The sequence below is a fragment of the Balaenoptera ricei genome, chromosome 6 (assembly GCF_028023285.1).
Source record: "Balaenoptera ricei isolate mBalRic1 chromosome 6, mBalRic1.hap2, whole genome shotgun sequence".
In the NCBI taxonomy this organism is placed as follows: domain Eukaryota; kingdom Metazoa; phylum Chordata; class Mammalia; order Artiodactyla; family Balaenopteridae; genus Balaenoptera; species Balaenoptera ricei.
Window position 1 is genome coordinate 119,452,139 of NC_082644.1, and position 135,953 is coordinate 119,588,091.

At 56.2% G+C, this 135,953-nt stretch overlaps 7 protein-coding genes across 26 annotated transcripts; 2 read left to right on the forward strand and 5 right to left on the reverse strand.

Annotated features, from left to right (window-relative positions):
• Positions 1-3,343: 3,343 nt before the first annotated feature.
• CEL (carboxyl ester lipase) lies at positions 3,344-12,418 on the forward strand. Of its 2 annotated transcripts, none has more exons than XM_059926617.1 (11): positions 3,344-3,441; positions 6,960-7,110; positions 7,188-7,310; positions 7,492-7,689; positions 8,274-8,404; positions 8,574-8,681; positions 8,781-8,898; positions 9,681-9,867; positions 10,054-10,257; positions 11,448-11,645; positions 11,959-12,418. In XM_059926617.1, the coding sequence occupies exons 1-11, from the start codon at positions 3,397-3,399 to the stop codon at positions 12,329-12,331; spliced, it is 1,836 nt and encodes a 611-aa protein (XP_059782600.1). In that variant the 5' UTR covers positions 3,344-3,396; the 3' UTR covers positions 12,332-12,418. The 2 variants fall into 2 exon arrangements, with proteins under 2 accessions (XP_059782600.1, XP_059782599.1); XM_059926616.1 differs by lacking the exon at positions 3,344-3,441 and adding an exon at positions 4,575-4,738.
• Positions 12,419-19,581: 7,163 nt separating this feature from the next.
• RALGDS (ral guanine nucleotide dissociation stimulator) lies at positions 19,582-66,372 on the reverse strand. Of its 5 annotated transcripts, none has more exons than XM_059925936.1 (18): positions 66,274-66,372; positions 33,775-33,885; positions 32,649-32,842; positions 31,984-32,082; positions 30,970-31,163; positions 30,433-30,749; positions 29,465-29,680; positions 29,179-29,282; positions 28,675-28,759; positions 27,228-27,296; positions 26,725-26,820; positions 26,202-26,234; positions 25,783-25,904; positions 25,489-25,584; positions 24,977-25,178; positions 24,603-24,845; positions 23,235-23,349; positions 19,582-20,603 (listed from the first exon to the last, which is right to left on the reverse strand). In XM_059925936.1, the coding sequence occupies exons 1-18, from the start codon at positions 66,289-66,291 to the stop codon at positions 20,428-20,430; spliced, it is 2,490 nt and encodes an 829-aa protein (XP_059781919.1). In that variant the 5' UTR covers positions 66,292-66,372; the 3' UTR covers positions 19,582-20,427. The 5 variants fall into 5 exon arrangements, with proteins under 5 accessions (XP_059781919.1, XP_059781918.1, XP_059781917.1 ...); XM_059925935.1 differs by lacking the exon at positions 66,274-66,372 and adding an exon at positions 43,494-43,678 and having other exon boundaries at positions 31,984-32,043; XM_059925934.1 differs by lacking the exon at positions 66,274-66,372 and adding an exon at positions 43,494-43,678 and having other exon boundaries at positions 31,984-32,079.
• Positions 66,373-69,989: 3,617 nt separating this feature from the next.
• GBGT1 (globoside alpha-1,3-N-acetylgalactosaminyltransferase 1 (FORS blood group)) lies at positions 69,990-80,490 on the reverse strand. 5 transcript variants are annotated; one of them, XM_059925941.1, is made up of 8 exons: positions 79,995-80,490; positions 79,687-79,872; positions 78,984-79,165; positions 78,326-78,391; positions 73,414-73,464; positions 73,296-73,331; positions 72,437-72,571; positions 69,990-71,320 (listed from the first exon to the last, which is right to left on the reverse strand). In XM_059925941.1, the coding sequence occupies exons 3-8, from the start codon at positions 79,052-79,054 to the stop codon at positions 70,636-70,638; spliced, it is 1,044 nt and encodes a 347-aa protein (XP_059781924.1). In that variant the 5' UTR covers positions 79,055-79,165; positions 79,687-79,872; positions 79,995-80,490; the 3' UTR covers positions 69,990-70,635. The 5 variants fall into 5 exon arrangements, with proteins under 5 accessions (XP_059781924.1, XP_059781923.1, XP_059781921.1 ...); XM_059925940.1 differs by lacking the exon at positions 79,687-79,872; XM_059925938.1 differs by lacking the exon at positions 79,995-80,490 and having other exon boundaries at positions 79,687-79,985.
• Positions 80,491-97,634: 17,144 nt separating this feature from the next.
• LOC132367479 (ral guanine nucleotide dissociation stimulator-like) lies at positions 97,635-102,563 on the reverse strand. 3 transcript variants are annotated; one of them, XM_059925947.1, is made up of 5 exons: positions 101,935-102,563; positions 100,310-100,509; positions 99,645-99,704; positions 98,631-98,824; positions 97,635-98,391 (listed from the first exon to the last, which is right to left on the reverse strand). In XM_059925947.1, exons 1-5 carry the CDS (start codon positions 101,956-101,958, stop codon positions 98,351-98,353), a joined length of 519 nt encoding a protein of 172 aa, XP_059781930.1. In that variant the 5' UTR covers positions 101,959-102,563; the 3' UTR covers positions 97,635-98,350. The 3 variants fall into 3 exon arrangements, with proteins under 3 accessions (XP_059781930.1, XP_059781928.1, XP_059781929.1); XM_059925945.1 differs by having other exon boundaries at positions 99,645-99,740; XM_059925946.1 differs by having other exon boundaries at positions 97,635-98,447; positions 99,645-99,740.
• A 73-nt stretch (positions 102,564-102,636) lies between these two features.
• MRPS2 (mitochondrial ribosomal protein S2) lies at positions 102,637-106,241 on the reverse strand. Its single transcript, XM_059925944.1, has 4 exons — positions 106,159-106,241; positions 105,909-106,034; positions 105,315-105,444; positions 102,637-103,746 (listed from the first exon to the last, which is right to left on the reverse strand). The coding sequence occupies exons 1-4, from the start codon at positions 106,196-106,198 to the stop codon at positions 103,137-103,139; spliced, it is 906 nt and encodes a 301-aa protein (XP_059781927.1). The 5' UTR covers positions 106,199-106,241; the 3' UTR covers positions 102,637-103,136.
• Positions 106,242-107,153: 912 nt separating this feature from the next.
• PIERCE1 (piercer of microtubule wall 1) lies at positions 107,154-111,692 on the forward strand. Of its 2 annotated transcripts, none has more exons than XM_059926618.1 (3): positions 107,154-107,383; positions 108,438-108,516; positions 110,842-111,692. In XM_059926618.1, exons 1-3 carry the CDS (start codon positions 107,241-107,243, stop codon positions 111,028-111,030), a joined length of 411 nt encoding a protein of 136 aa, XP_059782601.1. In that variant the 5' UTR covers positions 107,154-107,240; the 3' UTR covers positions 111,031-111,692. The 2 variants fall into 2 exon arrangements, with proteins under 2 accessions (XP_059782601.1, XP_059782602.1); XM_059926619.1 differs by having other exon boundaries at positions 110,877-111,692.
• A 3,631-nt stretch (positions 111,693-115,323) lies between these two features.
• On the reverse strand, positions 115,324-123,790 carry PPP1R26 (protein phosphatase 1 regulatory subunit 26). 8 transcript variants are annotated; one of them, XM_059925949.1, is made up of 4 exons: positions 123,685-123,790; positions 122,673-122,894; positions 121,639-121,759; positions 115,324-120,815 (listed from the first exon to the last, which is right to left on the reverse strand). In XM_059925949.1, the coding sequence occupies exon 4, from the start codon at positions 120,350-120,352 to the stop codon at positions 116,783-116,785; it is 3,570 nt and encodes a 1,189-aa protein (XP_059781932.1). In that variant the 5' UTR covers positions 120,353-120,815; positions 121,639-121,759; positions 122,673-122,894; positions 123,685-123,790; the 3' UTR covers positions 115,324-116,782. The 8 variants fall into 8 exon arrangements, with proteins under 8 accessions (XP_059781932.1, XP_059781936.1, XP_059781934.1 ...); XM_059925953.1 differs by lacking the exon at positions 123,685-123,790 and adding an exon at positions 123,460-123,481; XM_059925951.1 differs by lacking the exon at positions 123,685-123,790 and adding an exon at positions 123,307-123,412.
• Positions 123,791-135,953: the final 12,163 nt, after the last annotated feature.

Genomic DNA, 135,953 nt, shown 5'->3' on the forward strand with positions numbered 1-135,953 from the left:
CCCAGTGGCTCGCAGTTGGCCTGAAGTGGTCAGTTCTGGGAACCGGCCCTGCAGAGCTGAGCGCCGCCATGTGCCTCTCGCCCCCGCTGGGGATGAGGTGCAGCTGCCTGGGCCTTCCCCCTTCCCTCCCCTCTGTACCCCTTTCCCTCAGGCCGAGGTCTCTGCTGGTGGATCTTAGCTGCGGCTGGGCCCACCTCTGAGCCACGCCGCTAACCTCGAAGCTCAGAGGGAGAAGGTCTGGGTTCTGGCCCCCCTCTCCCAGAAGCCGCCTTGGTCCCTGTGCAGAGCTGAGAGAGGCATGCCGGCGGTGAGGGGGGTGGGGGCAGGGACGCACCCTCTGCAGCTAAGCCCCACCTCACCCAGAACCTGCCTTCTGTGTGCCGAATTGGACGGGCTTCCCGGGTTCTTGAGAAGTATTCAGGGATTCCCTACTTAGAAACCTAAATACCTACACCCCCCACCCCTTTTAAAAAGCATTTTGTTATGGAAAACAGCAAATATGTGGACAGAAGTACTGAGTGTTGTATAATAAGCCCGTATTTATCCATCATATGGCTTTACCAGTTACCTTCTACAAAACTTGTTGCATCTATTCCCCACGTTTTTGTTCTGTTGCGTATTTGTGTTTTGCTGGAATTGTTTTAAGGAAATCCCATACTTCAGTGTGTGTCTAACACATCAGGACTTTTTGTTTTCAAAACACAGTGACGCTGTCATCACACTTAACAACCTAACAGCAATTCAGCTTCGAATGTGCCCATCCAGTTGGGAGGCACCGATGTCTGCTGGGTCCCTTTAAGTGACATGAGCATTGATTGACCGGCAGATTCGGCTGCTGTCACCCGCATCACTGGCCTCATTTATGGCTCCACAGCAATGACCAGTGATGACCAGGGGGATGCTTTTAGCTTTGTAATGATCTGTTTCAATCAGTCGCAGTCATGCTTTCTGCTGCCCTACTTGTCTCATCTCTGGCCTGAGAGCAGCCCCAGGTTGGGTCCTGTGTCCTTTGACGCACCCTCTGGTCTTCCGTGCCTTCTTGCTTCCGGCCACCGTGATGGCCCAGGCTCCTCCACTGCATTTCCTATCTTAGATCCAGCCTAGCCGTTGCTCCAGGGTGCCACCTTCCTTGGTGTGGAAATGGTGTTTAGACACCCCAATCTGGGCACCAGGGGGTGCTTGTTGCTCCTGGGTTTTCTTTCCCTCTAGGGTTTGGATTACACAGAACTAGGAAATGGACATTTTTTTACAAAAAAAAAAAAAATAAGTTATGAGTTCATACAGATATCTCCCAATGAAAATGTAAGATTATAAGGTTTTACTTCTCTGTGCAGCATGTGGGATCTTAGTTCCCCGACCAGGGATTGAACCCACACCCCCTGCATTGGACGTGCAGAGTCTTAACCACTGGACCGCCAGGAAAGTCCCTCTCTGATCTTACTCTTATTTCTTTTTCCACCTATGCTGAAAATCTTATACCACTAGCATAATTACTTTTTCTCCTATAACATACATATATTTTCAAAATAGAAAATATTATAATAGATCATATAAATTATCAAGTATACAAATTTAAATAACAAGTGATAAATTATATAAAGTAATAGTCGATAAAATAATATGACCATCAAAGATCATTTAAGAGTGTGTTGCACTTGCTTTCTCCTTAGGACAAATGCTGCTGTGAACATGCAGTCATGCCTCCAAGTCACTTGAAGTAACTGTTTTCTCTGTGGCTAGAACATCTACTGATATAGTTAGGTCCCCTACAACTTAAAATGGACGTTTCTCTGCCTGAAAACAAATTTTAAATGTTCCTTTTGAGCACCTTGTAAACAGTAAGAACTGTAGACCCTGATAAGTATTGTGCTATGAACCTCTCAGACGTCATTCCCTGAGCAAAGGTATCAGTAGGGAAGTTAAGAGAGGTAAAGACACATGTCCAGATCCCACAGCTATCGAGTGGCAGTGTCAGGGTTGGACCTGTGTCTGTCTGATTTACAATGTCTGCAAATGTTAACACAGGTGCATTTGCCCTTACAGAACGTGCTCCAGCCCAGAAAAACATTTTTAGAAAGTATTTGTGCCATTAAATCAATTTCATTAGTTTTCTACTTTGTCAGTTACACCAATTCAGAACTTTTGATGCTTCCAACCTAGACTCTTTGGAAGGTCATAGATGCTCCAAGCATACAGTGATAACCATGGAGTCTTTCTGAAGGAAAATATGCTTACCCACAAATACGTGCATCAAGTTTCAGGGGCATCTAGGCTCCCATGGCCTGTCCTTAAACTTCCTAACAGGTCCATGGACCAGGATTCAAAACTCCCAGTTCAGACATTTGGATTAAATTTTCTCCACCAAATTACCATAATGCAGCTGATATGTAACAACCACACTGCTCCAAGTTTTGTCTGATTTTCCCAGTTTTCTTTTGTGAGAACCAAGGAGTCAGAAGATTGCCTGAGAGAGGAGAAAGCTACAGCCGAGGTCGTGCACAGCAAATCCCACACAATCCACAGCAGGGGGACCGAGGTGGCCCAGGCACGCAGGCCAGCCCCTCTTCCAGCTTAGAGTCCCAGGGCTCCTGGGAGACCTGTCAAAGAAAAACCAGACTACACTCCAATAAAAATTATTAAACACACACACAAACGGAGCTGGACAGTTGTTAAAGCAGTAAAAACAGACTTTTTTTTTTTTTTTTTTTTTTTGGGCCATGCCGCACGGCTTGTGGGATCTTAGTTCCCCAACCAGGGATGGAACCCAGGCCCCCCGCAGTGGAAGCGCGGAGTCTTAACTACTGGACCGCCAGGTAATTCCCCAAAACAGATTTTATTCAGGATTATTGCAGTAGGGGAAGAGAGACTTCCACATAGAGCTGAGCTCAAGTCCAAATACAGCCTGGGCAAGTGGGGTTTCCTAGCCAAACAAGGGTGAGAGTCTGTGGATGGAAACTTACTAAGAGGAAACACCAGGGGAGAGGGGGCTTCCGGAGAGACTGACCTAACAGGATTCTTGCTGAAGACAGACCAGGGCGGTCAGCGATCATCGGTGCGGGGGATGGCAGAGGATGGGGACCCCAATCAGAGATCAAGGCGGGGCGGATATGGAGGGTGGGGCATTCCGGTTAAAGCAATTTAGCGAGATTCTTGCTAAAACTGGACAATGCAGGGTTGAAGAAGAGGTCAGGGAGCCTGAGTAGAGTTTGGTCAAGGAGAGGATCTTTGTCAGACCTCAGACAGTGGCCAAAGCTTTCTTGGCTGAGATGAATGCCCCTAAAGTCGGTCTCTAACACAGGGTCAACCAATGAACACATCGGACAGACCCAGCCAGGAAGCCAGGGTGGATTTTTTTACTGGACAGACAGTGTTAGACCCTCCCAGGCACTTCTGGGCATGCTCGTCCTGTGTCTGTCGATCGCCTACTCTGTGCAGGACCAGGTGAGGCCCTCACTATTAAATGAAGAGGCAGCCGCCCCCTATTAGTGAACTGCAGGCCTCCTTCCCTCTGCCGTGAACCTGCCCCCTTCCTTTCCTCGGCTACTGTAAATAACACTGCCCTGAATGTCCTTGGACGTTCCCCTCCCCCCTATTCAGAATTACCTCCTTTAGAACAGATTCTTAGAACTGGAGGAGCTGGGCAAAGGTGTGAGTCAACAAGTGCATTTCCTTGTCACTGGCAGCACCCCTCAAAACCTTTGCACCCGGCCCCACACTCGCCAGCCCAGCCTGCACGGCCCCTTCTTCCCAGTGTCCTAACTCCTTCCTCCCACCTACAGCCGCCCACCCCTCCCCACCTTTCTCCAGCCTCTCTCCATTCACTCTGCGTCACAAAAAATCTGGGCGCAGGAAATGGTAGGCGGACAGGCAGACAGACAGATGGACAGCTGTGTGTCCGTAGGTTCCCTGTGGCCAGCAAGCCCGGCCCTTCCTTTTCCCCGGGAAGCCCCCAAGGCTGGCCTGGACCTCTCGTCCTGCCCTCCCAGGACTGTGCTGCCGACAGCGAGGGGCCCCCACACTCCGAGGGCGGGGCCGCCTCATGATGCTCAGGTCCCCACCCCCCTCGAACCGCACAGCCAGGGCGCCCTGGGTAACAAGGGCCGCCACACCAGCCGCTGCCCAGTAGCCCGTGGCCCTCTCTGTCCCACGAGTCACGCGCCCAGTCGCCTCTCAGCGCCCGCTGCTGAGCTGCAGGCAGGGCATGGGGACGAAGCATGCCCATTTCCCCAGGGGCGAAAGCAAGCCCCTGTCAAGGCGCCAGAAGGCAGCACACTTTGCACCCAGCCAAGCCCCAGCCCTCCCCACGCCCCCTGCACCCGTGCCATCTGCCTCTGTTCCCAGGTAGGCAGTAACCTGCACAGGTGCCCTGTGGGGACCAGGTCACACGGCAGCAGCCGACCCTGGGAAAGATGGACTGTCCCCCCACGTGTGTGTGTGTGTGTGTGTGTGTGTGTGTGTGTGTGTGTGTGTGTGTTTGCACGTGACCTTGGCCCAGCCCGAGCCCGGCTGGAAACATCAGCTGTCTCCTGACCCCAGGTGCACCACCTGGAGTTCGGCCAGCCAGGAGGAAAGGGTAACGGTAGGAGGCGGGGGAGAGGGTCCCTCCTCAGGCAGCTCTGGGCTGGCTCCAGCCCCATAAATACCCTCAGGCCCAGAGGGAGGGCCACACACCATGGGGCGCTGGGAGCCGGTGGTCTTGGGCCTCGCCTGCTGGCTGGCTGTAGCAAGTGCGGCGAAGGTAAGTGAGAGCCCAGCAGAGGGGTCGGGCCAGGGGAGGGGTCCCTCTCTCCTCCGCTGAGCCAGACCTGGAAACTGGGGGCAGGGCCCAGCGGAGGGAAGACAGGCAGACAGAGTCGCTGGCAGAAAGAGCCAGACTGAGAAAGAGATCCCAACAACAGACGTACCAGCCTTTCCCGGGCACTTACTCTGCATTTTGTGTTCTGCCCTTCGCAGGATGACTCAGGCTGCCAGATAAAATACTGGGTGCCCAATTCAACTTGAATTTCACATAAACCACGAGTAATTTTTGGTATATGTTCCACCCAATATGTAGGACATACACTAAAAAAAAAAAAAATCATTATTTATCTGAAATTCAAGTGTAACTGGGCAACCTGAATTTTTATTTGCTGAGTCGGCCACCTAACCCACAACACCCCTCTGGCTCCTTCCTCTCTCTAGAGATGTCAACGTTGTCCCTCTTTTCCAGAAGGGGAGACAGGGGCCCAGAGCAGACAAGGGGTGTGCCCAGCATCACACAGCCCCAGTGGCTGAGCAGGGATCTGGAACCTGGGCTAGTCCAGCCCTGGAGTGGAGTCTGGCTCGAAGTGTAACCTCCATCTCCTGGCCCTCCCGCCGCCTGCTTGCTACAGCTTGCTACAGCTCCCCTCCCCAGTGAGAGTCAGGAGGCCCAGCTGACCCTCCCGGGGCAGCCATAACGTCTGACCTCCCTCACTGCCCTCCTGCAGTGTGCGGGACAGGGCAGGGAAACACTTCCAGGGTGGAGGAAACAGCCGCACGCAGACGGGACCGCGCTGGTCCCTCCACCCCTCAGCCTGCCCTCTCAGGCCGGGCTCTTCCCACCCCTGCTGTCCGGAGATTCGAACCCCTGCTGCCTGGTTCCGGGCGCCTTCTGCCCCCGAGAGAAGGTCACTCTCCTTCAGGGGAGCTCTCTTCTGGGTGCTGAGGGGGCCCTGGTTCCCTCCGTGTTGCTCCAGAGCCAGCAACGCCCCTCCCCGCCGGCCTCGATGGCCAGGGTCGCCATGCCTTGCCCCACCCCAGGGCCCTCAGTCTGATCTCAGTCACACAGAGACACTTCTGGGCTGCTACCTGCCAGGCGCTGACCTGGCCCGTGCCCTCTCCCAGCAGCCAGGGAGGCTGATCAGGAAAAATGCCTGGAGGCCGGGGGCGTGGAGACTCGTCGGGGACCGGGGAGAGAGAGAAAGGCAGGGGCCAGCCTGGGCCCAACCCCCAGGCACCTGGCAGGTGTTGCTTCCAGCCCCTTCCTCTCCAGTTCCAGCCGGCCTCATCCCCACCCCAGGAGGGCAGGGGGCCCCTCTCAGCACAGACTTCAGAGGGCAGCTGGGATCCTGCCGGGCCTGGGATGTGGGGCTGCCCTGCCCTCGCCCACCTGGAACCTAGCGCAGGTGAGATCCAGGAAGCATGGACCTGTGCTCACCCTGGACCACGGGGTGGAGCACTGGGAGGGGAGAAGGGCCTGGCTCTGAGTTCAGACAGCAGTTTCCCAGCAGCGACTTCAAACAGGAAAGCCTCAGTGTTCCCTCCAGGAACAATGGGCAGATGAGCACCAGCCCCCAGGCTGCTGGTGAGGATGGGACGCGTTGGTCCACGGGGGGCCAGCTCTGCGCAAGGGCTGGATCTGCAGCGGCGGTTCTGGCGGCCTTGGGGGGCAGGGTTCTTTCCCAGCTTGGAGCACAGGGGCTGTGAGGACTTGAGGGGACACCGTCGGGGGAGATGAGCGGACGAGAAAGACGGGCCCACCGCTCAGGGAACGCACGGCTGGGCGTGAAACATTCAGTGTCCATGGTGCACCTACCACTGCTGGCAGCTGGACAAGCAAACGGGCCACGAGGGAGATACAGTCGTCACCCATCTTACAGGAGGGGAAACTGAGACTCAAGGGCATAGGCGGCCACAGTGAGAACCCAAACCTCCACCCCACCTGTCCCGGCCTTCTTGGAAGGCTTTCCTGAGGACACACTGATTGAACCAGCCTCCTTTGAGATTCAGGGAGCAGGACACCCAGGGGGCGAGTGGGGAGTGAGCCCCCTCCTCAAGCAATGGGGGCAGGTGGCAGGGGTCTCGGTCTCAGGTACAGATGGGCCCCTCCTTGAAGCTGTCTCTGGGGAGCCTCTGGGCACCCGGGGCCTGCGGGTGGGCTCCCTGCCCCCAGGGGCTGACCAGCCCAAGCCCCCCTGACCTCCTGCCTCCCATCCCAGCTGGGCGCCGTGTACACGGAGGGCGGCTTCGTGGAAGGCGTCAACAAGAAGCTGGGCCTCCTCGGCGACTATGTCGACATCTTCAAGGGCATCCCCTATGCCGCCGCCCCCAAGCCCCTGGAGAACCCCCAGCGACACCCCGGCTGGCAAGGTGGGAGTGGGTGAGGGTGGGGCAGGCCCTGTGGCTGGGGGGCCCATCCTCACCCCAACCCCTCCGGCCGTCCCCAGGAACCCTGAAGGCCAAGAACTTCAAGAAGCGATGCCTGCAGGCCACCATCACCCAGGACAGCACCTACGGGAAAGAGGACTGCCTCTACCTCAATATCTGGGTCCCCCAGGGCAGCAAGGAAGGTCTGCTCTCCCCACACACCCTCCAGCTCCCCTTGCCCCGCAGGAAGCCCCCAAGTAGCCAGAGGCCCCGTCCCTGCCCCTGGGTTGTGTCTGGGGGCTTCAGAGCTGAACTTCCCTGACATCAGCACAGAGCGGGGAGGGGGCTCATCTGGGGTCCCCGTGCCTGCTCCCCCCACCTCAGTCTCCCGGAACCTGCCCGTCATGATCTGGATCTACGGAGGTGCCTTCCTCATGGGGTCCAGCCACGGGGCCAACTTTCTCAGCAACTACCTGTACGACGGGGAGGAGATCGCCACTCGGGGCAACGTCATCGTGGTCAGTTTCAACTACCGCGTCGGCCCCCTGGGCTTCCTCAGCACCGGGGACTCCAACCTGCCAGGTCTGCTGGGCACCTGGGGCACTGGGGGTGGGAGTGAGCATGCCCGGCCCCTAAGCTCTGAGCCCAGCGGGGACGCCCCTCAGCAACCCTTGTCCTGAAACAACTCCCGACATCCCCCCAGAAAGGCCCAGAATCCTATCTGCAGAGTGAGGGAGCTGGAGCTGGACCGTGAGACACAGCTGTAGCGAAAGAGAAGAGGTTGCCAGCCAGACCCAGAGAGACCCGGGGGGCAGGGGCAGGGAGCTGAGTGAAAGAGACAGGAGCTGGGACACCGAGGCAGTGACTCGGGGACACAGAAGCCCCAGGATAGACAAGAGGGACTATGGCCCAGCAGGAGAGAGCTGAGCAGCCCTGGCCCTCCTGCTCCCCTTCCCGAGCCTGAGACCCGCTCCCCCAGCTCCCACCCAACCCGCCTCCCGGGGACGCACCAGGACGTAACATCCTGGGGCTCCAGAGGGTCTCCGCACGTCGGGGACATTCTCATCCCGCCCACACGGACCGCGCAGCTTGTGTGGGCCAGGCCCCTAGCACCCCGGTCTGGGCTGAGGGTTCCCGATGAAGGCCCTTCCCTACCCTGTCCCCAGGTAACTATGGCCTTCGGGATCAGCACATGGCCATCGCTTGGGTGAAGAGGAACATTGCAGCCTTTGGGGGAGACCCTGACAACATCACCGTCTTTGGGGAATCAGCCGGAGGTGCCAGCGCCTCTCTGCAGGTCTGGGGACCCCTAATGGGGGGCCTGCCCCCAAGGGTGTGGGAGGGAGGTGATGCGGATGGGGAGGAGCGGGGCTGGAGCTGACGTGTGGGGTGTCCTTGGCCGAGCCCTGTAGACGGGGGGCGGGGGTGTGGGGCGAGGCTGGTGACAGGACCTCTGTGTATTGCAGACCCTCTCTCCCTACAACAAGGGCCTCATCAAGCGAGCCATCAGCCAGAGTGGTGTGGCACTGTGCCCCTGGGCCATCCAGAAGAACCCCCTCTTCTGGGCCAAAAGGGTAAGGAGGAGTTGTGGGGGGAGGAGGCTTCCTCCTTTCCACTCTCTGTCCTGGACCCCGTGTTCTCTGCCCTGAGCACTGCCTCTCCCCAACCCCCAGATCGCAGAGAAGGTGGGCTGCCCCTTGAACGATACTGGCAGGATGGCCAGGTGTCTGAAGATCACCGACCCCCATGCCCTGACATTGGCCTATAAGATGCCCCTGGCAGGCATGAAGTGTGAGTAAGGGCTGCTGGGCGGGGGACACGGGGGCTCCACATTGCGCGCCAGGTCTGATCTTGGCTCTGTCGCCAGCTCGCTGGCGTCCCCAGGCAGCTTGCTGCCACCACTGCCCTTGCAGGCCTTAGTGGCCTCGGCCGTAAGGGGAGGAGGGGCCGTTCTTTCCTCTTGTCTTCGGTGGGTCACGACCCCTTTGAGAAGCTGATGAATGTTTGGTCCCCATCCCCCAGCAATGCACACATATGCAGTCATCTGTACACAATTTTTGGCAGACTCATGGACCCCAGACCAAGAGCCTCTGTACTAGACGAACATTCATTCTCTCTTCCACTCATTCATTCAACAACATTTCCTGAACACCCGCTGTAGCATCTGGCCCTTCCAGCTCTGCTACTCTGTACCCCGGGAAGGTCAGGGGGACCCCAGCAGCAGAATCCTGTGAGTGTCAGTCTCATCAGCCCAGTAGGTGAGGATTCTCTCTTGCTCCTTCTTCTAAGGCAAAGCATAATGGGACCCCATCATTTGTATTTTACCTAATGTGAATTAAACCATAAGTGCTAGGCAAAACGAAACCAAAGCAAACAACATGGCCCCAAATGCAAACCAGCTTCATATCTGAGGGTTCCGCATCTGGGGAGTCAACCAACTACAGATGGAAAACATTAAAAAAAAAAAAATTCCGGAAAGTTCCCAAAAGCAAAACTTGAGTTTTCCGGAGGTTGAGGGGCGGGGCAGGTGGGTACCGGAAGGTGTGAAAACCTGCTGCTCTCCCCCACCCCAGACCCCTTGCTGCACTATCTGGGCTTCCTCCCTGTCATCGATGGAGACTTCATCCCCAGTGACCCTGTCAACCTGTACGCCAACGCTGCCGACATCGACTACATAGCAGGCACCAACGACATGGACGGCCACATCTTTGCCAGCGTCGAGATGCCAGCCATCAGAAAGGACAAACAGGCCATCACAGAGTAAGTGGGGGGCTGGCACAGGGACGGTGCCCCAGGGCAGCTGGGGGAGGCATCGACAGAATGAGGAAGTCAGCACCATGGCAGTGACGGGGGGTGGGGTCGCCCGTGGCCTCCTGCAGCATAGGGGTGCAGATACCCTCCTGTGGGCATGGGGTGGAGGATCCAGTGCCAGCTTGGACTCTGCAGGGAGGACTTCTACAAGCTGGTCAGCGGGCTCACCATCACCAAGGGGCCCAGAGGTGCCAACGCCACCTTTGACGTCTACACCAAGCCCTGGGCCCAAGACTCGTCCCAGGAGACCAAGAAGAAGACCGTGGTGCACTTTGAGACCGACGTCCTCTTCCTGATGCCCACGGAGATCGCCGTGGCCCAGCACAAGACCAAGGCCAAGTGAGGAGGGGGGGCGCGGGGCTGGCCCACCTGGGATCACCCACCTTCCCAGTGAGGCCTGGCAGGTGGGCGGCTCCCAGGTGTCCGAGAGGCCTGGAAAAGGCATGCTCAGTGCCCGCCTGTGCCTGCACCATCTGCCAGGCCTGACGGAGCTTGAGAGGGCCCCTCTTCCCCTCCCAGCCTTGAGGGCTTTACCTAACCCTCCTGTGACCCTCTGCCCAGCGCAGCCCTGCACGCTCTCCCACACCCCATAGCTCTTCCCATCGGAAAGTCCTTGAGTCCGTCTTCCATCCCTCATGCTGTGTAGAAGGAGGGAAACACTGGGTGATGTTCTCTGCTGTGGGTTTCGAATTTGCCAACTTTCAAAATAAGCCTGTGGCCACATTAAAAACCTCCATATAATGATAGCCAGTGAAAATAAAAATAAGTTAGGAATGTTTAAAAAGTAGAAAGATAAAATTACACCTAGAAGTCTGGGATGAAAGCTTTGCAATAAATTTAGCTCTGAGGTTCCTGTCAGTCAAAGCAAAAAGGGAAACATCTGAGGGGATATACTACCTTGTCCAATCAAATCAAGAATACAAATTCACTTGCAGAGAAAAACAATCTGTTTTTTTTTTTTTGGCTGTGCCATGCAGCATGTGGGATCTTAGTTTCCCGACCAGGGATTGAACCCATGCCCCCTGCAGTGGAAGCGTGGAGTCTTCACCCCTGGACCGCCAGGGAAGTCACAAAAACAATCTTTCTTGATCCTGAATTATGAAAGGAAGATGACTCCCTACGTTTGGTGGAGGCGAAGTATAAATACAATTGAAATTGTAGAACCCATGAAGTCATAAACTTGGCCACAGCTTTCCCTCCCCTACGTGTAATGATCCAGATCCTTCCTGAGTCCTTTTTAAAAAAATACTTTCTATTTATCTATGTATCTATTTATTTATTTATTTTGGCCTCCCTGCGTGGCTTGCGGGATCTTAGTTCCCCGACCAGGGATTGAACCCGAGCCCTCGGCAGTGAAAGCACCGGGTCCTAACCATTGGACCACCAGGGAAGTCCCCTTCTGAGTCTTGTGGGAGTTCCCCAGACCCTTCCCTGCTCTCCCCATGGCCTTCCCCTGGGGCCCCATGTCCGGGGCGGGCGGCCCCAGGTGAGGACCTGGCCAACCTGGGTGGCCTCCATGCCCTCCTCAGGAGCGCCAAGACCTACACCTACCTATTCTCCCACCCGTCTCGGATGCCCTTCTACCCCAGCTGGGTGGGGGCTGACCATGCAGACGACCTCCAGTACGTCTTCGGGAAGCCCTTCGCCACCCCGCTGGGCTACCGGTCCCAAGACAGGACTGTCTCCAAGGCCATGATCGCCTACTGGACCAACTTTGCCAGAACTGGGTAAGGCAGCGGTGAGGGTGGCCTCCTGCCACCTTGTCCTGCAGGCCTGGGGTCCAGTCCCTGTTCCCTCACTTACACTTATCCTCTCTGAGCCTCGGTACCCCCGTCTGTGTAAGGCTCAGAGCTCCTGGCTGGGCCTCAGGATGCACACGTGCCCAGCCAGTGCCCAGGAGACACGGAAGTGCTTACGGGGCAAAGGGTGGAGGACTGCCCAGGAGAGCTGGGGCAGAGCTGGGCCAGGGACCTGGGTCTCCAGCCTGCCGTGAGCCCCTCGGCCCCAGCCAGCTACCCAGCCTTTTTTCTCACTCTGCAGGGACCCTAACATGGGCCACTCGGCTGTGCCCACGCACTGGTATCCCTACACCCTGGAAAGCGGCAACTACCTGGAAATCAATAAGAAGATGGATGGCAGCTCCATGAAGCAGCATCTAAGGAACAATTACCTGCAGTACTGGGCCGTGACCTACCAGGCACTGCCCACGGAGACCGGCGAGGGGGCCACCCCCGCGCCCCCCGCGGGCGACTCTGAGGCCACCCCCGCGACCCCCGCGGGCGACTCTGAGGCCACCCCCGCGACCCCCACGGGCGACTCTGAGGCCACCTCCGTGCCCCCCGTGGGCGACTCTGAGCCCACCCCCGCGGGCGACTCTGAGGTGGCTCAGATGCCCATAGTCATCGGCTTCTAATGTCCTTGGCCTCCAGAGGCCACAGGGTGGGACCCCAGGGCCCACCTTCCCTCCCAAGCTCTTCCTGAATAAAGCCTCATCCCTCTCTGTCTGGCATCTCTTTTTGCTCCCAAGACCCTGCTGGAGGAAGGGGGGCCCTCAGCTCTAGTGACAGCACCCAGCCCAAGGGTTTCACCCTGATCTGTCAGCCCTCAAGCTCCAGGAAGCCGACAGGACCATCCTCATTTTGGAGAGGAGGAAACAGGTTCAAAGAAGTGAAGCGTCAGGGCCAGGACTGGGGTTCCGGCGTGGATCCCTCCACACAAGGCTGCTGGCTCCGAGGGGCTGGGCTCTGCAGGCGGTGGCCGCCTCTGGACCAGTAGAGCCCAGCCACAGCCAGGTCCTCTGGGGTGCGGGGAGGGACCTCTGTGTTCTAACTACGGTCTGGTGAGAGAAACGAATTCTGCCTTCAGCTGGATGCGAGTCAGTGAGAGGGTGAAGCATTGTACTGGAAGGGTCAGAAGCCAAGGGTGCAGGAGAACTGGGCGTTGGGCAGTGCCCGATGTCTCTGGCAGAGTCGGCGGGGGGCAGGCAGAGGTCAGAGTCAGGGTCATGTCCACCTCTGGGAGTCTAGCCCAGGCACATGCCCAAGGTCATCAGAGCAAGATTCAAACCCAGAGACGCCACAGCCAGTGCTTGCAACCATGTTGGGGCTTCTTCTCCCCGCTCCCCTCCATTCTTTAGTCACTGTGGGGTGGGCGTGAGGGATCAGAGATTCCGGAGTCCTGAGCAGCTCAGCCTGGGGGCTGGGGGGTGGGAGGGGGGGTGCAGCAGCACCGGGGGTCAGCCGGCCACCCTCCCTCTCTAGCCACAGATGGAAGACTGAGCCCGGGCAGCGAGTCCTGCAGCCCCACGCAGCAGAGCTGAACAGGGGGCAAACCTGGCCCCCCGAGGAGCAGGGGTCACCCCAGGCTGGCCTGTGACCACCTTGGCAGCTCTGGGCTTCCTGGCCTGGTCGGGTGTAAAAGACTGAGGGAGATAGCCCCTCTCTGCAGTGTGGGCTCTCCCGGTGACTAGCCCTGCTCTCGGCCGATGGAGCCCAAGGATACAATGTATCCCTGCTCTGCACGCACATGACTTCTCTAAGTGTTTCTACCTGCTGGGTCTGCTCTCAGGAGCCTCCTCTGGGCCTGGACACTGCTGTGACATGGTACTTCTCTCCCTTGCTGGGGGAGAGAACAGTTGTGCCTATCATTTAGGAAATCATGTCCCTGGATGGCTGGGCCACATCACAATGGCCGGCATCCAGCTGTGTGCTCAGTCCCTAGGCTGCACGGAGAAGGCCTCCCTGGCAGGGGCGAGCCCTGCTGTGTGTCTGGGTGACACCTGCAGCCATCGGGACAACTTGGGGACGCCTCGTAATTCCTCTGACTCTTGCCTTTCCAGGCTTTATCCAGGGGATGAAGCTGAAAATACCAAGGTGCAGGCCAGAGGCCTGTCCAGAATCCTGGAGGCTCCCTGATGGGCCAAGTGGTAACCCTTTAACTCCTATCATGATGAAGCCCCGGGGGAACACACAGGTGAGCTCAGGTCAGAGTCTGTTTTATCACCCTGACGAGACGTGGTGCTTCCGTATGTCGTTGGCAAGGCTGTGCCCAAGCGTGTCTGTGGGTTGGCAGTCCTGGGGGCATCCCCCCTTCCCCGCTCCCACGCCTCATCTTTCAACTTTCCCCACGGGAAAGGTTCAAACAACCCCCCTCCCCATGACATAACCAAAACACAGACTTGGACAAAGAACGCAGCCATTCTAGGGGACTGCAAGCTCTAAGGGCTCCGGCCCAGCTAACCTTCAGGACAAAGTCAGTACCAACACAACTGCACTTGTAAACTGGTGAGTGCGTAAGACGGTGGACCTCAGAACCACACGGCCTCTGACTTTATCTTGGCTAGAGAGGGACAATGCAGGGGTCCTTCACTGGCAGGAATCAGCCTCCTTATCCTGGCAAACCAGCACTCACCCGGGATTCATCAGATGCCAGCTGGGATGAGTGGCCACCACGTGCCGGACAGAGAGAGGCAGGACGCCTTCTAGCAAGTTTCTGGGTGAAATCAATTGTATGAAGAGTTGCAGAAAATCCTAGAGTTGCTGGAAATCCTAGTTCACACGAGCAGAAATGCTTAAGGAACGAGGCCCAGCTGTAGCCTTAAAAGCTGCATCACAAATACTTCCCCCAGATGTGAAACCAGCAGGAAAAGGAATTCTGATGTCAGAGACAAGGATTCCAGGAGGTCAAGGGTCGATCACAGGGCCCTGGAGGATGCAGAGCCCCCGCTGTCCATAGTCCACTGGCTAATAATGACCCCCTGGCCTGTTCCTTCCCACATTGCACTTTTTGATCTGTTGACAATTTCTCCCCACTTAGTGCTGATGAAATTCCAGAGTTTGACCTTGAAATCTACAAGTGGTAGACTGGTGGTCAAGACACTCTAACAGGACAAGGAGAAAATGTTCCCTCTTCCTCGAAAGCTGTAGAAATCAGCTTGCATATGTCAGTCCCAGTCTACTATATATAATATAGATAACTAATGAGAACCTACTGTATAGCATTCTGAACTCTACTCAGTACTCTGTAATAACCTATACGGGAAAAGAATCTAAAAAAAGAGTGGCTATATGTATATGTATAATTGATTCACTTTGCTGTGCAGCAGAAACTAACACAACATTGTAAATCAACTATACTCCAATAAAAATTAATTAAAAAAAAAAATTTTGCCAATAAGAAAAAAAAGAAAAGCAGCTTGGGAGGAAGTTATTTTTTAAAAATCTGGGATAAAAATATATATAACATAAAAATGTTAATTTTATAAACAAATGAACATTTATTTAAATATTAAATTATTAAATAGATTATTTATTTAAAGATTTATTTATTTATTTATTTGGCTGCGTCGGGTCTTCGTTGCGGCTCTCGGGCTTCTCTCTAGTTGTTGTGCGCGGGCTCCAGAGCGCGCGGGCTCAGTAGTTGCGGCACGCAGGCTCTCTAGTTGTGGCCCACAGGTTTAGTTGCCCTGCGGCATGTGGGATCTTAGTTCCCCGACCAGGGATCGAACCCACGTCCCCTGCACTGGAAGGCAGATTCTTAACCACTGGACCACCAGGGAAAGTCCCAAATATTTTATTTTTAAAAGTATGATTCAGCACTATTTCCAAAACTTTTCATCACCCCAAACAGAAACTTTGTACCCATTAAGCAATAACTCCCCATTCCCCCCCACCTCCACCCCAGTAATCTCTTCTACTTTCTGCTCCAATCAATTTGCCTGTTCCAGATATTTCTTACAAGTGGAATCAGTGTTTTCAAGGTCCATCCACGTTGTAGCATGAATCAGAGCTCCATTCCTTTTTACGTCTGAATAATATTCCTATGCATATTGTTGACGTACAATTGTGCATAGTATTCTCTCATAATCCTTATTTCTGTAAAGTCGGTAGTGATGTTCCCACTTTCATTTCAGGTTTTAGTAATTTGAATGTCTTTTTCCTCTTTTTTTCCCTTAGTCAATCTAGCTGAAGGTTTGTCAATTTCGCTGATTTTTTTTCCAAAGAACCAACTTTTGGTTTTGTTGATTTTCTCTATTTTTCTACTCCTCTGTTTTGTTTCTCTCCACTATAATCTTCATTATTTCCCTCCTTCAGCTAGCTTTGGGTTTAGTTTGCTCCTTTTCTAGTTCTTTAAGATGTATAGTTAGGTTACTGATTTGAAATCTTATTTTTTAATGTAGGCATTGACAGGAGTAAAATTTCCTCTTTGTACTACTTTTGCTGCATCGCATCCTGTAAGTTTTTGGTACATTGTTTTTGATTCCTTTCATCTCAAGGCATTTTCTAATATCCCTGTGACTTCTTCTTTGACCCACTGGTTGTTAAAGAGTGTGTTGTTTAATTTTCACATATTTATGAGTATTCCAGCTTTCTTCTCCTGTTGATTTCTGGCTTTATTCCACTGTGATTGGAAAAGATACTTTGTATGATTTCAGTCTTTTAAAATTGACTGAGACTTGTTTTGTGGTGTAATATGTGGTCTATGCTTGAGAATGCTCCACGTGCTCTTGAGAAGGTGTGTTCTCTGTTATATTCTGTACACGTCAGCTAGGTCTGATCTGATGTATGGTGCTGTTCAAGCCCTGTTTCCTTACTGGTCTTCTGTCTGGTTGTTCTGGTCATTATTGGAAGTGAGGTCTGAAGTCTCCAACCGTCTATTTCTCTCTTCAATTACATCCATTTTTGCTTCATGTGTTTTGGAGATGTGTACATGTTTACAATTGTTCTATATTCTTGATGGATTGAATCTTTAAGCGATATATACTTTCTCTCTTGTTACCTTTTTGACTTAGTCTATTTTGTCTGATAATAATATAGCCGTTCAGTGACCTTTTGTTTACTATTTTCATAGAATATCCTTTTTCATCCTTTATTTCAAGTTTTTCATATCTTTGTAGATAGGTGGATCAGGTGTTTTAAAAATCCATTTTATTACTCTGACTTTTAATTGGAGAGTTTAACCCATTTATATTTACAGTAATTACTGATAAGAATTTTCTTCTTCCATTTAGCTATTTGTTTGTATAACTGTATGTCTTCTATGCTTTTTGTTCCTCAATTCCACCACTATTGCTTTTTAAGGATTTTATTTTTTTTTAATTAAAAAAATTTTTTTTTGTTTTTGGCCACACCTCGCAGCGTGTGGGATCTTAGTTCCCTGACCAGGGACTGAACCTGGGCCCTCGGCAGTGAAAGTGCAGAGTCCTAACCACTGGACCGCTGGGGAATTCCCTTGGTTGATTTTTTTTTTAATAGTGCACCATTCTGATTCCTTTCTTTCCTGTGTATTTCTAAAAAAATATTTTCTTATTGCCTTTGGGGTTACAAGGAACATCTTAAACTCATAACAGTCTAGTTTGAATAATACCAAATTAGTTTCAGTAGTATACAAACATGCAGCTCCTATGATCTCCATCCCTCCCCCTTTGTTGTTGTTGTCACAGATTATGTCTTTATACATTCTGTTCCCATTAACACAGACTTATACTTATTGTTTTATGAATCTGCGTTTTAAGTCATATAGAAAAAAAGAAAAGGTACAAACAAAAGTGCAACAATACAGGCTTTTAGAATTACCTATTAGTTACCTCTCCTAGTGTTCTTTACTTTTCCATATGGCTTTGAGTTACAGTCTAGTGCTCTTTCATTCAACCCAAAAGGCTCCCTTTAGCATTCCTTGTAGGCAGGACTATTAGTAACAAACTGCCTTAACTTTGTTTATCTGGCAACATCTTAATTTCCCTTCATCCTTAAAGGATAGTTTACTAGATATAGAATTCTTTTCCTTTCAACACTTTATTTTTTATTTTATTGTTTTTGGCCACGCCGCTCAGCATGCGGGATCTTAGTTCCCTGACCTGGGATTGAACCTGTGCCCCCTGCAGTGGAAGCACACAGTCCTAACCACTGGCTTACCAGGGAATTCTCATCTTTCAACACTTTAACTATGTCACCCTATGGCCTTCTGGTTGCCATGGTTTCTGATGAAAAAAAACAGCTGTTAATCTTGTTGTGGAGGGATCCCACCCCACCCCTTGCACATGATTGTTTCTTTCTTGTTGCTTTCAAGATTTCCTTTTTGTCTTTCAACAATTTTGTTGTAATGTGTCTTGTGTGGCTCTCTTTGAGTTTATCATGCTTGGAGTTCATTGAGCTTCTTAACGTGTAGATTTATGTCTTTCATCAAATTTGAGATGTTTTCACCCATTATTTCTTCAAATAATCTCTCTCCTTCTGGGACTCTCTTTATGCATATGCAGTTACATTCGATGATGTCCCCATAGTCCCTCTGGGTCTGTTCAATCTTCTTCATTCTTTTTCCTTTCTGCTCCTCAGGCAGAATAATTTCAACTGCCTTAGTTCACGGATTCTTTCTTCTGACTGCTCAAATCTGCCACTGAACCCCTCTAGTGAGTTCTTCATTTCAGTTATTATACTTTTCAGATCCAGAATTTCCACTTGGTTTATTTTTATAATTCCTATCTCTTTACTAAATTCCCTATATGTTCTTACATTGTTCTCTTGATTTCCTTTAGTTTTTTGTCCATGGTTCCTTTTAGCTCACCGAGCATATTCAAGACAGTTGACTTAATGTCTTTGACTAGTAATTTTAATGTCTGAGCCTCCTCAGGGATAGTTTCTGTCCAATTCTTTTTTTTTGTTTTCCTGTGAACAAGCCCTGTTTTTCTGTTTCTTGATATGCTTTGTGATTTGTTGAGACCTGGATATTGAGTATTATAATATCGTAACTCTGGAAATCAGATCCTCCCCCTCCTCAGGGATCGCTTCTGTTGCTGGAGGGCTGCTGTCTTCCGTTTCTGTAGTGACTTTTCCAAACTGTTTTTGAAAGGCCTATATTCTTTGTTGTGTAGTCACTGCAGCTTCTGCCCCATTGTCTCAGGGGTCAGTGTGTGACCTGGCAGAGATTTCCTTGACAGTTGAAGTTCAGCAGCATCACCCTTCATCAGGCACTCTCCTGGTTGTTGTGTCTGATGAGGTTCCAGAGTCCCAAAATCGTTGATTCTGATAGTTGTTTTTTTTTCCCCAGCTTAACTGTTGTTTCCATGGAGAGACTGATCTTTACTCTACCATTTTCTGTTAAAAACGTTATTTTTATTTATTTTATTAAAAAAAAGATTTATTTATTTATTTATTTGGTTGCACTGGGCCTTAGTTGTGGCACGTGGGCTCCTTAGTTGTGGCATGCAAACTCTTAGTTGCGGCATGCGTGTGGGATCTAGTTTCTTGCCCAGGGATCGAACCCGGGCCCCCTGCATTGGGAGTGCAGAGTCTTAAACACTGCGCCACCAGGGAAGTCCCAAAAACGCTGTTTTAAAAAACACTGGAATTTCATAGGTTGCTGCTATGCCGTGTGAAAGCACTTCCAAATGCAAATACCAGGGGTTCTGAGGGGCTGTCTCAGCTCATGGCCCAGTTTAATGATACTGAAGTGAACATGTGCTCTGTGAAAGGTGGACTTCTCTGTTTCCTTAAGTGAGCCAGAGAAGTGTGGCTGGCCCTTCTTGCTTTTCCTGCCCTTCTTTATTTCCTGCGTAAAATAAACCAATAACCCTGCAAGATTTCCTGTTTGAACATGGAATGTGAGAGTCTGTATCTCACTTCAATGAGCACAGGCAATGAAAGAACAATACCACAACTCCCAGGCTATAGTAGAAACAGGATTTTAATATAATATTCAAGTCTAGCATTTGCTATTTACAACAAATAAATATTGCCCCTCCCCAACTGGTAAACATTTTTTTTCACCTTTTATACAAATATTCAATCCCCCTCCCCTCCCCCCGAAACCCTCCTTTCCCACCAATCCCCGTCTCGTGTGGTCTCGTACAGCCCAGGATGCAGTGGTGAATGGCACTTGCAGTGTCATGAAATCTGACATCAGTGGGACTGGGCCGAGACCGTCCTCACTCACCGGTTAAGAGTGTGGTCCGTGAAGGGGGTGTCTCTCTCCTCTGCCAGGGGAGGGCTGGAGTGGGCAGTGGGCGAGACTCCCTCACTTTCAGTTGGCCCTGATGATGGAATCTTTGGTGCAGCCTGAGGAAGGCCACAATGGTGGGAGGAGAGAACTGCAGTGGTCAGACCCGGTGGATGAGTGATGCCCTGGGGTGCCCATGGGCACAGGTGGCAGTGGCCCACACCTGGCAAGGTGTGAGGGAAGTATACGGAGGGCAGTGCCCAGCGGCACGCAGGGCTCCGTGCCCATTGGCAGTGCTCCTTGGCAAAAGTCAGCTAGTCCTCTGGTTCCCGAAAGCAGAAGGCACCTAAGGCAGCGAGTGGTCCACGGGAGGCCAGGTCAGCCCATCGACTGGCAGGCATCAATCCCGGCAGCAGGAGAGGTTCAGGGGGAAACTGGAGTCTGGGGGTGGCCTGGGCTGGCAGGTTGGGCACAGGTGCCCACCTGGCCTGAGCCACTGCAGTCTGTAAGTGCTTAGTTGCCCAGCCAGCTAGACCCTGGAAAGGGCAGCTCTGTGGCTGGCCAGCTAGGGACAAGTTAGAAGATGCCCTTGGCAATCTTGAGTCCCTTCTGCTTCATGCGGGGGAGGGTAGAGCTGGCTCCATGCCTGACCTTTGCCCCCTTGGTGAAGGTCCGTTTCTTTAGGACAAAGTCATAGTTGGCAGTAGAGTTCATGGCGTAGAACACATTGGCGTTGTCAGGGATCTTCAGCTCTGGTCGGGGAGGGGCAGAGGGTCAGCTGTGCTTATGGGGGCCCCACTGGACACCCCACCACTTGACAGCCCCCAGGAGGGCAGGCCTGATCCAGAGACCTGAGACCCCTCAATGCAACTCCAGGACCACCAAGGACCCCTCTTAATGACACCTGCCTGGGACAGACTCTGCTGAGGCACTGAGGGACTTCCCTGGTGGCACAGTGGTTAAGAATACGCCTGCCAATGCAGGAGACACGGGTTTGATCCTTGGTCTGGGAAGATCCCACATGCCGCGGAGCAACTAAGCCCATGTGCCACAACTACTGAGCCTGCACTCTAGAGCCCGCGAGCCACAACTACTGAGCCCATGTGCCACAGCTACTGAAGTCTGCACGCTTAGAGCCCATGCTCTGCAAAGAGAGAAGGCACCACAATGAGAAGCCCGCGCACCGCAACGAAGAGTAGCCCCCACTCGCCGCAACTAGAGAAAGCTCGCGCACAGCAACGAAGACCCAACGCAGCCAAAAATAAATAAATAATTAATTAATTTTAAAAAAAAAAGAAAAAAGGAATTCAAAAAAAAAAGGACTCTGGGGACTTCCCTGGTGGTGCAGTGGTTAAGAATCCGCCTGCCAACGCAGGGGACACGGGTTCCATCCCCGGTCCGGGAAGATCCCACATGCCATGGAACAACTAAGCCCATGTGCCACAACTACTGAAGCACTCATACCCTAGAGCCTGCGCGCCAGAACTACTAAGCCCATGCACTACAACTACTGAGCCCGCGTGCCACAACTACTGAAGCCCGCACACCTAGAGCCCGCGCTCTGCAACGAGAAGCCACCGCAATGAGAAGCCCGCACACTGCAACGAAGAGTAGCCCCTGCTCGCCACAACTACAGAAAGCCTGTGCGCAGCAACGAAGACCTGACACAGCCAAAAATAAAAATAAAATAAAAATAAAAATAAAAAGGACTCCGACTCCAGGAAGCCCCACCTCAGTCTGCAGCTGGTAAAGGGTCATCCCATCCTGCCCCCTACTGCCTTCACTGATCAGGAGCTCCAGCTGCAATAAGCTTTCTAGAACCTAGACCACCTCCCCGGAATCCTGCACAACTCAGGACAAGGGCTCTGGGGCCAAGTGAAGGGCGGGCTTTGCCCCAGGCCTCCTGCATAGGGTTTCAAAGGGTGCCAGGCTCCCAGCAGGTACTTGCTCTTGGCTCTGTTTCCCATCCTCTCCTCTGGCCTTGAGCCTGCTATTCTCCACTGCTGGGCTGGAACATGTGTACTCTGGGCTCCATCGTGTGTCTCTTATTCTGGTCCTTAACCTGTCTAGGTCTCAGTCTTCCTTTTCTGTAAGATGGGGGTCCCACCTGCCTTGCTTACCTCACCAAAATGGTGCAACAAGGTAAGAGAGGATTTAGAAAACAACTTCTAGGGATCCTTAACCTGTCTAGGTCTCAGTCTTCCTTTTCTGTAAGATGGGCGTCCCACCTGCCTTGCTTACCTCACCAAAATGGTGCAACAAGGTAAGAGAGGATATAGGAAACAACTTCTAGGGATCGTGGCGGGTCATTGCTAACTGTCTGGGTAATGGCTGTGAATGCGGGATCAGCTCATGGGAAAGGAAAGAGTGACGATAATCTTTGCAGTTATGGCACATCTATGGCACACGTACACACATGAGCATATAAGCCACGTATATATGGATCAACTCACTACCTATTTTATCTCCATTGTGGGGATGGGAAAACAGGCACAGAGGACTTAAGGAATTTGCCCGAGGTCTACAAGCCGTAGCTGTCTGGTTCCAAGTCTGTGCTTGTTCTTGATCCTTTCCCTTTCCCGGTTTTTAGAATACCCAGCTGCTCCCTAGTAGCCTCTGTGTTTAGTATCTACCATGGGCTGAAAGTTTGTGTCCTCTCTAAATTCGTTGAAATCCTAACCCCCAATGTGATGGGATTAGGAGGTGAGGGTGGAGCCCCACGAATGGGATTCGTGCCCTTATGAAAGGGACCCCAGAGAGCTCCCCACGCCCTTCCACCATTTGGGTTCACAGTGAGAAGTCAGCCGCCGGCAACCCAGAAGAGGGCCTTCACCAGAACCTGACCATGCTGGCACCCTGATCTTGGACTTCTAGCTCCAGAACCATGAGAAATAAATTTCTGTCATTTGGAAGCCACCAGTGGTGGTATTTTGTTATAGCAGCCAAAACAGACTAAGACAGTGTCATACGTTCATGGATTTTCACAAATTCGATGCTTTACTCCACGGCAGTCATGATCCTTTCTGGAGCACACATTTCCCATCTTAGCCAGAAAACGCCCTTTTGTACGGCCTGTGGGCTCGGCCATCTGGCTGCCTGGCCCCAGGAGAAAAGCCTTTTCTCTCCCCTCCTCGACGACGCTGCCACTGAACGAGGTCTCCCACTGCCTGTTCACGGCCAGGGAAGGGCATGGGACAAGGGCCCAGCAGCCACCAGGGGCCAGGGAGGAGACACTGGGGGCATCCAGAGCTGCCCCTAGGCAGGTCTGTGTGTGGACAAAGTCCAGGCCCACCCTGGTGGCACGTCTTCTGGGGTGGTGGGCCTGGGGCACCGTGCTCCCCTGCCCCCCGGCCCCACCGCCCACCTGGCCGGCCCTGACTTACTTCGATCATCCGAGATAACCTGCACCAGCTCGTAGTCTTCCGGCTCATCCGCGTCTAGGTTGTGTTTGTCCATGGCTTTGCGGATTACAGCTGGAGCCTTGTCTTGGCTGGTCACCTGGACGACGTGGGGGACAGGCCATCAGGGCAAGGGTCTGGCGTAGCTTGAGGGTCCAGGGCGCAGCAGCCCAGGGCCCTCAGAGCTGCCTCGGCACTGTGCGCACAGGGGCGCACAGCCTCTGACCGGATGCCGGGTCCAGGGGGGTTGCGCCTCCTTCTCCTGCCCCTCTGGGGAGGCCTCCATGTACCCCAATCACTTACCCCCCCATCTCCTGCAAGCCTGCCGCCTCCTCCCAACACCACCGAGGGCAACTGCCTGCCCCCGGGGCTGCTCCCCTTAACCGTTCCCCTTGACCCTGCCCATCCAGGACAACGGTATCATTGCACCTGGGCACAGAAGGCATCTAGTCCCAGCCCTGGAGGTGAGAGAGGAGGAGCTGGAGGCTGCAGTGGGGGAGAGTGCAGGCCGACCCCTGCTGCCTCGACCCCAAGGGCCAGAGCACAGGCGGGCCTCAGACTCGGGGTGACACAGGTGACGGCGTTAACGGGGCATCTGACCCAGTGTGGGAGGATGGGGGAGGATTCTGGGGGTGCAAATGGCTCACTGGCAGCCTGAGTTCTGGAGGATGAGAGGAGTCCCCCCAGCCCCCAACCCCCCCTCAACATACACAGTGTTTGCGGGCAACTCCTGCTGGCGAGATCGCAACACCTCCAACTATCCCCGGTGTCTGACACCGCCGGCCACCTCCACGGCCACCAGCCTGGCGCAGCCACTGCTATCCCACCTGGATTGCAGCAGCCGCCTCCTAACTGGCCACCCTGCATCTGCCGGCACCAGCCCAGCGCCCACGGAGAGGCCGCAAGTCACCGCTGCCCCTCCTCTGCTCCAACTAACAGCGCTCCTGTCTCCCACGAGATCCAGGCCCCCGACGCTGTCCTGCTCTCCTGACCCCTACTCTTCACACGACCCCCGCTCCTTCACTGCGGACCTCCAGCCGCTCCTCCAAGCCCCAGGCACACTCCCGCCTTGGGAGGCTGCACGCTGCTCCCTCCCACCCCCCCCACCCCGCTACACTCGGCCCATCATCGGTGAGGTCCTGCCCCACTGCTGGTGTAAACCCCTAGTCCACCGCCCTGGGACTGATCACCATCGACACACTAGCTGTTTTGATTCCTTTTTCTGCTTGACCCTCTGTCCTTCCCAACCCACTAGGAGACCAATTCTGGGAGGGCAGGGACGGTCCATGGTGTTCAATATGGTTTTACCGCCCGGCAGAGCGAGGGACCCGTGGGGACGGCCGCCCGGCTCACCAGGATGCTCTTGTACATGTTGCCATTGTCCACGTCCAGGCTCACCCGGATGATGCAGCAGTCGCCCACCTGCTGGTTGTAGAGGGGCAGCGCGGAGCTGCAGCTGCAGACCCCCGACACGGAGCGCTTGTGGGTGCGCGTGGTGGCCACGGGCGTGGTGGAGGCTGAGGAGGAGGAGGTGCTGCTGGAGGCCGAGCTGATGCCGGAGGTCTCCGGGGACGACTGGGAGGTGGACTCCCAGAACTGCGGGGGACGGCACGGTCAGCAGAAGCCCCGGGCCACTGTCCAGCTCTGGGGGCTTCTAGCGTGGAGCGGGGAACTCGGGCCCTAGGAAGGGCTGAGAAGGGCTGCCAGGGAGGGGGTGGGGCACTCACCTTCTTCTCCTGGCCGTCAGGGGACTCTGGGACAAAGCTCATGTTGATCTCCTCCACATCGGAGCTCGAGGAGCCGGCCGAGTGGACACTGAGTGCGTCGGCAATGTCCCCGCTGCTGAGGTAGGGGCCGCACCTGAGCTGGTCACAGGACTTGGAGTGGCAGCTGCTGCTGGTACTGAGCTCCGTGCTGGGGGCCTGGCGGCTGCATGGAAGGGCTGGCTGACTTGGGGGAGGCCTCTCCTGGGACACAGCCCACCCCTGTCCCCTGCACTCTGGGCCGAGTGCTCAGGCAATCACCCCATTGGCTCCAGCGTCCGACAGATCATTTAGCATCACCCCATTTCACAGGGGGAAAAACTGAGGCCCGGAGGAGTGGAGCAAGTGGCCCAGTCACAGGGCTGTCGGCGGGGGAGCTGGGATCCCAGTGCCAGCTGCCTGACTCCTGAGCCCACTCTCAGCCCGAAGCTTCCCCGAGCCCCGAGGGAGCGCCCCTGCCCACCCGGCCACTCAACTCGCTCCAGCGCTTGACGATGGCCGTGTTCTTCTTGACCTTGAGGGTGTTGCTGGCCGACTCGGAAGGGGGCTCCAGCTCACACGACAAGGTGTAGCTACAGGACAAAGCGGCGGCTGTGAGGAGCCGCACTCGGGTCTCCCTCCCGGTGCCTGCCCGGCAGCTAGAGGCCAGGGGCCCGGCCGTCACCAGCGACAGCATCCAAGGCTGCCCAGGATCCCAAGCCACAGGCTCTCCGGAGCTGCCCAGAGACAGCCCACGTGTGCCCCCCGCCCCAGCTCCTGCCCGGACTCACCTGTCAGCTTCGCTGAGCCGCTCCATAGCCCGGAACCAGGCCCCAAAGTGCTCTTCGGGTGCGATGCTGTAATTGTTGCAGGCCGACTGGAGCAGCTTGATCTGGGCGATCACTTCGAATTCCTGGGGCCAGAGGGAAGGACAGGACGCTGACGGTCTGGGTGGGCCGGGCCTGTGCCTGCCTCTGGGTCCCCACTTCCCACCCTGTCCTCACTGCCAGGTTCAAACAGCCCCTCCAGGAAGGTGTCCTTGATTCGACCTCCTGCCCCATCCTCCCGTGGGAGAGGCTCCCCCTCTCTCTGTATCCAACTCTCCCCAAAAATGTAACAGGGAAGGGTCGGAGCCATGTGTTCTAGCCAGGTGGCTCTCTGATCCCGCCTCCCACACGGGCCCCCTTCCCATAAGGCTGCGGCTGCTCACCTTCCTCCTCTTCTCGAAGTTGATCAGTCTCCCCTGGAAAGCACACGGCCAGCGTCCATCAGAAAGTGTCCCCTAGCCCATGACCACCCCTCACGGGTCCCAGGCTGCACTACCCAGAGCACACACCAGGGGGCAGCACAGCACACACCTGGACCTGGGTGGGACTGGGGTGCCAGGGCGGGGTGGGAGGGGGGCGCCGAGGCTCAGGGGTCTGAGAACAGCTAGAGAGACCGAGGCCTTGGGCAGGAAGGCCAGGTTGGCCACATGTGCCCGACCTTGGAGGGCCCAGCCTCTCCACCCATGGCCGCCACCTGAGGGAGGGGCTGCGTCCTGCTGGGTCAAACCCCCTGCAGTTCTGAGCCCCACCAGCCGGGCACCAAGCTCTGTTCGCTCACTGCTGAGATGGGCAGGTGCCCCCGGGACACAGGGACGGCCAGGGGGCTCTCGTAAGATGAGGTGCACCCTCTGGTGAGAGCTCGGGGCTCAGGACCCCCGCCCCGCCCCCGGCCCTGGGCTCACTCACATACAGATAGTCCTTCATTGCGGTGTCCAGCATCACCAGGTCTGTGAGGAACGTGCCCAGGTAGGGAACGGTGCCCTGGATGACACCCTGTGACAACTGGGCGGGGGGGGGGGGGGACTGATGAGCAAGGCCCCTCCCCTGAAAACCCCTCGGCCCCACCCAGGCCTCCCACTTGGAGCAGCCTGGGGACCTTTAGCCATTGCCCCCAAGTCCCCCTCCCAGCGTGCATGGACCCAAACTCCCTCTAGCCACCTTCCAGGCCTGGCATTTGGCAAATCCCCAAGATACATGGTCCCTGGCCCCTGCCCCCTCCCAAATCCCCACTGGGCCCAGCGCTTCCAGGCCCCTGCTCTGGTGGCTACGAGTCCCCCCGACACCAGCTGGTCAGGGCGCAGCGCTCCCAGGCCCCGGAGGAGGTCGGTCTAAGGGTCATGTCAGGCAGCGCAGCTACAGGAGCGGGGGCTCGGGGCGGCCCCTCCTCTCCCAGCCTCGGGCGCACTCACCACCTCCTTCGGCCGCCTCTGGGCTCTCTTGGGGTTCATCTCCAGGGTGGCAAACTTGGAGGTCCCCTCCTGCAGGGCCGAGGACAGGGTCGGTGAGGCCTTCTGCCCCTCCCCCCATTACCCACCAGCAGACCCGACCTTGGCCCTGGTCACTGGTGCAAACGCTCCAGCCACCCCAGCGTACTCTATTCCTAGAACTGCACCCCTGCTCGGGTGCTCACGGGGTGTGGGAACGTGGGCCAGCAGCCCGGCCTCCTTGGAAAGTACAGATGAGGACTACACCTGCCCCTCGGGGTCTCCAAGGACTCAGCGCCACGCCTCCATCACTGTGGCTGTGCTGTTCCCCCCGACCCCCCGTCTCTGCAGGAGGGTAGGAGGTTCTGCACAAAACTCACGCAGATTTCCCTTCCCCCTTGAACCTCACTGCCTTCCCGTGAGGTTGGCACCCCGGGGTCAGCATTCCCCCACTCTCCAGATGAGGAAATTGAGGCCCAGAGACAGGCAGCGCCTTGCCTCTGAATGGGCCTCAGAAGGACTGAGGAGAGCAGGAGGCCCTGCTGCCCACGCCCCCGCCCTCCACGGACCAGGTCCCGGGCTCACAGCCTCTGGTGTGTGCCGGCCCCCAGCCGGGCGAGCCATCGAGAGTGGGACAGGGACTCTCGGGGGGGGGGCCTGGCTGAGCAGGGTGTCTGCCGGGCCAAAGCCTTCACATCCCCACGGAGCCCCTCGGGATGTCCCCTGCACAGAGCTCTGCCTTCATCCACTCAGGAGGGGTCTCCTTGGTGCCACCTCTGAGACGGTGAGCTGGGGCTGCTGGGAGCACCGGGTGGTAACACTTTGCTTCCTCTTTATATGGAAGTTTCTGCGGAAGGACCCCCGTGAATGCATTAGCACCCCCCCCTGCACTTGCCACAAGCCATCTGGGGCATTTGTCACGGCCACCAAAGGCCCCGTGGTGAGACTCTGAGAAGAGTCCCTGGATTCCTTTGCAGTGTCTGCCCTGAGGCAGAGGGAAGAGCCCCCAGCCCCCAGATCTACCTCCTGGGTCTGCTCATTTGGGGGACGGCTGGGCGGCCGCTGCAGTACCATCCCTGGGCAGGCGGGGTGCCTGGCCCTCGGAGGTGAGTGCAGACAGAGCAGTAGCAGGGCCGGGCTTTGTGGGACAGGCTGGGCTGCTCTGGGGAAGGAAGAGACCCTCCCCCCTGACCTCATCCACCCCGAGCGCCCGGGTGCGGGACCAGTGAGGACCCAGGAGACTCTAATCCTGCTCCTCCCCCGCCCAAAGCTCTGGAACAGCCCAGCTGCCCTGCTCCAGCCCTGTACTAGGGCCTCCTGTCTCCCAAACTGCCCCCCACCTGCCCACAGACCCAAGTGATCTCATGAGAAGTTTTCGAAGCAACTTTCAGTGGGAACGTAAGCCCGTCCACCCCAAGCCCCCAGGCTCCACCTTGATGAGCAGCTCTCTGCTTAGGGAGTAGTTGTTCTCATCTGAGAAAATCTCCGACAGCTTCTGAAAGATGCGGACGCTGTCCCTGGGGGAAGGAAGGAGAAAGGAGCGCACGGTGGGGTGGGGGGTGGCGGCGAAAACATCTGAGGACCCAGAGACCCCAACCGCCTGGATGGGTGGTTTCCAAACAGAGTTCCGCTGGACCCTAAGGGCTCGGTAGGCCTGGAGGGGTGGGTCTCAGAGCCGACTGAGCTGCTCTGTTTTGGCTAGTTCTGATTTTAAGTGCACAGAATCGCGTGGTTGAAGCAGACGCATGAAAATCCCCAACGTGGCTCAATCCAGTACCTGCCAGACAAGGAGACCAGGTCCTGAGGCAGAACTGCTGGCCCTGAGAGACCCCGCCCCCCCAGGATGCACTGTCTCTGGGCAGGTTCCAGGCAGCACCCAGCCCCTTGGGAGGCCCCGGGTCCACCCTGGAGCTCCTCCAGGGAGAAGCCTGCCCACCTGGAAACTTCTTCCCACGTCTTCTTCAGCCGGTGGATGGAGTTGCTCTGCAGAGCAGAGAGGATGGCGTAGAGGGACGAAAAGTTCTTGAGGACCCGGCACTCCTGGGAGGGAGGGGCCAGGCTGTGAGAGGGGGCCGGGCTCCCGCCTGCTCCAGCTGCAGTCCCTCTTAGGGGGGAACCCCCCCCTCCCGGATGGGACAGATGCCCCGGGAGGCGCTCCTGGGGTCGGATGAGATCAACCCAGGGCCAGAAAGGGCTCCCCCGGGCCCTCGGCGGCCGCGTACCCTGGCCACCTCGATCCAGTGCTCTACCACCCTGGCCCTGGCGCGGGCTGTCACGCTCCGGTCCCCGAGGCAGGTGGTGATGACGCAGTTGGCCACGCTGTTGAACTGGGCGACAGTGGCACGGACGGTGGGAGCCAGGTGCTCCTTGCCCCTCTTGTCCCGCTGGGACCAGATGGAGCCCAGGCAGTGGTAGGGCACCACCTTCTTGAACAGCTCCTGGGGGCAAGGGGAAGGTCACCCGGCTCTGCCGCACCCCAGCTCAACGCCCAGAGTACCTCCCCCCCAGGCCCAGGCAGGGTCACTGGTCAGAGCTGGAGCTCTGGAAGCCGGGGAGGCGGCTCGAGCCCGGCCGGGGGAGGTGCGGGGAGGTGGCGTCTCTTCGTTTTGTTCCCTGCCCACTGTGGGCACCCAGCACGAGGTGACCCAGGGTGACCCTGGCAGGAAAGAGAGGTGGCCATCTTCCCCAGGCCACCCTAACTCCCAGCACCAGCTGTGGCTCACACCTGCCCATACCAGGCGGTGCTTTGAGCCCTTGATCACGCCTCAGGCCTGTCCCCTGTCCAGATGCCCATTCACGTGGGCACTACAATCAGAGGCTGTGTCTGCCGTCTGCCACGGCTTGTAGCACGCACCAGGTGCCTGCTAAGTGCTGAAGCTGGTGAGGCCTCCTCAGCAGACGTGGGGGGCAGGGGGGGGCGGCCCATGGAGTGAGCTCCCGTCCGCTACCAGGTGGGCCAGATCCGGCCCAGCTTTCTACCGTTCCACCTCATTCCACCCAGACACCGTGTGCAAGGGATGGGGCCCGGGTCCACAGCCTGGAGGGGAGTCGAGGCCTTCGGGTGAGGAAACCTGCCCAGGCGACACGGTTTGTAATGGGATTTGGGGCAGGACATCAGCTCTGGACAGGGCAGGGCAGACGCCTGAAGGAAGGTGCACCCCTGCCCGCCCTGCTGAGGCGAGCTGCCTACCGCGTCCATCAGCGTGAACTGCTCTGCCACCAGGTCGGGCGGGAATGCCAGGAGGTGAGGCTTCTCCTCACCCAGCCCGTTCTCTGCAGCCACAGGCGAAGGCCAGGAAGGCTCTGGGGCTGGAGCTGGCCCGAGCTCTAGAGTCTGCGAGAGAGCCGGCTCCAGCTCTGGAGCTGGTGCTGGTGCTGGTGCCAGAGCTGGCTCGAGGTCCGGACCTGGCACCGGCTCGAGGTCTGGACCTGGCACCGGCCTGGGTGCTAGAGCTGGTGCTGGCACTGGCTCTAGGGCTGGAGTTGGTTTCAGAGCTGGAGACAGAGCTGCAAGAGGAGCAAAGTTCAGCAACACGCCTGCCTTTTTTTCCAAGACAGAAAACACACCACTGCCTTCTAAGAGAAGCCTCAGCTCAAGAACCAGCCCAGGACGTCCTCCCCGACAGCGGTCCCCACGTGGGCGGCCTGAGGCAGCCTCGGGGGCGCCTCCGTGTCCAGCACCGGCCCCTCCCCTCACGCTCACACGCACCCACCCCGATCTCCTCACCCTCCGGCTCTGCCTTGGTGAGCTCCGTGTGCTCCAGCTGGGCCAGGAGGAGGCGGGCCCGGCGCTCCAGGTCGGAGCCGGGCATGTTGAGCTGCACGTAGGCCACCAGCTGCTTGAGGCAGGGGAAGTCCGGGGGCTGACAGAAGTCCTCGGAGTACTGGTCCAGCCAGGTGCCCAGGATGGAGGAGACGGCACTGGGGGCAGGCGGGCGGGCAGCGGAGTCGGGGCCTGGCCTCTCCTTCCACGCGGCCCTCCCCCGGCTCCCCCATGGGGGCCGGGCTTCTGGGCCCGCCCCGCCCCACCCGCACCGGGCTGCCAGGCAGGGGCGGGCCTGGTAGGAAGGGGCCCTCCATCCCTGGTGACCACCTCTCCCTTCCTCGGGGGAGCCTGGCTCTCTCCTGTCTGCCCCCAGCCCCCAGCCCCCCGCGCCCTCCCCCCTGGAAAGGAAACTGCAGGAGGGCAGGGAGGGCCGCGCCCGCTCTGTTCATTGCGCTGGGCTGGCCGCACACAGTAGGCGCTGCATAAACAGGGGAGGGAGGAGGGGACAAGCAGAGCGTGCCCCCTGCCCGGCCTTCACGGGCCTCGCGCACCTGAACCGGAGGCTCGCGCACCGGCGGCTGCCTTAGTCTCCGCGCCGGAGGGCGGGGCTCGTCCTCCCAGGGACGCTCTACTTGGTGGTGGGGACGTAGCCGGCCCCCCGGCCCTGACTGAGCTCCCGTGAGCCCCAGCTGAGCACTCACATTGGGCTGCGAGGCTGAAGTGTCAGCAGCTTTTGCCCCCCACACCTCCTGTCCTGGGCCCCGGATCTGAGCGGGGATGGATGCTCTCAGGGGCCGGCTCTCAGCCCCCAGCCTCCCCTCTGCTCCCTGGGGACATGGGACCCCAGCCACAGCTCTCTGACTCCTTTCCTCCTGCAGGAGGAGCCCCCAGACCTCAGCCCTCTAGCGGGAATCGCAAGATATGTGGCAGCCAGGTTCTGCCCAGCCCCTCCCATCGGATGCAAAGTCTACTCACTTTTTCAGTTGGTCCTGAGGTCCGCCGTCCACGCTGGAATAAGGGAGGATGCACCCGTATCTAGAGGAGGCCGTGAGGGCGTCACATCTACCGTACCTGCTATGACGTCTAGTGTTACTGGCTGACCCCCCGACTAGGATGGAAGCCCGGGAGGGCAGGGATTTTTGTCTGCACCGTTCACTGAATTAAGCCAAATGCTTAGAAAAGTGCCTGTACACGGTAGGTGCTTCGTAGGTATTGCTGAATGAATGAGCCCAACCAGCACCTTACAGATGCCTGAGTGGGCCTGGGCCCTCAGCCAGCCCCCAGCCAGCCCTGCTCTGGCTACTCCCAGGAAGGACCCCTGAGACAGAATCTGGAACCTCCTTTACAAATGGGAAAACTGTTCTGCCCAGGGGCTGGAAGCAGAGAGCTTCTCCACGGGGCAGAGGAAAACCTTAATTAAAACCACCCCATCCCTCAGCAGCCCTTTCCACAGAGCCGGCGCGGGGCCGCACTGTCCACGCTTATCCGACAGTCCTGACAGCCCTGGGAGGTCGGGCCTCTGGGCAGCCCGACCTTCACGTGAGCAAACTGAGGCTCAGAGAGGTGAAGCGACATTCCCAAGACACACAGCCAGTGGGTGGGCGGGGAGCCGCTGTGCCGGGGAGGGGCGGGGCGCTCACCTTTGGAACAGCAGGTCCAGGACCCGCTGGGTGGTGGTGAAGGCTCGGTAGGTGCACAGGAAGATGGTGACATAGGAGAGGTCGCTGCCCTGGAAGGCGGGCACCAGGTGCTCCACCAGCTTCTCCAGCGTGCCTGCCTTCACGGTCCGCACCTTGCAGGTCTCATACAGGTTCAGGGCCGACTCATTTTCATACTGGGGTGGGACAAAGAGGGACAGACGGTCAGCGGCAGCACCGTGGCCCACTAGGAGGGCAGGGGTTGGAACTCAGAGGAAGTCCCAAGCGCTCGGTGACTTCTGGACGGAGATGGGACGTGAGTGCCCCGAACAGAAAAAGGGTCTCAGCTTTTGAACTGGAGGTGGGGGATGATGAAACTAGCAATACCAGCACCTTCAGGTGGTTTTGTCAGCTGAGTAATGATAGCGCCTCGCCACATTAAGGGCAGAATCCCCGTGATCCCTGGCAAAGCATCCCCGTTCTAGAGATGAGAAAACAGAGGCTCAGCCTGGGGTGGAAGGGCACGGTATGTTAGGACCCAGAGGCTATTCAGGGCGGCACTGTGGAAACGGCTGCAGAAAGGAATCCCGTCAGGGTCCACGGCAGTGAAAGGCTGAGTTATGGTTGGTAACCAGCCTCCCTTCTGAAATGTTACGCATCTGTCAGGCCCCCGCTCTGACCTGGAGGGGTCATGGAGTTGCGTTCCGTGACGGCAAGTTGCAGAGAACCATATATAGTAGCCTGAGCCCTTTTTGGGTTAAAAAAAAAAAAAAAGCCCTACTAAGTGAGGTGATGAAAGCCTTGGAGAAGGTGTGGAAGGACAGTCGTTCAAACAAGAAATACTGGGGCAAAATGCATAAATAATCCCCGCCTAACATGAAGGGGAAATAGTATAAAAGTGTCTTTTTTGATGTTCATACAAATAAGTGAACAATGAACTATGCACTTGGCCCAGCCCAGGGCTGGACAGTAGGGGAGGGGTGAGGGCCCAGATTCCTTTGGGAGCAGGACTGGGGGACCCTCAGGCAGGAAAGCCCTGGGAGGGAGCCCAGTGGAGTGGCCAGGGTGGCCCCTGGATCCCGGGCCTTCTCGGGGTTCTGGGCACGGAGACCCCCCCATCCACACTCACCCCGAGCCAGCGCTGGCCCTTGTTGGCGCCGTGGTGCACCTGAACCTTGCGCAGGGAGATGGAGTAGATGACCCCGTTGACCAGCTCTTCGCCAATCTCCTGCGTGGAGCTCTGCAAAGACAGCGCCCGGACGCCGGGCGGGGGTGTCGGGGCCTGCCTGGTTGTGTGGCAGGGGGACGCCCCGTGCCACTTCCTGCTCCCTAGATGAGGCGAAGGTCGGTGGCCACAGAGACCTCCAGCCCAGAATGAAACAGGACGACAGCTGGAGGGCCGGGGGTTACCATCGGGGCGGCAGGCACTGCCCCCAGCACCCGCCTCCTCACCCCACCAGCCATGGCTGGGTGTGAACAAGACGCACCCACTGGGGTTCCAACGACAGCCTGCCCCTGCCCAGGGGGGTCTCCCCGCTCCCGCCCACACCCCAAGGCGAGTCCTGTTATCCGGTCATTTCACAGGTGACTACACAGAAGCCGAGGCAAGAGCAACCCATCCAAAGCCATGCCGCTGCGGGTGAACAGCGGAGCCGGGACCCCGAGGCCCTAACTCAGCCCACTGCGCCTAGGGGGCTCTGGCTCCCCGAGAAGATGCCTCCCCCAGGGCGTGAGGCCCCTGGCCCCCTCACCCTCACGTGCCCAGCCGGCCCCCGCCAACAGCTGCCCCAGCCCTGGAGTCAGTCTCCCGGGTCTGGGGCAGGTGTGGGCATCCTCGACGGCCACAGCCAAGGCCACTTCCTTCCCTTTCTGCTCATTCAGGCTCTTGTGCCTTCTTGGGCAACAGAGGAGTTCCCAGTTCCCTGTTCGTCATCACGTGCATGGGGACAGCACGAGAATGACGACAGTGCCGGCGTCCGGGCTGATGCCTGGGGTTCCACGGAACCTCAAAGCCACAGGACTTTGCCAGGCCAGGAAGTGGGGGGGGGGGCGGGGTGTCATCTGGCTGCTCCCTGGACCCCGGGCAGAAAGACCCTTGTTTTAAAAGGCAGTGATCCCTCCTGCTGGGCAGGCTGGCCCGGGGGCTGCGTCAAGGCCTGGCCAAGGCCACTCGGTCGTTGCTGCCCTGGGCTTCTCCACCCCCTCTCCCACTGCCCGTGTCCGGGGACGGGGTGAGCTTGCAGTGGGGAGGGGGGCCTAGGAGTAAAGAGACAGACCTCTGAGAGTTTAGGGAGGAGGGGGGAGGTGCTAGCTGGCAAAGGGCCATCAGTCACATGGTCAGTGCCAGCAGCTAGGATCACGGGTCGCTGCCCCAGCTCAGGGTGGGCGTGGAGCTCACAGAAGGCCCAGTAGAAGTGCTGACTCAGCCTGGGCCCCACCGACAGCCCTTCCCTAAGTCCCTCGGCCTAAGCTGGGCCCCTGGGTAGGAACCAGGTGCCCAGTGTCCTGTGGGCTGTACCCCCGGACATCAGCACCCCTGGGGTCAGGGGCTAGGGAGCTGGGGTGGGCCTGGGCCTCTTACCTCCTGCCTCAAGGGCTCTGGGAGGCCTGGGAGCCATCCTCCGGAAATCTACTTCCTCTGACCCAAGGCCGCCCTCCCACTCTGGGCATCGTACCAACGGGAAAGCCAGTGCAATCACACCGGGGCTCCTGACCCTTCGCCTTCTCCGGAGACACAGCCAGGCGTTTCTTGGAAGTCAGCAGGGAACCCGCAGGTAGAGGGCCCTCACCTCAAGAGCCCACGCCTGGGGAGGTCCAGCCCTTCCATCGAGGAGGGGAAACTCCTCCCCCTGAGGCAGGAGAACTGAAACAGATGCGCACTTTCCTCCCCTGGGTCATACATCCTTCCCCGGCCTACAAGAGGCCGCGGTGATGGGTGATGCCAGGGGCCTGCCATCCACCGGCGAGACCAGGGCCCTGTCCACCCCCCCCACCTCTCCCCAGGGGTCCTCGACTGCCCCTCGCAGAGGCTGCTGCCCGCCCTGGAAAGGCCCGTCCCTCCCCGGGGGATTCCAGCCACTTCTGGTCCAGCCTGGAGCCAGTGTCCTGAGCACCCAAGTCACCGGCAGCAGTTTAGAGCTCCCGTGCTGGACCTGCCTGCCTGTGGGCCCGGGACTCGAGCCCCGTGGCAGCGCACACGGCACCTGGCTCCCAGCGGGGCCCCCATCGAGGCCTGCTGGACAGAAGCGCTTCCTGGCCAGGCCAAGCAACGGGAGGCCTCGCCATCCCTGAGCGGGTCCAAACAGCGGCTCTGCAGTGAGCCATGGGACTCGCTGGCAGCCGAGCAGCTGGCTGCCCTGCCCGGGCGTCATGTGATCCTGAGCCCTTCCCCCACCCCAGGGGCCCCCTTCTGCCAGCCCGGTGGGGGGCAGGGCAGGACGCCGAGAGCCGCACATGCTGGGCCAGGGGGAGTCACCGCCCTGTGGCACAGATGGGGAGCTGCTCCAGCCCCGCGGAGCTAACCCTGTCCTCTCCGGGCCCTTCACCGCAGCCCAGCAGCAGGAACAAAACCAGATCGTCCAAGCAGCACAGAGAGCAGGTGCCATTTAAACCGTCGACCAAGAGACAACGGCGGAGCGGGACCCAAAGAGAGCTGCCCGCGTCCTGGGCACAAAGCGGCAGAGTGGGGCGTCTGTTCCTCGCTCCCACTGCGCTTCCAGGGACAGAGAAGGACAGCGGCCGACAGCCCTGGCGCCTGCCCCGGGACCCTCTGGGGCAGGAAGGGCTGGGCCCTGGCCCCCACAGGTGACCCATCCTGTTAGCAGACAGCACACAGGCCCGGGAACAGGCAGCCCGTGTGGGCAGCGCCAAGTCCCTGGTGATGCTCTGGCAGGGGCTGGGGAGCTCCCGGGGGAGGGCATGGCCGAGCAAACAGCAGATGCCCTGGGGGGAGGTGTCCACAGGGCAGCAGTGAACTCTAAGGGGAAAAGAACGCCAGGTGGGTGGCTGTGTCCTCAGGGGACAGATCCTCCTGTCCCGCCCCAAGCAGGCACCCACAGATGTCCCCAGGGCCCGGGGACACAGCTGGCAGCTGGGCCTTGCACACAGCGCCCGGCCTTCCACCACTTGGGTCTGGAGTGAGCGTGGTGAGATGCCTCCAGCCCCTTGTGAGCAGAGGCTGGTAGAATGGGCACCAGGGTGCCCCACACCCCGCTGTCCCTCGGAGCACAGCCCGGAGCCCCAGGGACAAGGAAACAGCCTGGGTGACATGTTAGTGTGTCACCTGATCAGCCTTCTTGGGGTGATGGGCCAGCAGGATGCCGTGTCCCCAACTGACTGCAGGCCGAGCCCCGATTCCCGCGAGACAGAATAACAAGGTTGCCGGGGGCCCATCCCACCCTTATTTCTGGAGAGAACAGAGGGGACCTACTGGGCCTTTTCCAGCCCTGCCATCTCCCCCAGAAGGCGGCTCGTGCCTGCACACACGGGGGTGGCGCCTTCTCCCATCCTGGTGACCTCTCTCCTCCCGCTCAGCTGTACATTTCCTGTGGAAGCTACAACTAGAGACCACGCGGGGCCTCCAGACCCACAGACGCCTCTGGCTGCAGACGGGCTCCTCCTCACTGGCCAAGGGCTCACGGAGGAGGAGGACCTGAAGCCACACCGTGGTCTCCTCCCTGGGGCCGCACGTGGAGAAACCTGGTCTCACTCAGGCGAGGGTGGGGGAGTGGGCTGGTGGTGGCCTCCATGCGCACGAGATCACCGCCTGGGCGCCTCATGGCACCCCGCTGAGCTGCTGCTCAGGTCCACTGAGTCACAGAGGTCACCCCAGGCCCTGACCCAGCCACCCGCCAGCACCCTGCAGCCCTGGGCACACGAGGCCCCTCCTCCAGGGCCCCCCGGACCCAAAGGTACTGTCTTTCCTGCAGGGCTCTGGCTCCCAGCTCAGCTGAGCCCTGCAGCCCTTGGCCTCAGTGAGCCTGTCTGGGAGATGGGCGAAGGGCAGCAGCTCTCCAAGGGGACGAAGGCGGCAGGGGTCACGAGAGGGGACACGAGTGGCAGGACCAGCTCGGCGCCAGGCATACAAAGCACCCAGGAACAGGACCTGAGGACGCTGTGGCTGGGGAGCTGACGATGGACACCGGGCAGGGGAAAACCTCCCGGGAGACCTGCCAGATGCCCGGGGACCTGGAGGAGGGCCAGCTGAAAGGGAGGGCGGGGTCATCCTAAAACTGTGGGGAGGAGGGAACCAGGCCTGCGGCTTTCCGACCTTTGAGCCTTCTGTCTGAATGCAGGAGCCAAAACACAGGAGAGGGATCAGGGATCAGAGAGGACTGCTCAGTCTCTCCGAATCCCAGGATGCCGGGACAGTTTGAATACAAAGTTAAGCACCCATTTTACAGAGGTGGAGACCAAGGCCCAGGAGAGATGGTCAAGTAGAAAGTGTCCAAGTCCTGGTTCATCTCTCAGACTGTGTGCCCAGGGAGGGAGAAAGAAAACGCCAAATGTGCGTGGCCCTCCCGCTGGGCGACGGGGCGCCACCCTCGGGCCTGCCCCCACCTCAGGTGGGTGTCCTGCACCCTGAGCCCGAGGACATGAACAGACCCCCGATGAGGACTCAAGGTCAGCCCCGGATGGGGGTGGCCTCGCTCCTGGTCCCCAGGCACCGCAGCCCAGAGGTGGCCTTGGTAGGGGACCACACGAGGTGTCTGGGTGGCAGGGCAACTGGGCAGCTCAGTGACCCCGGAAACTGCAGTGTGGGGACCAGCCTGTGCTGAGCCTCCACAGAGGCTGACCATCTCCCCAGGAACCTTCCCGGCCAGCCCGAGCCCGGCTACTCGTCGGCATCTAGGAGAGAAACGTGCCGCCAGTGGAGAGCGGAGACCAGGCCTCAGGCTGGCCTTGCCCACCTCGTCCTCCTGCCCCCCCAGGACCGGCTCCCGACCGTCAGGCCTCTAGGGGCCACGCCTGCAAGGGGGCGTGGCCGGTGACAGCTGAGGAGGAGGGTGGCCTCTCACGAGGGGGTGGAGGGAGGGCCAGCTGCCATCAACACCACTGGCCACAGCATCCAGCACTTGAGGGCATTTCCCAGGTGTCAGGCCCTTCGCACACTCATCACATTTAATCCTCCCGACACCTCACCTGATGGGTGAGGAAAGCCAGGCGGGGAGCTCATCCCCGTCAGGAGCCAGGAAGAGGCAGCCGGGGCAGGGATTTGAACCCTGGCCCGTGACAGTCACGTGCCGTGGAGACACACCTAGGCCTCGCTCCACCGGTGGCTGCCACGGTCACAGCCTCAAAGTGCAGTCCAGCCCCTGGTCACACACATGCTAGAGGGAGGGAGACCAGAGACAGAACAGGCTTCCTCAGGTCACACAGCCAGCCGGGGGCGGGGGGGGGGGGCGGGGAGTGGCAGTTCCCTCGCACCCGCACCTCCCCACTGAGAGGGGATTGGTCGGGGCTCCTGCCACAGGATGGCCAGGGCACCCATAGGCCTGGGGTTAGCTACGAGCACCAGGCCTGGGAAGCACCATGCTGACCAGGCCGGCCAGCGTCCTCCGGGAGCCCTGGGCACGGGCACTGCCCTGGCACCTTGTCAGAAGACACAATCGTGGCAGCCACGGCCTGTCCGGCTCTGACGCAATACCAGGCGCCATGGGGACCGCTTGTCAGGCTGCCTGCCTCTTTCGGTCCTCACCAGAAGCCTAAGTGGGCAACTGGCATCAAGTGCAGATAAGGAAACCAAGGCTCAGGGAACGAGAGCACGTCTAGGGCTGCGAGAGGCTGAGCTGGCCTTCCGGTCCAGCTCTCCTCCCTCCAGAGCCCAAGCTCCGGACCAGCATGCGCGACGCTGCCCCTTGGGTCAAAAGGACAACATCGTGCCTCCCTCGAGCCCGCAGAGCTGGCTGTGCCAGCATCCGGGGGCTCCCTGGGGAGGAGAGGAAAACGCCGGGCAACACGCGCTCCCTGAGCTCCCAGAATGCAGGCCCCCGTGCTGGGTGCCCTCACGCTGCTCACCACCCAGCACCCTTCTGGCGATCGTCGGCTCACCCCCTCCCCCGCCCCCCCGCTACAGGCTGGTCAGGGGATGGAAACCGGGGGCCGCTCAAAGTTCTGCTTCTCCTGCACTGGGCTGCACGTTTCAACTCCCACCTCCTCAGACCTGGGTTGGGGACAGTGGCTTCACTGGAGCCACGTGTCCAGGAATGCGGCCCTTCCGGGCCTGAGAGGCCGGACGCCGAGCCTGAGGCAGGGCGGACACAGCGTGGTGCCACGCCGTGAGGGCCTAACAGGCAGCCAGTCCTCCACTGCCCGGGGTGCCACCTCCCCAAGCCGCCCCCACTGGCCTGCTCGGAGGCTGCAGGTGGCCAGTGCTAAGTCTCCTCCAAACCCTCCTCACCAGCAGTGAAGAAGGGCCTGGAAACGGCTAACCTCCAGGCTGAGGATGGGGCCCCAGTCCTGCCTGCCAGCGGTCTAACACCTCTCAGCACTGACCCCCCCGCCCCCGCCCCCGCTCCTGCTCCAGGGCCATCCCGGAGCCTCTGGGAAAACAGCTCAGTGTGCCCAGTCCGGAGAAGTCCTCCCCGCCAGAGAAGGAACAAGGACCCAGTACCAGCTAGCCTGGCCCCTGAGGAGTAAAGCAAGAGGGGAACCCGAGAGTCCATGGGGGCCCAGCAGGTGGCAGCCGGTCAGGCCCCTCTTGAACTTGACAGGCTGTGCAGCTGCTGGAGGCTGCCCCCTTGGAGTCTGCCAGGAAGCCCCGGCTGGAAGATGACAGTACACAGACTTACACACACACACTCACACACACACACACACACACACACTCACACTCACACACACACACACTCACTCACACACACACTCTCTCACACACACACACACACACACTCACACACACACACACACTCACACACACACACACACACACACACCCCTACCTCTCAGGTCATGCCTCTTGGCCTAAGGCTAATGAGCCCTGGGGGTTAGACTGGAGCCCTGCACACCGTGAGATCAAGAGACCAGACAACGGGGAAGGAGGCTGGAGGGAGACGCATCTCCCCTGCACGTCTCTGCCCGAAGATCCGAGAAGGCTTCCTCATTTCATTCCACCCACATGCACTGCGCTCAGGGCTTGCAGGCCCCTGCCTGGGTGGGAATCCCGCCCCTGCCACTTACTGGCTCGGTGAGTTTGTGCAATCTAGCACCTCGGTTGTTCCATCTGTTAAATGGACGACGGATGATCCTGACCCCGAAAAGACATAATGCATGCAAACTACTCAGCACACGGCCTCCCACCAAGTGCTGGCTCATATTAGCTATTATTTAAAACCTTTAGGGTCCAGCTGTGGGCTTGTTTCTTCCTTGAAGCTCTCCCCAGTGTCTTGTGGCCCAAAGCACTTTCACCTTCCTCTGGCCTATAAGCACCCCTACCCTTCACCAAGCATGGGGACTTCTGGGCTGCCTGGGCCTGGTTCCGTTCCCCTAACAGCTCCACCATCCTCCCGGGGCATGTGTAATTGTCTCCCTGCGAGGTATCCTTCTCTGATCCCTGTGGGCTCTCGCACACAATAGGCGCCCAGCACAGAACACCGCCCAGCTTCAAATCCTGGCTGCATCCTCGCTGGCTGTGTGTACATTTAGTTCAGGGACTTCACTTCTCTGAGCTCCAGTCTCCTATAAAGTGGGGTTGGCACCTACTCGGGAGGGTTGGTCAAAGCCAGCTGGAACGAGGGGGTGGTGTCTGCAGACAGTAGGTGCTATGGACTCCGGAGCTCCTCCTGCCTGGCTGAGGCAGTGGCCTGCACGGAGGCAGGGGCGTGGGCCCGGTGACCTCCAGAAAGCACAGAACTGTGCAGGCCGAGCTGGGTCAGCAGTGGCTTGGCTTAGAAGTACGATGATGAGCAGATGCCCAGATGTGTGAGGACATCTGGCAGCCCAGAGAGGGAAGGACGGGGTGGAGACTTGGTAAGGAAAGGGGGACTGGGGAAGGAAACAGAAACTGCCTAGTGGTTTCCAGACAGGACAGGGACCACAGGCACCCGCTTCAGCTCTGGCAGGCCCCAGCGACCAGGAAATCGGCCCCAGGATGGGGGGGGGGGCGGGGGTGCTGGCAGGAGGGACAGGGACTTCCCCACCCCCTCCCCCAGCTCATGGTAAATGGTCATTGTGTTTGGTTTCCGGCAGTGGCCTCCTCTCCTGCCAGGACCCTGGTTTTCCTGCCCCAGCCAGAAGCTTCCCCTTTGATTTCTAAATAGCAGCCATGGCCTGGATCTCAGTGCTGGGGCCAGTGAGGAAGAGGAGGAGGGAGAGGGGGAGAGGGGGAAAAAGAGAGAGAGAGGGAGAAAAGGCAGACCCTTGGGCAGGGGTAGGGCTCAGATCTGCCTCTCCCTCGGTTCCTCAGGGATACAGACGGACGGACAGACAGAGACAGGGAGGGAGGGAGGGAGAAAAGCAGCTGAGCGGCCCACCCCTGCGAGCACGCAGGCCGGACCCTCCAGCACACAAAGCCGGAGGAGCTGCCAGACATAATGAAAGTCAGATGAGTGCTGGGCTGGTGTCATGCCGCCCACCCCCACCCTCCCAGGGGTCTCGCTCCAGCCGCCAATGAAGACCAGAGCTGTGGGTGGATGAGGGTCGGGGAGTGTGCCTGGCCGGGCCACCAGCCAAGCTCAGCAATAAAGGGTCTCCCAGGCCCGAGGTTCTCCCACCAAGAGCTCCCTCCACCCCCTGCCTTCCCCCCACTCTGGGCAGGGAGATGCTCTTTATCCTCGGGTAAATATGCATCGCAGCCCCGTCTAGGCACTGGGGACACACAGAGGCACAAGACCCAGGCTGGCAATTACAGCTTACCCGGGCCTAAGGTGACGAAGCGGGGATACCAAGGGGCCCTCGCCAGCACGGGGGCTCAGGCACCCCGCTGAGCCCTCTGACCCAGGAATGGCCTCTGTCCAGGCCCCAACCCTGGATTCTGCCACCCTGGCCGCAGGGAGTTGGAGTCTGGTGCACAGTCAGGTAGGAGGAGGAGGGGGGCACTCCTCCCCCGCCCCCCGCTGCCCAGAGCACACTAGAAACAGGAGTCCAGCCCTCACCTAGTTCCCCCAACCACATGCACGATAGGCACACCCCCGTTCTGAATCCTCGCAAATCCTTACAGATTCAGGGTGTCGGCGCATTTTCTAATCAAGCAGAAGTGAGTCACCCCTCCACCTGAGAGGCCCTTGTCCCAACCTCCCGCCTGGACACCGGGCCCCACAGGTTGGAGGCCCGTCTCCCCACTCCCCCGCTTTGAGCAGCCCGGAACATCGGAGTCCACTTCTGCCCCCAAGGGGGGCTGTCCACAAGGCCACTGTGCTCCCAGCCGCCTCTGAGGATTCTAGAAGATTGCTGCCCTAATCACTAGTTCACCACCTGCATTTCCAAGCCAAACTGCCTAAGCCGGCCCCAGCCTGGCCACGGGGACGAAGTACGGCCCAGCCCTGCTGTAGGGAAAGGCACAGACGCAAACAGGCAGCGACTGCCCGCGGGAGAAGTCTACCTGGGCGGCAGGGGTGCGGGAGTGGCACACCTGGGCTCGGTGAGGTCAGGCACTGGGACGGATAGAGGGGGGCACGAAGACCCGGTTCCGGCCCCGAAACTGTTGGACCGGCTGGCGGCAGGCCCTACGCCCACCTGGCTGCCTTGGGGTTGGCGCAAGGAGGGGGATTTCTGCGGAAGGACCCTCCCCCCCGCAACCTCCGGACTGGGGGGTGGTGACCACCACCACCGGAGGTGGGTGACCCGCTAAGGACGCTGGGCCCCCACCCACTCCTCGCTCGGCCGAGCGCCGGGCCGGCCTGGCTCACCCACCTCCAGGCGCGGCAGGTCGGGGTCCAGCTGCGTGAAACTGTGCAGCACCACCGGGCAGCTGTCGGGGCCGCCCACCTCCAGGCGCACGGCGTCCCACACGCTGCGGCTCCGCCGGGAGCCCGGAAACAGCGGCTCGGCGCCGCCCGCAGGCCCGGCCGCCTCGGCCCACATGCGCTGCACCATGGGCGGCTCGCAGCGGCGCGGGCGGCCGGCCGGGCCGCGGGACCCGGGGCGGCGCGGGCGCGGGGCCGGCCCGGCGCGCGGCGGCGGCGGCGGCGGCGGCCCGCGCGGCTCGGCTCTGCCTGCGCTCTGCGCCCGCGGCTCGGCCCCGCTGAGGTCAAGCCGGGGGCGGGGCCGGCTCGCCAGGGGCGGGGGCTCGGGAGGCGGGGCCTGCGGCGTGGGGGGCGGGGCCAGGAGAGGGCGGGCCAGAGACGCCGGAGGAGAGTGTGTACGCCTGCGCGCGCGCAACCCGGCTGGAGTAATGGCGGTTGCGTGTTAGGGAGTGCTCGTGGGGCGTGTGTCGTGGGGCTGCGGGTACCACGGTTAGGCCCTTTGTGTGGGTGCGTGCGCGGACCCAGCGCACGGGTTGTGTAGCTGTGTGACTTGTGTAAGTGTCGACGTGTGGCCAAGCAATGGGTCTCCACCTCCCATAAATTCCAGTTAAGCCCCTGCCTAGCTCTGTGGCCTCGGACAAGTTGCTTAACCTGTCTGAGCCTCAGTTTCGTCACCCGAGAGGATCACAGTGGGTAACTGACATATATAGCACTCACTCTGCCGATGCCTGTGCCTCGCTGTGTGCTCCCGCGTCCTGGAACCGGGTCCTCAGTGCACGCGTGCATTTGGAAGTCCTGAGGGTTGGGGTGTGTATTTGGTGGGGGGGGCGAGGGGCCTCTGCCTGCACTGGCTCAGCCCTAAGGCCACCCTGAGGAGGTACAGGCAGAAGGGAGGCAGCAGAGGTGGGGCAGTTGGGGGTAAGGGGGAGAACCCAGACCAGGCCTCACCAGGTGGGGCCTGCACTCAAGAGTGAGGAGGGATCAGGAGGGACACATGCCAGCTGGGCACCTGCCACTGGTCTGGTCACCTGGGGCCACTCACTGGTGGCTTGAGTGCTCAAGGTCTCAGGGCAGCCTTCAGGGTGGATGTGAGGTTGCTGAGGGCTGGGGAGGAACCAGGGCTAGGAAGCCTCAGCTGCTCTTTCTAGAAGCCAGTGAGGAGGCAAGTAGACAGATGAATGAATGGGACCCTCACTCACACCAACACACTGCCCAGGCCTGCCCCGGCCTCAGCCCTCAGCCCTCACAGAGGCCTGCAATTGCTGTCAGCAGCCCCGGCAATGCCACCAACCTCCCCAGAACTGGTTCCATACCGCTGGGCCTCAGTTTCCCATCTGCAAAATGAGAGGGCAGGTCCAGACTACTCATTCCGTAAGCATATCTTGTGCACCCACTGTGTGCCAGGCCTCAGATACCCATGGACAGTGGGGGCCCAGCAGCTCCCACCCACTTGTGTGCCCATGTGGGCAGCTTGAGCACCTGCCGGACGGTTCTCCATCAGGCACAAGGCGAGGCCTTGACAAAGACGCACGGAAAACAACTTGGTGATTTCTATTAAAGGCATTAAAAACACTCATGCCATGAAAAAGAATGTGTATATGCATAACTGAATCACTTTGCCGTACATCAGAAATTAACACAACATAAATCAACTGTGCTTCAGTAAAATAAATTTGGAAAAAAAAAAACCACTCATGGCTCTGATTCGATAATCCCACTCTTGGGAATTAACCCTAAGGAAGCATTCAGAGATGTGGGCATGGACTTCTATACAACGATGTTTATGGAAACCTCAGTTACAACTCTACCAAAGGAATCAACTCAAACACCCTATGCAGACTTACTGTAGGGACCCCGTGTGCCATTACCTACCATAGGAGGACCATGATACAGGGAGATGCTCGGCTATAACTGTAAAGTCAGAAAACCATGATGCAGAGCATGCTTTTAGAAGCTGACATTCCACGCATGCATATGACTAGAGGGACCTACTTTGCAAAAGGAATGGTGGTTATTTCTGGGCAGTGCTATACATTGTTTTCTTTTTACTTCTCAGAATTTGCTAATTTTTCTAAAATACTTTAGTAATCACACACACATTATAATAAACGCTGGGTTTTGTTTGTTGTTTTCATTTTTAAAGCAAGATGGGTAGATTTGGCTGGGGGTGGAGACCCCTAGGAGGCTGTTGAGGAAGCCCCAGGGGAGGGTGAGGTGGGTGGGACATATTTAGAGGAATGAAGTCTTCAAAGAGCAAGAGAGGGGTGACCTGGACCCTGGACACTGCTTTGGGCTAGAAGCTTCTCTTCCCACTCCTTCTCCTGGGGCCAAGCTCTCAGTGCCTGGAGAACCCAGCACCTGCCTGAACTCACTTTATCTCTTTTCTCTGCTCCCTTTATCTCTTTCTCCCAGGGAGGGGCCTGGGAAGCAAGCTCGTGCCCATTTTACAGCTGGGGAAAGGGGCCCATGGAGGCCAAGTGACTCCTGAGTGCACCAAGGTCACTACCTCTCTGACCTTGAAGGTCAAGGGGGCCGGGGTTAGGGGGGCCCAAGCAGGCTGGGGAGGTGAGGACTGGGGAGTTCCATCAGGACACAACACACCAACACAGTCGGCCCGGCTGCCTCCCACCCGACTACCTGGACATCGTTTGCATGGAGGGGGCGGTGGGGGGGGGGAGGTCCCTCTGGTTGGTGCCTGTCTTGTTGGTGCCTGTCCCCCTCCCCGCCTTGTTCCCCCCGCTTTGGGGCTCCCCTCCTGGGTCCTGGCAAGCTTGTTCGCTGCTCCAGCTGCGGGAACGTGCGCGCACACACACACACACACACACACGCACACACCCTTAGTTCCCAGCAGGGCAGGGTAGCACAGAAGCCAGGTGCTGGCACTGAAATACCTAGGTTTAAAGCCCAGCTCCACCCCTTTCTTACTGTGTGACCCTCCCTCCCTGCCAATGCCACCCACCCCCTCAGCCCTCGGCCCCCCCGAGAGTCACCTGATCTCCAAGGCGGAGTTTTCTCCTGTTTAGCAAAGGGAAGACAGCACAGGTAAAGCACCTCAACAGGGACTGCAATTCACTGAGGCCCTCTTCCCGGCCCTCAAGCACGTCCCCTCATGATCCTCCCCCAAAGCTGTGGGGTAGATCTCTTCCCAAGGGCAAAAGAGAGGGGGTCAGGACAGTAGGTGCCACCTGATGGATGAACACAGAGCCACCCACGAAGCGCCCTTGCCAAAAACCTGACCTGAATCCAACCAGGCCTCTGCATGGAACAGCCTTTTGGGGGAATGACAGGGCACAGAAGAACATGTTAAACACATATAAGGATGCACCCCACAAATTCCATACTCTGGGAATCTTCACAGGACAAACCACCCAGTTTCAACAAATACACTTCAGGGGAAAACACAAAGGGGAAACTGTAGATTAAAATAAAGGTGGGACAGGGACTTCCCTGGTGGTCCAGTGGGTAAGACTCCGAGCTCCCAATGCAGGGGGCCCGGTTCGATCCCTGGTTGAGGAACTGGATCCTGCATGCATGCCACAACTAAGAAGCCCGCGTGCCACGACTAAGACCCGGCGCAGCCAAAATAAATAAATAAATAAATATTAAAAAAATAAAATAAAATAAAGGTGGGACATACGACCAAATGCAACGTGCGGATTCTGGATTGTGATTTGAACAGGGCAACTGTTTAAAAAAAAAAAAAAAAAGCAAAAAAAGAAAACCCTGAGGAACAATTGGGATTATTTGAACACTACTGGATATCTGATGATAGCTGACATCATTTTTGGGGTGTGATCACAGGATTTTGGTTACTATTAGAGAAACGTATTAAAATATTGATGGAGGGAACGATGTGCCTGGGATTTGTGTCAATATCGTTTGCTGTGGGGAAGGAGGGCAGGACATGGGGCCGGTAAGAGAAGAAGCAGCAGCAAGAGTGGCCCCTGCACTTGGTGATCATGAAAGCTGCGTGCCTTTATGCCATTTTATCTACTTTTGTGTCTTTTTGGAATTTTCCATAATAGAAGTTAGAAAAGAAAAAGGACACAGTTTGGGACTTATCCCCTAATGCTGCTGAGGCACCCAGTAGCCCTGGAGAGAGGGGAACAATCTCCAGACCCGGGGCCAGCGCAGTGACCACCCCCCCACCTTCACCATTTCCCATGTTCCTCGCTCCACACCCAAGGGGCACCCAGAGCATCCTTACAACACAAGGGGCCCGAGGCAGTGGGCAGCTGGGAAACTGAATCATGCAGCTCAGATGGGGCTGGAGGCAAACCCAGGGACCTCAGGCAAGCCTGAAATCGAGTCTATGCTAACCTGGGCCCATGGAGGGTCTGCTGGGAGGGAGAGCAAGCACAAAGCACCGTACAACCTTTCCCTGGAGAGTGCAGCTGTCCTTCCCTGGGGGTCACAAGGAGCCCTGGGCGACATCGCCATACAGACCGTTCCTGTAGGCAGGATGCTCCTCGCATGGGAAGCTCAAAAGACAGGTCTCTAGCTGACAGCTGGGAAGAGAACCGGGCCAAATCTAGCCCACGTGTGTTTTGGTTGGCTTGCAAAGTGTTTTTCAATTTTTGAGCCAACAGTAAAAGGTCAGGTGATTTCATATAAAAATCCACATTTCTGGCTGCTCCTGTAACTTCGGACAACCCAGCCGCACCTGGTCTGTGTTCCCACGCAACAGGAGACCGGGCGGGAGCTGACAGGCAGCTGTCCTCTCCAGCCGGGCCATCTGCTTGTGGCTTTGCCCCAGGCCCCCCTGGGCCCCCCATCACTCCCTGGCTCAGAGGCCCCTGAGTAGCCACCTCCGGTTTCAGGGAAAGGTGTGCTCAGGCCAAACCTCTGGGGCCCCATTTCCTACCCGCTGTCATCCGATCATTGGTCCCCCTGATGCACAGCAACCAGAGGGGTCTTGACCCTTCAAAGCCCCCCAGCCCCTCTCGCCCTCAGACAAAAGACCAACTGCTTGGTGCAACCCCAGCTTGCATCTCTGGGGTCCTCTCTCACCACGTCCGGTGAGGCTCACGCAGAACAGCTGCGGTCCTCAGAGCCTCGAGCCAGCCCCTCTCTGCCTGGCCCATGCTTCCCACTTCCCACCCACCACTTTGCCCAGCACAGGGTCCCAGGGAATGGGCTTTGGGCCCAGGGTGCAACTCTGGGGAAGCCCGCCAGGCACACGGTGGCTCAGAGCGAGAACTGATTCAAGGACATGTCCAGATGACAAGGGCCTTGGCCATCGCCTCCTCCAGCCTGGGCTCGGCCAAGGTGATGGAGGGAGCTGGTGGCCCAGTGAGGAACAGGTACCCGGACTCGGATCAGGCCTTTGTGGAAAACCTTTCACCTCTCACTGGGCAGGTGGAGGTCACCAGGTCTGTCTGTCTTTTCTGGTCTATATTTAGAGCCTGGGGAAGTCATGGATGGGGTGTGGCCTGGCCAGGCTCCTCGGTCATTTCCCTGACCTGATGTCACCATTCCTGGCTGCCTGAGTCCTGGGGTAGCCCTCTGTGGGCGGGGGAGCACACACTTTGGCAGGAGGTGATGCACCCGGGCTGAGCGTGGGAGTTGTTAGCACAGCGAGTGGGCCCAGCTCAGCCCCACCTCCTCTGCCACTGGTCCCTGGGAACTTCCAGGGACTGCCTCCTCCTCTTTGGCCTCACAGGCTGGAGGCCAGGCTCAGAAATGGTCAGGAGGCGGGAAATGAAGCTTCCAAACACCTAGGAGACCATCCTGGGTGGAGGGGTTTGACATCATCATCACCCCAAATCTCTGACCTCACAGGGCGTTGCTGTCCCAGGGTGACCAGAACAAGATGAATCAATGCCCGGAGCCGTGGAAATGGCTCAGGACGAGGATGCCGGGCGTTCCAGATCAGCTGTGAGCTCGCCAGGCGGCCTCCCTGTCCTCCCCTGGAGACGCCCCGACGCTAACTCTTGGGATGCTAAGGGGGACACTCGGGGGAGCACACGTGTGGTCCAGGGTCACAGAGTGAGACCAGGAGCCACACTGACGACTGTCCTCCACTCCCAGAGCGCTCAGGGCCCAGCACCCTGAGGGGTCCCTGACATCCCCAAAGGCCACCAATCCAACGTGCGACGAGCCCGAGGTGGGAGTGCAGGAGAGGAGAGAGGAAGAGAACCAGAAGGGGACACAAACAGGTGGAAACTGAGCCTGAAACACGAGAATAACGGAGGGGAAGGTCAGAAAGGGAGGGGTCCCGGGACCACGCCGGTGGAACGTTGGGCACACACGACCGAGGAGTGGGCCTGTAGGTTTGGGAAACTCTCTCTTAAAATGTAGAGCCTAGGTTTGTGTTCAAGTCCCTGCTATGCACCTTCCTAGCCTCAGTTCCATCTCCCTGAGCCTCAGTTTCTCCATCAGTAAGAGGGGGGGATAATAGTAGTAGTAATGCCACCACCACTTGGCTCTCAGGAAAGCAGATGATGAAACAATGCACAAGAGCGCTTTGTAATCTGAGAAGCATCATATGAATTTGCGGAGCCGCTAGGACAAGCCGCAGCCACCCCAACCCGCCTGGGCAGGGAGCAGGTAGACAGGCTGGCCAGGTGGGCAGACACGGGTACCAGGGTGACCGCCCCCCCACCCCCACCCGCCTCCTCTTTCACACCCGGAATGGGAGATGGGCCTCCCCGGGCAGCTTCCAGCCAAACTTCTTCAACCACTTCTGATGGGAGGGGAGGAAGTCAAGGGCCCTGGCGGTGGCCTAGCCAGCCTCTCGGCACAGGCACCGATTGCCCTGGAAACTCACCTCGGTGGCCGGTGCCAGCAGAGGTGTCTTCGGCCAAGGTGTGGGGCTTTGGAGGGCAGCACGGTGGGCGACGGCCCTCCGTCTGGTGGTCACCCCAGAGACACAGGCGAGGAACACCCTACCCTTCCTGCCTCTGGGCTCGGCAGGCCTGGCTTCCTGGGCCATCATGGGGTGGGAGCCAGGCTGGGGCTGGGCTCCCAGGGAGGCCCTCTGCCAGTCTGTCTGCCCATCTGCCGGCCCCAGTGGAGTCGGGCGCCCGAGTGCCTAGGCCTGGTGTCACCCGCGTGGCTGTCATACCAGCTCCCGTGATGAGCAGGGCCAGGAATTCCCGCTCTTACCAGGCTGAGGGCCAGCTAAGGGTGGGTGGACAGGGCTCTGTCCTGAGCCGGGCCAGTAGCTGCAGCTCAGACCTGCTGTCTTAGGGTGGGCCCAGCTGTGTCCCCCAACACCCTGAGGCCCTGTCCCCGTTCCCCCTGCCTGGGGGGAAATCACCACCCAGAGTCAGAAAAGGTGGCGAGTACATGTCACAGAGGTCAAAGCAGCTTGGCCAGTGGGGCCCCCAGGCAGGTGTGAGCCCTGCCAGGCCCTGTGGAGGGTGCTCAGGAGACCCCGCTTTCTCTAGGCCACCATCTCATTCCGGAAGCCTTCCCCGCCACTCAGCCCTCGGAGCTCCTCCACCCCTGGCACCCAGACATGGGATTTAATTTTAAACTGCGGGGACCAACCTAGGGTTGGCAACTGTTTATTTTGCCAAGTAGGGCAGTAAAAAAAAAAAAAAAAATGCCACCACTATCATTACCACTATCACCACCATCATTACCATCGTTTCAGAAAAGACCCCACCAAAAGTAACAAGGAGGGCATACGATCAGAAAAATGGATAATTGTTGAATGAATACATTTGGCTTTAAGGAAAACTCACGACCTTGTCTCCATTTTTCTCATTTTGCTGCAAACCAGACGTTGGACGCCATGGGATGAGTCCAACCCACACATCTGACAAATGGAAAAACTGAGGCCCCGGGGAGCAGGGACCTGCCCAAGATGTCACAGGGAGAATCCAGGTCCTGTGTCTGTGCGCACCTCTGCAGAGCCCACATACCCTCCCTTCATCAGCATTCAGAGCCCAGATCCCCAGACCCGGAGATGCCAGGATGACCCAGAGGCCAAGGGCTGCTTCCTTACCCTCCTCGGACCCTGGTGGGCAGCCGGCTGGGCACGCAGGATCGCGGAGGCCGAGAGGAGAAGGGGGTGGACAGGGGGTCCAGAGCCGGCCCGCAGGCACATCAGGCCCCGGGGCCCTGGCGGGGTGGCCGGGGCCCAGCATGCCGCCCTGACGCCAAGCCCCGCCAGCACTTGCTCTGCTTCTCTGAGCAAGCGTTTCACATCCTCTTCCGGTGGCTTTGTGGGGCGCAGGGGACCCGAGAGCAGGCAGCTCGGAGCCGGAGAACGGAGACCTGGTTCCTGCCCCCGCCTAGTGCTGCCTCCCTTTGGGACTCGCAGGTTCCTCTTCTCTCTGAGCCTCAGTTTCCTGATCTGTTATAGGAAGGTGTGGTGGTGTACAGAGGTTTTCAAATTCAATTCCCCGCCCCCCACCTCTGGGGCAGGAGAATTTCTTTCATGGAAGAAAGGATTCCCCGGACACAGGAGCCCCTAGGGTGGGGCTTCTCTAGGGGATGTGGGTGGGCATCTGGAGGTGGGGGGACTGAGTGGCAGGGGCTTCCAGGTGGACCCTGAGGCAGCCGCCTTCCTGCCTGCAGGTGCCCACCTCATGCCTGCACCCAGAGTGCGGCATGTTTCCCCGGCACTAAAATCCCTCCAAAGGCTTCTGTCCAACCCACAAAAGAATCCAAAGTCCTCCTTGCCCCCAGCCCCCTCCCACTCACTCGGCCCTGACTTGCCCCTTGCTCACCTCCACTCAGGCACCCCCTGCTCCTTCTCCCCAGCCACCTTAGCCCCTCCGTGCATGGTGGCTCTTAATCTGGACCTCTGGGAAACTGGGTGGGTTTGGGAGACTGGGCTCTCTATTAGCAGCTCTGGGACTCTGGGCCAGCGACTTAGTGGCCTCAGTTTCCTCATCTGTAAAATGGGCACAAGGACGCTGCAGGATTCAACAAGAACTCAGCACAGGCTTGGTTCGTGGCTGGCACTCGGGGGACCTGCACTCTGATCGTGTCCCACGGACATGGGCCTGGCATGTAATATACACTCAGTGAATGTTGGCGGAGCTTGCCCCTGCACCAGGGGTGCTGTGGCCTGGCTCCACCTCCAAGAGCTCCAGATGGCACTGCGAGGTCTGTTCGGTGCTTGGCATGCAGCCCTGCAACCGGATCCCAGTGGATAACTTGGAAGTGTTTGTTGTCACCCTGGTCCCGGCAGAGGGGAGGCCAAGAGGGCTGGCAGACACACTCTGGTCCACTTTCTCGAGGACAGGCTGGCATGGCAGGCCTCCCCCAGGTGCTCAGCCTTGCTGGGGAGAAGCCCCGTGCAGGCTCCAGCAGGACGTGGGTGAGGCAGGGGGCAGTAGAGTTCCGAGGAGGGAGACAGCCCTGTGGGGCCTAGGCTGACCGCACCCTTGGCCTCTCTCCCCTGTGTTGACAGCTGACTGGCCATGTGACCTCGGGCACCCCTCGATGCGGTTTGGCTGCCCTGGACGTGGACCAGCGAACTCTCCCTAGCCTTGGGGGCACTGGATGAAATGGGGGAGGGCCTTCCCTGAGCCATGGCCTCCTGGTCCCTGGGCCCAGCGCTGTGGCAGGGATGAGCGGGTGGGCGAGGGGATGGGAAAGCCTTTCCAACTGTGTGGACAGACCTGGGGGTGGCGGAGAGCTTCAGGAGGGCTGTAGAAGAAGCGGGGGCGGGGTCACAGGAGCCAGTAGGGAACCAGGCTGCCCAGTTAGGCGTGTCTCTGTGTTAACGCCTTTGATTGGACAGGCATTTACTGAGTGCTTCCCGGGTACCAGGATCCGTGCCGGGTGGCACATCTCCCTCCCAGCGCTCCTGAGCACCAGACAAGGCTGCCTGGGCTCTTCTCCAATGACCCTAGGCCCCCGCACAGGTCAGCCTGGCCTCAGAGCCATTTGGGCCATTCCTTTGTGAGCCAGGCCAGGCCCAGGCAGGGCTGGCCCCGAGCACTGGGCCCTGAGCTCTGGGAAGGCCGAGGGCCTGAGTCACAGCCAGGAGGGAGGACAGGACCAGCTGCAGGCAAGAAAGGCAGGAGCCCTGAGGAGGAGGGGTGAGGGGGGGAGAGGCGGGGCCCAGCCTCCCCTCCTCCCACCCGTGTAGGGGAGAGCAGAGGCGCCTTTGTTCCTTGCCGGCCTTGTGTCACCACATGGCCCACACCATCACTGTCACGGCCTGGAACGGAGACCGGCCACGGAGAGCCAGGGCTCTGAGGCTGGGACCCGTTAGGGGCGCTCCACCTGCAAACCACCTCCCGCCACGTCTCCACCTCCATTCCTGTGCCCCTATGCTGTGCACGGAGCTCTGGGTGGGCGTGGCCTCGGGGAACATTCACACCAGCCCTGAGATGCTACCACGGCTTCCAAGCTTGTCCCAGGACACCAAGGTCGCGTGACCTGCAAACGGTGCTCTGCCCACGATGCAGGTAGCCCCGGGATAAGGCACCTGGTCAGCGACACACGAGCCCAGACATAGCAAAACCCCACTCGTGGACACACGTGTACGCACAGACGTGTGCCCCGAATCAAGCCCTTTGGGCGGGGGAGGGATTCCAGGGGAGCCTGCTGCCTCCGGCATCTGGGGTCCTCTCACCCTCTTCAGACTCCGGGGGCGGGGAGTGGGGGCAGGCCCTGGTGGGTGGGAAGCACACTGTTTATAAACACCGCGTGGCTGTCGCTAGGAGCTGTGACTCAGAGCCAGAGCGGTGACTCCTATTCAAGTTGTTTACTCAGCACAACATCCTGTCCAGGAAGCAGGCAGGAGAGGCCTGGGGCCAGGCTTTCGTTCCTGTTTCCTGCAGCCTCCTGACCTGACTTGGGGTCCTGCTGGGGGTGGGGACAGCCCGGTTCTCCTCCCTCTCATTTCTGGGAACCTGAGGCCCATCGTCAGGTCGCTCAACACAGTCACTACCAGCCTGGCTCTGCTAGGTAGGGGTGATGCCGCAGCTGTGCACGCCAGTGACCCAGCCCCGCAAGCTGGGAGAGGGGCTTAGGTCCGGGGGGGGGGGGTTCATCTAAGGCAAATAGAAGCCTTGCAGGCAGAAGCAGCTACTGATGAGACAAAACACCTTTCCACCCAGCATTTGTGAAACAGATGAAGCCACGGTAACTACCTCTGCTGTAAAACAGAAAACCGAGGCCCAGAGAGGGCAAACAGCTTGCCCGCGGCTGCACAGCTGGTCAGTGCCAACCCCAGGTATATGCCTGGGCCTGTCCGGTCCCCAGGGCAGCTTGCTTTCCTCCACTGTGCACTGGGTTAAAGTGGATTTATTCCCGGCAGCACGGGCAGGTTTGGGGCTGCTGGGTCCCCGTCAGCAGGGTGGGTGGTCTGTCCGCTGTATGAGGCCCAGCTTGAGATTCTGACATTCATTTCCCTGTTCACCTCCCCCACCCCCAACTCCATGCCTAAACCGGAGTCAGTGACCTCCCTAGTATTTCTGCTGTTCACTGATGTGCCAGCGTGGATATCATTTAATCGTCACAATGTGTGAGGCAGTTTTGCAGGTGAGCTTGGGGACAGAAGCTCAGAGACGGCACTGAACTCACCCAAAGCCACACAGCAGTCTGGCTTTGAGGCTGTTGTTCCCAAGCTGCTCCCACCTTTTTATAAGAGCCGAGGGAGAGTCTATCCTCGAGGTGCCCTTTCATGGGCAGGGGGTCCCTCTTTACAGGAAGGCCATCGGGGGCCAGAACCTCAGAGTGACTTGTGGAAGGCTACACGCCCGAACCGGGAGGCTCTGTCTCCTCTTCCAGGCTGGGGAGACGTGGGGACCCCTGGGAACGGCAGAGACATAGGGAACCTCTGCCAGGGGAGCTGGGAGGGAGGGAGACAGAGGGGCGGTGCTTATTTTGGCAGCTGAGGTTTGGCCCCGCCCCAGGCAGGACAGCAAGCCAGCGGTCAGCTGCTCTGACTGCTGATTCACCGGCCACAGGGCTCCCCTGCTCGGGCGGCCCGCCCGCCGGCCCCTTTTACCAGCCCACTGAGTCACACAGGTTGTCAAGAAGCTGAGGATGCGAGAATCCGGGCCCTGCCCCAGCTGCTCCCCCTGGCTTTGCGCCCAGCAGGATCTAGCCGGGCCAAGGGTGCCAGCGGACCCCTCCCGTGGCAGCCGAGGACAGTTCCCCGCCCCTTCGGGCCTGCCCCCGCGTCCAGCTCGGCAAGGAGCCCAACATCCAACTCTGTGGATTAGAGCGGCAGCCACGAGCTGGGGCTCCAGGTAGACGGAGTCTGGGCTCAAACCCAGAGCCTGCCACTCACTGGCTGGGGGGAGCTGGCAAGCGACTTTCTCCCCACCCCCCGCTGAGCGTGGTCCTGAGCCACACGTGGGGATGACCTCTGCTTCCAAAAGCTCGCATGGGTTAAATGCAATATCGGATGGAAGCACTTAGGATGGGGCCTGGCATAGGCCACATGTTCAAAAAACCTTACCCTCAAGTAGCCTAGGATACTCTGTGGGGAAGAATCAGTGGTTTTCCTTTTTAATCCCCAAATCGGGGACTGACTGACACTGTCGTAAAATGCAATTGAAATGTCGCGGCAACATCCAATTGCCATAAAAATCTCTAAGCAATTTCAGTGTATCTTGCATCCCTGAGGGACTGGTAACGGGGTTTGCAGCCTGCACCATCCGCAGACCAGAGTGGCCCCGGGGGCCCAACTACAGCACCACACTCAGACCACAACGGATTAACTGAGCAGGTACTAGATGCCAGGCCCTGCTCAAGTGCTGGGAATATGCCAGGGAATAAAACAGATAAAGATCAGCTTCTGGTCCTGCAGTATAATAAGTAAAATACTTGTTTGAAGGCAAGCATGCTATAGAAGAAAAAAATAGAATAGAGTAATGGGATTGGAGAGCTGCAACTTTAAATAAGGTGGATGAGCTGAGAAAGTAACACTAATAAAATGGTAATAAAACAGTCATCCACTGTGGGATTGGTTTGTGTCTCCCCACTCAATTGGGCTGTAAGCTCAATCTGCCCTGTTCGCCCCTCATACCCAAGTACCTGGACTGATGACCGGCCCGTGGTGCGTTCTCACACTGCCGATGGGCAGATGGATGACTGTATCACTCACACGTGCACACACACACCATCACAGGGGTGCAAAGGCCACTGTGTTCTAAGCATTTTTTCAGTTCTTCCCTCTCTTTAAAATTGGAAGGGGTCTAAGCTCCTTGCGAGCAGACACTCTGTTCCCTGACGTATCGACCCCTAGAACGGTCCCTGGCACACCGTGGGCTCTCAACAAATACTCTGTGGTCCAGGTGGTTCCTCCGGCTTCTAAGTTTCTGGACTCGAAAATATTCAGGGTTCGGAGCCAATGAGCTCCATCTGGGAAGATGACCAGGAAAGCTTCCTGGAGGAGGTGGTGAGGTTAGAGAGCAGCCTGAGGGATGGCAAAGAGGAAGGGCGAGGCCCCGTCTGCCAACCTGCCATTAAAACGCTTTCCAGAGAGTGAGGCTGGGAGCAGAGGTGCGGGGGCATGCCCAGGCCGGAGCAATGGGGAAGCCAGGTTTTCTGGAAAACAGGAGCCTGGAAGCTCCCAGAAGCCAGCCTGCCTGGGGATGTCGGTGGGGGGAGGCGGGCAGTCGATTCAGCTCTGGTTCAACCTGGGGTTTTTTTCTCCTTCATGGATCCCCAGCTCAGTAACAATTCTTCAGGAATGGGTCTCTGCTCATCGGGTAAGCAGAGCTTGCTCTGGCATGGTTTGGCCTGGCCTAAGAAGCCCCTTCCCAAAGCACAGCCAGGCCTACTGAGGCTGGGGTGGGGGAGGGAGCTGAGCCCACAGTCAGGCCCCTGTGCCCAGCGGGGCCTGGACACTCAGGGCTTCAGGGCCAGGGGAGTCAGGACAAATGGGCTCTTGTGGTGAGGAGGCTGCCTGCCGTGCCAGGGACGCTGCGTACCCGGCGCCGCCACCCACCCGCCTGCGGGGGCCCAGGGCCTGGGAAGCGGGGCTGCCCTTTCAGAGGGGGACCTCCTGAGCTGTCCTGGCCTCTGGAAAGGATCTGGGGCTCCAGCTGGCTGCGGGAGATAGTGGGGCTGGTGCCCACTGCCCTCTTTCCCACAGTTCTTCTCCAGCAGGCCAGTGGGGGGTGGGAAGGCGAGAGGATGCCCTGGGTTTCCGGGCCCTGGGGCTGAGTGACGGTTTCACGGCCTCTGTCCCACCCTCCCGCCGCCCACTGTCCTTCTGCCAAGCCCTGGACTTTGCTCCTTCCTTGGTTCCTCCCACAGAAGGCAAGACTCCAGGGCCTTCACCTGCTCATACCTGGGACAAGGGACAGGGGCGCCAAGGCACCAGGTGGCCTCCTCTGCCTGGGGACCCTCTAAGAGCTGTATAGGTCTCCACGCCACCGCCAGGCAAGAGCGCGCCCACACGTGCCAGGCATGTGCTAAGCACTTTAGAGCCCTGTGAGCTGGGCACACTTCTCAACCCTTTTAAAGATGAGAGGTTGAGGGGTCCGGCTTCCTCACGGTCAAGGCTCGGGCCTGGTGCTCTGAAAACACAAGATGCCTGCGTGCATGCGCGTGTGCACACACGCCTGTGCTCTCATGATGCACGCGCTCCCTCCCCCAGGCACCAGTCGTGAGTCTGCACACGCCCTTTCACACGTGTGCTCGCTCAGCCACTGCCAAGCTGCCGTGCACACTACTGGCACACGATGACAAACGTGGTCACAAGTTCACTCAGACGTGCACATGTTCACCCAAAGGCAGGGGCATGCTCCCAAGACACTCGCATGTCCATGTGCAGGATGGGACACCCAACCCCAGGAGCCTCGCCTGTACCCCATACTGCCAGGTGATGGCCACCCCACGTCCTCAGACTCAGTGAGCACGCTTCCTCAGGGACACCCCATGCCTGCTCCTGGCAGGGCTGGTGAGAGAGGAAGGAGGCCCGTACTCTGTGCTGGGATGTCCCGGTCCCAAGTGGCTGTGAAAGAAACTGCTCTTGAAATCCTGAAGAATGGCAGTCGTTGCAGTCGTCTGCAGTGACCCGGCACTGCCCACCTACCAGCTCCCTGCCCCCAGAGTCCGCAGCTGCCACCTCCCTGGCCACCCAGGGCCTCAGGCCAGGTGGACTGCCTCGCCCTTGAACTTCAACCCCGAGCAACTAGAAGGTCAAAGGGCAACCTTCCAGGCCGCACACCCGATGGGGGCGGCGGTGGGGGGGTGGTCAGGGGCCTGGAACGCTGGCTTCAGGGAAGAACGCTATGCAGAGAAAGCTCACCGTACGGCCTGGACAATTTTCTCAGCTTCTCTGGGCCCCAGTTTCCCCAGCTGGAAATAGGCGGGGATTCAACTTGGCGCCCCGCCCACAGCTCTCCAAGGGTGGTCAACACTGCTTGTCTACACAGCTGGTGGGCCACACGGCCACCTGCCTCCCTTGAAGGGTTAAAGACATTTCCTGCCACCTGCAGAGGGCTTGCCTGTGCCCGTGCCAGGTGCTTCAGGGACATTTCACACACCTTGACATCCAGGGAGTCTACAAGTGAGGCAACCAAGGCAGGGAGGAGTGAAGGCATCTACCTGTCTGGATGCTGTAAATCCTAGCCAGCCTCCCAGGCCGCCCCAGACTTCTCTCTCCCCTTTGACCTCTAGACAGCCTCACCTCCCACATGCCCGGGGGCCAGGGCCTCCCTTACAGACGGTGATGGAGATGGGCCGCAGCCCAGACGGATGGGGGTGGGTAGCAGCAAGAATCTCGCTGGAACAGATTCATTTCAGATGGCGGCAGCCCCAAGGGCTTCAACACTGTCCTCACGTCCCCCCCACATTCTCACCCTCCCAGTTCTGAGCTGGACAGTTACTGGGAAAGAGCCTCCTTCGACAAAGGCCTGTGGTCAGGGTGGAGTTCCAAGAGGGGAGGGGCCGGGAGGTGGGTAAGCTTTGGGGCTCAGGGTCACTCACTGGCCAAGGGGACTTTCCTCTCCACCGTCCAGGGTCACCCCCTCCCCACCCCAGCTCCAAAGAGTCAGGTGGGCACACCTGGACTCGCAGGTGGTGCCAGAGAAGAGGCCCTGTGCCTTCCCCAAGTGAACCGGTTCTGGATCCCAACCCAGAAAGCGGGGACGATCTGGGGTGCCCCCCGGCCCCGGGGTGGACCCGCCCCCTCTTACCCTGCAGGGTTGGGTGGAGGGGGGGCAGGGCCCAGCTGCCTCACTTCGGTGAACTGAGCTCCCTCCCTGCAGAAAGCCCAGGGTGGGTGGGGCAGTGCCCCCGCGTCTTGGTTCCCTCCCACGCCGGTGGCCTCCCGCCCCTCCACCCCGGCCGCCCGCGGGGCTGGGGCTCACCTCAGCCGCCCGCGCGGCGGCGGGGCCACCAGCATGAACGCCGGCAGGGGCGCGCCGCCACGCCCCGCTCCGGGCACTGCCCGCGCCCGGGTCCCGGGCCATTGTCTGCGCCGCCCTCGCCCCGCCCCCTCCTCCCGCTGCGCTCGAAGCGAGGGCGGGGGACGGGGGTGCGGGAGCTGGGCAGTCAAGGCCAGGATCGTCCGGAAGCCCCGCGCTGCCAGCACGCCCAACACAGGTGCCCAGCACCGGGTTACCGGGTGCCGCCGGAGCCTCCCCCAACCCCGGAGGTGGGCACGCCCCCTCCCCGTTTGACAGATGCGGCCAGGGAGGCACAGAGGGGTGGGACGATGGCCCGAGGTCACTCAGAGAGTGAATGGTCACGGTCAGTCTAGAATCCTGGCTCCCTGAGGGCACCCAGACACCCCTGTGCGTGTGTGTGTGGGGGGGGGTGGGGGGGGGTGTCACCAGCAGTCCCACCCCTCCCTGCCCGGCTCCAAAATCCAACCACTGGGCAGCCTGGCCCCTACCAGCCTCTCCTCCCTTCCAACACGCCACGCTGTCCTGTGGTCAAGGGGCTCCTTCCTGGCTACCCACAGCCCTCATCCCTGTGAACTAAACTAAACTAAAGCAGCCCCTAAGAGGCCCACAGGGCCGATTGCCTTCCATCCCCATGGCACCCCGTTTCCTCACACTGGGGAGCAGTGAGCCTCCACGGGTTTAGTGCCTGTTCCAGGACACTGAGTGCTAAGCACTGAGCTGGGATACAGACTCAGGTGTCCATCTCCAAAGCCAGTGAATGGCCTTAACCACGAGGCCGCCTGCCTCCCCTGGACCATGGAGATGGATGCAGATGGGCAGATGAAGAAGCAGTGGCTGGCCCGGTCCTGGTCCCTCACCCTCCCACCCCAAGGCCCCGTAGGTGGCATAATTTATGCACTGAATGGTGAACACACGGGTACAAGGGTAGCTGTGACTACAGATGGGGAAACTGAGGCTAGTAAGAAGGGGCATGCCAGGGTCACACAGCCAGTCTGCAAGGTGGCCCAGAACAGACATCCTCTATTTCAGCGCTCTACCCGCCGACCCCCTCCAGCAACACCCTGCCTTGCCATCCTGCTCCAGGCCCAGGTTACTCATGGCTTCAGGATGCAGGGGGTGCAAAGCACAAGACACCATGCTCCTCCCAACTCTGGCTGGTACTGGGCTCCATCTGCTGTGCCCTCTGACCCTGCATTTTATGACATTCTGCTACCATCAACTGTCACTCAGGTGTCCAGGAAATAGCCGTTGCTAGGGGACTGGCCTGATGCCCGCTGGCTGGCTGGCAGGGTGGGGCAATGGGGAGGGGGGAGCAGGCTAGGGTTTCCCTCAGGAAGACTCAGAGGGTGAGGCTGCTGGGTGGAAGAGGAGGGTGTGGGGGATCAGCCACAAAGAGTGGCTAAGGCATACACACAGGCCATGGGAAAGCCCCAGCCCTGAGCCTTCCTGCAGGCAAGTATTTTGGGGACCTGTAGTTGCCAAGCAACTCCTCCAGGTTGCCATGGGAACTCTCCTTTCTCCTGGGACTTATCATTTTTAGGGGGATGCCCTCTCCTCTCCACCTCCTCACCCTGGCTTGGCTGCCCTGGGAGGAGATATTGACGCCCCAAAACCTAATTCCCCCACCCCCAGGGAGACCACTCAGCCATGACCCTAAGAGAAGACTCTTTGAGGTTCAAAAACCCAGAACCCTAAGAAAATGCAGAGAACAGAGCCCAAGGCCTTCATTAGAGCGGGTTGAGGATGAAAGGGGTTCATTAGCTCTGTTTACGTCTCCACGCCCGCTGTTAACCACCACCTTGGGGCCTGCCCTGCCCTGACCGTTGGGAGCTCACTGTAATTGGAAGGAATTTGCCCCCAGTGCCCATGCTGGGCCCCTCCCAGGCTTGTCTGCACGCAGGGACGCGCCCTCACCAGCCCTGCCACTATCTAGCTGTGGGAGTCCCTTGGCCTTCCAGGGCCTCAGTTTCCCCACCCAAAAGGGAGGAAGGCAGCAGTGCTGATCTTGCAGATACGAGACGCTGCAGCCCAAGGCCGGGCGCAGGGAAGGTGCCATGGGCTGGCTGTCATTACAACAGGCATCTCCGCAGCCCGGGATGGAGGTGTGGGAGTGGCCTAGAACTCTACAGAGCGTGGCCCCATGGCCAGTGTGCCACTGCTGGCCGAGCGGCCACCAAACCCAGATCCCCAGGCTCCCAGCCCAATGCCTTCCCCATTGGATCTATTGCTTGTCCTATACCCTTGTCCCTTGTGTCTATGGTCTGATCCCCTCAGATGGGAGCCAAGGTGCTCCGCACGGGCCAAGTGCTCAGCTCTGAGGCCCTCGATGAACATCTGCTGCGTAAATCCCTCAGTGACCCACTGCCGAGGCTACTGGCCCCGGCCTTGTGAGATGCGGAAGCGCCCAAAGGACACAGTAAGAAACGGCCTCCACTTCCCGGGCCAGGGCCACGCGGGGCACTTTGCTCCATCTCACTGATGCCTCGGGGAGCCCAGGGGCCCTGCTCCTCAGCTCCAGATGGTACTCCCCGCTTTGTACAACCAGGCAGAACCCCACCAGGCGGGCCGTGGGAGAGCTCAGGCAGCATCGCCCCCTCTTTGGGCAGGGTCTCTGGGGAAGGGACCCCTCAAGCCTTGACCTGCTCGCCCTGCCCACCCATCCCCATGGCTGTCTTCTGTGCTCCCCCCAACATCTGGGACGCACGGTCACCGGCCCGGCGGTAATGGGAGAGCTGTCTGGAAACCGCCAGTGTAATCATAGCTGCAGGGCCCCCGCAAGCAGCTGAGAAGGGCCAGCTCAGCTTGCAGGTGAAGCAGGAAACGAAAAACTAACCCTTGTGGGTCTGACCGGGCCGGGCTCCGTCGCCGCCCATCCAGGTCGCCACTCACTCACTACCCCGGGTCCCCGCCTTGTTTGATTTCCTCCACAGCGCGTCACCCCTGAACTGACTGTTCTCCTGGTCTGTTTACAATTTTGTGTCTGTGATCTCCTCGCAACTGGAAGGTGAGACCTTTGTCTACGCGCCGCGGCTGCTCAGAGCCGCGCCGGGGCGGCCGCAAGGAGGGCACAGCGCCACCTGCTGGTGCTGCGCCAGGACGCACCGAGCTGGGGAGCCGGGCTGTCCCTGACAGGGCACCCCCAGGCTCCACTCACACCCCAAAACCTCCAGCCGGGGGCCAAGCCCCGGAGACCTGATCAGATCCCAACTGCTGCCCCCATCCCTGAGGACACCTGGGTACCTGGCCTTCGGGGGTAGAATCACTCCAATGCCCTTGTTGTGGATTGAACTGTGTCCCCACAAAAGATAAGTTGAAGTCCTAACCTTGTGCACCTGTGAATAAGACCTTATTTGGAAATAGTCTTTTTTTTTTTTTTTTTTTTTTTTTTTTTTTTAGGAGCACTCTTTTTTTAAAATTAATTTTTACTGGAGTATAGTTGATTTACAATGTCGTGTTACTTTCTGCTGTACGGCAAAGTGAATCAGTTATACATCTACATATATCGACTCTTTTTTAGATTCTTTTCCCATATAGGCCATTACAGAGTATTGAGTAGAGTTCCCTGTGCTATACAGTAGGTTCTTATTAGTTATCTGTTTTATATATAGTAGTGTGTACACATCAATCCCATCTCCCAATTTATCCCCCCCGCCGCTTTCCCCCTTGGTAAGCATACGTTTGTTTTCTACATCTGTGACTCTATTTCTGTTTTGTAAATAAGTTCATTTGTGCCATTTTTTAAGATTCCACATATAAGCGATATCACATGATATTTGTCCTTCTCTGGAAATAGGGTCTTTGCAGACATGATCAAGTTAGGCCGAGGTCATACTGGAGTAGGGTGGGCCCTAATCAAATGACCAGTGTCCTTGTAAGAAGAGGGAAAACTGGACACATACACACAGAGGAGGCCACGTGAGTATGGAAGCAGAGTTTGGCGGGATGCATCTACAAGGCAAGGAACATTAAGGACTGCTGGCAACCACCAGAACCTGGCAGAGGCAAGGAAGGATCCCCTCCTAGAGTCTTCAGAGAGCATGGTGCTACCAACATCCGATTTTGGACTTCTGGCCTCCAGAACTGAGAGAGAATAAATTTCTGTTGTTTTGAGTCACACAGTTTATGGTACTTTGTTACAGCAGCTACAGGAAACTAATACACCACCCCACCTCCAGTGGACCAAGTCCCACCTCTGCTACCCCGGCCAAGTGCAGCCAAGCCAGTGTTCCAGGCAGAGCCCAGGAACCTGATGACCACGCAGGTGACCCGGGGCAGTGAGGATGGAGTGCAGGTGAGCACTCAATAGATGCCAGACCCAATCACCATCCTCATCTTCAGCATCATACTTCCCCTCCTCAAATCAAGCCTGACCACAGGACATTTCCTTCCGGAATATCTCTCTGCACCCACCCATTGCCTAGATGAATCCCACCAATAACCCGAGAATGATCTCAAAGACAGACCCCACCCTGATTGAGCCTCAGTTGAGACCACAGCCCAGCCTCCTGGGTGACCTCGAGGCAGAGGCTCCCAGCTGAGCTGAGCCTGCATCCTGGTCACAGACAGTGAGAGGGTCAGTGTTTGTCCTTGCACGCGCTAAGTTAGGGGATGCTGTCACATGGCACAGACACCGGGACGTCCTTCCAGGTCTTGCCCTGCCCTCCTCCCTGCTCTCCTCCTCAGCTCTCCCAGCCACACTGGCTCCTGTCTCACTTCCTCCTGGCTACAAAATCTTCTGTTTCCAAGTCTCTGCACCTTTGACCTTCCCCCAGGCTCACTGCTCACAGAGTGTGCAGGGCTGGCTGCTCTTGTCTTTCTGGTCCCAGCATCAATGTCACCATGGAGGCCTTTTAGACCCTCCAGGGGCTCCTGGCCCTCCTTCCAGGGCCCTGACTCATTCCCTAGAGCACTTGCTCTTCTCTCTCACGTGGAGTTGCTTTCCTGCTTTTGTCCATCTGCCCTTCTAAGCTGTGAGCTCCTGGGTGAGTGCCCAGGGCACAGTAGCTGAATCAACAGAGGATCTTGGAGCCCCCTCCTACCTCTGAGCAGCTCATATTGTGGACCTGGAGGCTAGTAATAAAAGGTGCCTGTTGGGTCGGAGGCAGGGGGATGCCCAGAATGACTCCCAGGTGTCCCTTCCCTGCTCCAGTTGCTCCATTGAGCAGAGTGAGCACAGCCCGCCCCCTGGTGGTCAGCCCCAGCACTGCAGCCCTAGGCAGGAAAACCAGAAAACAAAACACACACCTTTGTTTGGGTGTAGTCAAGGCAGCGACTCTCCCTACCCCAGAGGGGCAAAGGAGCAGGACCTGCCGGCTCCAGGGGCGATGTGCAGGACCTCAGAAGCCTCTCTTGCTCCCCTCTTTCCCGCCACTGTCCTGGTGTCCAGTTCACTCCGGAGGCCTCCTCACTCCCACCAGGTCAGTGACTCCACCCACTTCCAAATGAGGAACCCCAGGTGCCAACAAAGATGCGGTCCAGTGCTCTGCCTCATTCTGTACCACCCGGGTCCCCAGTTCCCCACGCCCCCAGGCTGCCCTCTGCTCAGAAGGACCTCGAAGGAGTAGAAAGCATTTTCTACTCGGAAGACTTGGAGCACAGTGGGTCAGGGATGGAGAACCAAGGCCAAAAGACTCTTCTACGAGCTGCAGGACCCTTGGGATCACCCCATCTATGCACCCCAAATTACAGTGGAGTAAACCAAGGACTTCTCTCCTGTAATTCCCTCCACACTAGGGGGGAAATCTCATCCTAGTTCCAGGTGCCCAGAGTGGTGGATGCAGGACCCCAGAAACTGTCCTGTCCAGGCTGCCCTGGGGATTGTCCCTGCCTACGCCGACCCGTGGGAACCTTGGAGACGCCCAGCCCGTCTGCCTGGCACCTCTGTCCCTCACGCTTTGAGCCCTGAGCACGTTGCCAGGAGACTAGATGGTCCTGCCCCGTGGTAGAGCTGCCTCCAACCGATTTCTTCTTTCCCCCTTGTCACCTCTGTGTCCACTCTCCTCTGAATCTACGCCATGGTCCCCACCTGTGAAGTCAATGTGTGTGTATGTACCTGTGGGCGCGTTGGGATGCCAAGAGGAAAGGGCCCCTCATGGGTGGGGGTGGACAGGGGTCCCCCAGAATCTTAGGGGCTCTCATTCCCAAAGGAAACCCCATGGTAGTGGCTGAGCCCTGGCATTGGAGGCTGGAACCCTCCCTTCTCTTCTGGACTCTGCCCACCTCGTGGCCCCGGGCCAGTCCGTGTCTTTCTCCTGGCCTCAGTTTCCCAACTGTACCAGGAAGGGTTGGACTCGGAACTGCTGCGTAAGCGCGCGCTCAGCGTGGACTCGACGCGGTGCTCCTTCCCGGCTGGATGGGGTGTGGGTGTGGGCGGGGGCGGGCACGCGGTCCTTCCTCCACCCCCTGGCGATGGGGAGGGCGGTCGCGGCCGGGCGGGGCACTCACCTGGCAATCTACCATCATCCTCAGCCCTGGCAGCACATCGCCGGCCCCAGGGCGGGGCCCAGGGCTCGCAGAGGCCGCTCGCCTCGGCCCGCGCGCGGCGCAGGGGGGCGCCCGGCTGCGGGGCTCATGGCGCGGCCTCCCGTCCCCGCCGGGCCCGGGGCTCCGCCAGCGCCACCGCCGCCGCCAGCGCCGCTCCCATTGTCTGCGCCGCGCGCGGCCGCTCGGGCCCCGCTGTTGGGTTCCGCCCGGGCTCCCGGGCTCCGGCCGGGTGGGCGGGGACCTCCGCGGCCCCGCCCCGCCCCGCCCCTGCCCTGCCCACCGCAGGTGTGAGGGGCGGACCCCGCAGCGCGAGCTCGGGGACGCGCAGCGGTCTCCCTGTCGCTGGGTGACGTGGGTGGACTCCGCCGGGGCAGCAGGGCCTAGAGTCTACGGCCGGGAGCGCACACGGGGCCTGCGCGGGCCGTGGACGGCGCGTGCACGTGAGCCCCGCCTTGCCGCGCGCTCGCGCGCAGCGCACCCGGGAGTCACAGCGCATCTCCCACCTCCGCCACCTGCTCTGTTTCTCCTGTGCCCGTAGGACCTCCAGCCGCCCCAAACCCAACCGGGCGGGGGCTGGGCCGGGTGGTAGTGTAGACCTGGAGATGTGAGATTGTGCACCCGCATCCTTCTGTCCTACCCCGTGTGCCACCTGCTGGGGCCAGCTCAGTGCATGGCTGGGACAGGCAGTCCTGGAGGCGGCAGTGGACACGGGGTACAGAAAAGAAGGTCAAGCCGCCCCTACCCCCGCCACACTCCCTTCCTTGTTTTCCTGGCAGGACTTCCGGACACGAGGTCCAGTCTGCCGCCAGCTGCAGCCCTGGCTGTTGAAAGGGGGCTGGAGGAGCCCAGGGAGGAGGGGCCCCCCACTGGGTGAATGGCTGTCGGGGGTAGTTAGTATTAGTAAGAACACCCTCTGGGTGCTCAGTGATTTTGACTTTTTTTATTTGTGAACAGTGGCCCCAGCACTGAAGGTCACTCAGCTCTAAGTGACGAAGTGACCAGCTCTAAGTGAACGGGGGACTCAAAATCATTGCTCTTCACCTTCACGGAGCCCGCGCTGACCATCAGAGGCCTTGTCCTGTGTTGGGCGCCCTCAGCCAGGCGACCTCCTGAGTCCAAGCACTTTGGGCACCTTCCCCCTGCTTTAATCCCCAACACTCCCTCCCAAGGTCAGAGTGACTGGCCTTATCTTCAATGGAGGAAACTGAGGCTCTGAGAGTCACCACACGAGCTTGCCTGTCACAGGGCTGTGATGTGGCCCCGCTGTGGGTTTCAACCCAGATCATTCTGACCCCAAAGGCTGTGCTTCCACAGGAGTCTGAGGAGGTGGCCTCTGAGCCCAGCCTTGGAGTTGAGTCCCTCTTGGATGGGGGGCTTCAGGGAGGGGTGCTGCAGGCAGGGGCTCTGAGGGGAGAGGGCTTGGTGGGGTCCCTGGGGGAGGAAGGCTGTAGGGAGGCTGGGGTAGGCGTGAGGGGTGCACACACTGGGGAGGGTGTCTGGACCAGACCACACAGGGGTCTGTCTGAGTGTGGGGCAAGGAGCTGGGGGTCACTGCAGGTTGGGGGCAGCAGGGGACACGATCCATGTGCTTTTATCAGAGCCACAGCATCTCAACTGGAAGGAGCTTAGTGGGTGCGTTATTCACCCCACCCAAGCGTGCATCCCTGAGATGCAGCCAGGGATGGGGTCTGCCTCAGTTTCCTCCTGTGCACAGTGGGGGCTATGGTGGTCATCTGCCCCCTCCCAGGGTTGGGCATGTTGCCTAGCTAGGTCCCAGACCTAGCTACTTCTCCAAGTACCTGCCCAGAAGTCAGTGCCCAGAGGTCTCCCAGCCATAATCCCATTTGATCGTCACCCCAGGGCCTCAGAGAGATGGAGTAACCTGCCCAGCATCCCTCGTGTGCTAGGACAGACTCAAACCCGTGTTCTCTCAGCTGCCTCACATTCATGCAGTCATTCAACAAACATTCATGGAATGCCTCCTGGGTTTCGGGTACCAGGGTAAACCTGGCTGACCGCCATCTGTAACTTCTTGGCGTTTACCAACTGGGGAACGGGGTGGAGATGGGCAGAACACTGTCAATGATGACACAGGGATGAGAATTTATGGGAACACTGAAAGGCACCCACCCTGGAGGAGGGAATAAATCAAGGCAGGCTTCCTGGAGGAGATGTCAGGAGTGTGTCCCCAGGAATTGGCCTGGTGATTGGACAGGTAGGCCTGACCAGCAGGCCGTGTGAGTGGACGTGTGCAGGGCCAGGCCCTGTGGCAGAGCAGGGATGCTGGACCGTAGGGAGTGGGGAGGTGGTAGGTGGCCATGAGGGGACGGCAAGTTTTAAGTTTCAGGGGCCTCCATGGCAGGGGGCACTGCAGACATTTTGCATCTGTAATTTCGTCTATTTCTATTTCCGGCACTCCCCCTCCCTCTGCTGGGTCCGGCCTGTCTCCTGCCACCCCTCCCACTCCTACCAGGGCCCTTACTTCTTCCCACCCACGGAGCAGCTCTGGCCCCAAGCCCTCAGCTCCTTTGTGGAAGGTAGCCAGGACTCTGGTTTGGGTCCAGGAGCTGGGCACTGTAACTCACTCCACTGTGTCTGAGGCCTGCACCCTGGGATGGAGACCAGGGTAGCCATAGTGCCTGGGGTTTGGGCCACGGCTGAGAAGGGCCCATCAGCTGGGCTGGGAGTGAGAAGGGGCTCACTTCCCCGCCGCAAGGATGCCGCTGCCCGGGCCTCAGGGCCTCAGGGCCACCTGCTCCTGAGGGCTTCTCTGGTCTCCACATCAAGGGCCCTCTCCCTGCTCCAACATGGAAGCTCCGTGAAGGCAGGGCCTGCTCATTCAACACTGCTGGCCTCACACACACCCTGGGGCAGGTCCAGGCACCATGGTAAGGTGCTCCCCACTAGGGACACATGGGCCATGGGTCCGCCCTTGTCCCTCTGCCCAGGGAGCCCCTCGGGGCCTCTCCCTGACCATCCTCTCCAGCGCAGGCTGTCTCCTCACAGCGGTCACTCAGTCTGTCCACACTCTTGTAGTCTGTCCTCGCTTGCCGCCCAAAACACAGGCTGCGGGAAGAGTGGACTTGGGGCTGGCCCCAGTTTTGCCAGGGGTGGTCAGGAGGGTGGGTTCCTGCTCCTCCAGACATGGCCACAGACTGCACCGCCCCCCGCCCTCCGCCCCTGCCTTACGTGGCAAAGAGGCTGCTTCCCCCAGGGGAGTGGACACTGGGCCGCCCCCACTGCATCTCTGTCCCACCAGGCAGAGGGAACCACCGCAGGGCTCTGAAGCCCCTCTAATCCTGGGCCTGCACCACGGCCTTGGGGCCCCACGCCCGCCAGGGGCATCCCAGGGCTGAGGCTGACCGCAGATGCAGGAACCCGGCAGACATATTCGCTGTGTGCTCAGGGACCAAGAGCCCACAGGGTATCCAGCTGGTAGGCTCTGCTCGCCCCGACTCAGGAGAGCAGCATATCCGGCGACATTTCCACTTCACCCATCTCCCAGGAGAAGCAGGGTGAAACCCTGTCTGTTGCAGCGGCCAGCATCAGCCCAGGTTCTCTGGAAAACTGTACCCCGACCACACCTACCCGAGCTGAGTGTATTTGCAATCCAGGCTGTCTGCATCCCTGCGGGCTGGTGGCCAAGATACTTGGATGTGCAGGTGAAGAAACCCCGGTTAGGGCCGAGCATATGCCACCTTTATTAAAAACTGCCCAAACCCTCTTACAAAGGAGGCGGCTGGTGCCAGGGAGTGTGGTGCACCTCAAGGGAGGTGGGACATGAAACCAGAGAGAGCCTAGACCTGGTCGATTTCGAAGGCTCACTCAGGGTCCTGAGCGAGGAATTGGCTCCGTGTGGCTGGGGGACATCACAGCACCCAGGACCTCTGCAGCCAGAGGAAAGGGGTCCGGATGCCTTGCACACGAGTGTTAGAAGTGCAACTTTAAGGGCAACAGGCAACAGAAGGGGGACAGAGGGGGAATTTGAGGTACTGGGCGGGGCTGAGACTCCAGAGCCCGCCGCAAGGCACGTGTGCTGGGTGAGGCCTGCCGGGCCCTGTCTTCTTCCACCTCTGGTCTCCCCTCCTCCTGTCCTGCCGTTCTTGGGCCACAGGCTGTGTGGTCTTGGCGTTCTCCTCATATGCACACCGCCCTTCACAGTTTACAAAGGCCTTTACAGGCCCATTTTCCCATTGGATTCTGCCGGCAGATTGAGAGGTAGACAGCACAGGGCTGGTCTCACTTAAGGCTTGAGAAGTGAGGCTCCGGTGAGCTGGGCGCTCACTGGGGTCCCCCCTGTCCACGGCAGCCCCGGCTCAGCCGTCAGCTTCTCAGCCAGTCGGTGTCCTTGTCCAGGGTAGAAAAGCGGATCAGCTTCAGGCTGGGGGGCTGGGGCTTCCTGTCATCCCAGAGGTACTCGGGGGACAGCACTTTGGAGGGCTTATGTGAGATGAAGCGGCGGTTCAGGTGACTCTCCTCCTGCCAGGCTGCCATGATGCCGTTGGCCTTGTCTGCCAGGATGCCCATGTGGCAGCCCCTGGTAAAGTCGTACACCCTGGCCACCCGCCCCCCAAAGACCGCCCTGCCATAATAGAAGTCCCCCTCACCACCCGCCACAAAGGCGGTGGAAAGAGGCCGGCGTTCGTAGGGGAACTGCTGGCGGGGGACAGCGAAGTAGCCGGGGTGAATGGCAGCTACCAGGTCCCCCAAGGTCTCGGGGCCCCACGGGTTCCGGAACACCATGTCCACATCGAGGCAGAAGAGGTAGTCGATCTCCCGGTGCGCCCTCTCCGCAATATGCTGGCTGATGGTCTCCATCCGGCGTGTGGAGATTTCCTCCCAGCGGGAGTGCCCCTGGATGGGGATGATGCTGGCGAGGCGGCCGGAGCCCAGCCGGACCCGAGGAATGGCCGTGGGGTCGTTAGTGAAGACATAGTAGTGCACCCGGAACCCCTGCATGAAGAACTGCTCGGCTGACTCCAGGAAGTGCTGGACGAACTGGGTGTACCTGGTGGAGAGAATCCCATCATGCACCATGGCCTCAGCAGGGCCGCTGCCTGGGTCCCCACTATGTGCTGGCACCACACGGACAGGGCTGGGGTTGGCCAGGCTGGGGTCCACCTCCCAGCTTCCCATCTCAAGAAGTCACTCAGGTCTGCCCCTCGGGGTCCTTGTCTGTCAAATTCCCACAATCTTAGTACCAACCTCTTAAGACTGTCCTAATAATGATACTTGATGACTCATATTCACAGACTGAGCTAACTTTTATTGAGCACTTACTAAGTGCCAGGCAGTGTTCTAAGGGATTCTTCTCTCCTTCTAGCCTCATAAACTCCCTAGAAGGCAGGGACCACAGTCCCCACTTCCTAGGCACAGACACTGAGGCTCAGAGAGAGGAAAGTAGCCAAGAAGCGGGGAAGTGGCTGAGTCAAGGGAAGGTGAGTGGTGCTGGGTGCTGGGTGCTGGGTGCCGACTGGGCCGGTGGTGGTGGGGGGTCCCCTGACCCCCGCTGGGCCATCCATCATCTGGCCAGTGCTTAGTTGCTGGGGACCCATTAGGGTCCCTCTCTCAGGAGTCCCAGAAAGGGACCCAGAGGGCAGCTGCCAGGTGATGGCTCCTAAAGGAAAGGGCAGGCGGGGTGAGGAAGGAGAGGGGAAAACAGGAGGTGTCCAGAGAGCCCGCAGGCTGGAGGCTGGAGGAGAGAGGGTCCCCAGGGCAGGGCCAGCTCTGCCTGGGTCTCTTGACACGCCTGTGGCCTGACCACAGACCCCCAATTCTATGAGGTGGTCTGGGGGGCTTTCCACTCCTTCACACCTGCCTGGACGCTTCAGGGGAAGCAGAAGGGGTGAAGGGACAAGGGTGCCTCCTGACAAAGGCTCCCGCTGCTTCCTCACCTGGGCTGCCTCCCCCTCCCCCCCTTCCATGCCAGGGCCAGACCCCCTTCCTCCAGGAAGCTCCCCTCCCACCAGCATACTCCACTCTGTACCTTCCCACCTGCACAGCACCTGGTTCAGGGCCTCCCTGGTGCCCGGGTTGGGGCCCTGTCTCTCCCCAGACTATAAATTCCTGGGGTTCAGAATTTATAACCCCCCCTCCCCCCAGCCCAGCCCAGCCCACTACTCACTTCCCCACGGCAAACACCGTGACCCCGACGGTCAGGTTCAGCGGCTGGTAGATACGATGCAGAAGCTCGGGGTCGAAGGTTCCCTCGGAGACAATGGGCGCCAACCAGGGTGTGAGGGTCAGGAGCTCTGTGGGCCTGGCAGCAGAGGAGGCCGTCGGGGCTGAGACCCTCCCCTGGGGAAAGCCTCCCTCTCATCTTGGCCCTGCCAAAGCTGTGTGGCCCTGGGCAGCTTCATCCCTGTCTCTGGGCCCCAGGATCCTCATGTGGAAAGTGGAGATAGTCATAGCTACTTCCCAGCGTGGTCAAGAGGACCAGGAGTTAATGCATGTCCAGTGTCTAGAGGAGCCTGGCATTTCCGGTGCCTGCTAAGTGCCTCGGAGACGGGGGTCATCAGCATCATCATCAACGATGGATGGAGCACGACTATGCAGAAGGCACAGTGCTCTGCGTTATTATTATCATTATTTTTGGCCTCGCCACGCAGCTTGAGGGATCTTAGTTCCCTGACCACGGATTGAACCCAGGCCCTCAGCAATGAAAGCACGGAGTCCTAACCACTTGGACTGCCAGGGAATTCCCTGCTCTGCATTTTGCAAACACCGTCTCATCTCATCCTCCAACCTCCTATCAGGTGGGTATTATTATTATCCACCTGTGCAGAAAAAGCCCAGAGTGGTTGGGTAACCTGTCCAAGGTCACACAGCTAGTGACAGAGCTGGACTGGAGCCCAGGTCCCAGACTACCCAGACTCCGAGGCCAGTGGACACCTCCAGTACCCCAACTTCCAGATCAGAGGCCTGTGCCCCCGCCTCCACCCCAGGTCTCTCCATTCTGTGCCCAGGCCCTAACCAACACCTACTTTTGCTCCAGTAGCTTGGGCTGAGGGTACTGTGACCTGCAACCAAGAAGGGTGAGTGGTTAAGGGGAGGCAGCCCCCAACCCCGGGGCCACAAAGGGGGAAGTAACAGTCTGCTTACGGTGTCACGGGCTGGAATGGCTTTTCCCCCTTGTATTGCAGCTTCATGTTGCTGGTGGGAGAGGTGAGACAGAGCCATTAGTGCCGGTGGGGGGCAGAAACACTCAGCAGGGAAGGATGAGGTCGAGGTGAAGCACCCCATGGGACAGGCACCCCCAACCCCCCAGACACCCTTGACCCTCCCCCACTGCTCTGTCCACTCTGTCGGGGCTGGACTCCTATAGAGGCGGTCTGTCCAGGGTCACCGTGTGGCAGGGCAGTGATTCCAGCCTGGTACCATTTGTCTCCAAAGTCTTTTTCTGTCTCTCTTTCAAACATATTGCTCTGGAAGAGCCTGGGCATTGGGGAGAAGGTTTGTGGAGCTGCAAAGGCCCGGTGAGCCCACTTCTGCCACTTTCTAGCCTGGGTGGGCGAGTTACTTAACCTGAACCTATGGTGATGGTCACTTGAAGGACCCAGTTACGCAACCACCAATCAAGGCATTGCTGTGAAGGTACGGATTTTGTAGATGTCAGTAACATCTACACCAGTTGACCTCGTGTAAAGATCATCCTCCATAGTCTGGTAGGCCTGATATGGTCAGTTGAAAAGCTATAGCATAGAACTGAGGTTTCCCTGAAGAAGAAATTCTGCCGGTGGACAGCAGTGTCAGCTCCTGCCGAAGAGTTCCAGCCCACCCTTCCCGATGGCCCGCTCCATGGATTTCAGACTGGCTCAGCCACCCCACAGTCGTGTAAGCCGATTGCTTTCAATCAATCAGTCAGTCAGTCAGTCTCCCTCCCTCTTCCTGGTCCTGTTTCTTTAGTGGAACGCTGACTGATACACCCATTTTCCCTCATCTGTAAAATGAGGCAGCACCCTTAACCCTTAGAGCTGTCGTGAGAGGTAAGACAGGTATGTGAGTCGGGGCCTGTCAGCCAGGGCCCAGCACGGAGCGAATGGTAAGGGCAGCACCCTGGCCCCTTCTTGGCAGGCTGTCTGTGTGGCCGGCCTCCACTAGCTGCGGCCAACCTGGGGGGATTAGGAAGGAGGGCTGATTAAGGAAGGAGGTGGCCGGCGACAGGGTCAGACACAGGAGGCTGCCGGTGACATGCCTCTGGCTCTGCCACCAGCTGGCTGGAGAGACCAGGGGCCGGACATCTCACTCCTCGGGGTTTAGTTCCCTCACCCTTAAAGTGGGGACAATAATGTCACTCCCCAGGGTGGAAGTGAGGCCTGGGGAAGGGAAAGGCTTGCCCAAGGCCACCCAGGGACCGGGTCAGAACCTGTTCCGGCAGAGGCCTGAGCTCGCCTGTAAGGCTCAGACCACCTGAGGACGTGGGTGCCTGCCATTCACTTGGGTCTCTTCAGTACGTCTCCTACGATGGGATGGCTTAAGCCTCCTGGAGCTTTCCTAGTTTTTTCAGTCTGTGCTTTGTGTGTGTGGTAAGATATACATAACAAAGATTTCCCATTTTAACCATTTGAAAGTATACAGTTCAGGGGCATTAAAGGACATTCACATTGTTGGGCAACCATCACCACCATCCATGTCCAGAAGTTTTTCATCGTCCCAAACTGAGACCCTGTCCCCCTGAGACACTGACTCCCCATTCCCTCTCCCAGCCCCTGGTAACTATTATTCCTACTTCTGTCTCTATAAATATGACTATTCCAGAGATCTCTTAGAAGTGAAACCCTATTACAGTTTTCCTTCTGTGATCAGTCTGTACTCTGGAAGCAACAATTTTTAAAAGTTGATCCATCCAGTTGGCCCCCTGCTCTAGTTTCACACAGACAAGCACATTTCAGGTCCCTGCTCAGAAAGAGATAGGGGGACTTCCCTGGCCGTCCAGTGGTTAAGACTCCACACTTCCAGTGCAGGGGGTGCGGGTTTGATTCCTGGCAGGGGAACTAAGATCCTGCGTGCTGCACAGCACAGCCAAAAATAAATAAAGAAGACAACATCTTCAAAAAGAAAAAAGAAAGAAAGAAGAAAAGAAAGTGATGGGACTCTGAGAAGGTGGTCAGAAGTGAGAAGGGGAAAGGGGCCCTTGTTCCACACTTCCCTGGCCATCGGTATTTCCCTTCCCCCCACCAGCCTGGACACGCTCTGCTCTGGCCACTTTAAAGGGTTAGACATAAGAATTCCAAAGCCGGGCTTCCCTGGTGGCGCAGTGGTTAAGAATCCGCCTGCCAATGCAGGGGACACGGATTCGAGCCCTGGTCCGGGAAGATCCCACATGCCGCGGAGCAACTAAGCCTGTGCGCCACAACTAATGAGCCTGCGCTCTAGAGCCTGTGAGCCACAGCTACTGAAGCCCGCGTGCCACAACTACTGAAGCCTGAGCTCTAGAGCCCGTGAGTCACAACTACTGAGTCCATGAGCCACAACTACTTAAGCCCGTGCGCCTAGAGCCCGTGCTCCGCAACAAGAGAAGCCACCGCAGTGAGAGACCTGCGCACCAAAACGAAGAGTAGCCCCCGCTGGCCGCAACTAGAGAAAGCCCGTGTGCAGCAACAAAGACCCAACGCAGCCAGAAGTAAATAAATAAAATAAATAAATTAAAAAAAAAAAAAAAAAATTCCAAAGCCACAGATGAGCCAGAGCCAAAAAAAGGAACTTCACATTTCCCAACCTCTGAAGGTCATGAAACTAAAAGTAAAGAAGAGATCCAAATGAACAGAGGGGAAGATGTGACCATTTCAAACAAACAATAATCTCCAACTTTAATCTATTAAAAAAAAAAAATAACTCAGTAGAACCAAAAGATAGACAAACTGCAAAGAAAAAAAATGTAGCGTGTACTTTCGGCCAAGGGTGGTGATAGAGGACCCACCAACAGGCCAAGGAGAGAAGGTGCTGGAGCAGGCGAGTCACCAAAGAGGAAATTCAGTTAATGGGAAGGCGTGGGGGAGGTGAGAGCCTGGTAGGAATCAAAGAAATGAAATTTAAACCACATCACATTTCCCATGTCTGGAGTCAGCAAGGTGGTTTGCTTTTTGTTTTTCATAGCACCTAATACTTCCAGCACCAGCCCCGGTGCAATGCAGCTGCCGTGGGGTGGTGGGGTGGTGGTGTATCTGTGTGAGTTCGAGTGTGTGTGTGCCATGGTCCCCCTGGAGAGCAACCTGACGCGATGGATGGACACCTCAGCCATATCCTTTGGCTCAGAAACTTACCAAAGGAAAGGATCTTTAAGATGGAAAAAGCTGCATATCCAAAGTTGCTCATTACAAACTAATTTAGAATGCTGGGAAACTGCAAACAACCTAAATGCCGCAAACTTGTTGGTGGGAAAGGGAGAGGGATTCAAGAATTAGGGCCCAGTCCCTGGGTGGAATAAAAGGATGGTGACCAGACGCCAAAAAAGAAAGCCAATTCTGGGGAAACTGGATAAAAATCACAAAAACGTGGCCACAACTACTTTCAATATCAAGCAGCCTTTCTGCTTTTTAGAACAATCTGTTCAAATAGAAAGCGTAGCAACCAACGAGCTGACAATGAACTTTGGAGTCAGAGTATGACGTGGACCAGCAAGACACAAGAGGGTATTTTTTTTTCTTTTGTCTTTTCTGTTATCCAGCCTCCTAATTTACTGTATTCTATGTTTATAATAGTGAAACACACTTTGTTGTTAGTTAGTAGTCTATGACCCAGATTTTAAACTTTCCTTTTGCTGTCATGAAAAACAAGACTGGGTGGCCAAATGTCCCCTTGAGACTGTCCCAAATCACCTTTTTCACTCTTTTTTTTTTGGACTTGGAAAATTATTGTTATTAGCTTTAGTCTGATGACATGGAGGACTTGGCTGGGAAACACACTGGTTCTTATAAACCAGCACTTATTTGAGGCATGAAACAAACCACGGTGAGAGGAGGCCACTGGGATCAGGCCGTCGCTGTCACAGAACAACCTGCCCAGGGCAGAGAATTATTCGCTAATGACAGTTGAACGACAACAGCGCTGGGGCGATCTGAACGGCAGACTGTTTGATCCCATCTTGGCAAGTCTGAGATACATTTGATATCGGATATAAAAAGTGACGCAATCAGTAGGAATCATTTCAAGTTCTAGATTCATCTATAACCAAATCTTTTTCACTCTTAACTGACAAAATGTCAGATTTGTTATGTGGGGGAGACTGATCATGTGTCCATTTGTTCTTTGAAGCCACAGAGAACACAAAATTGAGCAAAATGTCAAGTCCTGGACTTCCCTGGTGGCGCAATGGTTAAGAATCCGCCTGCCAATGCAGGGGACACGGGTTCGATCCCTGGTCCAGGGAGATCCCACAGGCCACGGAGCAACTAAGACTGTGAGCCACAACTACTGAGCCCGCGTGCCACAACTACTGAGGCCCGTGCACCTAGAGCCCATGCTCCGCAACAAGAGAAGCCACCGCAATGAGAAGCCCGCGCATCTCAACGAAGAGTGGCCCCGGTCGCCACAACTAGAGAAAGCCCATGTGCAGCTAAGAAGACCCAACGCAGCCAAAAATAAAAATAAAAAATAAAATAAATAAATAAATTTATTAAAAAAAAAAGTCAAGTCCTAAAAGCACTCTTTCCTGAGCATCTCCTACGTGCCAGGTGCGACACCAGGATATTTACAGGCATCATCACAGTACCCCATGCTCTGCCTGGCTCGGGAGGGGCACCTCTATCATCCCATTTTACAGATACAGCAAAGTGAGGCTCAGAGCTATGCAACGTGCTCAAGGTCAGAACTGTGGAGGGGGCACTGCAAGGACACCCAAGGACTGAAACGGGGGAATTTCACTCCACATTTGTGGCAGCTCATAAATTACCTACATGCTTATCACACTGCTCAGAATCATGAGCTTAGGACCTAAGAACCTACAAAGTGACCTTAAAACCCCTCTCATCTCCTCCACTCCGGGGGCCCCCAATATTCCCTGGACCATACTTACAAGATCTCTGGGCAGGGGAGATAATAAGGGACATAGGAGACCGACAGCCAGTTCTCGACATACACCCTGGGAAGGAAATAACACCTGTTGACTTGACTTTGCACCTGAGGCTGAAAATGCACTTTGCTGCATGTTAGCGGGAATGCAGGCCCCGAGTGGTGCACCTGGGATACACCTCCCCTCCCCCTCCCCGCCCCCGCCCAATCATTCCTTGGGTCTGGCTGACCTCGGAGGACAAAGCCTCCTGGTGTTCTGCAATGAGTCATTAGCCATGCAGCCATTCATTCCCGGGACAGGAATGTTCTTGACGCCAGGCCCTGCACACGAGGTGCTGGTGGTGGGGGGCAGCCCCCAGAGCTTTGTGGGAAGAACACATAGGGTGAATTCTGGAGCATAAACAGGAGTGCCTCATTAACATGGCTAGAAGAATAGTCCAGGCAGAGGAAAGAGCAAGTGCAAAGGCCAGGAGGCCACTGCAAAGCAAAATCCATAAGCCAGGCTAGTTCAGTCTTACTGGGGCTGGGGTGAAGGGACAGGTGCACCGAGAGAGGTGGGTGGGACCTGGGAATCCTGTGAAGGGGTCAAGGTTTGGGGGTTGAGATGCTGAGAGAGGCAGGGGTCTGGGGTAGGGAGGGAGGGCTCCACGGGGCATGCTCACCACAGAGAACAGAGGGCTATGCCCACCAGCAGGCAGAACCCCAGGCCCAGGGCTATTCTGGGGCAGTGCATCGCTGGGTGGGTAGCATCTGAGCCTGGGTACCTGCGGAGTCTGGGTGTGCCAGCCCACCTCTCTCAGGGGTGTCAGGCTCGGAGCCTGTGTCTCCGGGGTCCAGGAAACACCTGCAAAGGAATGCTCCTTAGCCACAGGACAGTGGCCCCATTTTTGCTGCCCTGCCCTCCCCTGGGCGGCCCCACCAGGGGAATGTGGATTCCAGTTGTCTCCTGGTCCTGCTGGACCCAGGCCCAGATCTGGCAGTTCTGAGGAACAGAGGCTCAGGACTCAGCCAAAGCCTGCTGCTGTGCCTTGCGAAAGGCGACCGGCTCCCTGCCTTGTCTCTCAGGTCTCCCTGCTGACCTCCTGTGATGAGCTAAGGGCGGCCATCCTAGGGACTAGGGCAACAGCGCTTGGGGGGGGGGCGGGGCTTGGAGAAGGATTCCAGGGGAAACTGCGAGGACGCCGGAAATCAAGCCCAGAGCCCGCACCGCGGGGACACACTCGGCCTGGGGAGGGGGTGGTGCGCGGAGAGGGGCGGCATAGATCCCCCGGGATGGGGGTGGGGGCAGGGGTGGTAGCAGCGCATTCCTCCGGGAGAGGGGGCCTGGGCTCTCCCGGGACCGCGGGAACGCGCTTCAGCTCTCACCCGCTCGGCGGTAACCTTGGGCAAGGCGCTCTCCTGCCCGCTCCACCACAGCCTCGGCGTCCTCCTCAGCTACAGGGGGCTTGGTGCGGTGGCAAGACGCAATCCGCACCGCCCCTGATGTGCGGGAAGGGCTCTAAAGCGCTGGGTCCGGCCCGGGTCACTGCGAGCGCGGGACGCCTGACAGCTCTGCGGGGGTCCGCCCGAGGTCAGACAAAGATCCCCGGGCCGGAGTTTTGGGGCTTTGGCCCCGGCTCGCCCGGTGGCCTCTGGCAGGCCCGCTCCCTCTCCCTCTCCCTCCCTCTGCGGACCTCCGTTTCCCCAGCCGGGCTTGGGGCGCGGCGTCCTCCAAAGCTCCGCGTCGACCGTCGGCTCCGCTGGTTTCTTCCTCCGGTGGGGCCCAGGCCGCCGGGGCCGCTCCGCCGACGCAGAACCACGCCCGAGCTTCGGCCGCCCCAGCCGGGGATCTGCACCCAGGAGCTTGGGGCCGAGACGCGCACCACGACTTCGGCCGGCCACTACAGGCTCCGGGCTCGCGGCGCTGCTCCTCCGGCCGGGCGCGGGGCGGGGACAGGGAGCGGCGGGGGAGCGCGACTGTCCCTGCGGGCTGCAGACTCAGCCCCTTGCGGCCGGACCAGCGTTAGAAAGGACGGAGGGAGGGGCGCAGCCCGGCCCTGAAAACAGGGTCTCGGTTCGCCTGCAGTCCGGCGAAACCCAGGGCCTGTCGGGCGCCTTTAGTAGCGCGCTGGGTGGGGCCTGACTCAGGGCCCGCCGGGGTCGGGGCCGGGCGGGGCTCGGGGGAGGGGAAAGGAGCCGCGCGCCCCGCCCACCGGCCGCAGCCCCACCTACCCCCCTGCGTGCCCCGCCCACCTACCGCTGCTCCTCCTACCCACCCTCCCGCCCCGCCCCGCCCCGCCCACCAGCTGCAGCCCCCAGTCGCCAGGGGTACACGCGCGCCGGGATCCCAGGGCCTTTAACCTCTGCTGGCTACCTGGGCCGTGGCCTCCGACGCAGGGGACCCACCTTCCAGGCGAGGAGCGCGCGTCAGGGAACTCCGGGCTGGGGTGCGGGCTTGAGAAATCAGGGAAACGATTTGAGGGAAAAACTTTATTGTTTCTAGAAGAGCCTCGAAGCAATCACCGGATGGGAAACCAGTTGTACGTCGTACTTACTTTCCGGGTTAGGATCATCATTCTTTTGCTCAGGGCCCCTGAGGCTGGCACGCCGGCCTGGAGACCGTGAGCGGCTCCCGGAATCCCTCGGAGCCTCTGTTTCCTCCCCTGTGAAGGGAGTTGGCCATACTTTCCTACCAAGGCCTGTCCGAGTTATATTGACCCTGGTTCATCCCAGGGACTCCAGGAGCCCCAGGGGGACCGTCTTATATGTCTCCAAGTGTAGGCCAAGCGCAGAGGGTGGAGGCAGAGGCGTGGCGACGGAGGGGGCATTCAGAGGGACAAAAAGGAAGGCCCCCTGATGGTAAATACGGGAGCAGTAACAAGGGCCGGGGAGAAACCCGATACAATTAGGATGAGGTGAAAGCTATAGGCATTCAGTAGAAACCGCAATTCGAATTGTGAATTTTGATCTTTCCCCGGCTGGGCTGTCTATGGATTATGCGGTGGGATACTCTCGTGGTGCTGGGCAGCGTGGTGGCAACTCTGTCAGCCACTCCATCACCAGGCTAAACAAGGATACACTTACGACCATTCTGTACCCTGACAACCATTCTGTTTTTCACTTTCACTATAGTATTCAGTAAATTACATGAGATGTTCAGCTCTATTATAATATAAACTGCCAGCTAAGGTACGTATTCTGAGCAAGTTTAAGGTAGGTTAGGCTAAGCTATGATGTTCAGTATGTTCTCACCTTAGGATGGGTTTATCAGGATGTAACCCCACTGTAAGTCGAGGAATTATCTGTGCAGAGAAACAGCATGGGAGACAAAACAATAATCAAGGCTCAGAGAGGTTATAGCTTTGTTCAAGGTCACAATGATGCAGCTTAAAGTTGCAAACGCAGATCTGCCTGGCGCATGGGCACAGCGTCCCAGGTCCTTTGTGGGTGTCATTGCCTGTGTCCTTGGGATTTCCCTTGAGGACCTCAGGTTCCTGTAAGGCAGGGTTTTTTTTCCCCAGAGTCTGCAGGGGCCAGGCACAGGCCCGGGGAACTTGTGACGTATGGCTGAAAGGTCGTGCTTCCATTTTTAGCTGCAAACACCTGGTTCCCTGGGACCTGGTCTGGGACCAACTGATTGGTTTTTCTCATTCAGTTTGTGTTTTTACAAAGTTCTCTGGTGTACCTTCTGGACACTGGTCCCTCCCTGGTAATAATGAGGTGAGCCAGGGACTTCCCTGGTGGTCCAGTGGTTAAGACTCTGCGCTTCCACTGCAGGGGGCATGGGTTCAATCCCTGGTCTGGGAACTAAGATCCCACATGCTGTGCGCAGGGGCAGACCCAGCCCTGGGGTCCTGGCAGACACACCAGCATTCTGTCAACAGGCAACAGCCATCCCCTGGCCAAACCAGCATTCCCTGTTTTTCCTGTCACCCCTCCCGCCAGGAGAGGACAAATTCAGCCTAAGGACAGCCTCAAGGCTGGTCTGGGAGGAGCTGGGTGAAAACGTGAGGGAAGATAAAAGGTCCCTGGACTCTCCTCTTGGGGGGTGACTCGGCAATAGGACCCTGATACCCTCCCCTTCAACTGAGTTTATCTACTTCTAGAAACCAGAGAAAACAGCTAGAGACATATATAAATTGCTTATATGCTTCGATGGTCATCTGTGCCTGTCTCTGAGAGCCCTGCAGGGGACACCCCCAGGGGCTGGCAGGGGGAATCTGGTGTCCTGGCAGTGGGAACACTCAGACAGCGGTCCCCACTGCCCTCACCACCGCTTAGTGGGCTATGACCGAGTTAGTGGGATAGCTGGGACTTTTAAGTAAAATAGAAAACATCGGAGGGTAGCCCTCCCAGGATGAGCCAGTGTTTTCATGGCCTGTGAGTGTGTGTGTGTGTGTGTGTGTGTGTGTGTGTGTGTGTACACTGTTTCAGATGTGAAGTGGTGAAGTGTGTTCCAGATGGGGATAGGCCAGGGAACAGGCCACAGCCTGTCTGTGTCGGGGAGGGCCTCTGACATCCCTGCTCAGGACTCCATTTCCCAAGAGGAGGCGGAGCCAGTCAAGGGAAAGGGAATGCAGGGGAGGGGAAGCCTTGTGCCTTTGGACCAGAGGGATCTGGCTTTAACCCCAGGGCTGCTACTTACAGGCCAGGAGGGATCTTGGCATCTCAGTTTCCCACTTAGAACGAGGGGGAACTGTAGTCCCCAGCTCAGAGGTTCTTGTACAGATGCTCGAGGTCTGCCCTCAAGCTCTGGGCCCACATTAATGCAGCTGGAGGATGACTGAAGCTTCGTCCCAGGGCCTCACCAGGCAGTGACCTCACCCAGCCAGCTGCTCTGAGCCCGGCAGGCTCTTGGGTCACCTAGCAGCCTGGCCCCAGCAGCCTCCTTGCAGCTCTTGGGCAAGCCCTCATCCACTGTGAGGGCTGTGAGGAAGAGTCCAACTTCTTCCTTTGCATGTGAATATCCAGTTGTCCCAATACCATTTATTGAAAAAAAGTATTCTTTCCCCATTGAATTGTCTGGTTGCTCGTCAAAAATCAATTGACTACAAATGCGAAGGTTTGTTTATGGACTCTCAATTCTATTCCATTGATTTATTATGTCTATCCTTATGCCAGGACCACACTGTCTTCATTACTGTAGCTTTGTAACAAGTTTTGAAATCAGGAAGTATGCGTCCTCCACTTTTGCTCTGCATTTTCTGTGTTGTTTTGGCTATTCTGGATCCCTTGCATTTCCAAATGAATTTCAGCATTGGCTTGTCAATTTCTGCAAAAAAAAAAAAAAAAAAAAAAAAATGGCAGCTGGGATTTTGCTGTGGATTGCATTGAATCCGTAGTTCCATTTGGGAAGTATTGCCATCTTAATAGTATAAAGTCTTTTGATCCATGAATGTGGGATATCTTTCCATTTATTTCAGCCTTCTTTAATTGCTTTCAATAATGTTTTGTAGCTTTCATTGTATAAGTCTTATACTTTTGATCCTAAATTTATTTCTGAGTATTTTATTCTTTTGGATGCTATTGTAAATTAACTCGTTTTCTTACATTCATTGTCAGATTTTTCAGCCTTAGTTTTAGAAATACAATCGATTTTTAAATTGACATATAACAGTATATTAGTTTCAGGTGTATAAGATAATGATTTGATATTTATATATATTGCCCAATGGTCACCACAGTAAGTCTAGTTAACATTCACCATCTCACATAGTTACACAGTTTTTTTCCTTCTGATGAGGACTTTCAAGAACCACTCTCCTAGCAACTTTCAAATATTCAACACAGTATTGTTAACTCTAGTCACCATTCTGCACACTACATCCCCAGGACTTATTTATTTTATAACTGGGAGTTTGTAGGTTTTGACCCTATTCATCCATTTTGCCCCCATTTACTCCCTACCTCTGGTAACCACCAATCTGTTCTCTGTATCTGTGAGCCCTTATTTTTTTTTTCTTTAAGATTCCACGTATAAATGAGATCATATGGTATTAGTCTTTCTCTGTCTGACTTGTTTCACTTAGCATAATACCTTCAAGGTCCATCCATATTACTGCAAATGACAGGATTTCCTTCTTTTATGGCTAAATAATATTCCATTATATACACAGCACATCTTCTCTATCCCTGCATCCGTCAATGGATGCTTAGTCTGCTTCCTTATCTTGGCTACTGTAAATAGTGCTGCAATGAACATTGGGGTGCATGTATCTTTTTGAGTTTCATTTCCTTTGGGTAAATACCCAGAAGTGAGATTGCAGGATCACATGGTAGTTCTATTTTTAATTTTTTGAGGAACTTCCATACTGTTTTCCATTGTGGCTGCATCAATTTACATTCCCATACAATTGATTTTTTTTGGTATTTATCTTGTATCCTGCAACCTTGCTGAACTCGTTTATTAGTTCTAATAGTTTCCCCCCGTAGTCTCTGTGATTTCCTATATACGTGGTCATGTAATTTGCAAATGGAGATAGTTTTACTTCATCCCCTCCAGTCTAGATGCCTTTTATTTCGTTTTCTTGCCTGATGGACCTCCAGTGAAATGTGGCACTGAACTGGCAAGACTGGTCACTGCTCATCTCGTTCCTGATCTCAGGGGAGGCTTCAGTCTTTCCCCACTAAGCGTGACGTGAGCTGTGGATTGTTCCCAGATGCCCTATATCAGGCTCAGGAAGTGCCCTTCTGTTTGTAGTTTCCTGAGTGTCTTTCTCATGAAAGGATGTTGGGTTTTGTCCAATGTTTTTCTGCACTTAGTGGGAAAAGCTTTTAAGCAGCTTTTAAACCATGAAATCATCTGCCTCCCCCTCTTCCTCTGTGTTTCTCCCTCGCCAAACACACAGAACCTCCCTGGAAGCAAATCAGAATCCAAATATTAAACACTCACTGCAAGATGGTTAAATGATTAGTGTAGCCCTCTTGATCCTGTTATCCTTGCCCTGGCTGCTGTGTAACTAGGGGTGGACCAGCCTATTGGACACCCCAAACAAGTGACAGCTAGAAATTCAAATATTAATGATGATTTCCAGGGGTGGTGGCTCCCTCTTTCTTGCGTACGCCACGATTGCCTCTTCTCTTTGCAGACCGTAGAGTGAAAATATTTAGCATCAGAGCAGAGGATTGTGCACGAAATAGCATGTATTAAGTTGTGCGCTAAAAGGTAACAATGAATGGGCAAAAGACTTGACTTCCCCAAGACATGTATTAAAGGAATGATAACATATTCTGTGCAGACCTTCCTGTTGTGGAAGTCCGCATTCAGAAAATCCTGTTTTTAGTTTATTTTTCTGAGGCCTTATATGTCCGCTTCTCTGTTCCAGGAGTCTGCATGCTGACCGTGTTGTTGGCCAGCCTCATGAGTGTAAGCTCTCTGACCACATTCTGGATCGTTACAGGTAAGAGGGCTCTGGGGGTCTTCTGTGTGTCTTTAGCCAGGACAGTGTCAGCCAGGCTTTTCTCGGAACCCCGGGCAGTGCTGGCAGAGCCCAGAAGGCAACACCAGGCTTGCATACCACCGGGCACTGAGTCTAAGGCCTCAGATAACAGTGATTGTAAAGGGGAAGCAGGAAGGACAGAGGCAAGTCAGGGCTCCACCAGGATACACCCGTGTACACACACACACGACCTATACACATGTGCGTGTAGACACACACACACGAGTGTATATGTTGTGTGTATATATAGAGAGAATTGATTTTAACATGCGGGCTCATGTGAGCAAGTGGGCTGGCAGGTCCAAAGTCTGCAGGAGTGGACACTCCGGCGGGCTTCTAGATGCTGTGTCTTCTTTTTTTTTTTTTCTCCTGTAGAGCATTTAATTTAATTTATTTATTTGTTTGTTTGTTTATTTATTTATTTTAACATCTTTATTGGAGTATAATTGCTTTACAATGGTGTGTTAGTTTCTGCTGTATAACAAAGTGAATCAGCTATACATATACATATATCCCCATATCTCCTCCCTCTTGTCTCCCTCCCATCTTCCCTATCCCACCCCTCTAGGTGGTCACAAAGCACCGAGCTGATCTCCCTGTGCTATGTGGCTGCTTCCCACTAGCTATCTGTTTTACGTTTGGTTGTGTATATAAATCCATGCCACTCTCTCACTTCGTCCCAGCTTACCTTTCCCCCCTCCCCATGTCCTCAAGTCCATTCTCTGTGTCTACCTCTTTATTCCTGTCTTGCAACTAAGTTCATCAGTACCAATTTTTTTTTTCAGATTCCATATATATGCATTACCATACGGTATTTGTTTTTCTCTTTCTGACTTCACTCTGTATGACAGTCTCTAGGTCCATCCACCTCACTACAAATAGTTCAATTTCATTTCTTTTTATGGCTGAGTAATATTCCATTGTACATCTGTGCCACATCTTCTTTATCCATTCATCTCTCGATGGACACTTAGGTTGCTTCCATGTCCTGGCTATTGTAAATAGAGCTGCAGTGAACATTGTGGTACATGACCCTTTTTGAATTATGGTTTTCTCAGGGTATATGCCCAGTAGTGGGATTGCTGGGTCATATGGTAGTTCTATTTTTATTTTTTGAAGGAACCTCCATACTATTCTCCATAGTGGCTGTATCAGTTTACATTCCCACCAACAGTGCAAGAGGGTTCCCTTTTCTCCACACCTTCTCCAGCATTTATTGTTTGTAGATTTTTTGATGATGGCCATTCTGACCAGTGTGAGGTGATACCTCATTGTAGTTTTGATTTGCATTTCTCTAATAATTAGTGACTTTGAGCATCCTTTCATGTGTTTGTTGGCAATCTGTATATCTTCTTTGGAGAAATGTCTATTTAGATCTTCTGCCCATTTTTGGATTGGGTTGTTTGTTTTTTTGATATTGAGCTGCATGAGCTGCCTGTATATTTTGGAGATTAATCCTTTGTCTGTTGCTTCATTTGCAAATATTTTCTCCCATTCTGAGGGTTGTCTTTTCATCTTGTTTATGGTTTCCTTTGCTGTGCAAAAGCTTTTAAGTTTCATTAGGTCCCATTTGTTTATTTCTGTTTTTATTTCCGTAACTATAGGAGGTGGGTCAAAAAGGATCTTGTTGTGATGTATGACATAGAGTGTTCTGCCTATGTTTTCCTCTAAGAGTTTTATAGTGTCTGGCCTTACATTTAGGTCTTTAATCCATTTTGAGTCTATTTTTGTGTATGGTGTTAGGGAGTGTTCTAATTTCATTCTTTTACATGTAGCTGTCCAGTTTTCCCAGTACCATTTATTGAAGAGGCTGTCTTTTCTCTATTGTATATTCTTGCCTCCTTTATCAAAGATAAGGTGACCATATGTGTGTGGGTTTATCTCTGGGCTTTCTATCCTGTTCCATTGATCTATATTTCTGTTTTTGTGCCAGTACCATACTGTCTTGATTACTATAGCTTTGTAGTATAGTCTGAAGTCCGGGACCCTGATTCCTCCAGCTCCGTTTTTCTTTCTCAAGATTGCTTTGGCTATTCAGGGTCTTTTGTGTTTCCATACAAATTGTGAAATTTTTTGTTCTAGTTCTGTGAAAAATGCCATTGGTAGTTTGATAGGGATTGCATTGAATTTGTAGGTTGCTTTGGGTAGTAGAGTCATTTTCACAATGTTGATTCTTCCGATCCAAGAACATGGTATATCTCTCCATCTGTTTGTATCATCTTTAATTTCTTTCATCAGTATCTTATAGTTTTCTGCACACAGGTCTTTTTGTCTCCTTAGGTAGGTTTATTCCTAGGTATTTTATTCTTTTTGTTGCAATGGTAAACGGGAGTGTGTCCTTAATTTCTCTTTCAGATGTTTCATCATTAGTGTATAGGAATGCAAGAGATTTCTGTGCATTAATTTTATATCCTGCTACTTTACCAAATTCATTGATTAGCTCTAGTAGTTTTCTGGTAGCATCTTTAGGATTCTCTATGTATAGTATCATGTCATCTGCAAACAGTGACTGTTTTACTTCTTCTTTTCCGATGTGGATTCCTTTTTTTTCTTTTTCTTCTATGATTGCTGTGGCTAAAACTTCCAAAACTATTTGAATAATAGTGGTGAGAGTGGGCAGCCTTGTCTTGTTCCTGTCTTAGTTCCTGATCCTGAAATGGTTTCAGTTTTTCACCATTGAGAACAATGTTGATTGTGGTTTTGTCATATATGGCCTTTATTATATTGAGGTAAGTTCCCTCTATGCCTACTTTCTGGAGAGTTTTTATCATAAATGGGTGTTGAATTTTGTCGAAAGCTTTTTCTGCATCTATTGAGATGATCATATGGTTTTTCTCCTTCAATTTGTTAATATGGTTTTTCTCATTGATTGCTTTGTGTATATTGAAGAATCCTTGCATTCCTGGGATAAGCCCCACTTGATCATGGTATATGACCCTTTTAATGTGCTGTTGGATTCTGTCTGCTAGTATTTTGTTGAGGATTTTTGCATTTTTGTTCATCAGTGATATTGGTCTGTAGTTTTCTTTTTTTGTGACATCTTTGTCTGGTTTTGGTATCAGGGTGATGGTGGCCTCGTAGAATGAGTTTGAGAGTGTTCCTCTCTCTGCTATATTTGGAAGAGTTTGAGAAGGATAGGTGTTAGCTCTTCTCTAAATGTTTGATAGAATTCGCCTGTGAATCCATCTGGTCCTGGACTTTTGTTTGTTGGAAGATTATTATTTTTTAAAATTTAATTAATTAATTAATTAATTTATGGCTGTGTTGGGTCCTCGTTTCTGTGTGAGGGCTTTCTCCAGTTGCGGCAAGCGGGGTCCACTCTTCATTGCGGTGCGTGGGCCTCTCACTATCGCGGCCTCTCTTGTTGTGGAGCACAGGCTCCAGACGTGCAGGCTCAGTAATTGTGGCTCACGGGTCTAGTTGCTCTGCGGCATGTGGGATCTTCCCAGACCAGGGCTCGAACCCGTGTCCCCTGCATTGGCAGGCAGATTCTCAACCACTGCGCCACCAGGGAAGCCCCCTGTTGGAAGATTTTAAATCACAGTTTCAATTTCAGTGCTTGTGATTGGTCTGTTTATATTTTCTTTTTCTTTCTGGTTCAGTTTTGGGAGGTTGTGCTTTTCTAAGAATTTGTCCATTTCTTCCAGGTTGTCCATTGTATTGGCATATAGTTGCTTGTAGTAATCTCTCATGATCCTTTGTATTTCTGCAGTGTCAGTTGTTACTTCTCCTTTTTCATTTCCATTTCTATTGATTTGAGTCTTCTCCCTTTTTTGCATGATGAATCTGGCTAGTGGTTTATCAATTCTGTTTATCTTCTCAAAGAACCAGCTTTTAGTTTTATTGATCTTAGCTATTTTTCTTTCATTTCTTTTTCATTTATTTCTGATCTGATCTTTATGATTTCTTTCCTTCTGCTAACTTTGGGGGTTTTTTTGTTCTTCTTTCTCTAACTGCTTTAGGTGTAAGGTTAGGTTGTTTATTTGAGATGTTTCTTGTTTCTTGAGGTAGGATTGTATTGCTATAAACTTCCCTCCTAGAACTGCTTTTGCTGCATCCCATAGGTTTTAGGTCATCGTGTTTTCATTGTCATTTGTTTCTAGGTATTTTTTGATTTCCTCTTTGATTTCTTCAGTGATCTCTTGGTTATTTAGTAGTGTATTGTTTAGCCTCCATGTGTTTGTATTTTTTACAGATTTTTTCCTGTAATTGATATCTAGTCTCATAGCATTGTGGTCGGAAAAGATACTTGATATGATTTCAATTTTCTTAAATTTACCAAGGCTTGATTTGTGACCCAAGATATGATCTATCCTGGAGAATGTTCCATGAGCACTTGAGAAGAAAGTGTATTTTGTTGTTTTTGGATGGAATGTCCTATAAATATCAATTAAGTCCATCTTGTTTAATGTATCATTTAAAGCTTGTGTTTCCTTATTTATCTTCATTTTGGATGATCTGTCCATTGGTGAAAGTGGGGTGTTAAAGTCCCCTACTATGATTGTGTTACTGTCTATTTCCCCTTTTATGGCTGTTAACATTTGCCTTAAGTATTGAGGTGCTCCTATGTTGGGTGCATAAATATTTACAATTGTTTTATCTTCTTCTTGGATTGATCCCTTGATCATTGTGTAGTGTCCTTCTTTGTCTCTTGTAATAGTCTTTATTTAAAGTCTATTTTGTCTGATATGAGAATTGCTACCGTAGCTTTCTTTTGATTTCCATTTGCATAGAACATCTTTTTCCATCACCTCACTTTCAGTCTTTATGTGTCCCTAGGTCTGAAGTGGGTCTCTTGTAGACAGCATATATATGGGTCTTGTTTTTGTATCCACTCAGCCAGTCTATGTCTTTTGGTTGGTGCATTTAATCCATTTACACTTAAGGTAGTTATTGATATGTATGTTCCTATTACCATTTTCTTAATTGTTTTGGGTTTGTTATTTTAGGTCTTTTCCTTCTCTTGTGTTTCCTGCCTAGAGAAGTTCCTTTAGGATTTGTTGTAAAGCTCGTTTGATGGTGCTGAATTCTCTTAGCTTTTGCTCGTCTGTAAAGGTTTTAATTTCTCCATCAAATCTGAATGAGATCCTTGCTGGGTAGAGTAATCTTGGTTGTAGGTTTTTCTCTTTCATCACTTTAAATATGTCCTGCCACTCCCTTCTGGCTTGCAGAGTTTCTGCTGAAAGATCAGCTGTTAACCTTATGGGGATTCCCTTGTATGTTTTTTGTTGCTTTTCCCTTGCTGCTTTTAATATTTTTTCTTTGTATATAATTTTTGATAGTTTGATTAATATGTATCTTGGCGTGTTTCTCCTTGGATTTATCCTGTATGGGACTCTCTGTGCTTGCTGGACTTGATTGACTATTTCCTTTCCCATATTCAGGAAGTTTTCAACTATAATCTCTAAAAATATTTTCTCAGTCGCTTTCTTTTTCTCTTCTTCTTCTGGGACCCCTATAATTCGAATGTTGGTGCATTTAATGTTGTCCCAGAGGTCTCTGAGACTGTCCTCAATTCTTTTCATCCTTTTTTCTTTATTCTGCTCTGCAGTAGTTATTTCCACTATTTTATCTTCCAGGTCACTTATCCATTCTTCTGCCTCAGTTCTGCTATTAATTCCTTCTAGAGAATTTTAAATTTCATTTATTGTGTTGTTCATCATTGTTTGTTTGCTCTTTAGTTCTTCTAGGTCCTTGTTAAACATTTCTTGTATTTTCTCCGTTCTATTTCCAAGATCTTGGATCATCTTTACTATCATTACTCTGAATTCTTTTTCAGATAGACTGCCTATTTCCTCTTCATTTCTTTGTTCCGTTGGGTTTTTACCTTGCTCCTTCATTTGCTGTGTATTTGTCTGTCTTCTCATTTTGCTTAACTTACTGTGTTTGGGGTCTCCTTTTTGCAGGCTGCAGATTCGTAGTTCCCATTGTTTTTGGTGTCTGCCCCCAGTGGGTAAGTTTGGTTCAGTGGGTTGTGTACGCTTCCTGGTAGAGGGGACTGGTACCTGTGTTCTGGTGGATGAGTCTGGATCTTGTCTTTCTGGTGTGCAGGTCTGCATCCAGTGGTGTGTTTTGGGGTGTCTGTGAACTTATTATGATTTTAGGCAGCCTCTCTGCTAATGGGTGGGGTTGTGTTCCTGTCTTGCTAGTTGTTTGGCATAGGGTGTCCAGTGCTGTAGGTTGCTGGTTGTTGAATGGAGCTGGGTCTTAGCGTTGAGAGGGAGATCTCTGGGAGAGCTTTTGCCATTTGATATTACGTGGAGTTGGGAGGTCTCTGGTGGACCAATGTCCTGAACTCAGCTCTCCTACCTCAGAGGCTCAGGCCTGACACCTGGCTGAAGCACCAAGACTCTGTCAGCCACCCGGCTCAGAAGAAAAGGGAGAAAAAATAAGAAAGAAAGAAGGAAAAATAAATAAAATAAAGTTATTAAAACAAAAAATTTAAAAATTATTAAAAATAAAAAATAAAAAAGTAATAAAAAAAAGAGAGAGCAACCAAACCAAAAAACAAATCCACCAATGATAACAAGCACTAAAAACTATGCTAAACAAACAAACAAACAAAAAATGGACAGACAGAACCCTAGGACAAATGGTAAAAGCAAAGCTATACAGACAAAATCACACAAAGTAGCATACACATACACACTCACAAAAGGAGAAAAAGGAAAAAAATATATATATATATTTTAAAAAAAGGAAGAGAGCAACCAAATCAATAAACAAATCTACCAATGATCATAAGCTCTAAATACTAAACTAAGATAAACATAAAACCAGAAACAAATTAGATGCAGAAAGCAAACCTCAAGTCTACATTTGCCCCCAAAGTCCACCGCCTCAATTTTGGGATGATTGATTGTCTATTCAGGTATTTCACAGATACAGGGTACATCAATTTGACTGTGGAGATTTAATCTGCTGCTCCTGAGGCTGCATGGAGAAATTTCCCCTTCTCTTCTTTGTTCGCTCAGCTCCCAGGGTTCAGCTTTGGATATGGCCCCGCCTCTGTGTTTAGGTCGCCTGAGGGCATCTTTTCTTCGCTCAGACAGGACGAGGTTAAAGTAGCAGCTGATTAGGTGGCTCTGGCTCACTCAGGCCAGGGGGAGGGAGGGGTACGGAATGTGGGGCGAGCCTGTGGCAGCAGAGGCCAGTGCGACGTTGCACCAGCCTGAGGTGGGCCGTGTGTTCTCCCAGGGAAGTTGTCCCTGGATCACGGGACCCTGGCAGTGGCGGGCTGCACAGGCTCCTGGAGGGGCAGTGTGGAGAGTGACCTGTGCTCGCACACAGGCTTCTTGGTGGCGGCAGCAGCAGCCTTAGCGTTTCATGCCCATCTCTGGGGTCCGCGCTGATAGCCGCAGCTCGCGCCCATCTCTGGATCTCGTTTAGGAGGTGCTCTGAATCCCCTCTCCTTTCGCACCCTGAAACAGTGGTCTCTTGCCTCTTCGGCAGGTCCAGACTTTTCCCCGGACTCCCTCCCGGCTAGCTGTGGCGCACTAGCCCCCTTGAGGCTGTGTTCACGCAGCCAACCCCAGTCCTCTCCCTGCGATCCGACCGAAGCCCGAGCCTCAGCTCCCAGCCCCCGCCCGCCCTGGCGGGTGAGCAGACAAGCCTCTCGGGCTGGTGAATGCTGGTTGGCACCAATCCTCCGTGCGGGAATCTCTCCGCTTTGCCCTCCGCACCCCTGTTGCTGCGCTCTCCTTCGTGTCTCCGAAGCGTCCCCCCTCCGCCACCCCCATCTCCGCCAGTGAGGGGGCTTCCCAGTGTGTGGAAACCTTTCCTCCTTCACAGCTCCCTCCCACTGGGGCAGGTCCCATCCCTATTCTTTTGCCTCTGTTTTTTCTTTTTTCTTTTGCCCTACCCAGGTATGTGGGGAGTTTCTTGCCTTTTGGGAAGTCTGAGGTCTTCTGCCAGCATTCAGTAGGTGTTCTGTAGAAGCTGTTCCACATGTAGATGTAGTTTTGATGTATTTGTGGGGAGGAAGGTGATCTCTGTGTCTTACTCTTCCGCCATCTTGAAGCTATCCTTACATGCTGTGTCTTGCGGCAGACTTTCTTTTTCAGGAAACCTCGGTTTTTTGATGGCTTGTAAGGCCTTTACCTGATGAGGCCCACCATTTAAGTAATCTCTTTTACTTAAAGGCAAGTCAGCCACACCTATAAGTACCTTCACAACATGTGTGGACTAAATCACCAGTTTGATCGAATGACTGCACACTATGGCCTGGGCAGGTTGACATGTGAGACCAACTGTCACGGCCCACCTTCTTTTGACTTGGTACCCACAGCTCTGCTGTAGCCATGTTGAGTCTCTAAGTGAAGACAGTAAGAGAGTCGTTCTCCCTCCTAATGAGACACGCGGACACTCTCCCCAGGGCATGCAGAGTGCTGGGGTGATGCTTACTTTTCTCCTTGACGACCTGTAACTTAAACCCTGTGATGTGAGGGTAACAGTTATTGGTGCATCTTATGGTCTATGTTATGCTATATGGTAAGAAGATAAAGGAAGGGAAGAAAAGAAATGTATTTGATGCGTGCACAAGTGTGTGCACGCACAGTCTACAGTCATGAGGTTGGTGAACTTTTTGTCCTCTTGCAGCACCAGTGCCAGCTCGACTACCAGCTCCCAAGCTGGCATCACAGTCAGTGTCAGATCTTGTACCAGTGCTAGTGCCAGATCTGGCATTAAAGGCATTTCTGGTACAAGCCTGACAGCTAGAGGTAGCACCAGCTCCAGAGCTAGAGCCAACTCCAGCACCAGCTCTTGCAGCGTTCCAGAGCTGGAGCTGGCTCCAGGGCCACCTCCAGATTTAGAGCCAGTGCCAGGTGCAGAATGAGAGCCAGCTCTATCACTAGATCTAGAGTCAAGTCCAATGAGAGAACTAGTTCCAACATCAGCTCATGGAAAAGCCCTCAAACTCCAGTGAGCTCCATAACTGGCTCTAGCACCAGCTCCAGAGCTGGAACCAGCTTTGGCACCAGCTGTCTCACCACCTGCAGGGATGGAAGCAGCTCTATCATCAACCTATTTGCCAGCTCCAGCACCAGCTCTAGAGTTTGGATCAGACCCAACACAAATTCCATAGTAACAGATAACAACAGGAACTGAACTCGAGTCTGCTCCAGCACCACCTCTGGCAACACAGCTAGAGCTACAGGCAGCTCTAGAGGCAGAGCTCTCTCTAGAGCTAGTGTCAGCACCAGAACTAGCTCGAGCATTAGCTCCTGAACTAGAGAGAGCTCCACTGCCAGTTCCAGGGCTAGAGCCAACTCCAGCACAAGGTCTAGAGCCAGCTCCAAGCACCAGCTCAAGAGCGCAAGTGATATCTATCTGGAGCCAGCTCCAGCCAAAGCTCCAGACTCAGTGTCAGTTCCAGCACCAGCTTCAGCACTGATCCATTGCTAGAGCCAGTTCTATGACCACTAATAGTTCTGGCTCTCCAGAACTAGAGCCAGAGCTGGCTCCATAGCCAGTGTCAGCTCCAGCGCCAGAGTTCGAGCCAGCTCTATGGCTACAGTCAACTCAGGCTCCAACACTGGCATCAACTCCTGAGATAGAGCCAGCTCCATGGCTACAGTCAACTCAGGCTCCAACACTGGCATCAACTCCTGAGATAGAGCCAGCTCCAACTTCAGCTCCAGTGCTGGTCCTGGCCAGGGCTGGTGTTATCCCACGAGCTGGAGCTGGCTTGAACACCAGCTGTCATGTCAGCTCTATCTCTGGAAGATACAGACAGCTCTATCACTGACTCCTGTGCCAGCCCCAGTGATAGTTCTAGTGCCCACTTTAGAGTGAGAACCAGCTCAAAGCCAATTTAGAGCCAGTGCTAGGTGCCAAGGAGGAGGTCGCCCCAGCGCCAGCTGTAGCATCAGCTCCAGAGTTACAGCCATTCCTGGCACCAGCTCCAGAGCGAGAGTCGGCACCAAGTTCAGAGCTAGAGCCTGCTCCAGCCACAGTTCTAGGACCAACTCCAGAGCCAGAGCGCCCATGAGAGCCCGCTCCTGCAGCAGCTCCAGAGCAAGAGCTGGCTTGGGTACCAGTAGCAGACTTAGAGCCAATGCCAGCTCAGGAGAAAGAGCCAGCTCCAGCAACAGCTCTAGCACCAACATCAGAGCTAGATCGTGCTCTGGCACCAGCATGATGCCATTTCAGAGATAGAGGCAGCTCTACCACCAACTCCTAGGCCAGATTCTGTGCCTGCTCTAGTGCCAGAATCTGCCCTGACACCAATTCCAGAGGTGGAACCAGTGCCAGAGCTACAACCAGCTCCACCACCAGTTTTAGCACCAGCTACAGAGCTAGAGCCAGGACTGGCTGTACAGCTAGAGGCACAAGAAGCAGATCCAGCACCAGACCGGAGCTGGAGTCAGCCGCACAGTCAGCGAGAGCTCCAGCACCAGGGACAGCTCCTGCGCCCTATCCACAGCGAAATCCACAGCTGCTTCTGGCACCTGCTGTAACATTAGCTCCGAGGTACAGCCGGCTCCAGGACCAGATCCACAGCTCAAGCCAAACCAGTACCCACCCAGGAGTCAGCTTCAGTGGTCGCTCCAGAGCCAGAGCCAGAGCCAACGACCGCAATAGCTGTAGCACCAGCTCCAGTGCCAGTGTGAGAGACAGCTCAAGAGCGCTGTCCAACTGCAGAACCAGGTGTAGACCATCTCTGGAGGTAGATCCGGCTCCAGCGCCTTCCCCAGAGCTAGAACCAAGTCCAGCATCAGCTCTTGCATAAGCTCCAGTGCCAGTTCTAGGAGCAGAGCCACGCACCAGCTCTAGAACTGGGCGGGGCTGGGTGTGGGGCTGAGGGGCGGGACAGTCCCTTCTGGGTACGTCACTCCCAGGTCCCTTCACCACCTCCACTCCCAGCTCCTCCTCCTCCTCCCTCCCTGAGGTCTCGGCCTTCGGGGCGTCTGAGGCCCCGCTTTCCCAAGCAAGGCTCAAAGTGGGCAGAGACTGCTATGTTGGAAACTGTGGCCAATACCTTAAAAACTGTATATGTTTTGACCCAGAAAATCCACCGCATGGATTCTGCCCTAAATAGAGACTTATGGACGCAGATGTTCCCTTCAGCATGATTCTGAGAGTGAAAAATGGCAAATGGCCCATGTCCCATAGCAGGGGCTCTTTGGAAATTCTGATTCGGGGCCCCAGAAAATGCGAAGGAGGAAGACAATGGACTGATCAGCTTCCCCCTGGGGGAACCAGGTTCCAGAAGGGCACACGTCCCCAGAATCCTCCCCACCCGACACCCACAACTGCACACGCACACATGTGCACACGGGCACACACGCCATGCGAGAATTCCTGTGGGTAAACTCCTGGGATTAGCTCTGCAGGTAAAGGGTTGCATCTGTGGAGCTTTGGGGTCCTGCACACTGTTCTCCCAGAGAGGAGTGTCCTTCCACGCTTCCCTCTAGAGGATCTGCTGGGCCTCTGCTTCCTCACACTGTCCCCAGGGCTGGTTGCCACCAGACTAGAAACCTGTCAGTGTGGTGTTGACAACGCTGTCTCCACGGTGTTTACATCTGCGTGTCCTCATCGGGAGGTCAAGCATCTCTGACCTATACCGACCACGTGTGTGGCCTCTTGTTGGAAATGCACGTGTTTGTTCTTTGTCCCTTTTTAAAACATTGACTTTCAAGATTTGGGGCACCACAGGGGTGTCAAACCTTTCTCTGGCCCTGGGATGTGAGGAATGCTGTTCCAGTTTGTGGTCTGTCTTCCCAGCTTTCTATGTGTTTCTTGTTTCTGTTTGGCCATGGGAAGAGCCAGGCGTTTCCCTTCTGTCTTCTGGCTCTGGGGCCGTACTCAGAACAGGGGTCTCTACCCTGAGATCACACACATATTTACAAAAGAGACTTCAAGTTGTACCTCTCATCTTTAATCCATCTGGCATTTCCCTTTCATATAACAAAAATGCTATTTCAAGTGAAAAAAGAAAACAAAAATTAACTACTCCCCTCTTAAAATATGTGGCCTACACAGAAAGCCACCTTGTATAATTCCATTTATAGGAAACATCTAGAACAGGTAAAGACACAGAGACAGAAAGCAGATTACAGGCTGTCAGGGGCTGGGGGAGAGAGGAATGGGGAGTGAACGCTTTGGCTCAGGGGTTCCTTCTGGGGAGTGAAAGTCTGCCCGAGACCCTGGGGAAGGTTGCACAGAACTGTGAATATACTCGATGCTCCTGAAACGCACAATTTAAAATTAAAAAAATTAAACTTGGTTCTATGAAGACGTAAAAGACACCATAAATAATGTGAAATGAAAAAATAAAATTAAAAACCAAATCAGAAACAGTAACAGGGGAGGGGAAGGAGAGTTCGGGGGTCGGGGGGAGCGGGTAGAAGTGGGTCAGGAGCTGACACTGAGCATGGTGCCCGAGCTGGTTCTCCCCGCAGGGGTAGTGGGTCCTGAGCCGGCTCTGGGTCTCCTCCGGAGGTGCAGCCACGGGCCCTGGATGCAGAGGTGCTGATGCAACTGATTGTGATGCTGGCTCCTGCTCTGGTGCCGCCGCTCGAGGCGTCCCTCCAGCCACTGATGGAAACGCCTCCAGCTCTGGATCTGGCTTTAGTTCTGTTGCTGCTTCTGCAGCTGGATCTAGGTCTTCAGATTGTACAGGGGCTGGTGCTGGAGCCAGTTCTAGATCCTGAGATGGCAGTGAAGGTGCAGGAGGAGGTCAACGTGCCTGCCTTCCAAACGTGCCTTTCCAAAGAAAGGAAACAACCCGCTGCCTTTTACAGAAGTTCCGGTCCAGGAATCTGCGACAGGACGTCCTCCCCGACAGCGGTCCCCACGTGGGCGGCCTGAGGCAGCCTCGGGGGCGCCTCCGTGTCCAGCACCGGCCCCTCCCCTCACGCTCACACGCACCCACCCCGATCTCCTCACCCTCCGGCTCTGCCTTGGTGAGCTCCGTGTGCTCCAGCTGGGCCAGGAGGAGGCGGGCCCGGCGCTCCAGGTCGGAGCCGGGCATGTTGAGCTGCACGTAGGCCACCAGCTGCTTGAGGCAGGGGAAGTCCGGGGGCTGACAGAAGTCCTCGGAGTACTGGTCCAGCCAGGTGCCCAGGATGGAGGAGACGGCACTGGGGGCAGGCGGGCGGGCAGCGGAGTCGGGGCCTGGCCTCTCCTTCCACGCGGCCCTCCCCCGGCTCCCCCATGGGGGCCGGGCTTCTGGGCCCGCCCCGCCCCACCCGCACCGGGCTGCCAGGCAGGGGCGGGCCTGGTAGGAAGGGGCCCTCCATCCCTGGTGACCACCTCTCCCTTCCTCGGGGGAGCCTGGCTCTCTCCTGTCTGCCCCCAGCCCCCAGCCCCCCGCGCCCTCCCCCCTGGAAAGGAAACTGCAGGAGGGCAGGGAGGGCCGCGCCCGCTCTGTTCATTGCGCTGGGCTGGCCGCACACAGTAGGCGCTGCATAAACAGGGGAGGGAGGAGGGGACAAGCAGAGCGTGCCCCCTGCCCGGCCTTCACGGGCCTCGCGCACCTGAACCGGAGGCTCGCGCACCGGCGGCTGCCTTAGTCTCCGCGCCGGAGGGCGGGGCTCGTCCTCCCAGGGACGCTCTACTTGGTGGTGGGGACGTAGCCGGCCCCCCGGCCCTGACTGAGCTCCCGTGAGCCCCAGCTGAGCACTCACATTGGGCTGCGAGGCTGAAGTGTCAGCAGCTTTTGCCCCCCACACCTCCTGTCCTGGGCCCCGGATCTGAGCGGGGATGGATGCTCTCAGGGGCCGGCTCTCAGCCCCCAGCCTCCCCTCTGCTCCCTGGGGACATGGGACCCCAGCCACAGCTCTCTGACTCCTTTCCTCCTGCAGGAGGAGCCCCCAGACCTCAGCCCTCTAGCGGGAATCGCAAGATATGTGGCAGCCAAGATTCCCCCAGCCCCTCCCATCGGACGCAAAGTCTACTCACTTTTTCGGTTGGTCCTGAGGTCCGCCGTCCACGCTGGAATAAGGGAGGATGCACCCGTATCTAGAGGAGGCCGTGAGGGCGTCACATCTACCGTACCTGCTATGACGTCTAGTGTTACTGGCTGACCCCCCGACTAGGATGGAAGCCCGGGAGGGCAGGGATTTTTGTCTGCACCGTTCACTGAATTAAGCCAAATGCCTAGAAAAGTGCCTGTACACGGTAGGTGCTTCGTAGGTATTGCTGAATGAATGAGCCCAACCAGCACCTTACAGATGCCTGAGTGGGCCTGGGCCCTCAGCCAGCCCCCAGCCAGCCCTGCTCTGGCTACTCCCAGGAAGGACCCCTGAGACAGAATCTGGAACCTCCTTTACAAATGGGAAAACTGTTCTGCCCAGGGGCTGGAAGCAGAGAGCTTCTCCACGGGGCAGAGGAAAACCTTAATTAAAACCACCCCATCCCTCAGCAGCCCTTTCCACAGGGCCGGCGCGGGGCCGCACTGTCCACGCTTATCCGACAGTCCTGACAGCCCTGGGAGGTCGGGCCTCTGGGCAGCCCGACCTTCACGTGAGCAAACTGAGGCTCAGAGAGGTAAAGCGACATTCCCAAGACACACAGCCAGTGGGTGGGCGGGGAGCCGCTGTGCCGGGGAGGGGCGGGGCGCTCACCTTTGGAACAGCTGGTCCAGGACCCGCTGGGTGGTGGTGAAGGCTCGGTAGGTGCACAGGAAGATGGTGACATAGGAGAGGTCGCTGCCCTGGAAGGCGGGCACCAGGTGCTCCACCAGCTTCTCCAGCGTGCCTGCCTTCACGGTCCGCACCTTGCAGGTCTCATACAGGTTCAGGGCCGACTCATTTTCATACACGGGCTAATTTTCAGACAAAGGACAGACAGTTCAAAAAACAGTGTGAGAATACTCAGGCTCGTATGTTGAGATGCAACAGTTTATAAAGAATTGGCTTTGCACGTGGCCAGGGCCAGGCCTGGAGAGCACTGGTGGTGAAGGGAGGAACCCAGCTCCTTGGGCTGGGACTGGCCACTGGAGGCAAAGTCCTGGGCTGGACCCTGGGGAGTGGCCCCAGGTGGCGTCTGGCCCCAGCCATCTGCAGGCCTGATTCTAGAGACCCCTCCACGCCCACACGCACCGCGAGCCTGTTCTGGCCCGAGTGGGTGGCGTGGTGCACCTGCCCTCACCCACCCTGGCCCCAAATCCCCCCCTGAACCTGGCTCTTCCAGGCCCCTGGGACACCAACCACTCAGGGCACGACCCTGCCAGACCCCAAGAAAGGTCAGGTCTAATGGGCAAGCTGTCACCGTGGCAGCAGGAGGGGAGGGTTCAGGCCCTTGCTCTCCAGGCCTCTGGGGCTTCTGGCCTCTCTTGGTGTTTATCTCCAGGTTGGCAAACTTGGAGGTCCCCTCCTGCAGGGAGGATGCATCTGTATCTAGAGGAGACCCCGAGGCTGTCACATCTACTGTGCCTGCTGTGATGTCTATCGGGGCTGGCTGACCCCCCCGACTAGGGTGGAAGCCCATGCTCTGCCTCCCCCCTCCTTTTACCTGAGCCCCTGTGGAAGTGCCCCCCCACCCCCGGCCGGCCCTGGCCGCTCTTGCTGGAGCTGCCCCCATCCAGGCTCTGGGCCCCGTCAGCCCATGCCTCCCTCCAGGTCCTCGTGTACCTGAAACCGCCCAGCTCATCTGTGTCCGATCGTCCGCCGAGTCACCTGCGCAGTGTGGCCACCCGTCCGCCCTGCTCCCAGCGTCCCCAGGACCGGCAGCACAGCCAGTGACCGATACACACTCTCATCGTCCCTGCTGGTCTTCACCGGCCTGTGTCTGGTGCAGGTTCCAGGGGGATCCTCAGGGAACAGGGATGGCCAGGGCCAGGCAGGCCACTATGGGGAACGCGGTGGGGTAGGGGCGCTGCGGGGAGCCCGCCTTCCAGGGCTGCTCCCCTCCACCCAGCCCGGGTCAAGGGTGAGAGAACAGGGCCCCCTTGCGCGTCCCTCGTTGTCCTGCCCAGTGCTGCCCTCCCCAGACGGCCTGCTTTTGAAGGGCGGTGTGGACCCTCTGCCTTGAGGAGGCCCAGTTCACGTTCCAGGGCTCCCGTCCACGGCCAGTGAGCCTTCTCACACTGCGCTGATCTCGAGGGTCTTGGCTGCCCGCTCCGGCCTCCCCGGAGCGCCGAGCGACAGGCCCGGCCAGCTCTCTCCAGAGGAGTTCGGGAAATCTCACCCACACACACCGAGGGAGGTATCTTGTGGGGGGAAAGTCTTGGGGGGACCCCTCAATTTACCTGCCTGTGAATTTGCATGCCCATACTTCATGTTCACAAATTAAAGCAATGCCCGTCAGTTGGTGGTTTCAAACTGGGGTTCAGCTCCTTGCACCTTCCGAACTGTGAACCCTTCCAGAAAACATCAGCGACCTCCACCTTGCGTGCCCCGCCGAATGATGCTGAGCGGGCCCGTGAAACCAGTCTTCCTGCCCCCGTGTGCTACTGTAGGACGTGGAGTGGCACGCGTCCATCCACATGAGGCCATCCTGTCCTGACCCCACCAGACCCTGCTGCCTGGACCCTCGGCAGCAGACAGGGTCCTGGGGTGGTCAGGTACACCGGGAGCCACGGGGTGGGGTCCTGGAAAGCGGGGACCCACACCTCATCCCAGCAACACAAGTGTTGCCAAGGAAGGTCTCACAAATGAGGGGGCATCAAAAAGTTCCTGTGAACAGGGTCCCATCTTACCCGACCACCTGGAGAGGATGCCTGTTCAGGGCACGGGCAGGACACGAGGGCCTCGAGCCTCAACACCAAAGACGGTGTCGAGGGGCAGCCGGTGCTGTCCCATCCAAACCCACATGCACATGCCTGCCTGTCTCCCTGAAGCTCAAGGATCCAAGGGGCAGGAACGTGTCTCGTGTGCTCCAGGGGCCCCGTGGGTGCCGATGAAAACCAACCACACAGACCACACTGCAAAACCAATGGTCCAGGTCCCCGTTCTGCCCAAATCTAAGTTTTATTCCTGTTGAAATCATGCTGTCTGCTTTGCCCAGCCTGTCCCAACCTGGATGGGATCTTCTTAGTGGCTCACCCTGCAACCTCATGTTATAAAATAGCCCCTGAAACCAGGCAGCAGGGAAGCAGCCCAACCTAGGGGTATTTTGGTTGAGAAAAGGCAACCTGGTGAGAACCTTCCTAACATACAAGGGACTCATCTCGAGTTAGAAGCAAGGACTTCAGACTCCAGGGACGGGATGTTTTCCGACGGGTCCTTTTCAGGCGGGCCACTTGCCCAGTGAGCCTGCTGGGCCCTCGGGTCTAAAGTGGAGCCCCGGGCGGGCAGCTGCTGAGAAGCGTTCCTAGCAGCAGGGACCCAAAGCCTGGAACAACTGGGAAGGTGCTGAGGACCATGCTGGGGGTGGGGGTGGGTATGGGGGTTGGTTCCCAGCTTCGGAACAGACTAGGCTGCTGTTTCACTCGGGAGAAGAGCAGGCAGGTCAAGGGGACTGACCCAAGTCCAGCTCGGCCTGCACCCCCGGGGAAGGAGGGTCAGCTGGACCGTGGCCCTTGGCGCCCTCCTGGCCCTGCAGTCGGTACAGGGCCTCGACCTGCTTGCGCTTCTCTTTGGCCCGGCGGATGGAGGTCCGGAAGAGCCTGCAGAAGAGCTGCACGGCCGCGGGAGAGTCGTCGTTGCCCGGGACGGGGTATGTGATGAGCGACGGGTTGCAGTTGGTGTCCACGATGCCCACGGTGGGGATGTTCATCTTGGCCGCGTCCCTCACGGCTATGTGCGGCTCAAAGACGTTGTTGAGCGTGTGCAGAAAGATGATGAGGTCGGGCAGGCGGACCATGGGGCCCAGGAGGAGGGGCGCGTTGGTCAGCAGGCCGCCCTTGAAGTAGCGGGTATGGGCGTATTCCCCACAGTCCCGGGCCACGTTCTCGATCAGGTGTGAGAACTGCCGCTTGCGGCTCACAAACAGGATGACGCCCCCGCGATAGGCCACGTGGGCCGTGAAATTCAAGGCCAGCTGTAGGTGCGTCGCCGTCTGTTCCAGGTCGATGATGTCCTGGTCCAAGCGGCTCCCGAAGATGTACGGCTCCATGAACCTGCCGGACACCCACCAAGGCCAGTGTGAACCAGCCCCACGTGGCCACCTCCACCCGCCCTTTCTCACGCGCCCCCCCCCCCCCGGCCCCGGGCCCCTGCACGGGGGGCACGGCAAGCCCAGGGCTGGTACAGTCCGCAGCCCTCACCATGACGACGGCAGCGGGGACGCTGTCCCAGGAGTGACAGCCGCGGGCAGTGGGAGGGTGAGGGTGGGCGAGCAGGGCAGGCTGGGCTGCAGGCCACTCCACGTCTCGGGCAAGTGGCTTAACCCTCTGAACCTCCACACCTCGCCGCGTGGGGTGCCTAACAGACTGGGCCCTCACGGACGTCTGGACACTCAAACGTAACGTCCGGACAGCGTCCCACCCGGTGCTGCTCGTCTGGCTCCCACCCTTGTCATTATCATCATCTTTGAGACTTTACAACTGAGGCCTCCCCCACCCCCGGGGTGGGCTGGGGGACCAGAAAGGCAGTGGGGTGCCCCGGGCTGCAAGTGTGGCGGGCTGGAGCAGGAGCCAGCCAGGAGGGGAACCCTGAGGTCACAGACCCGCTGGCCCGGGCCGAGGGACGGGGGTGCGAGACCGCCCTCCTGCACCCCCTCACCCCGTTCACTCTTGCGCTCACTCCCGCCTGGATTGTGTCTCTTCCTCTCCAAAGAGCTTTCCCAAGGCCGCACGTGCCCTCACCTCGGGTGACTTCCCGCAGCACCTACAGTGGCGCACCCTCCTCCCATGCCCCGGCCCCTCCCCTTCTTCCCAGACTCTCAAATGCTGGTTGCCCAGGGCTCCCGCCTGGGACTTCCTCTTTCCTCCATCCTCCACTCCACATGTTCTCAAAAGGTCCTGACGCGGTGGCCCCCGGCCCAGGCTGCTTCTCCCTAGTGCCTGCGTGACATCCCCACTGGGGTGGCCGAAGGGTCACCCTCACCGGACCCAAGTTCCTGATGTGAAGGATGTCGACAACCAAGTTCCTCATGTGAAGGATGTCGACACCCAAGTTCCTGATGTGAAGGACGTCGACACCTGTTCTGGGCTCTGCTCAACCGGACCTCCGGCTCTGCCCCCATCACCCCACATCCAACCACTGCTCCGGCTCTGTCGGCGCCGCTGGGCCCCTCACCTTCCCCCTGAACATCTACAACTGCCTCCCTCCCCGGCCTCCTAACGGCTCCTCCAATCCACGCCCAACCCAGCCATCAAAGTCGCCACGTGAAAAGACTGGGCCAGTCACCACTCCTCTGCGTGCCCTTGGAGACCCCCCCTCGAGATGCCGACGGCCTTGCCAGCACCGCCCTCCAGGCTGGCCTGCCTGTCTGGGAACCAGCAGCAGCGGGCCTGACCCCACCGAGGACCATAAGCCCCACAGCAAGGTCCACGGGGCCTGGGTGTCGGGGGTAGCAAACGGGGCCTGAGAATAAACATCTGCCCCTCCTTGGGGCTCAGTGATCCCATCTGGAAGAAAACGGAGCTAGACCCTCTTAAAACAAACTGAAAGAGCGGCCCTGGACCCCAAGGCAAGGGTCCCGAGCCCCCTGGGCACCCCTACACTCGCCAGGGGCGTCACCTACCTGTGCCGACAGCCAGCTTTGTGTCCCAGGTGCACCCGGGCATCGAAGAGACTTCTTACAGAAAACAATTCCTTGACATTGAAGAAGTCGAAGTGCTTGAGGGGCTCACTCAGGATCCTCTCGTTGAGATCTGGGGCGGGGAGAGGGAGAGGATGCAGGGTCTGGACCCCGGCTCCCAAGCCTGGGGGCTGCGGGAGGGCAGATGCTGAGGGTCCCCAGAGGCCTTTTCTGGAGGCTCGGGGCGGAGACCGGGATCTGACCCCGGCTTCACTCCTGGATAAACGTGGCCGAGTCTTCACTCGGAGAGGAGGGGAGCCGGGTGGTGTCTGAGGTCCCCGTGGTCCCGCCAGCCGCCCGCGGGAGCTCCCCGGCCGCGGATCGGGGTGGGGGGCGGGCCTCGGCCCTACTCGGCGGTGGGGCTGCTCGGAGGGCTGCAAGCTCGTGCGGCCCAGCACGTGGGCTGCCAGGGGCGCAAGGTCGCCCTTCGCCCTCCCCGGTCCCGCATCCTCCAGGGGCCCCATGGAGACCCAGGGCGCCCGGGACTCCCAGCAGCGGGGCAATTTCAAACCCCCAGGACCGCAGGGCTGGCATTACCGCTGCTGCGCTCGGGCTCCCGGGCCGCGGAGGCCGCGGCGCTCCCCAGCGTCCTGCCGCTCGGCCCCGCCGGGCCCGGGGTCGCCGTCTGGACGAGGTGCAGCTGGAGCGGCCGGCGCCGGACACCTGCGGCGACAGCAAACTCGTGGCGCGCGCCCGCCGCCCGCCTCCCTCCTTCCCTCCCTCCCGCCGCCCGGCCCGGAAGAGGGTCCCCGCCGCGCTCTCCACTCCCGGGTCCCGGGCGCCTCACCCGCGCCGAGCAGCCGCGGTAGGACCGAGCCGGGTACCATGGCGTGGACTCCGGGAGGCGGACGGATGGACGGACGCGGAAGACGGGCAGGCGCGGCCCCACGAGCGGCTCCTCCTTCCGGCCGCGGCCCGCGCCTTCGCCGCAGCGCCACCTGCAGGCCCGGGGGTGCCACTGAGCGCCCGCCGCCTCTCTCGGGCACCCCAGTTCTGGACGCGTCCCCGCCCCTTGGCCCCCGCCTGCCCCCCGGGTCGGAGCACGCAGTCCTTGGGGAGGGCGGGGCCTTGCGCCCCAGGTCTGCCCGGGCACCGTGGACCCGCAAGGAGCGTGGGGCCGGGGCCGGGGCTGGGGTCCTGTCGAGCGCGGGGTCTGGATACTCCTCCCCTCGCCCCCTCCCTGCACAGTGCCCGGCTGCCGAGGAGGTTCCCAGCCGTCCCGCGGGAACTCGCCGGGAGATGGGGACCGTCTTCACCTGCGGCCAGTCCAGCACAACCTCCCGCTGTCCAAAAGTGTTTTAATTTTTAAACATTTGGCTTAGAAAGATTCCATAAAGTTAGGCAAACCTGGAGTCTTAATTTTAGATGCAGCGTACTGAGGGGCCTGAAGTCGGGGGTGGGGGTCAAGGAGCAGCCCTGGCCCACGCGGTGAGCGTCGGATCGTTACAGCGGAGCGGCCTTAGAGAACCTGAACTCCGCAATTTGCCGATGAAGCCCCAGGCCCGGGGTTTCATCTGCCTGGAAATCTGCCCCCCACCGCATTTGGGAAAATGTTGGCGCCGAAGGCTACTGATCATAGGGTACCCGGCACTGCGGCCCCAGGAAGTAATGCCTTATTATCCCAGCCAGCCCAGGGCCTCGTGGCTCGCCACGGAAGGTTCTAGAACCTCGGACTTCTGCCCCACACGCCGGCGGTGGGCGGCCTCAGACCCAGGATGCGCGGCGCCTTTAAGGATCCCGCCCACCCAGTCAGGTGACCGGGCCGTCGCTTAGCAACAGGACGCCGCGCGGATCCTCGCGGCCCAGGGCCGAGAAGCTGTTTCCTGCCTGCTCTTTCTTCCCCCCGAAACTCGGGTGGACCGAGGCGAGATGTCCGAGGAGGACCCCCAGGGGTGCGCGGAGCAGGAGGAGCCCAAGGCCAAGGCTTCCCCGGAGAAAACCAGCGACTACTACCGCGTGAGCGAGGACCTGCCGGCCAGGTTCAACAACCCGGCATGGTTTCGGGGCTACAGGTGAGGACCAGGGAGTCCGGTCAGGGTCCACCTGGCATACGAAGAGGAAAGAAAGGGCTCCTGGTCCAGCCGCCAGCCAGGTGCCCAGCTGGTCCTGCGCTCTGCTCAGATGGCCCTTTGTGCAAGAACCCGCAGGCCCCCTCCTGGCCCCCAAGTCAAAAGCGGGGTCAGCTGTTAACCGCCAAATGAGCGCGGAGGTGCTGCCTGCGGCTTGCGACTCGCGGGTGGAGTGAGTGGGCCTCCCGCCAGCGAGGTGGGACGGGGTTTGCCCAGGGGAAATCACACAACTCGGGCTGATCCCAGCCGCACCCTCTAGGGCGGGGCCAGTCTCCTCTCCTTTCTAGGCGGAGAGGACCTGTCCGCCTGAGGTGCATGGCAACACCTCCATCACCAGGCTGCCGAGGGGCGTGGCCTGCCAGCTGTTCCAGCGCGCTGCAGCCTCTTAAGACACAGCTGGGCAGGCTGTGCGCGCCTTCCCTGCTCCCCCCCTCCCCCCCTTAGTCCCTCCACGATCCCACAGAGTTGGCTCTGTTAGCATCTTCATTTCCCCGGAGGGATATCTGGGTTGTAGAAAGACAGATCCCAGAGTTAGTATGAGGCAGAGCTGGGGTATCTGAGCCCACAGCCACTAGTTAAACTGTTGTACCAATAGCATAGAGATTGCAAGAACATTTTCTCCTGGAGGCTCAGAAGTGGAGGGACCCCCCCTCCCACCGCCGCCCCCGCGAGTGGCAGGCCTGGAGGCGGAGTCACAGCTCCCAGCCTACCCACCCACCCAGGAAATGACAGCATGGGCCCAGGTCCCGCTGAGGCTGAGGGCCAGCACTTGCCACCTGGGAGTTCTTTAGGGCTTTGGCAGAGGTCAGCAGAGGGAGTCAGGGAGGCTGAGCCTGCCAGGAAGGCCAGCCCTGCACTCCACAGGAGCCCAGGTTCACGGCTGCATCGCCCATCTGGGGCATTTCCAACAAAGCTCCATCAACCAAATGTGTTAAAGCTGTGGCTTGGGCAGAATTAAAACAAATGAGTGGAAAAGAGTATTTTTCTCATCTGCTAGGACCAAGGAGCCCCCCTCAGTGTACAGGACCAGTAACCAAGCTTATGGGAGCAGAGCACCCACCGTGCACGAGATGCCGGTAAGGAGGAAGCAAGGAAAGGTGCGCAGGTGGGGCATCTCTAGGAGGAGGCTGAGACTCTGGATTTCTCAAAAGAGCAGCACATCAGGAGGGGGAGGTGCAGAGAGGCCCGCAGTTCCAACATCATGAAGGGGGAGGGCGCACCTCAATTCCTTTTGGGACAGGGCAGCGTAGAAATAAACGAACGAATGAATTTAGCAATGAAATGATTTTAAGGGTGAAAAAAGGGCATGTAGGCTTCCTTACAACATCCCGAAGGGCTGGCCCCATTCACTCGTACAACCAGCCAACTCTCGTAACTTAAAGCAGCAGGTTTTGAGGCAAATAAATGAGGAACTGGCTTCTTTTTGGAGGAATAGCCTATTTTATGAAATATTTAACTTGTGACCTTAAGAGGCAGCACTGGCTGATGAAAGCACAGGTTACAAAAGGACCCCGGGATCTATGCACCTTTGGGGAACCTGACCCCCCTGATCAACCTCACATGGCAGGGAGCCTCCTAGAACCCCCTGATGCCCCTGCTGGGTCCAGGTGAAGGGCAGATGGACCAGTGTAAGCATCCCGTGGGTACCCAAGACAGGAGGGCCTCCCATTTTGGGGCTGGCAGTGTTGTTGTTTCTCTTCCAAATTATTCATGTTAAAAGATCATGATAATTGCTTATTTACTTGTTTTTCATGGGGGATAGAGCTTTTATGAGAAGATTATTTATCTAGAAAGTTTCTAGAGCATTTAAAGGTCACTGTCCCAGGATCAAGGGATCAGGTATTTCCATGAAAAAGACCGACACACTTACAAACATAGGTCCAGATGTTTTGCTTTTATAAAAAAGGCCATTTGCTGGTCTTATGAGGCAGTGGGACGTGAAGCACCGAGGTTCTCCGGAGGCAAGTTTAGAAGTTTTTCCTGCTGCTTATCGACCTGCTTTATCTGGAACCTGGTTTCCAGTTTCCTGACCTGAGTGTGGCCATGGGACTCAACCAGCAGCACTCAGTGTTTCCTTCCCGCATGGGAACAGAAAATAAAAATGCATTCTTTGGGTTTTAGAAAATACTGAAGGAAACTAGTCTTAATGACACTGTAGTGGTGGATACACGTCATTCATTATTCATTTGTCAAAACCCAGAATGTACAATGCAAAAAGTGGACCCTACGTACGCTGTGGACTTTAGTTAACGATGAGCCGTCGCCATTGGCTCAGTTGTTCTAAATGCACCACACTGATGGGAGATTTGAACAGCAGGGCAGCTGCGTGTGCTGCCGGGGGGGCGACGTGGGAACTCTTCACTCTGCTCAGCTTCTCTGTAGATCCCAAGCTGCTCTAAAAAATAAAGTCTATTTTAAAATGCCCTGGGAATTCCCTGGCTGCCCAGTGGTTAGTGCTCCGCGCTTCCACTTCAGGGGGCACGGGTTTGATCCCTGGTCAGGGAACTAAGATCCCACAAGCTGCAGGGTGCAGCCAAAAACGAAACAAAGCAAAACAAAGCACAAAACAAAAACAACCACCACAAAAAACAAACAAACAAATGCACTGAAGGCCATTTCTCTTGGTACTTGCTTCCTGCCAAGGAGACAAAACATCAAGTGATCTACTTGACACGAGGGGAGCCTAGAACAAGCCACCTGTCCCAAGTGTACTATCTGACAGTGGTCCAGGCCACTTCTGTCAGAAACCTCGAGGTCACCTGGGGATGCTGTATTGCTGAAATGACTCCTACCCCTGGGTGGCCGCACACACCAGCGGCCTCATCTGTGTTCTCGCTGCACCTCCACCTCGCTAGGGCATCCCCTCCCCAGACCCCTCGGCTGGTGGGGGCGGTGTGGCCATCAGAATTGTTTTAAAGTTCTACAAGGGATTCTAATACACCATCAAGGTGGAAACCTACTGATGTTATCTCTTTTCCACCGAAGAGAAAACGCAAGTTCAGAGAGGTCCAGTAACTTGCCCTAGTTGTACAGTTGGCAAAAGCTGAACTGGGAACAGGTTTGGGCCTGACCCATTGTAACCATATTCAGGTGTGGCAATGCCTTGCTCAGGTGGCCCCAAAATTGATTCTTCTATCCATGTAGTAGTGAAAGGAGGCACCATTAATCATTATTCCCTGACATTAGGCATAAATTGGGATGGTTGGGGCAAACTAGGCCAGCCATCCTGCCCACCCCGGCTTCTCTGCTTCCTAGGATTGGAGAGGACATTTTCTTACAAAATAAGAATTTAAAAACATTTTCTTACAAATTTTTATTTTTCTGCCAAAAATACCTAATGACTGATTGCTCAAGAGTGTTAACGTGTATCACTAACCCTAGTGTCCCCTTTTCACTTCCAGAAGGTATTTTATCCAAATTCGTATAAATTTTCCAGACAAGTTGCAGCTGGTGGAATGTTCCAGAACAATACTTTCAACGTCTACATGGAGAAGAGCATTGTGACGGGTCCGGACAACTACATCACCTTCTACGACCGGCTCAACTTCCACCCCAGCTACAGGGTCAGCAAGCCGTCCATCTGTGACTGAGGGGCCTCCCGGCTCTGGCGGAGATAGTCTGGACAATTGGCGGCCCTAATCTTTGATAATTTGCCCAATTGTAAAGGGACACACTTCACTGCTTTCCCTGAAAATATCTTTCCTCTCTAGGTTAGAAAAAATTTGCAAACGGGGCTATGATGCCCTACTTTCTCTGTTTTACATCTAGATGAAAAAGAGCTGATGGCTTGACTTTCCATTAAAAACCTTTCCGTGTCCCCAATCCCTGACTCAGGTATAATCAATGAGTAGGGCGGTGGGCATCCTGGGACCCCGATCTCAGTCTGAATGCTGGGAACGCCCGGAGAGCCCCACCTGCATCTTTATTTGGGAGCCATTTTTATACTCATGACAAACTACGCGTGGTTTCTGTTCTCGAGCATCCTGCCGAGCCACGGAGGGAGGGTAGGATGCTCAGCCTGGGTGTGGACGAGGGCTGGGCGAGGAGGCAGAGGGGACCTCAGGAGGAAAGCTCCAGGCGGGACCAGGCAGGAGGGCCCTTACTGGCCCTGACCCGGGCCAAGCTTGGAGCGATATTGAGCACCCCCTGGCCACGAACAGGGCCGGGGCAGAGGCGGAATAAACAAGGTTGGTGAGTGCTGCTTGTTGCTGAGGGGTGAGGTGTACGTCGGGGTTCCCCGCTCGCTGTTCATTGCCCCTTTTCAATAAAAAGTTTAAAAAAAATCAGGCGGGGGAAGACCATGTTTTTCTCAGGTGGGGGTAATAGCTACATAAAGTGGATTTCTCTCTCCATGTAGTTAGTTCTCAATCAATGTTTACTATGATGTAGAGGGTCCTCAATAAGAAAACATTTTCTACGACAATATATATCTTCCAGACATAGATTCCTCCCACCTTCCTTTATGACAGGTCATCACAGGAAGTCTGGAAGGTGTTGGAACCAGACAGAAGAAATCATTGTTACAGACCATCGTCGCTACCTTGTTTACAGAGGTTTTTACCCAAAGAGATTTTACTCACATATGAATTTGGGAAGAAATGAAATACCGTGACCGGTTATTTCTTCATTAAAAACTTATTATTACACAAAAGTAAACATTTCAGCAACATTCTTAACGTTCAGTTTGGGGTGGAAATGGTTTCCAGAGAAAATCAATCTATTGAATAGAGAAGGTACCAAGCTGAGTCTGGAGCCAGGGTCTATGTCATATCCTTCTCCTTAGCTGGAAAAGTAGCACAGACTTCAGGCATCACACTGAAAATGCCTTTTTTTTTAAACAACTTTTCGTTAAAAATACCAAAATCCTCAGAATGTTTCTGTATTTCTCCTCTGTTGAAATAAAAAAAGAAAAACAAGAGCTCACCAATCCAATTTCTAAACTCATTGAAAAGGACAAATACCTTCCTCTGCGGCTGGCTGGGAAGCCCAGGGGATCCAGGGGAGGATGCAGCCGTCAGGGGTTTCTCCTCCGAGCTAGACCTGGTGAGCACCTGCGCTCCTGGAACAGGACAGCGTGTGTAGGTCAGGGCCAGTGCTGGGACGGTCAGTCGAGCTGACATCCACAAACAAAACATGCCAAGCACGCCAGTGAGCTTTACGAAGTTACTTCTGGCATCAAAATCGGGCATTGAAGTGCTTTAATTGTCATAGCCAATAACCAATATTTCTGTATCAGTTGCTAATGAGTTAATGGAATGTTAGACTCTGTACGTAGAATAAATGTCTGGAAAGATGGACAACCGAAGTACCTCTGGTATAACGTACATGCCCGTCTTCCTGAAAACTCACCCACCATCTCCGGCTCAGGCTCCCAATTCCCATGTGCTCCTGGCGCCTGGGCCCCCGTGAGGTGCCGTGCTCCCCTCCACTTTGCTGTTTCACGGTTTTCAAAGAGCTTTGACAGTGTCACTTCAACTGATGCTCACGCCTGGGGCAGGTCTTGCTGTACCTCCATCTATGGATGGGAAAATTAGGGTCCAGAGGGGGTGCCCTGCAGCACGTCCTGGGCTTGAACTTGCCTTGGGGGGTTCTGGGAGGGGCCAGGTCATCAGCATCTGACCCCATAGACACACCCTAACTTCCTACATGTTTGCACGAGTCATATAGGAACTCCAGTGATTATCATGAAATTTATCTTTTTAACATATTTTCAAACTGGAATCTTTATGTGTGAGGGAAAATAAAAGAGTTTAGATTGACAGGTCTAATCCTAAGTTACAAGAACACGCCTTCTGTTCGGCATTATAGCATACAGAATGGGAAGAAAATGACACCCATCATTCTTCTGACCTTTGTACTGAGTTCTTTTGAAATCTGAAATCCAATCAGAACAATTACGGGAAAGGCGATCCAAACAGGGTAACAAAAACCAGTTTCCACAGGTTATTAAATAAACTGCACAGCAATTCCAGAGAAACTCTTTCCCCATCCAGGAGTAGGTCTTTACTTTATCTGGCCTCTATTCCACTCTGAAATGAAACATTGACAAAGCTTCACAAGACTTTACTAATCGCTTAATTTAGCGGCTGAGTTGGCTTAAAACCAGTAACTCCTTACTCTAAAAGTATATTTTCATTTGTTTGTCTATTTTTCTTCAGTGATATTTAATCTTCTATTTACAGTCAATTAGAATAAATGGTTTCAAATACATAGTAAAATATGTTGACACTGGGAAAAAAAAATCCCTCTGTTCAGCACACAAAACACCAGAAATCTCAAAGATTCTGCAAATAATATAATAGTTCCCCCTCCCCGCCCCCTTTACACAGGCCTTTAAATTAATTTCAAGGAGAGAGGAGGATCAAGGTGGCAATACTTTTTATATGAGCAGATAAAGTGCTAGTATTTAAATTGAGGGCCTGGTTTCCCACTGCGAGTGTGTCTCAGCTTTTGGGAAAACCTGTTGATAACTCAGATTCTGAGCAAAAGAGAAAGTTCAGAGCAACTCTTCTCTTTGTTTATTTTTTAAAGTTTTATTTATTTTTGGCTGCATTGGGTCTTTGTTGCTGCGCGCAGGCTTTCTCTAGTTGTGGTGAGTGGGGGCTACTCTTCGTTGCGGTGCACGTGCTTCTCATTGCAGTGGCTTCTCTTGTTGAGGAGCAGGGGCCCTGGAGCGCGTGGGCTCAGTAGTTGTGGCACGTGGGCTCAGTAGTTGTGGCTCGCGGGCTCTAGAGCGCAGGCTCAGTAGTTGTGGTGCATGGGCTCAGTTGCTCCGCGGCATGTGGGATCTTCCCGGACCAGGGCTCAAACCCGTGTCCCCTGCATTGGCAGGCGGATTCTTAACCACTGCGCAACCAGGGAAGTCCATGACTCTTCTCTTTAGGAAGACCCTCTCCTTGATGCGGAGACGTGGGTGGTGAACATCAAACACTAACCTCCAGGACTTCCCCCTCTTCCCACTCCCATCCTATTCTGCTGGGACTTCTGAAACGGGCCCATTCTTTCCAGAAAAGGGGGCAGTTCCTGCAGCGACACAGTGACCCCAGGATGACCTAACCCAGAGCATTAGACACCTCAAAAACCGGGTCTCTCCCCCTTCTTTGCATTAGGTGAAATGAACCTGTGGCCCCAGGTACATAGACGCCCATCCCCTCCCCATTGGGAAGCAAGAGGGGCTCTTTGGTTCGGACTTATCTGTAGGTCTTAGTAATTACAGCTTGATTTGGTACCGCATCCTCCCCGAGACTCTTCCTACAAGTGCGGGCACGTGTGCCATCTCATGCAGCAGCTCCGGGGATGCTGTGATGCACGGATGCGGGGTCGGGCCCGGATCATCAGAGGAGCTGTACCAGGGCTGCAAACGTCTAGACGGCCATCACTCTGTGACAGTGCTCCCGTCTGCCCCCCACTGCAGCCCCCTTTGCAGACAGGGTGCAGGGGGACCTCGGACCTTGGCCCCAGTGTGTGACAGAGTTGACCTAGGATGTTGGGGAGAGGGAAAGCAAAAGCTTTCACGCAGCGTGGCTTGTTGGCAATCCAGGGATGGGCCCGCACAATCTCGTTTATGTCCAGTTTGTGAAAACCAGGTATGGCCTGCACTGCCAAGTAAGCACACAGACTGGGGCTGGGGAGGCAGGGGGAGAGGAAGGTGCAAAGGGTCTGGGGGAGACTGGGATGGGCCGCTGGAGCAGAGGTGCTCAGGACTAAATGCACGATGGCACAGTGGCAGGTCCTAGACATTGGGTTCTCACGTCAACATCCTGCAAAGGCCACTCTGCACAGGACAGACTACATCAACTGACTTGTGAGCAGTGCTTGATTTATTAGCATTAAAAAAAAAACCAAAACCAAAAAAACCAGTTCTTATATACAAAACAAGCTGATTTTTGTTTTCAAGTGTTAAAAGCACTCCTTCAAAATTAAATGAAATTTAAAGCATGGATTAATGAATTGTTTTTCCGGGAAGCACTTAAGTGAATGAATATTCGACAACGGAAATATCGAATGCACAGCCTGTAGGCACCGGACGGTCGCGGAGTCCACAGGGCCTGCTTGTCACAGCATCTGACCCAGTGGACACTGCCTGTGGGTGCTGGCACACGTCCCCATTTGGGTACAGAAGTGAATTCCCGCTAAGACCTAGGGGGGGCACAACATGTAGAAAATTCACTTGCACATTAGAATAACAACTTCAGCTGCAAATTAAACCTTGCTCCAGGCCCACTGCAGCTAAACTGCTGAGTTGTCACACTCGGGGCAGCCGATCGAAGTTTGCTGGACGATCGCGGGTAAACGTCAGTGCTCAGCCTCACGTGTGCGGGTTCCCACCTGCTTCTTCTGTAGCTGTGGGCGCCGCAGCAGGCTCAGAGCACAGGCACAGGACGCCACGCTCCTCCCTGTGTGCGTGGCACTGCCACGCAAACACACCGAGAGCGCGGGCACGCCCCTGCTGGTGGAGCACAGCCCCAGCGAGCCCAGTTCCCGGAGGGCGCTGGGCTTTGTCCTCGGTCCTCAGGACTCCGGGCACCAGAACCCGTGAGGCAGCCGCTGCCTCTTTGCTTTGCACAGATCAGGACAAGGGCATTTAAAACACACGGGCTGCCTGGTACCTTTTTAGAGCTGTGATTAAAAACGAAGGACGGCAGCTCCCGTATAAAAAAGAGGTTTATTGAGCTGGTAGAATCATGTCATAACTGAACAGGACTGGACATTAAACAACACAGGCTTCAGGTGTGAACTGGTGACCGGCCCTGAGATCTCACTCAGGATTTCTACGTGCAACTGGCATGGCCGGTTTGCTCGCTGGCCATTGTGCTTTGAAACGCTTTTCCAATCGAAGACATCTCGGGCCTCTTGGGGGCCTGTGGCCTCTTTTACGTAAGAAGTGCTGCCCAGGAGCGTCCCAACCAAGATGGCCGGGGCGTTCTGGCGCGTCTCAGGCGGGCACCAGCTGCTGCCTTCCTCAGGCCCGAATTGTGGCCACGACTGGCCATGGCCACCAGCGATCAACCCCAAGTGCAGGGGCAGTCGTAACCAAGCGTTTGCTGATCTAAGACTAGTGCGGAGACCACGGAAAACTGCCCCGAGGAACGCCCTACAAAATCCAACAATGGTATTCGCCAAAAATATTTTTTACAGCACTTTAAATAATTTACAAAAAGCCTACAAAAAATCATATTTACCAGGACACATCTGTTAAATAAAAACATCCTTTCACGTTAGTGTACATATATACAGGCTGTACAGGGGCCTCCAGGGCTCCGCCCTTTCATCAGGAGCGTGTGACATGTGGGGACAGGCACACACACGCTTCGCCCACACTTGCCGCGGCCAGGAGCGTGCTCACAGCTGGAGGACGGGGCCCTTGGCCAAGGGGCTGCCGCCCTCCTCCACAGACGCATCACTGAACTCGCTGATGTCACTGCCCAGGGCCTCTTGGTCTTCGTCGTCTCCATCCACCCGACTCCGCCTGTACCGCAGGTCTAAGATGCTCTCCTCCGGCCCCGAGTTCCTCCTGTCGGGCAGACTGAGCCCTGCCTGGGACTTCCTGGGCGGCCAGCGGCCACCCTCCTGCTTCACCAGCAAGTGTGAGCTTCCGAACACTGGGCCGTGGCCAGCCTGGGTCTCTCGGAAGGCCGAGAAGGATGGGCCCTGTAGAGGCAGACTCAGCGGGGTACTGAAGAGGCTGGCCTGCTTCCCCCCCCAGGAGACACTCTTCCCGAAGTGAAACAGCTGTGTGGAGAGCAGCGGCGAGAAGCCGGCAAAGGGCAGGCCTCTCTTGGGGTCCATGGCGAGGCTGGGCGAGCCCCGGGCCTGGCCCTCCAGCCCCTTCTCTCTCTGGCCCCTGAAGCCCCCTTTCCACGCCGCCGTGTCCCTGCCTTTCGTGCTCAGCGCCCAGGTGCTCTGCAACCGGCTCTGGGGGGCGAAGTCAGCCCAGGGCAGGGCGAGGCCGGCCCGGGGCCTCCCCTCCCGCTCGGCGCCCGGGGTCCGTGCCAGTGGGCTCCGGCTCTCTGCCCGAGTGCCAGCCTCCATGCAGCTCGGGAGCTGACCCAATGCGCTTTCCCCCGCGGCAGCCTCGGCCCCCCTCGGGCTCTTATCTTTGGGCGCATAGGCGGTTCTCCTACTGGCTGGGGACCCTTTGGCAGATGCGGTCCCGCTGGTGCCCCTGGGCGGCACCAGTTCGCATCTGGCCAGGGCTGCAGGGCTGCAGGCCTGCTGGGCACGGGGGCTACTCCTCCCGGCCGGAGCGAAGGCTCTGCCCGGGCCCCTTGGTCCCTCGGCCGGCTGCAGGGGCCCCCTGCACCTCTGGCTCCGAGTGCACATGCCGGGCTGAAGGGCCGGGCCGGGAGGTGGCACTTTCCGGCACGGCAGCTCCGGCCTGCCCCCGCTCCCCGTCCCGAGAGCGGTGGGGCCCCCTCCTTGAATTTCTGATCCGCTCACGGACTCCTTGGCCTTTTCGGCCAAAAACTTCCTGATCTCCAGTTCAATGCTGTCATCACTGTCTACAGAACTACTGTCATCAGACAGGGAACTGGGGCTTGGGGCCGGACCATGAAGTTCACGGGCTTCCGATTCACCAGAGAGCAGGCTCCCTCCTGCGGCTTGGCCCCTGGACCGGGCAGCCGGGGGCGCGTCCTCGGCTGCCAGGCCGTCTGGCTTTGCTCTCACTGCTTCTCGGCAGAGGACGTGCGAGGGTCTCCCCGGGCTCTCTTTTTTGGACTTTGAGAGGCAGCTTTTCAGCAGATGTGGGCTTCGGTCTTTCCAGTCTTTGGGGAAGCCCCCTACTTTATCCAGGAACTGCGTCTCCGTGGTGCTGAACCTGACCCTCTTCTTGCAGCCGGCTCTGGGGTCTTTGCACCTCTTCCGGAGCCTCCGCTTGGACCGCAGCAGGTCCTTGATGGCCGTGTCCAGGTCCTCGTCGCTGTCCAGCGAGCTGCTCTTGTCCTCGGAGCTCTCCTTCTCGTCCACGCGCCTCGCCTCGGCCGCCTTCCCGGGGCCCGGCAGCACGGTGCCCTGCGTGACCGGGGCCCTGTGCTCATCACCCGGCACGCCCGTCCTGCAGGGCAGAGGCTGGCCCCAGGTCTCACCCTCCCTTCCCGGGGCCTCGCCGGCTTTCCCCTGGCTGGGCTGCGCTCTCCCCAGGCTGCGGTCGGCGTCCCGGGCGCTCTCCTGCGCCTCGGCCGTCTCTCTGGTCCTCTTGGGTGCGCACGGCCGCACGACGGTGCTGCCTGCTCCGCGTTTCCTCTTGCAGCTCAGCGACAGGTCCGGCGTTTTGGAGGCCGAGGCGCTGAGGCCGGGCGGCAGCAGCGGGCTGTGTGCCGGCCGCGGGCACGTCTCCGTCCTGGGCAGCAGCCCCCCTGACTGCGCCTTCAGAGCCAAGAATGTCCGGATTTCCTGTTCGATGCTGTCGTCGCTGTCCACAGAGCTGCTGTCACCGTCGGAGCAGGAAGGCACGTCGGGGGGACACAGGAGTGGGCTGGCGGGCGGGGGTCTGGTGCCGCCCTCCAGGGGGCCCGGCAGGATCGTTTTGGAAATGTCCAGGATCGCTTCAGCGCACATCAGCTCCGCGGATGTGTCTGCGCGGCACGGGGACCCGTCCACAAACTTGCTTTCGGCAGCCGTACTTCCCAGAGGTGCGGGAGCCACGGTTTCCCTGGGAGGCCTGGCGGGGTGGTCGGGGTCCAGGCCACCCGGGCTGAGGTCCGCGGCCTTGGCGGCCACCGGCTTCTTCTTGCCCGGGGTCTTCCCGTGGGCTTCGGGCCAGGTGCTCTTGGTGCAGAGGCCCGTGCCGTGTGCAGGGGCCCCGGGGCCCTTCTCCTCCGCGGGCAGGGCCCTCTGCGGCGGCTCGCCACCCGCCTCCTTCCTCTTCTCCAGCTGGTACAGCTGGATGGCCTCCTCGATGCCATCATCGCTGCTTGAGTCGGCCGCCTCAGGCACCAGGGCCGCGCTCCGGGCTCGCCTTCCCCTCTTCGCTGAGCCGGTGCCCCTCCTGACCCCGACTTTACCAGGGGCTGCTTCTGCAGGGCGGCCCGCAGCCGGGGCGGGCTCAACGGTGACCTTGGACCTGGGGCCTCTGGGCAGCGCGCCAGCCTTTGCGGACCTGGGAGGTTTCCGGAAGATGAACTCCTTACAGGCGCCCGCCAGCTCCTGCTGCTGCGCCTTGCCCGTCGGCTCTTTGCTGGATCTAGACGCCGATCTGGCCGAGCTGTCACTGGGGTCTGGTTTTCTGTCTGCAGGAATGTCACATTTTTGGGTTTCGTGCTGCCTCTTCTCACTGAGGAACTGTTCGATCTCCGCCCGGATGCTCTGTTCGAAGGAGTCCTCACTGCTCACGCTGAGCGGCGAGGCAGAGCCCCGGTCCTCGCCGACTCCCCTGTGGCTGCCGGGGACAGCAGTGGGGCCAGCTGCGAGGTCTGGGGGACACAGGGCGGTCGGGGTGCCGCTGGGAGGCGGCTCTGGTTCGCATTGACTGGCTGCGGGCGGCCGGGCGGCTCCGCTCTTGGCCTTCAGGTACTCCTGGATGGCTTCCTCAATGGCGCGGTCCACGGAATCATCACTGTCCGAATCCGGCACCAGGGGGCCAAGGTCTGCGGCCTCCTCCTCCCCCCTGGGGTCAAAACCAGCAGCAAGACCACAGGCAGCAAAGGCGGGGCTGGTAGCCAGCCTGGTGCCGCGGCCCCTCTCCGCCCTCTGGCTTCTCTGCCGGGCATGCTCACCGCTCATGCCCAGGGCGGCCCCCCCGTCCCCCTGAAGCGTGCTGATGACCATCTGCACCTTGGCGCTCACCGCCGCTCTCGAGACGCCCTCTTTCGGCTCTGAGAAGCATCCGGGAAACCTACAGCTCCCGGGTGGGCCAAAGGCCTCCCATTTGGACGGCAGAGCGAGCACAGGAGGGGCATTCATGAGAAACATCCTAGCCGACGGGACGCGCAGAGAGGCGGCACTTTGCTTCTCTGCCTGCTTCACATCCTGGAGGAGAGGGCACGCCGGGATGGCACCCTAGGTCAGGTCACGGAGAAGCGGTGGGCCTGGTGAGGGTCCAGCCGGCCGCGGGTCCCAGGGCAAGTCACTCACGCCTCCCGGGCCTCATTTCCCTTGGCTGTAGACGGAGGACGGCCACGAAGCTACATGAGAAAATGCTTCCGGGCCACCCGCAGTGAGCTCGCGGAAGCTCACATGAGTGTCCTTTCCCCGTCCCTCTGTCCATCTTCTCCGGTACAGGAACAGAGGTCTTATTTACCTCCAAAAGTTGTCAGGAAGTGCCAATGAGATAAAGACTCAGTGCTTCTCTGCAGGTGGAAAACAACAACCAGTATGAATCCAGGTTCAGTGAGACGTCGTGGGTAGGTCCAACCTTGACGCGAATCAGGAGCTCCTGAAATGAGAAGTTACTTGATGGGAGCATTTAAACATTATCTCCCCAAACAACTTTAAAGAGTCACTTATACCAAAGCCTCTTTATTTTAAAACGTCGAATGTATATTTGCCAGATGGTCTCACGGGACTGTATGATTATTTTTAGGTAATTAATATAGAAATTGCCCCAAACACAGCCAGGCGCCCCTTTTCATGCTGTGTGGTTTCTCCACAGCTTTCGTATCTCAGACCAAATGTGGCTGGGTTGGCAGAACCACTGGCATAGTCTTGGGAACACTTTGAAGACCTGCTCCCAACAGCCTTTACACTACCGGTCTGGGAGGGGAACATAACGCAGGCTGTACGCAGCCGATTAGAAAGACGCAAAATACGTCATATAACTGTCAGTTCTTAACATGTTTCTCTGACCTCTCCCGATCCCCTGCAAACTGGAATGCAAAGTAGCCGAGATGCAAGAGGAGAGCTTGGCAGTGCTTGTGGAAACGGGGAAATTGAGTTCCAACCCAAAACAGTGCCAGGCAAGGCGGTCACCACCCTGGAGCCTTGGGGGGTGGCCGGAAGTGGCCTGTGTGTTTGCTTTGCTTCCCATGCGGATCCTTCTCCCTCAGGAGCTTCCTTCCTGACGAGCAAAGAATCCTGTGTTTACACACCACAGTCCTTTCCAGGAAAGCCTAGCCCAGCCACCTAGGCACAGACGTGCCCAAACAGGTGGGACCAGCAATAAACCAGAGGGCACGACCAATTCAGAAGGAAGACCTTTGCTATTACTATTTATGCTCAAAAAAGTGAGACTACAATGTAAAAGAATTTGCTGCAATTACCTGCGATTCCCTTCAAGTCCAGGTTCAGTGTGACGTTCGCAGAACGGTTCGGGGATTGGGTCTTCGTACCCCCACCTCTACGCTGTAGCATCTTGTGCCCACTTTTTAAACAGACTTTTGACTGCCAAGATTAAAGAGAATCAGAGACCTAATTCAGAGGCTGAAACTACAGCTGGTAAATATTTTGGGGGAAAGAAATCACATTAATTTAAGGGCTCAAAATTCAATTTTGGAAGAACTTACCCTGAGGCCAAACACTGTTAACCACAACTAATTCCCAACTCTCCTGTGAGGCTATTTATCAGTCCTCAGATTTGAGCACCCATAACAGTCCATGATCTCTCCCACAGCACCGCCCTCCAGGGAGATTCCCTCCCAAGAGCAGTGGGGAGCAACAATGGGGAGGGGGAGGGCTCTTTCACTGGGCAGTGCCCACCTTGCTGTGCTTGGCAAAATGCCTTGGCAAAATGACAGAGATTACGAGACATCTGCATAGGCCTTGAACTGTGAAGAGTCTACGTAAGGAATATTAACTTCTTAAACAGCACTGCTATCTGAAAAAGTGGGCCCAAGGATGAACCCAAGCTGCAGTGGTTTCCACTCCAGGTAGCAGAGTGGGCGGCAGGAAAAACACTGCTCTCTCCTCATCACCTTGACCACGTTCATAGCTCTTAAATGACTGTCCAGAGCTCGGACTCCTAGTGAGCGGTCTTCTGAACTGTCAAATTACCTAGCGCAAGAATGAGGTTAAAAATTCAGAGGGCGTCTCCAGCGACAGCTTGTGGCTTTAAAACAATCACCTACATGAGATGAATCATTCTGGAAAACTCCCCGCAACTGTACTTGGAGAGACTGTGGGCTGAAGCCTGGGGGCTTCCGCTTTGTCAAACTGCCACCCTGCTCCTCGAGAACCCCGGGACCAGGTCTGGAGGGTGGCTGTGAGGACACCCAGCCCTGCACCCCAAAGCCATGTGGTGCCAGAATTTGAACAGTAGAGGAGGGCACCTGGGTCTCTTCTCAGTCTAGACACCAACCTCCAGGAGGACAGAGCCTCGCTAACGCTCATCCCCTGGCCAAGTCTGGCTCCCCGCACGCGATGTGGCTTCGTCATAACGCTGTGCAGCTCCGGCTCTTCCCTCCCAGGCTGGACTTTCCCCAGGGTTAGGGAGGTGAGGGTCAGGATGCAAGGCCCAGAAGGAGGGCCCTCGCTGGAGGGCCAGCCTGAAGTGGGCGTGCGCTGGAATTCTGGCCCTGGCCTGCGGAAGAGGAGACTTTACTACAATACAGCAAGGACGGCTCCCCAGCAAAGCTGCAGGGCCATTGCCAGTGCCTGGGGGGCCGAAAGCCAGGCGAGACCCTCCCGGCTGACCCTGCCCTGTCCTCTGCTCCCGGCCTGGCGGCGCTCACCCCCAGCGCAGCCTCTGCCAGGAGAGATCCCGGCGCCCGGAGAGGCGACCCGGTTCTCTGGCAGGAAGGGGTCGGGCCTCCACGCAGGGCTGCGCCCGGGTTATATTCTGGGCTCGGTAGGCTTGGGGGCGAGGGGCCCGGTGACCCTCCGGGAAGCTGCACGGGGCGGGGCGCTGGGCACGATCTCAGCGGGAGGGCCAGGCCCCGGGCCCTCGGCCGCGCCGGAAGCTGTCCCGCCGCGGGCCCTCACCTGCGCCTCACCTGGGCCCCGCGACCGGCCGGCTTCAAGGAACGCGGGCGCGCGCAGGCGGGGGGCCCGGCCAGGAGCCGCCTCTGAGGCCGCGATCCCCGCCCGCCGCGCCAGCTAACTACCCGGCGCCGGGCCGAGCCCGCCCCGCCCGCCGCGGCCCCTACCCCGGCAGCCCGGCGCCGCGGTGCGGCCTGCATGCCCGCCCTCCGGCCAGGCCCCCTCCTCCGACTCGGCCCCGCGCCGGCCCCCGCCCCGCGCGCCGCGTCCCGGGGAGGCGGCGGGGTCCCGGCGCGGAGGGGCCGGGCCGCCGGCGCCGGGGGCGCGCGCGGGAGGGCGGGGCGCGCGCGCGCGGGGCGGGGCGGCCCCCGGAGCTCCCTCCCCGGACCTACCGGCGGCGGCGGGGCTGTGGCGGCCGCGCTCCGGAAGCCGTGCCCGGTGGCTGGGCATCATGGGAATGGCACGGCCGAGTTCCGGGGGAGGCGCGCGGCCCGGCCGGACCCCCGCCCGGCGAGCGCGCGCCCACCTGCCGGCCGCGCTGCGGAGGAGCCGCGGGCGCCGCGCGCCGCCCCCGCGCCCGCCCCCGCGCCCGCCCCCGCGCCCGCGCTCGCGCCCCGCGCCCGCGCCCGCCCAGCCCAGAGGCGGCCCGAGCCTCCGGAGACGCCCCGCCCCTCCCCAGCCTCGGGCCGGCCCCCCGAAATGCGCCCGGTGCGATCGGAGTGAGTAGTCGGAGTGATGTCTGACCCCCAGCCCACTCCGGCCAGAGGCTGGGGCCCTCCGGTGCTGTTTGGGCGCCCTCTCCCCTGGCCCCCAACTGCCCCGGGAGCGGGGGGCGCGCGCTGAGTCAGTGGCCGTGTTGGCAGACGCCGCCCTGCCTCCGCGGTCCCCGGTGGGAAGTTCAGGCCGGGAGGCGCACGGATGGGCTACTTTATCGTGGATGATGTTACTATGTTCATCAGCAGTCCTGTTACTAGAAGCTCCTACACGGCCAGTGTCCGCTGTGTGCCTAGCACCGTGCCTCCTCCTTCCTCCTCCTCCGGGCTGGCGGAGGTGGTTCCTTGCCTTAAGTCTGCGCAGAGCTCAAGTCTGGCTCTCTGGAAGCAGCGGGTCGCTCTGTGCCCCCCTGCCCCCCAGTACCCCGAGCTCCAGTGCTGCAGGGCCAGCCTTCTTTCCAGGAAAGCCGCCCAGGCCTCCCGCTGCCTTTGCCAAATGCTTCTCTGTGTCTGCGCTTCCTGCGTCACCCCAAACTTCGGGATAAGGAACCTGAGGCTAAGAATGGATAAACAACCCGCCCAGGGGCCGGGGTCCTGCAGCAGGGAAGCTCGATAGGCAGCCTCATGTGTAGTGGAAGCCCAGGACTTCAGAGCCGCAGGGGACCTGGGAGAGCAGAGCATCCCTCAGTCGTTCAGGAAATGGTCACTGAGCACCTGAGCGTGTGTAGGCCCTTGGCCTGGACTTGGGGGTCTGTGGAGGCTGGGGTGGAGGCTGGGGCACCCTGTGACTGGTTCCATAGGCGTACCTGCAGCCGGGTTCCAACAGAGGCAACAGATGTTAAAGACACATCTGTCCTGGGCGTTTGGCCTGTCTGGGAATGGGCAGGGAGCACTGTCTTCCAGGAACATCCCCCCCCCCCCGCCCCGCCCCGCACAATAACACAAGTTCTGTTTTCTGGTCTCTTCGCTGACTGTGTGGCCCTGAAGTTCTTTCTGGTTTTGTTTGATTTTTCTAACAGTTCAGAGATCTTCACCGGAGGCCTGTGGTGTCCCACTGCTACTCAGGGTGCTGGGGCTGGTGGGGATGGAGCCCGACCAGCGGGAGGGGCAGGTTGAAAGCAAGACACAAAGACTGTCTGTCTTTCCATCCCTACCGGCCTCCGTGCCCCTGACCCAGACCTATCTCGGGGTGAACTGGGGTTTCGTTTCCTGTCTAAAAAGTGCCAGAAGTTGGACAGGAGAAAAAAATCAGAGGCTTTTTCCTGCAGGAATGAGAAGGGGGCTATTTCTAGCCTTATCCGCCTAGGGAATTTTGGGGCCAAGTGTCAAGAAAGCCATGAAAACATAGCATTCATGCTTCAGGGAATTGTTTAATAAACACTGTCTTCTCACTATGAGTCATACTCTTTCATTACCAAAAGTTTGGGAAAAGATATCTAATTAATAACCTAATGAGCCAGAAATAGGGACTCTAAATATTTTGGCATGGTTTTTTTTTTTACAGTTCTTATTTTTTAAAATTTTATTTATTTATTTATCTAGTTTTGGCTGCGTTGGGTGCGGGCTTTCTCTAGTTGCGGCGAGTGGGGGCTACTCTTCATTGTGGGTGCGGGCTTTCTCTAGTTGCGGCGAGCGGGGGCTACTCTTCATTGCGGTGCGCGGGCTTCTCATTGGGGTGGCTTCTCTTGTTGCAGAGCATGGGCTGTAGGCACGTGGGCTCAGTGGGCTCAGTAGTTGCGGTGCATGGGCTTAGTTGCTCCGTGGCATGTGGGATCTTCCCAGACCAGGGCTTGAACCCGTGTCCTCTGCATTGGCAGCCGGCTGCTTAACCACCGTGCCACCAGGGAAGTTCCTTTCCACAGTTTTTAAATAGTGCCGTGATGAACATCTTTGCTGACATGTCCTTGGAAGCCGGCTGAGTTTTCCTCAGGGTAAATTCCTAGAAGAGACCTCGCCTGGGCTGAGGACTGGGAAGCATTTTGGCCAAAATGCCCTCCAGAAACGCCCAGCTGACGTACCGTCCACCCACTGAGTGGGGAGCAGGGCTGGACTGTTTCCTTGCATTCGCGTCTGGCAACCTCACAGGTAAAACAAGACTTTTCCACTTTGATTTTAATTTCTTTGCCTGGTGGTGGTGTAGAACATCGTTTTATTTTACTATTGGCCGTTTGGAAAATTGCCTGTACATGTTCTGTGAGCATTTAAAAATTTTCTATTGGGCTGTGTGTCTTTCTTGTTCCAGAGTTTTTTGCATTAAGGATTTAGCCCATCTCCAGTGTATACTCGTTTCTTTTTCAGTTTGTCATTTTTCTTTTAACTTTGGATTTAGCTTTTGGTTTGTTTTGTTGGCCATGCACGAGTTTTCAATTTGTGTAACCAAATCTGTGAAATTTCCTTTATGGTTTCTGGCTTGGGGGTAAGGCCCAGGGCAGCTTTTACCACGCTGAGATTTTGTAAGCATTCATCAATTTAATGGCTAAATTTCCAAATAAGAACAATTGAAGACATGGAGGGGCATGAATTACAGATTCCTGTGGAAATCAGAAATCCAAGGGTTTGATGGGTAATAAGCAGATTCTGGAAAGGGAAGTGCTTTCTTCTCTCCTTTTTGAATCCACTGACCTTCAGATACCTATGTATATACACACGCTCGTGCACACACACACACCTGCATGTGCACACAGGCACGCATGTGTGCACACACATGCACGTACACACACATTTATACTGTAACTTTGGGGAAGCTGTATCTCCTGCATGTTGTAAGATCTTCATCGGAGGAACAAGAAGGACATCTATTTTTATCAAAACTTTCCTGTTGTAAGAGGTGCTGACTTTGGCGTTTAGTTTCCCCCCAATCAGCCTCCTCACTGTGCAAGCTCTGGGTCTCCTAGGATCCGCCCACAGGCCGCCTTCCCCCTGTTCTTACCACCATGAAGTGGGCTCCCTTTTCCAAGGCAGGGGTCACCCTGGCATCTCTGCTCAGCCCAGGCCTGACTCTTCTAGAACGACAGTCAGTAGCTCTGCCGTCTCCCGGATGGGTGAGCGCTGGCAGCAGGGACCAGGGCGGTGGGTGGGCTTCCAGTCAGGCTCTGGGGCCCTGTGCGGTCTCTGCTCCCCTCTGTCCCTCCCTTTGCCCTTCTGTCAAGGGAGCAGGGAACCCTTAGGGACTTTCTCAGTTACTCTCCACACGGAGCAGGGGACCCCCAGGAAGACAGCCAGGACCACAGGGCCAGAGTCAGTGTGAGTGACAGAAGCCAGAGGCCCCTTTATTTGTGCCTGTTTTCCCTAAAAGAGTTAAGGGTGCTCTCATAATGAAAGAAACTCCAATGAAAGGAGGCGCCACCTCCTCCCCCCCAGCCCCCTGCCACTGATGGTCCCTAGGGGGGACGTGGGGGATGCAGGCACCCCCGAACGAGTTGACGGGAGGATGAAGGACTGCATCCCCACCAGCGTCTGTGAAGTGTGAAGCCCGCCGACCCCGCTTCGTGGACTCTGCCCCGAGGTTATGGTCACACGGTTCACGCAGGCGGATCTCCACAAAGACGATTCTTCACTTAGCAAAGCAAACCCCACCTACACGGCTGTTCGGAGGGGCGGCGACACTGACCATCTGCGCCCGGAGCCTCTGCTGGAGAGGATGAGGTGGGTCCACATAAAGCCTTGGCTGGGCTGATCTCACCGGTGGCCGTGGGGTGGCCTGCCTGGCAGAACAGACGGCAGAGTGGCATTTCCCCCCGGGACTTGCCAGCCACCGTTAGCAGTGAGACTTCCTCTGCGGAGTGGCCCCGCGTGAGGGCTGGCCGGGAGATGCTGCATTGTTCTGCTGGCTTCTTTATACTGTTTCAACTTTAAAATCATGAGCATTGTTTTCATATATACAAAAATCAACTCATGTAAAGAATGGAATGGAAATGTATGAAAGTTCATGTGTGTAAGTGTAGACACACACACACACACACACACACACACACACACACACCACCCAGACCAGGTCCAAGTATCTCCGCCCACTCGATTCAGTGTTCGGAAATTCTGTTTCTGCAAAACCATTTTTTAAAATCTCTCGCCTGATGAGATTGGGATTGACATATACACACTACTATGTATAAAATAGATTACTAATGAGAACCTACTGTATAGCACAGGGAACTCTACGCAGTGCTCTGTGGTGACCTAAATGGGGAGGAAATCCAAAAAAGAGGGGATATATGTACACATATAGCTGATTCACTTTGCTGTACAGCAGAAACTAACACAACATTGTAAAGCAACTATACTCCAATAAAAATTAATAAAAAAAACTCTCACCTCAGAAATGAACTTTATTCAGTTTATTTCTTGAGTGTCATGTTCTTAGAATTTTCCTGACATGAATTTCACCCAGTTTATTATTCACCATTTCAGGGGCCAACTTGAGACTTTAAGATCGTCTGTTTATAAGGCAGCTAAACTAAGGCAGAAGATAATCCCCTTGAGACGAAATTTTTCAGGAGGGCCCAGAGTCCGTCATAAACGGAGAATGAAGTTACCTCTGATTTACTCATGCAAGGGCAGGATATCTTCCAGCTCAAGATTTGAGAGAAAAATGATTTTCTCTCTCTGATTCTTGGCAGAAAATAAATTGGATGAAGGCCCTCATTCTTATCAGGCAATTTTGGGAAGTTTGCGCCCGTCCTCTCCTCGGAGGGCCTGTGGGTAACTGGGGTGGCACTGGGAGGTGGCCAGACTGGAGGCTGAGGCCCCCAGGTTTGGGGAACCCTTTAAAGGCAGGAAAACGTACTGAGCAAAGCAAAGCGACAAAAGGCCAGCAGAAATCGGATGTCTTGGGCCCAGACGCTCTGGGACAGGAGCCCCCCCTCAGGTCAGTCCACGCAGACATGCGAAGGAGAAGCGTGTGCAGGGCTCAGGCTGGAGCAGCCTTGGACACAGGACTGGGCGAGGGGAGGTGACCGTAAGGTGGGTGCAGTGGAAGCCGAGGCTGAGATGACCCCCTCAGATTGTCCCATTGAAGGAAGTGGCTGGGCCGTTATACCCCCTGCACAGAGGCCACTGGACGTGGGCGGCCTCCGGGAAGGAGAGGACCTCAGTCAGGAGTGTGGCCAGTGCAGACCCCACTCCTGGCGCCTCCACCCTGAAGGGGTCTGGGCAGCTGCCCTGTGTCCACTGCAAACCTCCAGGACTTTATTCCTTTGGAAACAACTACTCGAATACTGTACTTAAGAAATGCCGCTCTTTCTATCCATATTTCAGGCAGAGTTAGTTAGCTTGTTAAATCTATAGGAGTTTTATCCCAACTACATTCAGTGAAAGAGGCTGCTGAAAATTTGTCCAGAAATGATACGATTATAAGACTTAGATATGAAAATCTGCATCAGAATGTTAACAATCAGGATGAAAATGATGGCAAATGTGGTGAAGGAAACCAGTTCTGGCGGAACTTGTTACGAGGGCGCTTCCGTGCTCCTGGGGAATGAATTGGCACAGAGTAAAAACGAGAGTTCACACTTCAGTCTCAAAAATGTCCCCAAATCTGTAAAAATGATTCTATTTCAGTTTTCTTTTGGCAGAAAGAAGAGGAATCTACTGCACGTTCTCTGAGTTTTGGAAAGGCAATATGGAAAATTCAACCTTTTTTGAATACAAAGCTCCTTCTACCCTGAATCATGTATTCCCTTCCTAGGACGTGGGTTGGGGAAGGGTCTCCTCAGATTGATAAAGGGTCCTGGTTTCTCCGTGTACCAGTTAGTTTGGTGCCATTAGAGGAAAGTCGGGTTGCGTGGAGAGCTGGGCCTTCCCCTGTGTCCCATCCCCTCTCTCCATTCCAGAAGGCACTGTCTACTTTCACACTAAAGCCGGTTTCAGAAACATTCCCCTCCACGACACTTTCTGTATTCCATCTTGGGAGTATCTCGCTCTGGCACATAACTGGAAAAACGTCAGGAACTTGCAGACCCGGGAAGGGACGTGAGGCCTGCGCTGGTGGATGGAGACCCATTGGGAGGGGGCATGGGTGGGGTGACTGCCTTTGGGCGGACACCCAGCTCCATCCCAGGGGGGCTCCAGTAGGCTGGCTCTCAGGCTGCGCACAGAGGCGTCGGAGGCTGGGAGTGAGGAGTGAACGGGGCGGGCACGGAGCCAGGGGCCGTATAGGGTTTTCCCCTCCCTGAAACGAGAGCATCAGACACAGCGTTTGCCTGGGAGCCGGGTTTTACTTTCTTAGTTTTCAAGTGACAGTGTTTCACTGCCCTGAGTGTGCCCAGTGAGTGTGGCTGTTTTTCCGACTTGGGTGGCACAGTGTGGTCGTCCACATGCCCGACCCACCCAGCGCCCAGGTTGCAGGGCAGGACAGGTGAGCTGCCCCCAAGCCCCTGCGGAGATAGTGTGTGCAGGGAGAGCCGGTGGGGTGCCAGGGTGAGCGCTCAGAAGTGGACCCACTGCCCAGCTGGCACTTTCTGCTCTGTTTACACAGCAGGACGAGCCCCTTTATGAAAAGCAGCTGTGGCACTTTACCCTACACTCAGACACCATGGTCTCCGGTTACAACGGAAGGGTGTTTGCTCTGCTGGGAGGCAAGAGGAGGTTGACCAGTAAGACAGACTTAAAACGTAGCCATAATTCCTAGAGTAGAAGCCAGAGAGAAGGAAGCTTTTACCTGGGCCGCCCAGCACCACTGAGGTTTTATACGAGAGACTCGCTGGGGGACAGGCTGGTTGGTTACATTTACGACTGAGGCAGAGGTGACCTTTCATGTCGCCCTGCAAAGTCCGCTCGCTTATAGTCTAAGGATGCAGTGCGTTAGTTTCATCCTCGATGCACGTAAACACAGTGGAGACCTGTATGTGCTCAGTTTATCTCAGCATCATTTAAGGCGTCAGGGAAAAGAGTTGGACCACAGAAGACAGGCTCAGAAGTGGATTGTCTGGGTGGGGGGCAAGCAGGCCCCACTGGATCTCCAGCCACTGTTATTCTCTGCAGCCTCTGTTGCCAAGGATAGAAAGGGCCAGGAGTGCCGTGCAAACCCTCTGGCTAAGAAGCCACCCCGGCTCTGGGAGCCTGGAACAGAACATACAGGCACAGTCTGAGGTTTCCGGGGCTGGAGGGGCTGCTGGGGGAGCCACGGTGACAGCCCCTGCTCTGACGGCTGCCCTGGACCCCCGGCCGACTGGAGAAGGAACTCCACCTAAAACCTCAAAGGAGAAACCCAGGCATTTAAAGGTGGTGCCCAAGAGAGAAAGTACGTTTGACAACTGGTTTCTGCTCTGCGAATCTTCCCTGGTGCCTTTGGCTGAACTTGGGGAAAAGAGCAGAGCTTTGTTTTGCACTGAGACCTGGAGAAAAAAGGGGTGTCTCTGCTGTGCGTCGGCTGGATCTTCCCAACATGCCCAAAGCTGCTCTTGACGTCGGATGAGGCTGGAGAGAGCGTCCCACTGTGTGGTCTGGGGATCCCCCCTTCTTGGGCCTCTAGGACCAGGGAACTGAGGACAGAACGTTTGTGATTGGAAAAGGAGAGAGCTGCCTGGTGGACATTCTCCTGAAGAATCCAGAGCCGACTGAGAAACTTGGTGGAGAAGAAGGCCACTTCTGGAGAAATGTCCAAGCACAGACCGCGTCCCTTGGCTGAAGGTCCTGATGAGAAGACAAGGCTTCTTCCAGGGCTGCCCAGCCGAGGGGGCCCAGAGACTCTAGGCTTTAAGGACAGGCCAGCGGCAGAGAGAGCTTCATTCAAGATATCCTGCCCCTAACCCAGGACTCTTATCCATCTTGATAAGAATGCTAAAATTTTAGTAAACATGTTACAGCCTCAACCCTGAGAGTACCTTCTCGCTTTTCTTACCCCTGGTGTCAAGACTTAGTTGGAGACCTCAAATGGACAGAACAACATTGACCTTTGAACCTGAGACCTTGATCTGGGGGGACAAGTTCAAAGGGAGAGCCTGCTCTGGTGCGGAAGCCAGCTTTCCCCCGCCCCGGGAGCCAGTGCTCAGGGGCTCACCCTCCGGCCTCCCTGCCCGGACCTGGAAGCCACCTCCTTCATCCCCTGCCTTGAGGGAGGTGGACTGACCATCCTCCTTCACTGGCGGGACAGGCTGCAGGTGCCTCCTGCTGGCCACTCAGGACAAAATAGAGTAAAATTTGAAAGTAAGTCTAAGTCCATGAGTTCACTGTAACATTTCTAAATAACCCAAATCGTTACCTTTGGTGGGGGGTCGGGGAGGGGAACAGGAATCAGCTCCTTATCTTGAGGACGTGAAGAGGAGAAATCCCACATTTTCCCTGCCTTTCCCGAGTGAGCTGGGCCACTGGGGAGCCAAATAGTACATAGGGAGTGGGTTTTGTTTTGTTTTGTTTTTTAATAATTTTTTAAAAAATTTACTTTTATTTTATTTATGACTGTGTTGGGTCTTCGTTTCTGTGCGAGGGCTTTCTCTAGTTGTGGCGAGCGGGGGCCACTCTTCATAGCGGTGCGCGGGCCTCTCACTATCGCAGCCTCTCTTGTTGCGGAGCACAGGCTCCAGACGCGCAGGCTTAGTAATTGTGGCTCACGGGCCCAGTTGCTCCGCGGCATGTGGGATCTTCCCAGACCAGGGCTCGAACCCGTGTCCCCTGCATTGGCAGGCAGACTCTCAACCACTGCGCCACCAGGGAAGCCCTGTTTTGTTTTTTAAATTAAAGCATTCTGATTAATAAACGAGTGAGGAACGTAGAATTCGAATATCACCATTTTGCAACTCCCTGGCGGAATTAATGGGAATGGCAGCCAGTGGCCCTTAAAAGAGGAAGATCAGACGTTCTGTGCCCCTGATGAAGAACACGGCAGCCCCAAGGGTTGGCCGAGGGGACGGGACTGAGTGATGGAGCCCCAGCTGCCACCTTGCAGGGAGGAGGTGGCCAGCAGCACCCAGAGTGCGGAGAACCTGGCAGGACGATCAGTCTTCCCAGATCAACTGTGTGGAAAAGGCAGGAATGGGGCAGGCTCCAGCGTGTTACTCCCCCTCCCCTGTTACGGACACTAGGGGTCTAATCAGCTCTTCCCCAAGAGCACCTGGTGGGTCCTGGAGGGAGAGCCCTTGAATATGTGGACCCCCCAGCAGAAGTATCCCCTCTGCAACTCATTGTGCATCTTCTGCATTAATGTTTTCTATTTTCCCTCTGTTTACCATTTCCATTTTCCTCCTTACTTTGGCTTGTTTACTCTTCCTTGCTGGCTGTTCTTTTGTTTTGTGTTGTTTTTGGCCGCACAGCATGTGGGATCTTAATTCCCCAAACAGGGATTGAACCCATGCCCTCTGCAGTGGAAGTGTGAAGTCTTAACCACTGGACCACCAGGGAAGTTCCCTTGCTGGCTTGGTTGAAGTCTGGGGCTTGCTGATGTATTTAAGGGGAGTCTGAAATGCTGGGAAGGGCTTCACAGACCATCTGGGGAAGCCCCATCCTTTTACAGGGGAGGGTCTTAGCCACCAAATTGGACTAAACAGGGGTCCTACCTCAAGCGCGTGCACATACCCGCAACGCCCTTGACATTCAGAGTCGTGGTCGCCACCCACAAAATGGTGACTTATATTTCACAAATGCAAGTTTACTAAGTTGGGGAATAATTGGGTTTCCTTTAAAGCTGTCAAAGTAGAGAAGAAAAAGTCAAGGAGATGTGACATCTAAAGGGCCGAGATTCCCTTACTGGGAACGTTCTTTTGTGCTGGGCCCGAACACCCTGATGCCAGGGACTTGGGTTACCAGCAGACAAGAGTTCTCTGCTGATTCCCTCCAGCCTGGCCCCAGCCTAAGACTCCCCGGCTCCCCCAGGCAGCAGCTGCAACTTGGTCAGTTGACCTTTATCTGATCAGGTGACAGTCTGGCTACAAATTCTTAAGTCGTGACCATTCTGTCCTCTGGGGCCAGGCTGGAGTAGCTGAAACCACCCTTTTCTTTTCTTTTTCTTTTTTTAATAGATCTTTATCGGAGTATAATTGCTTCACAATAGCGTGTTAGTTTCTGTTGCACCACAAAGCAAATCAGCCATAGGCATACACATGTCCCCATATCCCCTCCCTCTTGCGTCTCCCTCCCACCCTCCCTATCCCACCCCTCTAGGTGGTCACAAAGCGCCGAGCTGATCTCCCTGTGCTATGTGGCTGCTTCCCACTAGCTATCTGTTTTACATTTGGTAGCGTATAGATGTCGATGCTACTCTCACTCCGCCCCAGCTTCGCCCTCCCACTCCATGTCATCAAGTTCATTCTCTATGTCTACCTCTTTATTCCTGTCTTGCAACTAAGTTCATCAGTACCAATTTTTTTTTTCAGATTCCATATATATGCATTACCATACGGTATTTGTTTTTCTCTTTCTGACTTACTTCACTCTGTATGACAGACTCTAGGTCTATCCACCTCACTACAAATAACTCAATTTCGTTTCTTTTTATGGCTGAGTAATATTCCATCGTATATATGTGCCACGTCTTATCCCTATGCATGTTCCTATTACCATTTTCTTAATTGTTTCAGGTTTGTTTTTGTGGGTCTTTTTCTTCTCTTGTGTTTCCTGCTTAGAGAAGCTTCTTTGGCATTTGTTGTAAAGCTGGTTTGGTGGTGCTGAATTCTCTTAGCTTTTGTTGGTCTGAAAAGCTTTTGACTTCTCCATTGAATCTGAATGAGATCCTTGCTGGGTAGAGTAATCTTGGTTGTAGATTTTAAGTATATCCTGCCACTCCCTTCTGGCCTGCAGAGTTTCCACTGAAAAATCAGCTGCTAACCTTGTGGGGATTCTTTTGTATGTTTTTCCCTTGCTGCTTTTAATATTTTTTCTTTGAATTTAATTTTTGTTAGTTTGATTAATATGTGTCTTGGTGTGATTTTCCTAGGTTTTATCCTGTATGGGACTCTGTGCTTCCTGGACTTGGGTGACTGTTTCCTTTCCCATGTTAGGGAAGTTTTCTACTATAATCCCTTCAAATATTTTCTCAGACCCTTTCTTTTTCTCTTCTTCTTCTGGGACCCCTATAATTCGAATGTTGGTGCGTTTACTGTTGTCCCAGAGGTCTCTGAGATTGTCTTCAATTCTTTTCATTCTTTTTTCTTTATTCTGCTCCTCGGCAGTTATTTCCACCATTTTGTCTTCCCCCTCACTTATTTGTTCTTCTGCCTCCGTTATTCTGTTATTGATTCCTTCTAGTGTATTTTTCATTTCAGTTATTGTGTTGTTCATCTCTGTTTGTTTGTTCTTTAGTTCTTCTAGTTCTTTGTTAAACATTTCTTGTACTTTCTCAATCCGTGCTTCCATTCTATATCCAAGATTCTGGATCATCTTTACTATCATTACTCTGAATTCTTTTTCAGGTAGATTGCCTATTTCTTCTTCATTTATTTGGTCTTGTAGGTTTTTACCTTGCTCCTTCATCTGTGACATATTTTTTTACTATCTCACTTTTTTTTTTTTTTTTTTTAATGAGTGGGATTGTATTCCTGTTTTCCTAGTTGTTTGGCCTGAGGCTTCCAGCGCTGGAGTTTGTAGGCTACTGGGTAGAGCTGGGTCTTGGTGCTGAGATGAGGAACTCTGTGAGACCTCACTCTGATGAATAGTCCCTGGGGTCTGAGGTTCTCTGTTAGTCCAGTGGTTCGGACTCAGAGCTCCCACCGCAGGAGCTTTCCCCCGACCCCAGGCTCCCGAATCAAGATCCCGCAAGCCTCATGGGGTGGCAAAAAAAAAAAAAAAGAGAACAATAACAAAGTAAAAAATAAAATTAGACTAGGAAACTAACAGATATGTTAGAAAGAATGTAAAAATAAAAATATAGATGAATCAACAATTGGAAGGTACATCAGTACCACAATAGTAAAAAAGAGGAGGAGGGAAAGGAAAAAAAAAAGGGGTGGGTGGGTGGGTGGGAAAGGCCTTGGCTGTGGAGAGCGTGGCCTAAGCAAGGGCGAGGTTTGGGTGGTGGGCGG

What these genes read in the sequence shown, in the direction of transcription:
- GBGT1 (XM_059925940.1), bottom strand. Translation starts at nt 79,054, where the DNA reads ATGCACTGCCCCAGAATAGCCCTGGGCCTGGGGTTCTGCCTGCTGGTG. An exon ending in CCCAAGCTACTGGAGCAAAA is followed by an intron (nt 72,572 to 73,295) that starts GTAGGTGTTGGT and finishes CTCTGCTGCCAG; the next exon opens with GCCCACAGAGCTCCTGACCC. An exon ending in ACGGTGTTTGCCGTGGGGAA is followed by an intron (nt 71,321 to 72,436) that starts GTGAGTAGTGGG and finishes TCTCTCCACCAG; the next exon opens with GTACACCCAGTTCGTCCAGC.
- PIERCE1 (XM_059926618.1), top strand. Translation starts at nt 107,241, where the DNA reads ATGTCCGAGGAGGACCCCCAGGGGTGCGCGGAGCAGGAGGAGCCCAAG. An exon ending in GCATGGTTTCGGGGCTACAG is followed by an intron (nt 107,384 to 108,437) that starts GTGAGGACCAGG and finishes CTCATCTGCTAG; the next exon opens with GACCAAGGAGCCCCCCTCAG. An exon ending in CCACCGTGCACGAGATGCCG is followed by an intron (nt 108,517 to 110,841) that starts GTAAGGAGGAAG and finishes TTTCACTTCCAG; the next exon opens with AAGGTATTTTATCCAAATTC.
- PPP1R26 (XM_059925955.1), bottom strand. Translation starts at nt 120,352, where the DNA reads ATGTTTCTCATGAATGCCCCTCCTGTGCTCGCTCTGCCGTCCAAATGG.
- CEL (XM_059926616.1), top strand. Translation starts at nt 4,673, where the DNA reads ATGGGGCGCTGGGAGCCGGTGGTCTTGGGCCTCGCCTGCTGGCTGGCT. An exon ending in GCCCCTGGCAGGCATGAAGT is followed by an intron (nt 8,899 to 9,680) that starts GTGAGTAAGGGC and finishes CCCCCACCCCAG; the next exon opens with ACCCCTTGCTGCACTATCTG. An exon ending in CAGCACAAGACCAAGGCCAA is followed by an intron (nt 10,258 to 11,447) that starts GTGAGGAGGGGG and finishes TGCCCTCCTCAG; the next exon opens with GAGCGCCAAGACCTACACCT.
- RALGDS (XM_059925933.1), bottom strand. Translation starts at nt 43,676, where the DNA reads ATGGTGCAGCGCATGTGGGCCGAGGCGGCCGGGCCTGCGGGCGGCGCC. An exon ending in ACTGGATCGAGGTGGCCAGG is followed by an intron (nt 29,283 to 29,464) that starts GTACGCGGCCGC and finishes CCTCCCTCCCAG; the next exon opens with GAGTGCCGGGTCCTCAAGAA. An exon ending in CAATGAAGGACTATCTGTAT is followed by an intron (nt 26,235 to 26,724) that starts GTGAGTGAGCCC and finishes TGTGCTTTCCAG; the next exon opens with GGGAGACTGATCAACTTCGA.
- MRPS2 (XM_059925944.1), bottom strand. Translation starts at nt 106,198, where the DNA reads ATGGTACCCGGCTCGGTCCTACCGCGGCTGCTCGGCGCGG. An exon ending in GGAGCCCGAGCGCAGCAGCG is followed by an intron (nt 105,445 to 105,908) that starts GTAATGCCAGCC and finishes TCCCCGCCCCAG; the next exon opens with ATCTCAACGAGAGGATCCTG. An exon ending in AAAGCTGGCTGTCGGCACAG is followed by an intron (nt 103,747 to 105,314) that starts GTAGGTGACGCC and finishes GGTGTCCGGCAG; the next exon opens with GTTCATGGAGCCGTACATCT.
- LOC132367479 (XM_059925945.1), bottom strand. Translation starts at nt 101,958, where the DNA reads ATGGGCATGCAAATTCACAGGCAG. An exon ending in CTGGACCAGCTGTTCCAAAG is followed by an intron (nt 99,741 to 100,309) that starts GTGAGCGCCCCG and finishes ACGTCATAGCAG; the next exon opens with GTACGGTAGATGTGACGCCC. An exon ending in CACCAAGGCAGAGCCGGAGG is followed by an intron (nt 98,392 to 98,630) that starts GTGAGGAGATCG and finishes CTGCCATCTCAG; the next exon opens with GATCTAGAACTGGCTCCAGC.